The 121,896-nt window shown below is 42.9% G+C and overlaps 5 protein-coding genes across 7 annotated transcripts in view; 1 reads left to right on the top strand and 4 right to left on the bottom strand.

Moving 5' to 3' along the window:
* The first annotated feature begins 1,807 nt into the window (after positions 1–1,807).
* Positions 1,808–39,128, top strand: pde8b (phosphodiesterase 8B). 2 transcript variants are annotated; one of them, XM_079364785.1, is made up of 22 exons: positions 1,808–2,943; positions 13,322–13,378; positions 19,363–19,553; positions 20,451–20,510; positions 20,715–20,772; positions 21,092–21,180; positions 21,287–21,365; positions 22,222–22,362; positions 22,460–22,548; positions 22,637–22,691; positions 27,873–27,924; positions 28,150–28,227; positions 28,993–29,069; positions 29,635–29,799; positions 30,441–30,486; positions 31,778–31,907; positions 32,012–32,210; positions 32,296–32,513; positions 32,595–32,733; positions 33,164–33,331; positions 33,461–33,590; positions 34,855–39,128. In XM_079364785.1, the coding sequence occupies exons 1-22, from the start codon at positions 2,662–2,664 to the stop codon at positions 34,962–34,964; spliced, it is 2,613 nt and encodes an 870-aa protein (XP_079220911.1). In that variant the 5' UTR covers positions 1,808–2,661; the 3' UTR covers positions 34,965–39,128. The 2 variants fall into 2 exon arrangements, with proteins under 2 accessions (XP_079220911.1, XP_079220912.1); XM_079364786.1 differs by lacking the exon at positions 1,808–2,943 and adding an exon at positions 12,912–13,236.
* Positions 39,129–40,027: 899 nt separating this feature from the next.
* On the bottom strand, positions 40,028–47,094 carry wdr41 (WD repeat domain 41). The gene is made up of 13 exons (XM_079363818.1): positions 46,698–47,094; positions 45,019–45,134; positions 44,183–44,231; positions 43,955–44,083; positions 43,801–43,863; positions 43,067–43,178; positions 42,910–42,972; positions 42,519–42,623; positions 42,108–42,295; positions 41,916–42,037; positions 41,185–41,270; positions 40,440–40,573; positions 40,028–40,358 (listed from the first exon to the last, which is right to left on the bottom strand). The coding sequence occupies exons 1-13, from the start codon at positions 46,743–46,745 to the stop codon at positions 40,218–40,220; spliced, it is 1,356 nt and encodes a 451-aa protein (XP_079219944.1). The 5' UTR covers positions 46,746–47,094; the 3' UTR covers positions 40,028–40,217.
* A 6,400-nt stretch (positions 47,095–53,494) lies between these two features.
* Positions 53,495–59,359, bottom strand: otpa (orthopedia homeobox a). Of its 2 annotated transcripts, none has more exons than XM_079363820.1 (3): positions 58,330–59,359; positions 57,381–57,817; positions 53,495–54,813 (listed from the first exon to the last, which is right to left on the bottom strand). In XM_079363820.1, exons 1-3 carry the CDS (start codon positions 58,364–58,366, stop codon positions 54,304–54,306), a joined length of 984 nt encoding a protein of 327 aa, XP_079219946.1. In that variant the 5' UTR covers positions 58,367–59,359; the 3' UTR covers positions 53,495–54,303. The 2 variants fall into 2 exon arrangements, with proteins under 2 accessions (XP_079219946.1, XP_079219945.1); XM_079363819.1 differs by having other exon boundaries at positions 58,291–59,358.
* A 4,999-nt stretch (positions 59,360–64,358) lies between these two features.
* On the bottom strand, positions 64,359–73,994 carry tbca (tubulin cofactor a). The gene is made up of 4 exons (XM_079365086.1): positions 73,873–73,994; positions 69,482–69,587; positions 66,671–66,757; positions 64,359–64,739 (listed from the first exon to the last, which is right to left on the bottom strand). Exons 1-4 carry the CDS (start codon positions 73,923–73,925, stop codon positions 64,659–64,661), a joined length of 327 nt encoding a protein of 108 aa, XP_079221212.1. The 5' UTR covers positions 73,926–73,994; the 3' UTR covers positions 64,359–64,658.
* Positions 73,995–108,643: 34,649 nt separating this feature from the next.
* ap3b1a (adaptor related protein complex 3 subunit beta 1a) overlaps positions 108,644–121,896 on the bottom strand; it is a 39,502-nt gene continuing 26,249 nt past the window's right edge. Inside the window, exons 21-25 of the mRNA XM_079363769.1 lie at positions 119,905–120,133; positions 117,439–117,523; positions 116,817–116,914; positions 115,292–115,430; positions 108,644–109,717 (exon numbers count right to left, since the gene is read on the bottom strand). Coding sequence (XP_079219895.1) covers positions 109,564–109,717; positions 115,292–115,430; positions 116,817–116,914; positions 117,439–117,523; positions 119,905–120,133 — 705 coding nt within the window. The 3' untranslated portion in view covers positions 108,644–109,563. The remainder of the gene's footprint in view (positions 109,718–115,291; positions 115,431–116,816; positions 116,915–117,438; positions 117,524–119,904; positions 120,134–121,896) is intronic.

The raw sequence follows: 121,896 nt of genomic DNA, 5'->3' as shown, positions 1-121,896 counted from the left end.
ATTTAACAAATAAAATAAAGATTTCAAAGAACATTCCCTATTAGAGTGTGAAACAAGTTTACTGTGTGCATGTTCAAATGTCAGGCTTCATTACAAAGACAGAACCCCATGAGCAACAACTTTAGATTATTTTTATTTGTTTAATTATTTAACTGGTGCCATTGAGATTAACAAACCTTTTGTATTATTCAAGGGAGAAGTGACCGAGACAGTCAGCAGCCAAATGAAACCACAAAGTTACACACAGAGACAAAATACAATTTACCACTTTGAAAACAATGAGTCAAACATTGGAGTCAGTAATCTAAAATCATACATGTCCTATAGAATCTGCTCAGTTTAGGGACACCTTGAGTTTTAAGTAATTCTGCCACAGATTGCAGGCTGACGGTGCAGAATACCCAAAAACTAAATTATTACAGAAGCACTTTTTACCTCTTATGTTTCTTTGTAGCAAATGATTTACTTATTTGCAGATCCACATAAAAACATTAGAGTTCATTCAGAGTCTGTATGAACCAGTGGTGCCTTAAGAAGTCAGTTTGCTCTGACTTTACCCCAGATGTTTTTTAAGTGGCCGATACAGCAGAGGATAAACATCCTCTATTAAAAAAAACCCAGTGATGATAATTCTTGCATTTTTAGTGAGTAGTAATAACCAATAGGGACAGAGTAGGGGGGTCATTCCTTCACCAACTTAAAAAAAAGGCGGGGGGCGGGTGGTTGGTATTTTGTTTAAAGACCAGAAAGTGAAGCGGATCCACTCCAGCTACCAGACAGATTTCCAAACCTTGTCTGCAATGGGACGTAAAACACAGACCCCCCAAGTTCTCAACCCAAGTCCAGACAGACTGACTTCCCTTTATTACAAACAACCAATGAAAAGCATTTACTCCAACTCGTAAAAAATGACATTATTTGAGTGCAGCACTGAATAATTCATGATGTCTGTATTTTTTTATTTCCAAATCAATTTCTGTTTGTTTAAGTGATTTTCCACTTTCTCTGTCTCCGGTTCCTGCTTCTCAGCTGGGAGAACCGTGAGCTGCTTTTGGTCATATGATAGGAAGCTGAATATCTTTAGGGCCTGATCATTGTTCAGAGAAAACAAGCAGTTCAAAGATGTAAACTTGAAGGTTTTGTAGAGGGCAGCAGTGCTTACACCTCCTGCAAAGAAAACCAATCTTCAGGGATTCTTTGTGAGATGAATTTAGAACATTTTATGTTACAATTATCTCCACTCGTGCATTTTATTAAGCCTGCAAATGATCTACCAATAAAAAGTTGCAGAGGCTTGTTAAAGTTGTCATCAGTTCAGTTCAGTTCAGAACTTATTGTCCCTGAAAGGAAATTTGATTTTACTTTTACTGCAGTGGAGACAAAAACACAAACAAGATAAACAGGCTGATGTAATACATTACTGTTCGTTAAAAGTTTCACTGGAATGGTATACATGAATAAAAGTGCCATAGTTCTGCTTGAACGTGCAGTCAGTAATTAAAGAAGAGCATTAAGGAACATATGAAGGTTTGAATCTGCTGCTCTTGGCCCTGTGCAGCTCGTACCTCGGACCAGACACATCCGAGAGAAGAGGGTCAGAGCTCGACTAAATCCACTTTCCTTTCCTCACAATTTCTCTGTTCCAGATATCTGACAAGGAAAGGAGTGCCAATGACTTTATTAGCTGTATTGACGATACTGGAAAAATGATTATTGTTTTGCTCTAAAGGTCACCATACCATGAGCTCAAACAAAAGGTTCAGATGGACTCAATAGAAGATCAGTATGAAACACATCATTCTGAAGCAGAAAGTCCAGTCTCTGCCGGCCCTATTTGCAGATTGTGTTTTATAATCCATAAAAAAAATCAAATAAAACCACCAACAAATTCACACACAGACTGATTAAAGTGAAACATGCACATCTTTCTGAAGAAATCTTGAGAAAACATGATCTGCGTAGGGATGAGACTTATTTATAGCTTCAAGTGTTTTTTCATCAAACCTCCATTACTTTGAAATCATTACTCTACAAAGTGATGCTTCAGATGACCCCTGGAGTTACTGGGGAAAAAAAGGTCTCTGGGGGAATCTGAGGGTCATGATGGAGAGATGGAAGTGATATAATGTTTGAGAGACAGAGAGGGGAGGGGGGGGATACACACACAGAGAGAGAGAGAGACAGAGAGAGAGAGAGAGAGAGAGAGAGGAAGAGAGAGGGGGATGGACCGGTGCCGATGATCTGCAAGCAGAGAGTGGAGAAACAGGGGAGATTTCATAAATCCAGATACTCTCCAGGGGCCTTAAATGCAGCACAGCCTATAGGACTGAGGATGAGAGGAAAGAGGTGATGAAGAGCTGCCAGGTGGTTTAGTCCATTTATTCATTTGATTCATTCGTCTGGCGGGTGGTACAGGCCATCAGGAAGGATTAGATTATATCCTGGAACACCTTTTGTCCTCGATATGATCTGGAAATGTAAGATTCGGATCTGTGGAGGACGCATGAATTAAATAATCAAAGCAAAGCGCTCAAACGGAGGTGTGTGTGTGTGGAGGAGAGAGAGAGAGCAGCCGATGCCCGGAGAAAACATCCGCCTGTGTGGACGGCAAGAAGCTGGTACCCCGACGCGTTTCCTATCCGGGATCTGACTCCCGGGGTGATGGGCTGCGCTCCCAGCATCCACGTCTCTCAAAGCGGGGTGATCTACTGCCGAGACTCGGACGAATCCAACTCCCCGCATCAGACAACCACCATCTCTCAGGGCACCGCGGCCACGCTACACGGGCTCTTCATCAAGAGCGATGCGGCCGAGACCATCCCCTCCGTCATCACCTACCAGGGCAAGCACGCGCGCAACAACTCGCACCGGGATCGGAAGGAGAACAGCGGGGGGCACGTCCGCATCGAGGCCGAGACGCAGACCAGCAACGCTAGCGTTAAGGTACAGAGAACAACACGGAGGAGAGACAGAGAGGAAGAGGACAGGCGGTGTGAAAGTGCATGCACAGACACACACACACAAACAGAGCGCGAGGGAAACAGACACGTGCACGGGTGTGTTTTGTCTGTCAGTCTACTTAAGGAGGCCGGAGCCTTGTTTTGTGATAGCTGACGACTGCATCGATCAGCCTCCTCGATCCAAACATAATTAATTTCCAACATACATAGAAAAAAGTGTTGAACATCTGCAGCTTCTGGTTTTTTTTTGTAAAGTCTCTGTTTCGACTGTTAGTTAGACAACAGGGGGGCACATTTAGGACAAAACTATGGGCCATTTGGCATAATGTCCCCAATTCTTAATTTTTGGAGCAGTGTAATTGCTGACAATGCGTTTCTTTAGTTGCAAGTCATATCTGATACCTGCACTGTTACTGTGCTGCACCCATACTTCCCAACATGATGTGACAGATGTGCCAACAGAATAGTGAGCTCGTTTATGCATCTGTGCATCTGCCTTTGTTGGCTGTAAATCCAATAGATACATGACAAGGTGTTCCTCTCAGTTTTATATCTCAAGGATATACATTTTTAATGAAGCCCCTAAATGTAAGGATTTAAAATACATCAGCATCAAGCCGATATGATATTAGAATTGTTAATATAAAGTCGTGATCAGTTGTTTACAGTTTTATATATTAAGTACATTTGAAAATTATAAACACTTAAATTGGTACCAGTTCTTGTTACGCTCTATTTCGTGGTGTGTACATCATAGAAAACATCCGGGTTAAAAATGGAGCCAGAAAGAAACTGCAGTTCTTTGAGTGTCCACTTGAGGCTGGTGGCGAAAGCCAAGGAATCCCGGTTGTTATGTCACATTACGTTACTTTACGTTACTTTACGTTACTTTACGTTACAAGGGTCTTGAACTGTTTGTATTAAGTTGTGTTACAGTTTATGTAACATTATGATACATTTTGCTTGTTACACACTTCATGTAAAACATCTTTGATGTTTCCAAATCTTCCCTTGGATGTCGTATTTTACATATTGAGCTGTTTATTCCATCTAAATAAATAAAAAAATATGTTACGTTTCTTTACATTACCTTACGTTATGTTATGTCACATAACGTTTTGTTATGTTACGTAATGTTTTGACGATTTTGGTAAACCTTACATTTCGTTAGCTTGCGGCACCTTTTGTTACGTTACTTTTCTGAACGCTACGTTATGTTTTGCTAGGTTCCTTTTTTTGTGAACGTTATGTTTTGTCACCTCACATTAGGTTTTGTGACGATAAAGCTCCACTCAGTTATACTAAGGGTTCATGATTGGTGAGGTTCGGTCTTGCTCACTTCATATTTAATCTCTCGTCTCTTGAATGAAAGCCCTGTGTTTACACATCATCACATCAACATGGAAGTTGCTCTTAACTTCATAAACCAGATTAATCAGTTAAAGGGGAAAATACCAGAACAGAGAACAGCACAGACTGTCTATGTGATTTTTCTTATGGAGTATTTGTGAAAGCTGCGTGAAGACCAAGTTGTGCAGTTGTGTACATGTGTTGTCATGTGGGAGCATGTGAACAGCTACTTCTTCATATTTATGATCGAACCCCAGAGGATAGAGCTGTGTTTTGTTGAGAAGTCGCATAGCAGATGATCCGATCATCAGACCCTCACAGCAGATTAACCCTTTTCAGGCCCCGATGAGATGTGGAGTGGATTTCCAAACTAAAATACACACACACTGTGTGTTTATAATCTTTGTATTTGAACAGCGGGGCTTTGTTGCACTATAGTTTTTAGACCTTTGCTTTAAAAAACTGTCTTTATTTGTTGGGATGTCGTGTTTGTGGTAAACTTCTGGCCTGCGTTCTAAGCTTTTATTGAGGCTCTGCCGCTCCCATGCTCTCTTCTTCTCACATTTCACTCATTTCTGGCGAACATGGCCCCTCCTCTGGCTCTAATTTAGATGAAGATAGTCTCGGAGAAATGATTAGATTGGATGAAAGTCTTACAGTAAGCTTCTCATTAGCAGCATGAAGCATTAATGATATTTAAGTCTTGACGTTTAATACCTTTTAAAGATTTGTGTCATTAGTTTAGAGTGCCACAGATTGTGTGTGTGTGTGTGTGTGTGTGTGTGTGTGTGTGTGTGTGCGCACATTTATATCCACAAGTCATTTGTTTACCCCTCTGGTCATTACCATCAGGAGTGTGAACAGTGGCATGTGAAGGAGCTGACGTTGGTCGTCTGTACAGAGATTTCTGCAGGGCGTCTTCACACAGACACTCTTTATAAGTATCTCCAGAGACGATGACTCAGCACTTTCTTGACCACTTTTACATTGAACACAAGTCCAGTGAATGTGAACAGTACAGGGTGTGTGTGTTGTGAAAACAAAACGAACACTTTACCAAAGTAATCCTAGTGAACAAAGTTCTTCTAACGTGAACGCGGCTGTGCAGAGAGCGTCTGCACGTGCTCCTTTAACAGCAGACTGACGAAATGTGACGGCCACCTGTTGGAGCAGAAGACACTGTGAGACACAGATAGGGTCTAAAAGGAGAATAATCTCAGATCTAAACCAACCTCCGGGTGCAAGAATTGTTTTACTGTTTTATTTGTGACCGGCCGAGGGGCTGCTAGCTGTAGACTAGCTCTGAGCTAACTCTGCTGCAATACATCAAATGGCAGCATTTATGTTAGTGTTGAACATGGTCCCTTTATAAATAAAATTTAAAGTCAATCAAATAAATCCAGTAAACTACAAAAACTGCAGATCTTCTCGTGTCCACTCCTGGTTGGTTGCTAAAGTTTTGTTAATTCATGAAAACTGTAGTTACTATACAGCTGTTTTGATTACATCCAGCGTCAGGCGAACATCTGAACATCTGTCTGAAAACGTGATCGCCGAATAACATCAAATTGAATTCATTTAACAAACTCATGAGGAGAAAATGTTGATTCTGACACGAATAAGTTTTTGAAATGAAATCTCACTCCAGCCTTCTTATTCGAACATATTTCACAAAGCTGTCGCTTGTTATTGTGTTTAGCTCCCGCCTTTTTAAATTTGACCCTGTTTTTAATTTAAATGTCCTCAAACAGCAACAATGAAACGAAAATTACTGCAATTTTAACCTTTCAGAGAAAAAGCAACCTATCGAAGTAAATCCATGAAAATGCGTGATCATTGATTGGTTTAGATTGCCTCTTAGCGTCTGACAATAGAAAGGATAAAGTGAGATGCTTCTGTGAGCGCAGAAACAATCACAGAATTTCCGTCTTTGCAGCCACCAAACTCCATCGACAAAAACTGTCATTCAAACCTGCAAAACACTTTCTTTTCCAAACACATTGGATTCTACATGCAGGTGGAGGCCAGCATGACAAAATGTCTTACAGGTAGAATGACTCTTTCCATCAGTGGAGTCTGGTGGAGTTCAATTCAAGAGATGATTCTGGTTAGACCCCCAAAATATGCACGCAAAAAGAAGAGCCCAGCTTTCACATTTTTGTCCCACTTACATGCAATGAATCCTGGGTAAATTAGTTCTTTCTGCAAACGAGAAGTTTTTTCTTGCCACTGTAACTTTTGCTCAATTGTTGCTGAAGTGCTGCTCTCATAACTGATTGATTGATTGATTGGTTTCGATCAGTTTCGATGTGGATGAATCTGTCTTGAATTGTGTTTTGGTTTTCTGTCTTCATCATTCCTGTTCATGTTCATCCAAATATTCAAGCATCCCTCTCTTCACAAGTTAGCTGTTTTTATTGTGTTTGTGTCTTTAACAGTCTTAAAGGTAAAAAGGAAGGAAGTAAACAAGCTAATTGGCTCTCATGGGACAGTATTGAGGTTTGTTTGGTCTATTATATATATAGTTTCCTGACAGTCCTAATGACAGTTTGATGCACATCTTGCAGCAGGCGCTCATGAATATCAGACAGATTGTGCTGCTTTTTCCTGTTTGTTGAGAGAAGAGGAAGGTGATACAAACAACCACACAGCAGTTTTATGAACAGCATTATTGGATTCATCAGGCCGGTTGTGAGAGGCAAAAAATGTCATCCAGACACTCAAGTGGAAAATAGTTTAAAAGTTGGAGCGAGACGTCTGTTTACTTGCAGAGAAGTTCCTGTAGGTGTGTGTTTACATGAAAGTTACCTCAATGGAGCATAGTCTGAATTTTTTAGTGCGCACACTCATGTTTCCACGCTTTTTTGTGGTATGAAATGTGTTACGTAAGAGCGAGTATTGTCAGGGACGGCTGCACTTCAGTGGTTGAGGATCAGTCAATCCTGCAAGTCTGACTAAAAATAAAAGCATGTTATTGTAAACAGGAATTTGATCCAATCATATTGCAGATCTGTACATTCATATTTTCATGTATATGTGCCTGTAAATTGTAGGATTATTGTGTGTGTGTGTGTGTGTGTGTGTGTGTGTATATATATATATATATAATTCTGTATGTCCCCTCACCCTGTAGGGTTTTGTTGAACAGAATTTGTAAGCTAAGCTAACTGAGGTTTGTTGTTGGTTAACTCAAAGGAGCTCCACCTGGCTAAGGTGTCTCCCTTTGTCTCCATCTGTGGCTGGTTTTGAAACAATCTACTTCATACAACATTATTAACAGGATAGCATTTTTATTTTATTTTTTTAACCAGGAAGAGATTAAAAATATCCTTTTTACAAGTGTCCTGGACAAAACAAGCAGCAACACAAGTAACAGAGTTTCAGACAGACAACGAGCAGCCAAACACAGAAATACATCACAAGTAAATGCTTGGGCAATTGAAAGACTTACTGTGTACTGCATGCTACGTTTAACAGCAGCATGACTTCCAGCCAGTCGGGGTTATTTTGCAGTACACCAGGCCGTGCTAAGCTGCTGTCTGGTCTTCGGATGGGGAAATAAACCACAGCACTGTGTGGCATCCGCTCACTGTGAAAATAGCTGACGAGTGATTCACTTTAATTTTCACGATTTTGAGAGTAGTGTCTTCGCATGGTTTGGTCTAATTGTGGTTATTTCCTGTTACAATGGCTGTTGCAGCTCGTCATTTGGATCACTGACCCTGCAGCTTTGCATTGTGGGAAACATGACGTGAGGGACACTGCTCTGATGCGGACTGTAGATTTTTCCAGAGTCTGACATCCTGTGCGCTATTCTGGATGCTGCATTTTAGGCCAAATCAGTACATGCTAAGACTAGCGCTATCTGCAGTTTAAAAAGCAGCCTTCATCTGCTCTGTGAAACTCACGTCAGTATTACTGATAAAAATGTAAAGACTGAAACGTTTGCTGCACTAGCACCAACATTTTGACCACTTAAGTGCTGATTAAAGAGATTATTGTTGCATTATCTCAGAGCCTTTGGATGTTCAAATCATTTTTAGCTTGCTAACATTTGCAAACTATATTGGAGATATTTGTCAATGAACTAAGTTGTTTCACAGAGTTGAAACTTCTGACAAAACTAAATAAAAAGTGAAGAGATAATCAAATATTATTCAGTCTGTGTTGATGAATAAGCAGGCTAAAAGTTTATAATGTTTCCAGCCGTGATTAAAATCAGAAACATTTTAAAAAGAGGATTTTATCCCCCTGATTTCGCTGCACACTATCAGCCTGTACAAGCTAACAGTGTTAGCTAACATTTGCTGTTCCTGGTGGCATGAGCATCAAATTTGAAGGTTGCTGTTAAGCAGCTGCTCACATGAGAGTTAACCTGACCTCATCCTGTGGAGAGAAGTGTGAGGGGTGAGTGTGCAGACTCGGTTGTGTGCGAGGACGGGACTCACATGAAGCTCCAAGGACTGCTGTCAAAAAACGATGAGTAATATGAGACGATGAAAGCTGGGTTTTTATCTGAGAATGTGTGAAATATATCAAAACACTTTGTAGCGTGGATTGGAACGAGATAAAGCATGACCTCAGACGAAGGATCAGAAGAGTTTTGAAGGCCACACTGATTATGGCACGCTGTGTTTAAAATGATCTCAAAGACAAGCTGTAATAGCTGGAGCCTTGAAAAGCTGAAAGCTCAGCCTTCTGCCTTTCACCCTGCGCTGTGCAGCTCCAGTCTGACCATGTGAAATCCACGTTTACATCGTTACCCCCAACATGAAATACCCAAAAATATCACAGCTGGAGTACAATATAACAAATAATTGGGATATGAAGAATCATTTTAAGACGTATTTCCAGCCAAGAATCAGCACATCTCAACTGTGCCCAAAAAGACGTTTTAAAAAAAAAAAATGTGTGCATGCGTTTTGTTTTCATTCAATTAAGCTGCTTTCACATTTTTACTCTTGAACATTTCTCAAGAATGTCAGGAGGACGGCCTCTGAAATCCTCCAGATCTGGCTGTTCACACATGCACCTCACAGCAGGAGGTGTTACAGCTGTTGGACGAAGCAACGATCTGCTACACCGCACTAAAATGAGAATATTTTCCTTTCGTCAAAGTCATCTTTATTGTCAATTTTTCAACACGTTCTGGAGATACAGACAGAAAAAAAAAAAAAAGTTTCTCTCTGAGCCACGGTGTAAACTAACAGTGAAAAGATTTTAAATATATTTACACAAATATAAAGGATAAAAATAAAAGTACAGATTTACAAAATCTTCAAAATACTGTGCAAAGATGTGCATTTAAAAAAACAACAGCCGCAACAACAAATGTATTAAGCGTGAGCACATAAATATAAGGCACCAACTTAGCGAATGAAATGTTCAATATTTGTTTTTTTGTATTTACGTCAACGTTACGTGTTGTAAATCAGAATGACGTAGAGATGAACGTTGTAATGCAACGATTGAATCATTGTTGCCGGCATACTCTTTAAGGTCAGAGGGAACAAATCCCTACGCCGCTCTCTCGAGGTCAATCCTCCTCATTGTATCCTGCTGCCTTCTTGAGTGAGCTCACTTTAACGTAACGGAGAAACTCGGGATAAAGTGTGAGTCAGAGTTGTCGGTTGTTTTCGTTCAAAAGTAAAAAAAGAAAAAGAAAAAAAAAGAAGGCTTTTGTTCAATTTTGTAAAATGTTCACAATCGGATTAAACACAGTTTGATTATTATTTAGTGACCAATGTAACGCTTCAGATATAACATCACAATAAGCAAAATGAGCTTTTTTTATGCACTGGCTGACTGACTTCTACCGCTGAGCTCAAAAAGCTGATGTCATTTCTCCAGTCGAAATGTGAAACTAGAATCAGATCAGGTCTCGATGAGAAACCTGTCGACTTTCAACGATTCCGAACGCTGGCTTAAACGGCTCTTTCTGTTCTCTGGCGATAACGTAAACAAAGTCGTCAGTCGAACATCGTCGTAAACACCTTCGAAAAAATGAAACGTTCTGTCACGCCGAAGACTAAACCGCTCTTTTTAATGTGCAAGCACACGTCAGTGCTGGCCTGCAGAATGAAAGCTTTGTTTAATCTGTATCATAACAGCGTGTGTGCTGTATATACACATGTGATGACATGATGTACCTGCACTGGGCCCAAAGCAGCGTGGAGAGGTTTATGTATTCAGAGCCGACCTTCCAAAGACGTTCACAGAAACAAAAGAGCTGAAAGGACTCAGGAAGCTTGATGAAGTTTAGACTTGGTTGAAGATGTAAGAAAAGGAGGATTTCCACATGTGGGTGAGAGGAGGGGGGAGACACAAAGACCCTGCCTGTGGTTAAACAGACAAGACGGACAGTGACTAGAAGGTAAATATCATTTTGGGATATTTGGCGTCCTTACAAACCGCAGTCCTGTTAAATCTGTCCGTTATCTATCCTACCTTTTCTGTTCAGGGTCACGTGGAGCCGGAGCCGATCCCAGCAGAGCCACACTCACATTCACACCTACCTTTCATTCATCATGCCTACTAATATTATTTATTTTATTGTTTTTTTTCGTCCTTTATTTAATAAATGTAAACTTGCTCATTGCTGGGTTTTTTTTTTTTTTAAATACTTTTTTTTGCTATTGATGCTTCCTGTTTTTTTTGGAGCTGCGGCAACAACCAAATTTCCACCATTGGGGGATCAATAAAGTTGATCTTTATCGATGAACCTAACGAGCATGTTAAGCATCAATAGTTCAGTTAAATATACATCGTGAGTGACATAAATATTTAAAAAAAGATCATAGAAACTACCAGATCTGACTATTATTTATATTCTCTAAACTTCTCTCGTAGCTCATCGCTCCAGAGCGTCGCTCGAACGGAACAGGATGAAGTGTATCCTGAATCTTCCTTAATGTTTCCCCTCCTTCCTGTATTTCCGTGAGGATTTAGTCACCGCGTTGGAGTAAAGATGTTGTCCTGTGACAGCTTCATCAAACACACGCTCCATCATCTTCTCCGTCTCACTTTCTGAACTCGCTTGTTCTCGGCAGTAGATCCCATCGCCTTCACTTCCTGTTCTGTTTCACGTCTGGATGACTCGTCTGAATTATGAGGCTACAGTCACGGAAAAAATAAGTGTTTTCCGTCCAGTTATTGTTTAACTTAACTCAACTTTATTTATACAGCACCTTTCAAACGCACAAGCACGCAGCTCAGAGTGCCTCACTAAGGAACATAAGAACAACACCAGAAAGATATTAAAGCAGTGAAATAAATAAATACGTCAAATATAAGAAATGATTTTTTTTAGAACAGTAAAAAGTTGTGAAAGACAACATAAAAACGTTGTTCAAGGCCGCAGTACAAGTCGAGGGGATTTCTTTAGAGTTTCCTGTCGTCTCAAATCTTCATGGAGACAATTACAATACAACACTTTGTTTTCCCCCAGGAGGACACGTGTGCACGCGTGAAGAAAACACAGGTAGAAACACATAACACTAAGCGTGACCTCTTCCAGCTCAGGCTCCTCTATCACCTGACTCCATGGTGGAAAATAATTAGACGAGACCAGCAGGTGAATCTGTGTGTGTCGGGACGGGACGACTCGGAGCACCATGGTTCTGTTTGTGCAGAGCTGATTTTTATTTTTATTTTTTTCAAGTTAATTTGGGGTTTTTCATTATTTAGAGAACGGACAGTGGATAGAGGAGAGCTGGTACTCAGCGTGGTGAACTCGAGAGGATTTGTGTTTGTTCTAATGGACCTGTACTCTCCTGTACATTGTGCAACTGGCAGTAAAATCTGTTCTGATCCGAACTCAGGCGGTCAGAAGTTAGCAACGTGCAATAAACACGTTCTACCATTTAAAACTTTTTAATGTGCTGGAGAAATGATTCAAAGCTTTTTAAAAAACCTGAAGTCAGTCTTCATGAATTAGTTTCTTTCTAGCTTCATCCCACCGTGACTTTTTTCTAAAACTGATAACAGACTACGACTGTTTTCTGCTTTAACTTGTAAGTCTGACTAATGCTGCACTTTAAAAAAAAAAATGTTTTCCCAAATTGAGCCGATTTCTTCCAGTGTGGCGTTTTTGAGTTGTGAGCATGCGGGTTGAAGTGTGTCCACCTTCCAGCCCGATAATCACTGACAAATAAGTCGGCTGTGAGTCTGAGTCAGCGTCTCCTGTCCACCTCAGCGCTTTAGTCACACGGCTGTTTCTGTGCGGCCCCTCGAAGTCCAGCAGAATTAAGACAAATCCCAGACAGCCGTCTCTTCTCATCCTTCCTCTCTGTTGTTGTGGATACCACTCCTCTGTCGGTGATGAGTGTGTGTTTGTGAACATTGAAAACCACACGTTCTTATAAATCTTCCAATTAGAAAAAGAAATGAGTCATGTGACTCGTAACACCGTGTGGTTAATTCCCAAACATGACACGTATGCTGCGTAGCTGATTCATTGTGTGGTGTAAGCATGTGTGTGCATGCATCTGCTGGAAGGATGCACATGTAGCTGAGTTGCTTATTCACACTGGAGTGACGCAGGGGGGGGGGGGGGGGGGTATAAGCCTGCACACACACACATGCACACACACATGCACACACACACACACATATATATATATATATAGAGCTCAGGTCGGGATGCTCCTGCAGGAGGATTACGAGAGTAAACCTGCGCCTGCCTGCTAATACCTGCTCAGCATGTTTGCAGTGGACGGCTCCACTCGCTCCTGCTGTAAATAGACGAGTCGTCAGCGTGGAGAGAAACAATGCGATTGTTGTTTAAGGAGGCTGTCTCTGTTTTGACTCCAAACTTTTCAGAGTCAGTTCTTGTTCCAGTGCGGCACCTGTTCGTGAATTAGAGAGACATATTGTGAATGTAAATGAGCAACATGCCAGTATGCTTCTGGACATCAACGGTAAAATGGTGAGACGCGTTTCACGCTTGTTCATGTTCGATGTTTGTTTGTTTTTCATGTGTTGGTGACTTGTAGCCTCGTGTGTCTTTGCAGGTTTCCTCGACAGAAGAATGTGTTGGACCAATGAGGCTGACTCAGGAGCCCATTCAGGTAAGGACAGGGGTGACTGTGTGAAATCTTTTATCCTGCGTCTGCACTGTTAAACTCTGTTTCTTCTCATACAATCACTCGGATTGTCTCTGGTTATGCTCAGTTTTAACCTGTATTTGTTTGAGTGTTGGTTTATACTACAATTATTTTCATTATGAGATTAGTCTGCAGATAATTAGTGTTGTAAATAAATTAATAATTGAATTTATTCGATGTAAAAAATAAAAAGAAAAGGCCCATTTTCAACTTTGCAAAGTCTTTGAGGCTTTTAAGGCTGAAAGTAAACATCCAGACAATAGAGATGTTTCGGGGATATATAAATGAAAGAAAAGCAGATACTAATATTAACAAATATTTGACTTTTTTTATTATTATTTTTATTATTGGCTCAAAAACTGACTGACTTTTACTGTCCCTCTTATTGTTTGACCAATTGTTCTGGCTCGATTATTTGTATGTTTCAGTCAGGGGTGTTTGAGGGTTGTCTGTGTCCCGGTTATTCAATGCATTCTTTAAAGGTTCATTTTGGGGCCTTTTATGCCTTAATTCAGTGTTTTCGTATTTAACATCAGTCTTGTTCTCAAGACCACTTTTTGAAGGTCTCGGAATCGAAAGCGTTTCTACTCGGCCCCGTCTCGGACTCAGACTGGCCGGACTCTGGATTTTAAATCAAGTCAAGGAAGGCTATTTTTCAAAGTCATTGATGTGATTTAAATGAACACAGCCCTCTTTCTAAAAGAACAAATAACAACAATAAATGTCTGCAACCTTCCCGGTGTTACGCTTTGAATGAGCGACACGCCTTGGGCTTGGTCTTGTCTCGATGTCGATCCCTAAATGTCTCGGTCTCGTAGCATTCTGGATTCAGGTACGTCTCAGTTATTGTCATCTGGACTACAACACCACTTGAATCTAGGGAAAGGACTGTGCAAACAGTCAGATATGAGGAGAGAGAGAGAGAGAGAGAGTTGGGAGTGACATCCGGGAAAGGAGCCTAATGTCGGATTCAAACCTGGGAGGACCATCCTCTGGACACTAACCACTAGGCTTCTGGCGCCCTGTTGTTCAACTCAAAACAAGTCACTGTCTTTGAGAGCTATTTATATTTTGGCCGATATGTATTTTTAATCATCTGTTTTTGCTATATTTGGGTCATGTTGTATTCGTCTGCAAATATAATCTCGACTGGAAACACACAAGATGACAACAAGCTCTGTGCACTACTTTCCATGTTACTCTTCACATGATGAAATCATCCTTTTAAGAAGAGCTCTCGGAGCTGCTTTTGTGTCGTTTAGAGAAAAGAGCAGATTTGAATTCTCCTCTACTCGGAGCCAAAAAAACAACCATGAATCATCCTGAAAGCGTTACGACCCTCCATGACCTACTTCCTGATCCGAGCACACTTTACATCATCCTCCGTGGCTTTGGGAGAAAATTAAATTCATGTGAAGTGTTTTCCTCCGACACTTTTGTTGTGTCTCTGACGAGTTCAGAGCTGCTGGAGTCTGGTCATGCTGGTCAGGAGCTTGTAAATAATATTGGAGGATGAGGTGGAGTTGAGTCAGGGATTGAGTGTGCTCATCCTCTGGTGAGGAGATTAGGACATGTGCGCCTCAGATTTATCCTTATGTAACAAAGAAACAGAGATAACCTGGAGGTTATCAGCCGGTTACAAACAAGTGGTCCACACACTTCAGACCTTTTTACAAATAACTGATCAAAGCACTAGCTAGCTAAAGTGGTTTTAGCTGTATTTTAACAGTGCTGCTTCGACTTATATCCAAGCGTTTCTTAGTTTCTGCTCAGTGACGTTAGAGGCCTGGCATGCTACTTATGTTCAAGTTACAGTTGCCTTATTCAGCATGCCAAATAACATCACTCCAGGAATCTGAGGCAGCATGCAGGCAGGTGGAGAGAGCACATTTTTGATTAAAGAGCTTTCTAAGAGCTTGTCTCATGCCTAATAAAACCCGTGCAGAGAACGGCCCAGAAAAGCTGCAGCTCTCCGCTGGATCCGATGCCAAACCCACCTCTCTCCTGTTTCACGACTTTTTTTTTTTTTTTTTTGTCTGGAGCTGGACGACGAAAAAGAGGGAGATAAAATGCTCTGCAGGAAGAAAAAAAAAAGTTATGAGTTCTCCTTGACTTTTACTGTTACTGCCTCTGAGTCCTGCAGAGTTTGAAGCTCTGCAGAAAGTGTACCTCCGCGCTCATTAATGAAGCACATCATTCACTCATTACAGGGATAATCAGGTTACAAGGTGAAGCAGCACACATGCTTTTTCTTAAAATAGTTCTCCTATGTGTAATAATCTGTCATACGTGCTTAAAAGTGGGAGTACTCACACCATTTTTTTGCACTTTGCATGCAATCTGCAGAGTCTAATAGATGCACAGAAACATCTTATTAACCAAAAGTCATGAGCAGAAGAACTGGTTGTTTTTCTGCACATAGAATGCAATGCATTCCTTTGCAAGTCAAATGCAAGTTGTTTTTTTTTATCACGGTCAGTGAAACAGAAATTAACAACAAAAGAAACTTTTTAAACAATTTTAATTTTGTAATTATTTTAAAAACATTTGAAACATGTGTTAATGCACGTTAAAGAGTTTTCACTGACTGATGCATCTGATCAAATATTGGTTGGTGAAAATGTCCCAAGACTCACCTGTGCTGGTTGGTTCAATACAGGAAAACACAAAACAAACATGTCCTCATTCTGTACAAACATTTATTCAATCAGTCACTCTTTACTTGTGTAGCGCCAGTTCATAAAAAAAATGTATTACAAGACGGGAAGTTCTAGAAAGACTCACTTTGATGTTTTTAAATTCAGACAATAATGTTAGTAGATGTAGGAGAAGCAGGAACACCAGAGCTTAAAGCTGCCCCCCCCCGTCACTCTGTCTGTTTGGGAACCTCCCGGCATCTGATGGCATCTGTCCGACTCCTGACTGTGCAAACACGGCAGATTAACCTCTGAACTCCTGAAATGTGAGCCAGTCTGCAGGCAGCAGTCACAGATAAGTCACTTACACAGAGCAGTGCTTCCAGACTCACGATCCAAGAATATACTTTCATACCAATATATCTGTATATCACGAAGATATTGATACCTGTGTAGATGCAACGAGAACTAAAGTAGCAGTCCTTTGGGCACCTCGTACTCGGTTTATTCTTGTTTTTAATGCCTCAATTGCACAAATATGTTGTCTAGGTTTTGGATCTCTCTGTCGTTAAAAATATCGATGAAGATCTCAAGTTTTCTTCTTCCAGTTTCGGCACTTTTTGTTGCTGTCAATCGTTCAATAAACAGACGTTGTATTGTTTCACGTGGTATTAAAAAGGGTTGAACCAAAGGGTTGAAAGTTCCACTGTGCAGAGATTTCATATTTTGTGTTTTTTAAGTTGTATTTTTGGAGCTTCTTGTTCCTTCCTTTCAGAGAGAGGACAGTGGATAGAGTCAGAAACAGGAGAGAGAGAGAGAGAGAGAGAGAGTGGGGAATGTCATGTGGGAAAGGAGCCACAGGTCGGATTAGAATCGAGGCCGCTTGCTCTCGAGGACTTAAGCCTCCGTACATGAGGAGAGCCTTCCTGACCTCTGGGCCGTCTGTGCCCCATATTTAATGGGTTCTAAAGAGCAACAGCGCCGCCTTACACGCTCGTCCTCGGCGACATGTTTAGGGCGGCAGGTAAGAGATGTGTGCGGTGGGCAGCGTCGTCATCTGGGTGCTGTGTGTGTGGAATTTCACATGTTGGCACCGTGGTTACACAAAGCTGCACTGGATCAAAGAGTGTGGACCTTTCACAGACACCCACCAATACTCCGTCACTTTCTGTTCCCACCTGGTCTTTTCCACTCTACATTTTCCTTATTTTTTTTTTCTCCTTGACATTTTCTCTCGCTCGTCCTCCACTCTGCGAAGCTGGTCGAGAGCGCTGTGAGGAGTCAGCGGAAACGTGAAAGCCGCTCTTTTGTTCAACAAATACCTACACAATCACAAACACTTGGAAAAAGAAGCCCTTCGACATGAATCTGTGTGACGATCACAACAGATTCCTGGTTCGACGAACAGTTATGGGAAGTGTGTTTTAACTTTTAAACTGTAGTTTGCTCCGTGTCTCATCTGTTAACATAGAGGAGGCGGGGCTTCTGAACCATTCTGCAACAAGTCAGCAGGGGGAGCTTTAAATATGTTGGCTTCACTCCCAGATGGCTGTTTCTCCGTCACCCTAATATACAATCTACAGCCCTCACAGTCATTCCCCCCCCCCCCCCATCACTTCTCTATCCTTTGTTGCCTTTGCTCGGAGTCAGGAGGTGAAGCTGCTGCAAGCAGAGCTGAGTGTTGTTACTTCTGGCTGCTCTTTTGTGTGCATCATGAGGGTGTGCATGAAACGCTCCTCTGCTTCATGTGTATCTTTTACAGCGCTGTGCCGTACCAAAGGTTAGTGGTGTGTTCAGGGTCAGCACACAGTGTGGGATTAAAAACACGAGTCTGCTGGTGAGAATCAGCTTTTATCGGTGATTAGGAAGTCTTATACAAGTATGCAAAAAGCCAAACCTACGCAGGAGCGCTGCATAGGTTTGGAGACCCTCCGACACATGAGCACACTTTGAATTACAGACAGATCATAGTGGTCAAATCCCCTGAGCTGTTTCTGTCATGGCACCGTGGGAGGTAATCCACAGAGGAACTACTGAAAGAAAGGAGAAGGGCAAATCCTCCCTGAAGGGTTTGGTGTCTTTTTCTTTATTTAGAAAACTTAAAATGAATCTTGAAAAGTTCCTTTGCCAAACTTATATAAGAGAAGAAACTGAATAAAAGCTGTGTTGTGCAGAACATATCCAACCTTGTTTGTGTTATACCAGTCATTTCACTAAAAAAGGGAACAGTGGGAGTGTTTATCCATTTTCAACAACATTATTCTGATTTCTCTGAAAGTATCATTAATGACAGTTTTAGTTACACCCTTTAAAATGGAGTCAGGGATTTTGGGTTGTAGGGGTCATGATGTCTTCATGCGCTCAGTCTTCTGATGTGCTCTTTGTTTGTGGTTATTTTTTTTTATCTTGTTTGATCTTTTCCTCTTGTGTTTCTTCTGGACATTTTGTGCTTTGGTGTTTTTTTTTATAGGAAGGATGAACTTTTTAACTGGAACCCTGCAAGTGTGATTATGCAGCGACAGAGGAGACAGACGGTTTGGAGTGAAAGAAATACTTATTGAATCAAAATCCCGAACAATTTAAATTCTTTACGAAAATACGACGATAATAGAGACGCTACAGGCTTCGAGACAAAGCAAATAACTAGCACTTATACTTCTGTGTTGTTTTCTGTAACGTATGTTTTTGAGTGCTTTCAGTTTGGTATCAAATGTTCAAATGCACATTTGAACATTTTTGTGCAGCTGGTAAGCTTGTTATGAGCTTATTTATTAACCACACGCACAACTTAAAGACAGTTACAGAATAAAACTAACCTGCAAAAACCCAAAATGATTGACATTCAGGGAAGTTACAAATTCAGACACGATGCATGTTTATAAAACTGAACTTTTCCTGACTCTGAGGGGTTGTTAGGCAGGTTGTGTTTGTTACAGTAGCTATACAGCAAAGAAAAGTGCAGATTTCTCTCCCTTCATTTAGTTGAACTAAAACCTTAAAGGCAGGGTAGGTCATTTTACAATTTTTAAAATTCTGTAAAAATATTTTGTCTCCCGCGTGATCAAAAAAATCCAACCTCAAAGTGAAGATGGTTATTAAATACGGCACTTCACTTGCTCTATTGTTATTTAGGAACAGTAATAACATGGTGAACGACTCAAATAGTCTACAGCTCAGGTTTGTTCCTCTCAGTTCCACCAGGCTTGATCCTGTCTGAGTATAAACTGTCGCTGCACAAACGCTGTTATTCCATCGTTACCGGCGTTTAGCAGCTCTGCCTCACACGCTCCTTGTTCCCTCTCGTCTCTTCAGGTCCTGCTGGTTTTCGCCAAAGAGGACAGTCAGAGCGACGCCTTCTGGTGGGCCTGCGACCGCGCTGGATTCAGGTGCAACATCGCACGGACGCCCGAGTCTGCTGTTGAGTGTTTCCTGGACAAACACCACGAGATTATTGTCATCGATGGACGCCACCCGCGCTACATTGAGCCTGAAGCTGTGTGCAGGTGAGCCTGGCCTGTGTGTCAGCCAGCTAGCTACAGCTGGCAGCCAGCTAGTTAGCTTAGCATCAAGACCACTGTTTCACTCTGCAGGAAGCATTTTGAATAAGTAATCAACTGTACACATAAATAAAGTACATGTAAATGTCTCTCTGAGTCCTGAGAGGACAATAAGTGAGAAGCTGGAGTCCCACTGGCTGTGTTGTTGTAAGAGCTGTGTTTACATGGACAGGACGGACGGCTCCTCTCCTGGCGTGTAAAATCTGTTTTAGTAAAAAAAAAAAAAAACAAAGAAGACCAATATACTCACTCATTATTTGGAAGCATTTTTAGATTGCTGTCTGGTTTAATCTATGCGCAATGTGAAGCTACGAGCTAACTAAAGAGCGCTAACATTAGCCTGCTAGCATACAGCAATTCAGGCCACAGGCGATTTCGGCTCCAGCAAAGGACAATTTTGTGGGACGCTTGTGCTTGACCCCGCGGTGCAAACACGAGGGGAGGGGGGTCGAGGTGTTTGTGCTGGAGCAGAGCTGAGGCGTCATCATGGCGGAGCTGCAACCAAACAGCAGCGTGTTTCCATGTCTTCTTTTAAAGTGTAGTTTGGGGACGCTGTGGAGTACAGGTTGGCGCCCTCTGGTGTTCAGTGGAAGAACCATTGAAATCTCCAAACTGATTTTTTAAGACTATAACCTCCATCAGTTTTTTTGTTTTCTTACATAATGAAGAAGAGGATGAAACATAGAGGCATTTAAGACAAATTGTCCCCTTTGTGTGGCTTTGTGGCTGATGATGTGTTTGGGGTTCTCTGTGCACCTGAGTCCAAAACACTTCTCATGAGGTCAAAGTGTGAATGAAATGAACTCCTGCTGACTTTTTTAACCCACATATTTTTATTTCCAGGTTGATCAGAGACACAAAGCCCTCTGAAAACACAGTTATTCTCGCCATCGTGCCACAAAAGTAAGTTTGATTTGTCTTCTTTTTTTGTTTTCCTTTGTTTTTATGTGATAATGCCTGAAAGTCCTCAGAACTAAACTTCAAATCTAATGTCGAATATGTCAGGTCACAGTGTGGATTATTACAAGGATGTTTCCTTTAAAAGAAAAAGAAGAAAAAAAACACTGGGTTTGCAGATTGTGACGATTCTTTTCTCTTATCTTGAAGAGCGGCAGACCAGGACGAGCCGTCTGTTCTTCCTCTCCTCTGTGCTGGATTCAGCAGGGTATGTCCAACCTGTGACTGTGTTTCAAACAGAGAGAACGTGTCATCATTGTCTCAGAAAGAGGCTTTTAACGAGGCCTCCCAGTGACTTCAGAAGCTAAAATAGCAGCACGTTAACTCTCCTGAAAGAGGCTCCGATCATCAGCGGTGTTGGGTGGTGTGAAAATGACGTAGGAGTTTACAGGACAAGAGGCTGCTGAGTACATTCTGACTCATTTCTCTCTCTCTCTCTCTCTCTCTCTCTCTCTCTCTCTCTCTCTCTCTCTCTCTCTCTCTCTCTCTCTCTCTCTCTCTCTCACTTGACTTCGTTCGGCCTGCAGAGGTTTGTGGAGAACAGCAGTGTGTCGGCCTGCTACAACGAGCTCATTCAGATTGAACGTGGAGAGGTGCGCTGTCAGTTCAAACTCAGGTAAAGTTAAAGATAACCACGTCCAAACACACACACACACACACACACACACACTACATACAGTGAGAAGAAAGTGCTGGACTGAGGTTAATTAATCCGTCTGCAGGGCCTGTAATTCTGTGTTCACCGCTCTGGAGAACTGTCAAGAGGCCGTGGAGATTACCAGCGAGGATCACATAATACAGGTAGAGATAACACACACACACACACAAACAGACGTGCCCGTCTGTGGCACCCCTAAAGATGTAACTCTGAAGTCCAAGTGAAAAATTCAGCTGCTTGTGTTCACACATTCAGCTCCTCCTGGAAATGCCTGGAGTTTTTCCGGAGTTTTCTGTATGTGTGAAAGTCCTTCATGGGATTCACACTTTGATGTTTACAGCATGTCCAAGATGAAGCAACAGAGTGCAACGATGCTGCTTTGAATTACTTGTAAATAGGGCTGGGCGAGACATATCGAGTTTTTTAAGATATATCAATATATATATATATATAAAAAAAAGAAAAGATAATAAAAATGTAGGGTTAGACAATATCCTTAATATCAATATATTTTATGTTGCTCTGAAATAACGCTCCACTTGTCTTCTGTTGAGCTGCCAGTGCAGCTGTTTCTCATCTCTCTCTCTCTCTCTCTCTCTCTCTCTCTCTCTCTCTCTCTCTCTCTCTCTCCCTCCCTGTCTCTCTCTCTCTCTCTCTCTCTCTCTCTCTCTCTCATGAAATTTCACAGTTTATTTTTCATGTCTGTACATGTTGAACTCTTGCAACTGACTGTTATTATAAAATATATTGATATATATATATATATCGAGTATCACCATTCAGCGAATAAAGGAGTTTTGGTCCATTTCCCCCAAGCCCTGCTCTTAGAAACAACAAAGAAACATGTCAAACATTATAACACCACATGTGTGGGGTCACAGATACACTGTGCTGATCTGACCTTTTATTCAGCATTACAAAGAGTCCTCATGGAAAACGTCTCATTGCTAGATTTTAACTCGAGTCTCTTCCTGTTGTTGTTTTTTTTTTTTTTCTCAGTATGTAAATCCAGCGTTTGAGCGTATGATGGGCTACCACAAGGGGGAGCTGATGGGGAAGGAGCTGACTGAACTCCCCAAGAGCGACAAGAACAGAGCCGACCTGCTGGACACCATCAACACCTGCATCAACAAAGGAAAGGTGAGAAGTGTCGACCTTCATGTTGTCATCTGTGACGCCAGAGAGGCTACTGCGTCATGTCCTGATGCTTTTGTACTTGTTTTGTTTTTCTGTGGAGGAATGGCAGGGTATTTACTTTGCGAGGAAGAAGACAGGCGACAGCATCCAGCAACATGTGAAGATAACGCCCGTCATCGGCCAAGGAGGGTAAGACGGTTTAAATCGACCGAAGCTGTCAGTGTCGTTACCAGGAAGCTGAAAATCAGCTGACACACTCTTGTCTCTGTTCTTACAGGAAGATTCGACATTTTGTAGCCATCAAGAGACCTCATATAGACAACAACAATCAGGTGAGTCGACTGATTAACTAACATGTGACACGAGTCCTATCAGTCTGTTTTGTGTTTTTTTTTTTTTTTTACACAAAACTGCGCTAACTAAACTCAGCGTAACATCGGTGTCCCAGTCTGTGAATTCAGGAAGCACAACACAGTGGGAGCTCCACATACACACACAGTCAGACACACACACGCAGCGCTGTGCTCTTCCAGTTTCCAGGGGAGATCACTTCCTCGCCCCTGTTACGCTACGCTGACGTAGTTGACGTCTTGCAAGATGTTACAAAACAGCCTTTCCCCTCCAGAGTGGCAATAAGACACTCAGTGTAGGCTTCTACTAATGAAGCCTGACGACGCTCGCCACGTCAAAGAAATCCACACGACCACTCTGTCCGAAGTTGAACTGTTGACATGGACGAGTGAAAAGCAGCGACAAAGAGGAACCAAAGTTACCCAGAGAGCAAGAAAAGTAAAGAAACAACAGCTGTGTGGCTCGGCTCTCCGGGTGTGTGAATGCAGCCCTGTTCACCCACAGGACTGTAACTTAAAGCTTTCATCTCTCATGCTCCAACTGTTGAAGCTGATGGAGATGTTTCTGCTTTGTTGTCAAAATTAAAACAAATGTAATCCTCGTGGGTCCGATCAAGCCCGCTGGAAAAACACCACGGAGCCTTCGAAGATCCCAAACTCTGCTGGGAGACATTTTTATATCAAGACTGAGTTCACAACACAACACAACACATCACAACACATCACATCACAACACATCACATCACAACACAACACAACACAACACAACACAACACAACACATCACATCACATCACATCACAACACATCACAACACAACACAACACAACACAACACATCACAACACATCACATCACAACACATCACATCACAACACAACACAACACAACACATCACAACACAACACAACACATCACAACACATCACATCACAACACATCACATCACAACACATCACATCACAACACAACACAACACAACACAACACAACACAACACAACACATCACATCACATCACATCACAACACATCACAACACAACACAACACAACACAACACATCACAACACATCACAACACATCACATCACAACACATCACAACACAACACAACACAACACAACACAACACATCACAACACAACACAACACATCACAACACAACACATCACATCACAACACAACACAACACAACACAACACAACACAACACAACACATCACATCACATCACATCACAACACAACACAACACAACACATCACATCACAACACAACACAACACAACACAACACAACACAACACAACACAACACATCACATCACATCACAACACAACACATCACAACACATCACATCACAACACATCACAACACAACACAACACATCACAACACATCACAACACAACACAACACAACACAACACATCACATCACATCACAACACAACACAACACATCACATCACAACACAACACATCACAACACATCACATCACAACACAACACAACACAACACAACACATCACAACACATCACATCACAACACAACACATCACAACACATCACATCACAACACAACACATCACAACACAACACAACACAACACAACACATCACAACACAACACATCACAACACAACACAACACATCACATCACAACACATCACAACACAACACAACACATCACAACACAACACATCACAACACATCACAACACAACACAACACAACACAACACATCACAACACATCACATCACATCACAACACAACACAACACAACACATCACATCACAACACAACACAACACATCACATCACATCACATCACAACACAACACATCACAACACAACACAACACAACACAACACAACACATCACAACACAACACATCACAACACAACACAACACATCACAACACATCACAACACAACACATCACAACACATCACAACACAACACAACACAACACATCACATCACATCACAACACATCACATCACAACACAACACAACACATCACAACACAACACAACACATCACAACACATCACAACACATCACAACACAACACATCACAACACATCACAACACAACACAACACATCACAACACATCACATCACAACACATCACAACACAACACAACACAACACATCACATCACAACACATCACAACACATCACAACACATCACAACACATCACAACACAACACATCACAACACAACACATCACAACACAACACAACACATCACATCACAACACATCACAACACATCACATCACAACACAACACAACACAACACATCACAACACAACACATCACATCACAACACAACACAACACAACACATCACAACACAACACATCACAACACATCACAACACAACACAACACATCACATCACAACACATCACATCACAACACAACACATCACATCACAACACAACACATCACAACACATCACAACACAACACAACACATCACATCACAACACATCACAACACAACACAACACAACACATCACATCACAACACAACACAACACAACACAACACATCACAACACAACACAACACAACACAACACATCACATCACAACACATCACAACACATCACATCACAACACAACACATCACAACACAACACATCACAACACATCACAACACAACACATCACAACACAACACAACACATCACAACACAACACAACACAACACAACACAACACAACACATCACAACACAACACATCACAACACATCACAACACAACACATCACAACACAACACAACACATCACAACACATCACAACACAACACAACACAACACAACACATCACATCACATCACAACACAACACATCACAACACATCACAACACAACACAACACAACACATCACATCACAACACAACACAACACAACACATCACAACACAACACAACACATCACAACACAACACAACACATCACAACACATCACAACACAACACAACACATCACATCACAACACAACACATCACAACACAACACATCACAACACAACACAACACAACACAACACAACACATCACAACACAACACAACACAACACAACACATCACAACACAACACAACACAACACAACACATCACATCTGCTCAGTATTGAGTATAAAGTTAATTCTCTGTGTAATCAAACGAACACGTCGTCTTATTAAACTGCATTATGTTCTTATCATCTTCCACATGGAGGCTGAAGTGTCAGATTGAAGCCGGCGTCCCACTTTGCAGATTTCCAGCTTTGCGTGCACGCTGCGCTCTGCCGCAGGTGTGTGTCGCTGCTCTCAGCTGAGTTCTAGGCCAATAACGTCATACTATGCTAAGCTACGGCTAAACCCCCAGGATCCCCCGCTAAGGCCTCGCGAGGGCTAACAGCCAGGTGCCAGATCTATTTATACTCCCAACAAAGCTGCACCGCGAGCAGCTTTAGCTCGCCGCTCACTTTCATGTTGTGTGCACAGGGTGAGTCAGCCGCTGGCGTCTGCCTGCCAAAGCCTCATTCCTGCTCGTTTGGAGCGGGAATCCTTCGACATGGAAGAGTCTGATCCCATTCCCGAAAGTCAGCCCCCACGACCTGAAGTGATGTGCAGTGTCAAACGAAAACACACTTATCAAAGTCTTCTTTTTTTTTTATTTTTTTTTTTCTCAAGCAGTTTTACCACACAAAACAGACAAAGCAGTGCAGGTGACCCCAGACCTCACAGGGCTTCACAGATCTGACATCGTGTCGAACATTTTCCCCTCGGAGCACTTTGAAACACTCGGACGTTTGGCTGTAGCGCAGACTTTTCATCACATTGTGTTTTTTTTATTTTTTATTTTTTTGCAATGCAGCTGTTGTCTAAGCAGGATTAGCTTCAATGGAGTCTCGAGCTTTTAATCAAGTGAATGCCAAAGATAGTTTTAAAGATGTTTGTTTGAGTTTGCAGCCCCACAAGCAGCCAGTTCAATCAGTCGCCCCGTATTTGTCTACATGAGTGTTTATGCTGTCTTAGTCCTGTTTACTGAGAAGGGGACGCGCTGCAGACACCACTTACACATGAGAAAGATGAAATGGCCTCGACTCCCTCTCTCCACATAAATAATTGGATTTGCTGATTTTAGTAACATAAGAAATCCTCATTATAACGTTTTGTTTTGATGAGCAGTCGTTGTTGCGTAATTGTGCACGCTGCGCCGTCAGCAGCATGTGAAGGCGCAGTGAGTCACCGGGTGCAGAAAATCTTCTGTAACTGGATTAGAGGCTCCTCATATCTAGCATAACCTCTGCGTGGCTAACAGGATGTACAGGACATTTGTCACCTGCATGAAACATCGTCTAATAAACACAGCAGTCTGTGAGGTTCACAGTCAGAGAAACAAAAGAAGCATTTCACGGAATATAAAACCTTTTTTTTGTTCTGTTCTAATGAATCGTTGGCTTTCTGTCTTTGATTTGACCGAAACATCAACGACACCGAGCCTCGGGATACTTGAGGATGTGGAAACTGCGTTGAACAATTCAACACAATACAGTTGACAAACCAGTGCTGATAACCACATGCATCATGTTGGACTTTTTTTGTATATTTTCATATTTCAAGGTTTCTTCTTGATCCAGCCATCTTTTTTTTTTTGCAGTGTTGGTGCACACAGTATGACCCAGGTTTTTTTAATAAGAAAGTCTCTCTTGATAAACTCTTATGATGCAAATTTACATTTTTCTAGAATAAAAATGTATTTCTGCTTTTAAAGTAGTGATGTAGTGAAGACCACACTAACAAAAGTATTTAGGGATCAGGGTGAGACCCTGACAGACCATAAATACCCCTGAAAACATTCCTCTCGTGTGCATTGGGGCGTGTCACTCACTTCGACCGTAATACCGGGAAGGCTGCGTTCATAACCCGGGCGAAAAAAATTATGAATAAATTGAAGTTCTTTGTTCTTTTAGAAAGCTGCGTTTTCCTTCTAACACAGTAACGACAAACAGCATTTTCTTTTTTTTTCTTTTTTTTTAATCAAATCTTGAGTCCGGCCGGTCCGTGACAAAAAAAAAAAAGGGGCCTCAAATCCGATTTCCAGTTCTGCAACACTTGTGTGAAGGGAATCACGAAGAAGGTTTCCCGATCACTGACTCGTGTTTTTTTGTTTTGTTTTTTGTCTGTCAGCTTCACAAGTACAACAAGGAGGAGAGATGCAGCGGGGAGCATTCACAGTCAGGTAACGACACACTCTACTTTAACGCTGCACGAGTCTCCCAGTAAAAAATAAATAAATAAAATAAACTGTTTGTATTTTTGATGAAATGTACTCTTCAGAATAAATGGATTCTTGGCTCAGCAGCCTGAAGTTCATAAAGATAGATAAGAGCACAAATAGTGAAATATAACTTCCTTATATCTGCATGAACGTGTCATTCATCTGTCTGTCTGTTTCCCTCCACAGAGTGCCATTCTCAACGCCACCGCGACAGGAGGAAAGACTCGATGGAGTCCCGATCGCTCAGCTCCCGCGGCAGTGACGGTGAGACCATTCAGTGTTTTTTTAGTCTTTCCTGTCAGCCGCTGTTTGGACGAACGGCGAGCTGCAGAGTCTGCGTGGAGATAAGCGGCAGAGTCCGAGAGACGGCAGCCATAAGATAACTGCAGCGAGAATAGAGTCAAAGGAACAGACGAAGAATAAAGAGCGCCTGAGTCAGGCTGTTTGATAGTCGGCACTTGAACTAAAGAGATCCTGAAGAGAGACGGCGTGGGCTGATGACATCACACACCGCCCTCTTCAACTCAACAGCTGCTGCTATTTCCAGGAATCAGCCGAGTGCTTCTTCAATCAAACCAATTTGCTCTCGTCTCCTCTCGTCTTTTATTTTCTCCTTCATTCACATTTTCTTGACATTTAAATGTCTTGAATTCTTCTTTTTAAATGTCTTTTCTTCAGTTCACCTGAGTCTCGTTTGGTGATGTCATCTACATCCCTCCTTCTCAGTGTTTGTGGAAAATAGACATAGACAGAGGTAGACTATGAGCAGGTCTAAATCAGTGTTTCTCAACAGTAGGGTCGTGAGGGTGTGTATAGGGAGAAAAAAAAAGGTGTCAAGAAGTTGATGAAGTGCTTTTTAAACTTCTTCTGTAGATTTTGTACCGTCTGATTTCAAAACTGCATAAATGTTCAAAAGATAAATCTAACTGGTTAAAAAATATCCCAAAGTTGAGTCTTTGTTTTGCATGAAGGAGTCGAGGTTGGGTCCAGATCACTGAAGTTCTTTTTATTTTTTTATTTTTTTTGCAGCTTCAAGTTTACAGAACCGAAGATATTCCTCTGTGGCCAGGATTCACTCCATGACCATCGAAGCTCCCATCACCAAGGTACCAAGCTGCCTGCTTGACTCACAAGTATTAAGCTGCTCAGGTGACCCTGAACAAGAGAAGTACGGTGGTCAAAAAGGGACAAAAAGTTCTTTTTGATAATTCATTAGTTGATGATTAGTTTGCGTTCAGTCAGTGTTTCTTGTTGATTTGACTTGATATAAATATCTGTCGACATTTTGTGAACAGAGCATGTTTCCTTAACGTCTGATCAGAGAGGAAGCTCACTTTGTGATTTAATACACACGAGTACACGTTCAGATGTTTGAGAACACAACATTGAAATAAAAGCTGTTCAGATATCTTTGAACTCTCCGTGACCCCGTTATCACGATGTAAAGGTGCCGTAAGCGAAATGAAACTCGGGCAGAGTGGAGGCCACATCAGATCCTTCCTCTCCTGCAGGTCCTGTGACGCTCCGAGCTCCTTTCCCCCTCCAGAAGAGTTTCCTGATGAACCTCTCCTTCATCCCACATGCACAGTGAAAGGAGCGCTCTGTTACCGCGTGGCGTGCGGACGGCTTGTAATGAAGGCTCTGTTGACTTTTCTGCCTCCTCTTCCTCAGGTGATAAACATCATCAACGCGGCGCAGGAGAGCAGCCCGGTGACGGTGGCCGAGGCTCTGGATCGCGTGCTGGAGATCCTGAGAACCACCGAGCTCTACTCCCCCCAGCTGGCCTCCAAAGAAGACGACCCCCACACCAACGACCTGGTCGGGGGGCTCATGAACGTAAGCAGCAGAACCATAAAATTCATCTCCATTGATTCATTGGTTCATTCTCGTTTGATCACATCATCGCTGGCCTCCAAAATCAAATCGGATCTTTTGGAAATGCCAGCAGAGTGTTTGATTATTTACTTCTTAAGATTCCTGAAAGAACACCCACAGTGAGGTGAGTCACTGCACGCAAATGTCTCTGCGGGTTCAAACAGCCTGCAATGAGCTTCATGTGATATGATGAATAACATGTTGTTTTATTAATAATGTCAAATAGTCACTTTTTACTGCGTGCAGAAGACCGATGCATCCATATACTTCATTCACTCTCCTTTTTTACATTCTGGTTGTTTTCAAGGTCTCGTCTTATTTTGGATCTCTCGAGCTGCTAAAGCGCAAAACAAACACAGAAACAGACTTATTCCTCTTTAGTGGAGGGAAAAATGTCAAAGTCAATTCTTCAGTTAAAACAAGAAAACCAAGAAGTGGAGATCTTTAAAAAAAAACGTCCAAAAAAGTCGTCTCTCTATCACTGGAGACTTTTATTCTGGAGGGAACACGATAAAAACGTCGAGATCTGGAGAACCCAATTTGTAAAAATGATATTTATTCGATGACAGTTATTCAAAAAAATGTCTGTTTTCTCTCTGCAGGATGGGCTGAGGAGACTCTCTGGGAATGAATACGTCTTCTGCAAAAGTAAGCTTCAGAGAAATAATGCACAATGTGTTGACGTTAAATCTGGAGGAGGATATTTTATCTGTAAAATCAGAGTAGATTCAAACTAATGCAACGCCAAGATGTCTATCATTCAGTTGGTGGCGTGCTGATAGCCTAGCAGGTACAGTGAGTAGCGTTCCTGAACACAAGGCAGCGAAAGCGACCGAGACGAGAAATCACTCTCTGGGGTTTGTGTTCGGAGAGTCTCACTTTTTAAAGTCAAACGTCATTTCCTGTTTAAAGATTTAAAGTCTTTATTGTCGTCGTGCAAAAACAGAAAAGTGTCTCCCTGAGCTGCGTGGTGTCAACAACAACAACAACACTGTACGCAGTGTTTTTAGGGTTAATAAGACCAGGACAAAACTTGAATAAAAACCAGGAAATGGATGTAAACTAACCAGCACATAATGTTTAACATCTCGTGTAAAAACAGTGTTTGTAATATGCTGAATGTGTGTTGATGCCTGGGCGGGATCAGACATCTGTTTCTGCTCAGAGAATAAGTGAAGCGTGCTTCTATGGCGAAGCGTGATCACAGCAGGTCAGGAGAAAAACCTCGTTCATCCAGATGTTAGCAGCAGTTTGGGAAAAAAACCCACCAAACTCACAGGAAAGTCCAGCTCAGCCTGACTTTGAATACTGAACAAAATACAGCAGAAAAACAAAGTCTGTGAAGAAGTGATGCGTCTGCACACGTGTGGACGAGAGGTGATCGGAGCGGGACGGGAGAAACGCAGCCTTCCTCATCACACGTATTATGAAACACGAGTCTGTATCCCATGAATATATAAATGTTAATGTGGTTACTGAAGATATCACAATGTTCCAGTGAGCCTTCTCGGCTGTTAACGCCGTGTTATGTCATCTCCATTACAATGATTAAAGGCACAAGGACACTTCACCGAGAGAGAGGATCTGAAGGGGAGAGTCTCTTTTCGGCCAACTCGTCTTCTTGTTCATCAACTTGAAACGTTGTGTTTCACTTAGCGTTGCCCCGACGCCGCCAGCCGCCGCTGCTGTCAGATGGTTTTTAAATAATCTGCTCGAACAGCGTCATGTGATCACCGTCTCAAAGGAACTGATTTATAAAGAGAGGAGGCGAGCGAGGCGGGTGCAGGCGTTTATTGTTTCAATCCGCCACAGAGCTCCCTCTCTGTTTGCCCCTTTTATGGTCAAATCACCTCAGACTGTGTGTGTGTGTGTGTGTGTGTGTGTGTGTGTGTGTGTGTGTGTGTGTGTGTCTGTGTGTGTGTGTGTGTGTGTTTACTAGATATGAGCCAGAGCCAGCTGGCGATCCCCGTCACTCTGAATGACGTCCCTCAATCCATCGCCGAGATGCTGAACGACGAGGAGTGCTGGGAGTTCAACATCCTGGAGCTGGAGGCGGCGACGCACAAGAGGTCAAATCAGCGCCGGTGCACGAGAGAAAAATGAAGTGGCGTTAAAACACGCCGCTGTCCGTTCATCTTCTGTTTTTTTTTTTTTTTTCTGTCGTCCTCTGCAGACCGCTGACGTACCTCGGGCTGAAGATCTTCACCAGTTTCGGCGTGTGCGACTTCCTGAACTGCTCGGAGGCCACGCTGCGCTCGTGGCTGCAGCTCATGGAGAGCAGCTACCACTCCTCCAACTCCTACCACAACTCCACGCACGCCGCGGACGTGCTGCACGCCACCGCCTACTTCCTGCGCAAGGAGCGGGTCAAGGTCGGTGGGATGACGCGGCATGAGATTTAAATACCTCAAGGAGTTCTGTGTGATCACGGCTCCTTTGCTCTGTTGTTTCCTTCAGGGCAGTCTGGACCAGCTGGACGAGGTGGCCGCTCTCATAGCCGCCACGGTGCACGACGTGGACCACCCGGGCCGGACCAACTCCTTCCTGTGTAACGCCAGCAGCGAACTGGCAATCCTGTACAACGACACGGCTGTGCTGGAGAGCCACCACGCCGCCCTCGCCTTCCAGCTCACCGTCCGAGACAGCAAGAGCAACATCTTCAAGAACACAGACCGGTCAGTCGGACGCAGCATCTGGACTCTGTTAGCACGAGTCGGCATTTAGACACGTCACCTGATCCTTTGTTCTCCTGACAGGAACCAGTTCAGGACACTTCGACAGGCCATCATCGACATGGTTCTGGCCACGGAGATGACCCGACACTTTGAACACGTCAGCAAGTTCGCCAACAGCATCAACAAGCCGATGGCCGCCATCGAAGAGACCAGCACCAGTGTGAGTGTGAGAATCGAAGTTGGCCTCAACCTGGGGGAAAAAAAGAAGAACTACACTACCCATAATCCTAGAGTGTCACAGTGAAATCTCTGGATCGGTGGAGCAGGCTGTAACCATGGCAACGTTTACCGTCCCTGGTTGTAGATGAGATAAGATAATCCTTTATTCATCTCGCAGCGGAGAAATGTACAGAGTTACAGCAGCAGAGCAGGAGAGCAGAAGAAAATCACACAGTGCAAAAAATAAATAAATAAATAAAAATATAAGTGTAGAAAGAAAATGTGCATCAAAAAATTATCAAAGAGCTAGTAAATATATGCATCAAAAAAACAAACAGTAGTAAATGGATGGTTAGTCAGTGTCTATTCAAACACATGAACACATACATGTACCCATACACATACATGTGTTTTTCCTTTCTCTCCTCCAGAGCATCAACAGCGACTGTGAGAGTCAGGCCAACATCCGGAACTCTCCGGAGAACCGCCTGCTCATCAAGAGGATGCTGATCAAGTGTGCAGACGTGGCCAACCCCTGCAGGCCGCTCGAGCTGTGCATCGAGTGGGCCGGACGGATCTCTGAGGAGTACTTCGCCCAGGTGAGGGGGGGAGACAGGAGACCACAGCTCGGCGTGAATAAAGGACGCAGGCTTTCTTTGACTTTTTCTATTCCAAGCTGCAGTTTTGATGTAAAGACTTATTTTCATCTTGATGTGTTTGGCGTGCAGACGGACGAGGAGAAGAGACAGGGGCTGCCCGTGGTGATGCCCGTGTTCGACAGAAACACCTGCAGCGTCCCCAAATCTCAGATCTCCTTTATCGACTACTTCATCACTGACATGTTTGATGCCTGGGATGGTGAGAACTTTGTACTCTTTGTCTTCTTCACACCTACCTGTGCGTGTGTGTGTGTGTGTGTGTGTGTGTGTTGTGTCTCGTCATTTTCGTTTCAATTCCAAGTAGAAGAGGCGTGTTCCAAGAATAAAGCTCGGAGCATGTAAACAGTTTGTGTTAGGAAGAGGTTGTGGGGTCACTTGACGAGCGTACATGTTTACTCCTAAACAACTTAAACGCTTACAGTAATTGGCTTTGTGGAGCTCTGTGACCTCTCGTCCTGCAGAGTGTTTGGCGTCTGCTCTCAGGCTTCGATCAGGACTCCAATGTTAGAGATTCAGATCATCATTCCTGCGCTCCATCACCGCTGTCTTTTTGTAGGCAGATTTCAGGGAGTATTAAGAAGGGATTTGATTTGCAGTGCTTCTAGTTCCCCCCCCCCCCCCCCCCCCCCCACCTCCCACTGAATTTCCCTTTTAGTTTAAGGCTCCCCAAGAGGGGGGAACTTGTTTACCGTCAACACAGCTCTGATGTCACGGAAAGATTTCAAATGTCAGTGGGACAAAGAGAGAGAGTGCAAGGGGGCGTCTGGGGAGGAAAAGTTTGGAAAAAAAAAAAAAAGAGGAGGGGACGCTGGAGGTTCACGATCGCTTGAGAGGAGACGAGGACACGCAAACGTTCAAACACACACGTCGCCTCTCTGAGTGGAAGTGGGTCACTGTCAGAACCATCGTGAGGTCGATGCTAGTCCAGAGATCCACAGGTCAGGAACACACACTGTGCATGTGTGTGTGTGTGTGTGTGTGTGTCCAACATTACATTGTGTACATAACATTAGATACTGTACATGAAGCGCACACACACATCCTCCCGTCTTAAAGTTCATGTTGAGTCATAACAGGAAGCGCCTGAGTGGAGCTGCGGGTCGTCTGGATCTGCATCTGTTCACGTTTATTCCTGGAAAAAAAAAAAAAAAAAAGGATTTCTAGCAAATACGGAGAAGAGCATTTTTTTTGTTGTCATGTCTGAAGGTAATCGTGCAGGTGGCAAAGAAAAACGTGCAGCAACTTCCAAAACGAATGCAAAGTCGATTAAAACGCAAAGTAGAAACAAAAACGACTTAAAGAACGAACGTGCTGCAAAAAAAAGCTAAAATATCATGAACAGCAAACAAGCTGAAAATGCATCAAAGTCTGTGTTCACTTCTCAGCACTCATCTCACACGACCACGACTGTTAAACATTACGACCATTCACAGTGAAATACCCGTCTCGTTTTTATTTCTCAGCCTTCGCCACCCTGCCTGGTCTCATGGAGCACCTGTCGGAGAACTACAAATACTGGAAGGGCTTGGACGAGATGAAGTGTAAGAGTCTGCGTCCTCCGCCGCCTTCTTGACCTTTGTCCCCGTCCTCACATCCGTCTCGCTCTGAGCGGGGGAGAGACAGTGAAGCGCCCCCCCCCCCGAAGGAACGGCGAGCCTCGGTGGCTGAGCTCCGTGACCTCCCAGGTAACCCGTTGGACATTTTCACTGCCAGACGCTGGTTGATCAGGGACGCAGAGAGAAGACATCGCTGACCGACCAGCCACGAGACGCAGTCTGCGTCTCACATCACAGCCTCTTTTCTCGCGTGGCTTCTCAGAGAACAGACTCCGCCCACTCTCTGTTTGTCCACTTGACGGCCCTGATAAGTATTTCTGAAAGCACTTCTTCTGTGTGAACTCGAGAGTCGACTGACAATCTGTAACATACAGTGTAACACGACAGAAACCTGCACTTTAACCTCCCTCTTTCTTTCTTTCTCTTTAAACCTGCTTTTTTCTTTTTTTTTTCTACATCTGCCCGTTGCTGTAAAACAAACTGAGTTAATGACAGAAAAAAAACAGCACTAAGATGGATTATTTTACTCCATTAAGGACCAAGAGTCACGCGTCTGTCGGCCTCGTAAAGAAAGAAATCAAAGGAGAGATTTAAGAAGAGAGATCCAGAGTAGACCCAGCGTCCAATCAGAAGGGGAGGACCAGCCAGTGTGACAAGCTCGCTACTTTTTTTTTTTTTTTAAGCGAGACTTGACATGGCAGGAGGGGTTGTTTTTAGTTTTTGAATCCTCTCACCCACACGTCTTTTTTTTAGAAGTCGTGGCAGGTTCGTGAAGCGACCTGAGAAGAAATGAAGGAACTCAAACTGTATCAGAGCTGCAGGATTCAGGTCTTTTTCATCCTGGTACTGATTGAATACATGTTGGGGTCTACTTTAACAACAGGCACTAAAGTTACTGAGCTGCTCCAGTAAACAGCTAGCTGCAGTATGATCCCTCAGAGACAGACGTTTTGTGTTAAAGAGTGCGATCACAACCCGAAGACATCGTTGACACTAATGAGGTTTTCTGTTGCATCAGACGGGAGGTGTTGCTGAACTTCAGCCTCGAACTGTTTGGGTGTTCGTTTGTATCCAAAACAACACGAGTGAAACTCCTGTATTCTGGGAGCTATGATGACGTCTCTCTGTCGATGGCGTCTGGCGCCTTTGATCAGAGCAATGTTACCACGTTTTTTTCTGGTTTCAAACAAGCTGCAACGTCAGCCGGTCAAACATGTAGCCAATACAGGAGTGCAACGCAAGTGCAGTTCATCGAGTGTCCACAGGGGGGCAGGTTGTAAAAGAGCATGTTAAATCACCAGTTTTTTACATGAGAGATAAACGTGTTTACAGCCTGGTTCAAAATGCAGAACTTTCCTTAAAGGAATCCTACAGAGAGCTAATGTTGTCTTCAGTCGAGCTCTGAGGAGTGAATTGAATCGAGTTTGGATGTGTGTTCTTGCTGATGCAACAAATCCAACATCCGACGCATGTCATTGTTTTGGATATTTAATCAGTTTATTTTCTCTATTCGAGTAGGAACAGAACAAAATGCCATTAATTAAACACAAATTAAACCGGCTGCACGCTGAAAACTTCTCTCACACACGTCATGCTCTGCACCCCCTACACTCATGAATACAGGCACCATGTGTAACCAACCCAGTACAACACATAAAACACATCTGCTCTGATAGTATAGAGGAGGAGAGCTTTGTATAATTAGACAAAAAAAAAAGGGGTTTCAGTTATGGAGATATTTATTCATTATCACCCGAATGAGACCACGTCTGAGTTTGATCTCACTCTTTAACAAAACTGTCTTCATGTGTCCGGATCTCTTCTATGATGTGGTCAGATAATTAGAGTTCAAATCTGATCTTATGAGTGGTTGAACTTTGGTCCGACGTGTTTGCCCTGATGATTATTTTCTTTTCCTTACACCTCAGATATTCAATATGGCGCCCAGGTTTGAATAAATACACACAGCTTTGTGACACTAACTGTAGGAAGTTTCACCCAAATATGAAGAAGTCATGGTGAGAGCGAGCGTCTGAACAAGCTTTCTATGAAACTACACTGACTGTTGAAGGATGCGTTTATCTGTAGGAACGCTGCAAAACTGTCGTCTAAGTAGCCGTGTCTGAAGTCACGACAGGAAGTGTGAATGAGCTCCAGAACCAAGTCACGATCCAGCTGATGCAAAGTCACCTCCGGCTTTAAACATGTTTGTTTGTTTGTTACACTTTACATTCAGAAGATCTCCAACCCTGCAGCTGAGCGAAGCCGGTTGTTTAAAATGATTTGTGTTTGGAGGAACGGACAAGAGAAGCCCCCTTCAGATGAGGAGATTTATTTGATGTGTCTGCCCTCTGGTGGTGACAAGGAGGTGCTGCAGGAGAGGAGACACTCGCATCCATCGTCTGTGCAATAAATCTGCAACAATCTCTCAAACAAATCTCATTTTGAAACCAATTCAGCAGCTTCTGTCTGCTTTCGTCACTCCTCGTTAATCAACTTTTGGTTTTCTGAGTCTTAACAGAAGAAACACTGTTCTTATAAATCTACCAGAACAAAAAGGTTTTTAAACAACGACTGTGAGCTCGATGAGAGCAGCATCCTGTTGTTGGTTTTTCATTGAACATTTTTAATTACAAAGTGAAGTCGAGCTTCATTTCTAGATCTACATCAACAACCTGAGATCCCATTATATCCTATTCACAGCTCCATTATCAAGACTCTCTTCTAAACTATGCTTGTGAATGAAGAGGGAGGACGTGTGCGTGTGCGTGTGCGTGTGCGTGTGCGTGTGTGTGTGTGTGTGTGTGTGTGTGTGTGTGTGTGTGTGTGTTGATTCAGAAAACACAAATCCCTATATCAACCAAAGGCACAGGTGCCTTAGTCTTCGGTCATTTTTACCCTGATCAACGAGTTTGTTTTCCCCGGCTCTCCTCTAAAAGCCATACATGTTTGACGTGTGTGTGTGTGTTCACGTATGATCCGTGGCTGTTCAGTCAGTGACTACGGAAGCCCTTAGTGGACATGACTCCATAGATTTAGTTTTTCTCCTTCATGCTGGGACGAAAGAGGTGATCTGTGTTTGTTGACGTGGAGAAAGAGCCGATCACTGTTGGTCTTGAGGCCTTCAAAAAGTGGTCTTGAGAGCGAAACTGCTTTTGAGTACAACGACACAAACAGGAAGTGCAAAAAAAAACAAAAAAAAAAAAACAACATGTCCCGTGCATGATGGGAGAAGCAGCCCTGACGCTGAGGGAACAGAGAGGCCTGACCTCGTGGACTCGTGTCCTCTTAGGGCTTCTGGAAACGTCGACCTCTTTACTCTGTTCTGAAAAACGTTGAGATATCCGGAGCTCTCCGATGGGAACTCATTTGTTGTTCTTGCTGTAAAGAGATAGAGCTGGTCACCTCCATGTTCACTGGTTGTTGTTTTTTTACAATGAAACATTCGTTTATTAATGACAAAGATCCTAATCGACGCCTTAACTTGTCACGTCGTAGTGTTCATGTCTGCTATTGTTGCAATACACTGTAAGCTATCTGCTGTTCTTGTACAGACTCACGTTATTATTATTATTTTTTATTTTATTTTTTTGCTTTTTACAAACGTTACTTGTTTCTTGTGTTGGCTGTTTTACGTCGCAGAGGTGATTTTCCTAAAATGTAATATTTTGATTTTTGTCTCCACCTCTTGAATGTTTCCTGTGATCATGAGAAGATATTTTTGCTAGATTTCTATCCACAGAGATGATCGAAGTATTTGAGACTAACGTATATGAAACCATGCCTTCCGAGTGAGCAGCACTGACCCGCCATGAGACGAGACATCAGGAAGTCGCTTCACTCGCTTCGAGTCCGCCGAGACAGAAAGCGGAACATAAGACTGCGTATGTGTGTCTCTCTGTGACGCTGACGGCCGTGACTGCAGACGACGTGCCAATCATTTATAAACGGGACAATAATTAGAAAGTGAGAAATGATCTTATTTTTGAGAAAAGAACAAAATCCTGCCGATTTGAAGAGCTCAAACTGTTCTGACAGATTTCTCTGGAGCTTCTAAATGTTGCTTTGTATGTTTCGTTTTTCTCTCCAGACTCTGTTTTGTTTCATGTTTCTGTCAAACACAAATGTATCGTGAGAGAAAATTAAAGCATTCTTATACGAAACAGTGTTATTACATTAAAGGCACAGTTTGTTTATTCCACCACCAGGGGGCTCTCAATCAACACAAAAAGACGTCAATGCTGCCGGGGAATCAATAACACGATTAATTGAACATTTGACCTCGATTTCAACGACTTATTTAGTTTTCGGTTTTTTTTGCCCTCATAGTTCACTGACTTGCTCAAACTGTAAATATGTTCAATTATTAAAGATGTTTTCTAATAACGAATATCTGATTATATTTTTTGTGGATAGTTTATGAATATTTCAGACTCGCATCAAAGCGTTGCTTGAAATGAAAACGACACATTCAAGTTTTTAAAAAAGAAATTAGTTTCTCTGAAACAGGAGAAAATAAATAAGCAGTTTTCCCGCAGTGTTGACGTTTGACTTCTTTTTGTCCAGCGTCGTCTTATCAAAAGACTAAATCTGTCCAAACGAAGGACTTTGCTTCCATGTCGCAGATTGAATCCCTTAATACCTTAATAAAAGCTATAAGTTAGCGTTTTAAGAAGCCTGTGACTGGAATCTAATTTCCTTCTTTCCCAGTATTTGTGCTAAGCTAAGCTAAGCTAACTAGCACATTCAGCAGACAGATAGCAGACAGTGGTGTCATTCTCCTCTCGTCAAGAAAGTGAGTGAGCATTTTACCCAAAACCTCTAACCACTCAGAGCTCAGCAACAGGAAGAGCTTGGAGAAGAGTCTGACTTTATAAAAAGCACATCTGCAGAACGAAGCAGCGGCTTATAGGACACCTGCGGGTCGAGGATAACGACAGGCTGTTCTGAAAAACACCCAAATCTCCCAGCAGAGAGCTGTGAAACAGGCCGATCGAGGCCTTCAGAGAACGAGGCGTCATCGAAGGGAAAACATTCGGCACAAGATGTCTGAATGTGGAAATAAAAAACAGCACACGTGTTTCTGAGACGAGGTATTTACTGAGTTAGCGCGTGTTTTCAGTCATAAGGCAAAACGAGATCACGTATTATCACGGCGTGCAGACGACGATCACTACAGTCAATTCCAATCATGTTTCAACAACATCAACACACAACTTCACGTCTCTCCTTGTTCTTAAGGCCGACATTCACAGATTAGGTATGTGGCGTCAGAGTCCTCCGTTCTCCTCCAGTTTTTGAAAAAGTGCCAGGCTGCGCAGCTGGGACTGCCTCTTCCCGTTCTTCCACAGAATCAGCAGGTGGTCCGCCGAACACGTGACCAGTCCGTTCTCCTTGAAGTTCACAAACATCTGACCCCAACAAAAAAAAAACAACAGATCATTTAAAGCTCCGTACTGCGATATCTGCGATGTTTGTTTCTCAGATCTCACCTGCACTGCGCCTGAGTGTCCGATCAGATCCCCCGTCAGCTCCAGAGTCCGGACGTGAGGGACGTCTGAGGGTTTCTTTGAAGAAGGACCGCTCTGTTTGTTCGATCGGCCGAAACTCCACATCCCAAAGAAACCTGCACAGGAAGAATGAAGAGGACAAGAATACAGTACAAACTGCACATGCAGACAAACCACCTTCTGTATCCAGCTGATGTTTGGTTTTTAATCTTAAACCCTTTACCAGACTCCAGGACATTTTTAAAATCCCCACAGACTAAATACAACCGGACCTTCAAAGAAACATGAGAGCACGGACACAGCCTCGACCTCTGACCTCTTCACCACCTCTCTGAGTGCTGCTGGTAGCCTGCACTCTCCTTTGATTTACACTATACAGCATCTGCCCTGTATAACTGCACCTCGACACACCTGCACATAAAGACAGCTGTGACCACGTGAGATCAATCCACAGGAGGATGTGAGAGGACGGCCTCCTGTTTGACAGACTTGATGAAACGGGGGGGGGGGGGGGCCTGTACCTTCAGTGTGTGAATGTGTCGTCGTGATCTGTGGTGTCAAAAGCACTTTAAGTAGTCAGAAGACTAGAACGAGCTCAAGTCCATTTAGCATCTTAGTTCTAGTGTGTGTGTGTGTGTGTGTGTGTGTGTGTGTGTGTGTGTGTGTGTGTGTGTGTGTGTGTGTGTGTGTGTGTGTGTGTGTGTGTGTGTGTGTGTGTGTGTCTCACCTGGGGAGGTGGGTTCTGCAGGTAAAGGCAGGTCTTGGATCTCCCACATCCTCACACTGCCGTCTTCAGAGCACGACATGAGCTCGCTGAAACAGACACACACAGAGGTGTAATGAGTCGATCAGAAGCTGCGACAAAGAAAATCATCTTTAAAAATAATCACTTGTTTTGAGGGGGGGACGGGGGGGGGACACGCTGACACAGTGAGAGGACACTTTATCCTTCATCTTAGGAAACGTGTTAAAACTCTTTTTTTAACTACGGGAACGTTGATGAAAAAAACTAAATTAAACACGTTTTTTTTTTTTATGTTAACAAAGAAACAAGGCTTAAAATTAAAACTACAAATCTGAAGTTAGATTTTAACCCAAAGTTGCAGCAAGCTAAAAAATCTAATCAAATCGACACGATACACGGGTGTATCACTCAGGTGAATTGACTTATTTATGTTTCCATTTGAGCCATTATAAACCCAGCAGAAGCGTTAATATGAGACGAACAAGCTGCTTTCATCAAATCATTTTGTCTTAAAGCAAAGAAGGAGAGCAGGTGCGCCCCCGTGTGGAGAACAAGTGCAGTGCATGTTTCTAACAGTGGATCCCAGTCTTGGAGTTTTTCTAAATCCTTTTGGTTCTTTTTTCAAACATGTCTCTGATCTGAATCCTCCTGCCTTCATCAGTCTTTACAGCAGAGGTCAGAAACACAAACACCTGGAGATATAATATATTTACCTGTCAGACAACAGCATGGTGTGTAAAACATTCGAGTCATGTGCGACCTTCCTGTAGGCCACCACTGTCTTTGTCAGAACGCTGTACACGTACAGGCCGCTGCCCACCGCCGCCAGGATGAGCTGCAAAACAGCCAAACGTCAACGTGTCCTTCTGCAACTTCACAACAAACTACCATCAGGTGTGCCTCACCTGCCCGTTGGTGGTCAGGTGCTGAATGGACATCTCGCTGGGTTTAGGAGCGGCTAAGCGTATTTCAGTCTGAGGGGACGGAGTCTGTGACTCCTCCCACAGGATGTGCTCGTAGGCCAGGATGTTCCAGTCCACCGCGTCCCATAAGATCAGCTCGCCCGCATGAGAGCCGCTGGCAAAGAGGCCGTCTGAGGACATGGGGAAAAAAAGAAGACTTTATAATAACTTCAAATTAGCTATCGTCACCGACAACTTAGCGGCTTTTCTTCCTTCCACTCGTCACGTTAGTGTCTCACAAACTGCATGTCAACAACACATCTTGAACTCGGCTCCGTAATGAATTCGTGGACACTGACTTTATCTCGTGAAGGGAAAGCAGACTTTGTTGATTTTTTTTTTGAACAGACTGACCGTTGATGTTGATCAGAGCTCGGATCTGGTCCTGGTGGTCGGACAGGCAGCGGGTCTCAGACATGGACAGAGAGGAGTCAGCGCAGACCGTCAGCCTGTAGATCACTGAAAACCAAATAATGACAAATAAAGGTCAGTCTTATTCTTCTGTAAACATGCACGACAATAATACAACAGTCTCACTGTTTAGACTGTTCAGACAGCATCCATCCTCCTTTTTAAACCTTACGAGTGGACCTTGTTTTCCCCATCTTTTTTTTATTTTTTTTTAAGAACACTTTAATGGCCTCCATAAAGATTTATCTGGGGCCTTTTTGTTGTTATTTAGAAAGGATAGGAGACAGAGAAGGACATCAGGGAGAGAGAGAGGGACCATGCTGGGCCATCTTACCGATCTGTTTATCCATAGCAGCCGCGATGAAGTTCTTGGGCAGCTCGATCAAAGCGGTCACTCCTGCAGGATGTGAGCGAACACACGGAGGGTCAGAGGTGACAGGCGGCGGAGCATGGACACACCGCAGGCTGCTATCATTATTCTTTGTCCTCACCCGTGTCGCTGTGGTTCTGTCTCTGACACTGCAGCTGGAAGTCTTTGTCCCACACGCACAGCTCGCCTCCGCCAGAGACCCACACACACAGCCGCTCCAGCACCAGCAGACACTGAGGGAGACGCACACGTCCATGAAACACACGATCGGATCAGAAATATCAGCCAAAGAAAGAAATCCAATCCGCCTGTAGATGTGATTAACCTTAATGTGATCTTTTTATCTTAAATCAGAACAATCTTTAGTGACAAACATGTTCGTCATCACTTCAGAACTCAAGCCGTCGCCGACGTGTTTGAACCTTTTTTTGGGGCCGCACTTGGATCAGACGGCTGGAGAGAGAGAGAGAGAGAGAGAGAGAGAGAGAGAGAGAGAGAGAGAGAGAGAGAGAGAGAGAGAGAGAGAGAGAGAGAGAGAGAGGCGGCGATGACACGTAGCAAAAGGGTTGACGTCGGATTTGAACCCACGGTGGCTGCGATGAGGACTGAGGAATAACCGCCAGTCTGATGTTTGGAACAACCCAGTATCGGGCCCCTGAGGACTGTTATCTTTGTTGTCATGGTAACGGGAAACCGAGGGAATTGTATCCATGTAAAATTTAATGACAAGCTTGTTAATACCTGGGTTTAGGATTGTTTTTTTTGATGGGTTTACAGATTTACATTTGTGTTCAGTGAGCTTACATGAACTTTCGATTCACCAAATGTACATTTGAAAACAGCTGCATGCTTCACCTTCACAGAGGACTGCAGATCTGAGATGGTCTGAACCCGGTTCCCTGTATCAGGATCCCACAGCTGACGAACGAGGTTAAGAAAACCTGCCGACCACAACGATGACGTGACAGAAACGGGGTTTTGGTGCGTTTCTGTTTTGACACAAGGATACGCTGAGACTCTTGTCTGAGGAGGCTGTGATGAGCGAGGTGTGCGGCAGCGCTCCATTATTACAGGTGAAGGTGGTCATGGCTGTGATTTGCTGGGAATGGCCTCTCAGCTCCAGCAGCCGCTCTCCGGTCTAACAGCCGGCAGGAGAGAAAAAACAAAGAACGCAATCAGCGCTGCGGCGATGTGTGCAATTACACGAGGCGGTGAATTAACCGAACTCAAGTATTACCTCGACATTCCACACCAGGACAAGGCCGTCGTCCCCCGCCGAGGCACATCTGGAGAAAGAACAAAAAAAAAAACAGATATGAGCTGTTTCTCCATCTCAGCGAGTTTACCCAGTTAATCTCCATCTGTGCGAGAAATAACTTCCCGTAGCTCCATCTCAGAAAGCTTCAAAGAAAAAAAAAAAAAACATCTGTTCTGCTGGTTTTACACCTTCACTTGCCCTTTGACTCCCGGCCATCCACACTACCTGCTCTCAAAATCAACAGACAGGATGAGCGGATGAAAAAAAGAGAGATAAAATGAGAAGAGAGGAACTGTCGGGGACACTTTTTTTTCGGACTTGATAAGCAATCTGGAGAGAATTTTCTGGCCTTTGCCCCCGACTGTGGACCTGTGTGCGGAGAGGACGAGACCCAGAGGAGGGGGTTATTACAGGAGGAGACCAGGCGTGAACAAACCCCCACCTCCTCACACACACACACACACACACACACACACACATAGTTCTGTTATAAATCCCAATCTGGCCACTTATGCAGACCCACTGTAGCATGCCGGTGTGTAGCATGCTTCCACAACAGAGAGCAGGTGCAAAAAGCTTTGTGTGTGTGTGTGTGTGTGTGTGTGTGTGTGTGTGTGTGGACAGCATCAAGGCTTGGACTCTACTGTACTGTGCACACACAATCACACAGTGGTGATGATTGGGCTCTTGTCATGCTCTGTAAGTTTGCTGTAGGTGAGGATCTCCTGTCAATCACAGAGGGGATAGAGGCCAGCCAAGGGTAGAGAGGAGGGGGGGGGGGGGGGGGGGGGGGGGGGGGGTCGTGGTCTGCTTACCTGAAGTCATCAATCTGCACCAGAAATCGAACAATGTCAAAATGTCCTTTCAGCACCTGCAGCTCAGTGAAGCAGTTTTTGGGCTGTTCCTCTCCGATGCACAACACGGGGCTTTTCTGCAGACACGAGACGAGGAAGACGAGTGAGACGAACAGAAGAAGGAGACAGTGGGGACTCGAGTGTTTAGCTAGTTCCATTTTCTACTACTCTACACCTCTGTTGTACATCAGAGGGAATAATGTCCTTTTAAACTGCAGGCACACATCAAACTCCACTGAGGAAATGTCTCGTATTTTAAAGAACACAAACTCCCTCACAGTTTCACAAACACGTTGACATTGTTTTGGTGCTGAAACGTCGGAGACACGTTTGTCTGTAAGTCCACAGAAAAGATGCAGGAATTCAAAGACTTTCCCACGTTGTTGATTTCAGACACTAAACCATTAATCAGCAGCTGTGGATCCATAATGAACACATTGTTATTCCAGCTCGAGCGAGCTTACTAAACAACACGGTGTTCAAGATTAGAGCCTCGAACTCTATTTGTCTTCTCTCTGTTCCTCTCTTTTCAATGTCTTCAGTTTCAACAACGAGACCTTTCCTGAAACTTCACAGGACATTTTGATTTTTAAAGCCGGACTGAGTGAAGACTGTGTGTTTGTAAAAGCTCACAGCACAAACCCGTCCAGGCGTTTGTAGAAAACGAGGGTGTAAAAGTGTTTTCTAACATGAAGACTGAGCTTACAAACAGATTGTAGACATTCACAGTTTAATTAATCAGGTAAACCACAGTGACATCTTACTTTGGGAAAATAATTATCTACAATTCTACATTTTATTGAGCCCACGCTTTTATCCAAAGTGACTTAGTCAGAGAGTCGAGAGAAGAGGAAACAACGTCAGGAAGTGTCGGGCAGGTTACAACTTTACTCATCACTCTTCGGGCACTTTAAGAAGCTTTTTCTTTTTCTTTAACCTGTTTTATTTATTTTTTTAATCACCAGGGAGTCCTGCTGAGTTTAAAACATGTCTTTTACATCAGGGACCTGGCCAATGTAAGCAGACAAACGCAACACAAACACAATATGATCAAAAATAATAATAATAATTATAACACGTAAGAGCAAAAACACACCACCCAAAAAACACTGACATACCGAGTGTCGGTGGTAATAAATGAATAATAATAAAATGATCAGTCCAATGAAGGGAAAAAGGTTTTAAAAACACACATTAATATTTATAACACAAAGATCAGAGGGACATTCAGGACTCTGACAGTGGACTGACTTCTAATGAGGTTATTTCAGGTCATGTTTCACCTGTTTGTCTGAATGTCAAAGAAAATAAAAACATCTCTGATTGATGGTCATAACAGCTAGTACTGCATTAATGATCTATTTATAGGCTAATGGTGTGCACCTTCTACCTCTTTCTCTGCTCTATATTGATCATCATATAGTTTTAAAAAAAAGGTATAAATATACAGTATTAATATCTGCACACAAGTGTTAGCAGCTTCTGGAGGTTTAAGGAGTGTGCACAGTATCAGCCTGAGTAATATTACCATTAATGACATGTAGACACGTTATGTAAATACAGAGTTAAAGACAGGTTAGTGAACACTTGTGCACACTGTGAAAATATAAAATATAAATATAAATAAGATGAAGTCTTACCTCCACTGAACCCTGAGCCTCGCGACCACCAAGAATCCACCGAAACATGACTCAGCAAAATACTTAGAAATATAAGAGTGAAGCCAGTTTACATATAGTCATAAACACAGCTTAGCATACGTGAGCAGACATGTTATAACAATTTCACACCACAGACAACAGGAACTGTTCCGCTTTATTACCGCATCTATCGGCTTTTTATAAAGACTGTTTCGCGTTTTTCTTTTCTGCCGTGAACACTCTAAACGAGCCTGTGTCTAATAATGTTTCGCACGGAATGAACAGTTTTGTTAGCTCGCTTCATTTTCTAAATAAAAAAGGTTCATTTCGCATTTCCAGTCAGGAGGATCACAACAAATCATTCATGTGACTCAAAACTACGGAAGCCTCGCTTGGACATGATTCATTCAGACCGACACGCGTGGGGACGTGAGTACAAACGACTGTAGGACACCAACAATTTGTATTATTGCCTCAGTTTTTAGGAAACTCGACGTCTTTAATTGTGTTATTTTACCCTGAAGTCATTTTGACTTGGAAACCCTCATCAGACGTGTTTTTAAAATATTTTAAAAATAACCTTTATTGATAAGAGTAAACGCGAACAAAACATTCTGCTGTATGTGCTGCACCCACCCGGGACACTCACACAACACATTAAAAGTCAATACTTTTTTTTTTTTTTTTTTTTACCATGGGTCAATTAAAGCCATATTTTATTCTTGGTTTGAGGGGGAGATTTTAAAATCAGCCATAGCACTGTGTGTAGCTGGTGTTTAGATGCTGTCATACTCCTTATCACAGCTAGATGGCAGTGTGTAACAATCCCATGAGAACAGAGGAAAGTTCAAAACTTCATTAGTCTGGAGATGTCAAGTAGATTCACAAATATCTCCTCCTTGTTTATATAACTAGGAGTGCAGTTCTTGAAAGATGAATTGTCATCCTTGTGTATTTTTATAAAATGAACTGAACTACATGTTCTTATTTGCCCTTACAGTATGTCCTTTTTTGACTTCTGCATTTATATTTTGCTTCCTTATCATCCTCCTGTTTTCTTTTTCTTCTCTTCTCAGTGTGTCCCTTGTTAACACACAGATACACACATACCAGACACACACACACAGTCACACAGTCACACATCACCCTAGCTGTGTCTACTGCTGCTCCTCCGATTGAGACGACACGCAGTGTAGGGCCTGTGACCTTCATGGTGGCTCAGATCTGCGGCTGGCACTGATTTCTGATTTAGTGTCGATCCGCCGCGCTTGTCAGGGGCTGCGAGGTGCTTTCCATGCGGTAATAGAAAAGCTCAAGGGCAGCTGAAGAGAAAGAGGAGGGTGAGGGAGAGGGATTGGTTGAGGTGCGGTGAATGGGTTTTAGATTTGGGGATGGGTGATACTCTGTTTGTTTAACTATGTGTCAGACAGCTGAATGAATGGGTCAGATACGTACACGGAGGAGAAGTGTTATCAAACAGTAGGCTGTATAAATATTCAAAAGATGTAAAGGCATGTGATGTGAGAGCAAACACTGCCAGTGAAGCTGTGTGTTTCAGGTTCTTGTGTGTAAACAAAAATGAAATGTGGACCTCATTTCTTTAGACATAAATAAAAAGATACTGAAAGTAACAATGATTCATCCTCTGGATACAATAAGTCTTTGTACAGATTTCATAACCTGTTGTCAGATGTATTTGTTGAAGTATTCTGGGGTCGTGAGTTTAGTACAGAACTTGCGCCACATGTGCAGAGGCTCCAGGATTCGAGTCCCACCCTCACTTTATCGTATGTCTTCACCCTCACTATCTCTGCCCAATGTGTCACTGTCACTTTGTCACTTTTATTCATTATCAATTAAAACAGAACATGTATAATCATATCTTTGAAAATATATAATTAAATGCAAACCATAGTCTTAGATGAATCAAACTACATACCTGTCAGCAATCCGCTAAAAAACAAAACAGTTTAGCTTCAAAGTGCCTCTTCATGAAAGTCTGAGAATAAGAAAGTTCCTCAGTTTTTTCCTTTCGAAGCCGTTTGTTGAACTACAAAGCACCTGTCCCAAATGTATGTCAACTTAAACATTCAGATATTTCATGTGATAAATGAACTTCATGGCCCGCTCGCCTCGCTATATGAAAAGTCAGGATAAAACTAAATATACAAGGGTGAGAATCACCAGTAGTCTTACATTTCATCTTCTGGAAAATATGTGTTTATTCAAATGTCATAATAATCCAGCTATGAGTGTTTTATGGGGTAGTGCCATGATATAGCATTGGGGGAAAGATGACATATTAATACTTAATTAGGCTTCGATAGTCCTGAAAAATCAGGTGGAAAGCCGGATTTTTCAAAACCTATAATCATGTAAAGATACGGGTTGTATTTTAGAGATTCTCATGTAGCGTGTTTCTGACTGCGGCAGCCTCAGTCTGGTGGAGACGAGGTGTCAGATTTGACCAATGGCAGAAATCAGCTGAGAGGGGAAGTCATGATGTGATGGCCACCATAAACACTCCTCCCATAAACACCAGAGTCAGAGCACAGGAACAACTTCTCCTGCTCCTCCTTCCTCCTCCATGGAGCCCGAGCTCGTCCCCGCTATCTCCTCCCTGTAAGGAAAACAAATGGTTATGATGATGGAAAAGGAATTAAGGCGTAATTTAACAATAGAAGCAACAACAGTTTTCAATAACAGGCTCCCTTTCCTCGCTGCACACAGGCGTCTTGTAGGAAAGAGAGTCTCATTCTTGACCAACACACCTGGCTGTCCCTCTTCATCAGGCTTTCACTGTGTCCTGCTTTACCTACTGTGGCCTGTGCTTCAACACAAAACCTCCAATCAATGATACTCAGGATTTATCTACGATTTCTGTTTCTTTGCCGTCCAGTAAAATCTAAAAGTTGTATTTTTATAGTCTGGGGTGGAAAAAAATATGAGCTTTGTGAGTATCATCAGGATTTAAAAAAATGTCTGTGTGAATAATCCTTTTTAGTATTATTTCTGTAACTGGCCCTTTAATCCTCGTCTGTGATGAACCCACTATAAGAACTTATTAAAACAAAAGGCGTGAGGAGTTGATTAAAATCTAGATAAATATAGTAATCCAAATAAGATCATGGTTTAAAGCTGACCAAGGAGGACGGCTGAGTGTATTCAAGCTTGTCACTTTGATTTGTCACATGAGTCTGACTGTAATTGGTGTGTTTCAGTCATCACGGGTTAATTATCAGCCCTGACCTATTACACACACACACACACACACACACACACACACACACACACACACACACACACACACACACTTAAACACACAGTCCAAACGTGGAGGAGAGGACTACTTTTGTACAAATATAAGAACTTAGAAGACGAACAGCTCAGTAATGTAAACCTGCCGTTTCTATTTGACTCCATATCCTCGTCCTCTCTCTCTCTCTGTCTCTCTCTCTCTCACACACACACACACACACACATCATAAGTGTCTGTCTCCCTCCCTCCCTCATTTGGTGACCCACTAATGTTCTGTTCATTTTCTCTTATGAATAGATAATGGGCAAAAATCAAATCTCTTCATTTGCATGTAATACAATTAAGACCTTTTCAAACAATGACAAATGGAGGGAGCAGCGAGGTGTCAATCAGCGATCAGTCGGCGAGAGAGCAGAGACGGCACGGGCCAACCGACTCGTTTGAACCAAAATTAATAAATCCTTCAAATAGGATTTTCTCACCAACATCTGGCATAACAATCTCCAAGATACTCCGAGATTCTGCCTGTCAAAGAAAATTAAACTCCTCATGAATTTAGATTCATAACTCCAATGTTAACCCAGCAGGCCTATAGGCTACCTCTTATCAAAACAAATGACTTGATTCTTTTTGTATCGATAATAACATGATAATAATTATAATGTCAAAGATCAACTTTTTTTTTTTTTTTTCTAAAAGACAAATGGTTGATACAAACGTTTGCAAAACATCTAGCTGAGGTTCTGGGAATGTCCATGATTTCTGACACAATGATGTTTGTGTCAGAACGCTTTGGTGCTAAGCTAATGTTAGCACTGACTAAAAACGTTTAGCTCCAGCTTAAAGTCTATGTCAAAATAACACTCACATGCTCAAATGTGTGCTGTACTGAGCACTTTTCTATCTATGTCTCTTTACTCTCATTTTTTAGACTCCTTTGTGCTAAGCTACGCTAACTGTGTTTGGCTTTAGCTTCATAATTAGCCACCACAAATGACAGCGGTTAAGCTAAACAACTGTTAATCTTTTCATTCAACTTTCCTTTGGTAGCCAGGAAGTGTAATTACCAAAGTGTTTAAAAATGGTGACCTTCTTAATATTTATACATATGAATAATGAATAATACACAATAAGCTACATATCAGTACATATTTGTACAAAAAATATAGCGGTATTGTTCTTTATTCCAATAAACTTTTAGTTAACACAAATATAAATATACACAACTCTGTAAAGACATACGTATGTACACCTTTACAAGCACACACATCAACACATCTTGTTCTTGCACACACACACACACACACACACACAAACAAACACACACACACACACAGAGGAAAATTAATGAGCTCTCATTCATAATCCAGGAGAGAGAGAGCCATATTCACCCTTGGATGGTTTATTGACCGATTTCATTTATTTGTGTGGAATAAATAGGAGGTAAACATTGGCTCGCTCTCACATTTTCCACGACACACTCGCTGCACAGCATTCTGGGAGAAATGATCCCACCAGCAGCAGGGTCACTGATTGGCTACCTCGTCAGTGTGTGACAAATTACCCAATGAGAAATAGGTTACCCGTTTCCACAAACTAATTAACCTGGGTGATAGTGAAACAAATTATTACATTTATGTAATATTATTTCACATGTGTTGCTTGACTACAAAAATCTTTATCCTGGTGCTTCACTGCCTCCGGACCGCTTCTTCTGTTTTGATATAAAACACACACACAGGCATCAGGGAAGACCTTTCCATTCTGTGTACATGCAGACGAGATCCTTCATACTTTAACCCCATGAAGTCATTTAAATGTAAATACTTGATGCTCATTTTGCTAATTACTTAACATATAGAAGCAGTCGCAAAAGAAACCAGAGAGACAATATTGTTTCTATGCAGATGACTTGCGGCTGGACCTTTCCCGCATGTAATTCCCTCATTTCTGCCTCTATCTACTGTCCTGTCTCTCCAATAAAGGCCCCAACGATGCTCCGGAATAAACCTTAGTCTCTCTTTGTCCAAGTCCAACACACTCAGCAGATGTGTGTTCAGCATGAGTCTGGTTCTGCTCCATGTTTCTAACTGTTAAATCAAAGTGTGTTCATGCTGTAACTGTACTAAATGTTGCTCATGGTGAAGCATCTGTCATCCTTATATCATCATATAGTGTTTGATTAACTTCAACCGTTATAATTATTATCATTTCATTATCATTACTTCACTGTTTCGCCCATATATAGAAATAGATTTCACCCCTCTTCTTCCTCACTATACGTGATGTGTGTATAACGACTTCCTTTTTTATGGTAAATTTACCACAAACGTTGTGTACAGTAAACACACAGAATTTAAATGAACTATTTCCCTGCTGTCGGTGTCACAAAAAGGCCTGCAGAGTATGTTTTTAGTTGATTATGTGTTATGAATAATATCCATATATGTTTCCTTTCTATGATGCTTCATATTTTTGAAGTTTGTGTTCATTAAGTTGTGTTCTTCTTCCAGCCAAAGCTTCGTAGATTAAAGAATAACACTTGCAGCCCTGGAGATATTTATCAGTTTCATCCTCTCTGAGATTGAATTTGACAGCTCTAATCTTGCCTAAATTATTTTGGGATTGAAGCGTTTTGGTTTGTTGGCCTGCATATATTCACATTTAGACTCTCCGGCTTTCAGATTTTTACATTTAAAGATGACGGAGTTTTTTTATTTTTTTTTAACATATGTATGGAAATGTATGATTCCATTGAAACATGCAGCTACTTTCACAGAGGATCTTGTGTTTTGAGCACAGTAGAACCGGACGCAGTGATGAACATGGAAAAATGCCTTGGTGAAAAAATCCTGCATTATTGTTACGTGCGCTCAAAAGTGAATGTGCATCAAACATGAAGATAATATTCACTTTTATTCCTGCCTCTTTTTAACCCACTTCATGACTTGCTCATGTAGTCTCTCTTTAAAATGTAAATCTGCTCGGTTTGCAGCTGAGTAAAATTCTCACTTTGCCTTGAAGAAAGGAGGTGAACAGACGTGTTAAGAAGGATACAAACATGAACGTAAGTTAGAATAACTCCAATTGTCCCCATTTGTTTGCATTCCTGACCAACGCCTTACAGTGGGAGGTTTGTTTACTTCTTTTTGTGCTCTACTGGGACTGGTTGCTTTAAAGCAAACGTTTCTTTTCATGACTTCATGCATGAGTTCACTCATCTGAAGAGGTCACCACATGATGTCATACATAGATTCACTTTAAGATGGACAGCATTGAGGAGTGCAGACAGGAGCTGGATTCAATGACATTATATTTTCTGTGCTGCATTGATCCTCTGTCCCATCTTCAAAGTTTTGAAGGAAATCTTGTGCTCATCGAACATCGAAGAAACCAATGTGTGATGTGAATTGTCCCACGGCTGAAAGCAGAAGGTTTTCTGCACACATGACAGTTTGACTTTAGTCGATGAAAAAGCTTTGAGCGGCCGCCCTCGAGTCCTTGAACTGCTGGAATAAAGGAGGTTTGATTCATGATGTGACGTAATTGAAAATGATTTTTATTTGATCATTTACATTGAATCGATATTATAAACATGTCCATGAAACAAAATGGTTCAAACATTTAAAAAGTCAGATTTGATCATAAGCACAGACAGAAATCTTGAAAACGTAGTTTTTTTTTCTCACAAACTGACCAAAAATGGGAACAAGAGTGTTTCCTCTACACAAAACATCCTATAGAACAGATTATAGTTAAGTCAGTTTCCAGGTCTTAATTTAAAGTATTTCTCTCGTTTTTTTTCATCTAAACTTGTCTTGGATAGCACATGCAGTCACGTCCTCTTCTTCGTTGTCCTCATTCTTTCAATCCTCTTCTGAATCTTTAATGTTTGTTTACACCTCCAGATGTTTCTGCATGTCCACTGTGTTTCCATTTGACCCCTTCCCAGTGAAAAAGGGGAGATCTGTACCCATGGTTTTTTTTTCTTTATTTCCACTGAATTTGTCCTCAAAAAAAAAAAAAAAAGTCAGTCACCAAGCAAAGGTCACTGAAGCCCGGCCACGTTCAGGGCTGCATGTGCCAAAAGAATAAATACAAAACGAACCAATAATTTAATTAAATAGACAAATAAATAGTTGTCATATGCTACATGCGAAACAATAAATAAGAGCTTAAACGGAACCAGTCCTTTGCTTAATGGAGCTTTAGTTGTCCCTCTGGTTTGGGATTTAGAAGAGGAAAAAAACGCCAGGTGTGAGTTGAACAAGAATCCTGGTTGTTTCTCCCGCTGCACCGTGTTTGGATCAGATGATGAACAGAAACTAAACGCAGATGATTTCTTCACTAAGTGAAGCTCATGGACACTGTGTGCTCCAGCGCTTTGCGGCGCAGCGACGCGATGCTTGTCCCTCTCCAGACATCACTGTCCGGGGAGCTACACAGCTGAGGCGAGCCGGTCACGTTGTTGGGGCCGGACAGAGACGCGGGGACCATCCCGGGGAACGTGGGCTGGTAGAGGTGAGACTGCAGCCCGGAGCCGTTGGACATGTTGGATAGACCCATGGAGTTCTGCGGTGGTCCTGCGCCGAGGCTGCACTGAGACAGAGACTGCGCCATGGCCTGCTGGCGACCCAGAGACGGCGGAAGCTGCAGCTGGGACATCCCCGCCGTCGCCCAGCGGGTGTCGTTGGCGTGGAAGGAGCAGAGGCTGTCGTTCATGGCCGCTGCTGCCGCCGCGGCGGAGGGGAACTGTGGCAGGCCGTGGTGCGACGGCAGGAGGGACCCCGGAGCCCGGAACACGTTTGTGGTCTTCTTGCGCTTCTTCCATTTGGCGCGTCGGTTCTGAAACCAGACCTGCAGACAGAGAGTGAGAAGGAGGCTGTTAATGCTCTGACAGGCCGTGTTATCAGAGTTTAAAAAAGGTTCTGACATCAGTCTGTGATCAAGACAGCTCCAGAAAAACCGTGATCTGTTTTAAAATGACATCATCAGCTCCAAACAATTTATTTGTTCAGATTTTTGTTATAAGGTCCTTATCCAAGAAAAAGGTATATTAACAACAAATAAAAGAATCTTGCTTAATTTAAGTGAAATCTAATACTTATAAAGTTTCTTATTTCAAATGATGGAAATAAAAAGGTGAGTGGCAAAAAAGCATAAAGATGAGCTTTTTCGTGTAAAATTTCCCGCAATTCATTTTCACAATTCAATAAAAAAAAAAACCCAATAATTAACATTCTCTCAATCTTTATATTGAACACTTAAACAGCCCAGAAGTTTCAAAATATGTTGAAACCACGAGGTTAACGAAACTGGTGTTTATTTTTTTAAAATTCAAATACAAGAACATTTTGAGGAAAAAAAACATTTCAGAAGAAATTTACAAGGAAATGGTGCCTCAGCAAATCAGTTGTTTGTTTAAAAATGTATATGGAGATTTTGTGTGTAATTTTCACGGTTTTTACATACAGGTTTCTTTAAGAAATTATCTGCAGTTTCATCAAATAAAGCCTATAATTAACGAACCTTTTTAACCAAAATGTTGTTTTTTTTTTATTATTATTCCTCCATTTCGAGGCTCCTCGTTTAAGCGCGCGCTGGGAAAATAAAGATCCCGTTCCTGCTGTGACAAACAGATTGTTAACCGGAAGTCCTTGAGCTCTGTGTAGGTGTGTTTGGCGCGTGCCTCTATGATTAATGTGCAGATTTGCTTGAGAAAGTGGCGCGCGGTAATAAGAACGGGACAATCTCACTCTCTTTCCTCGCCCCCCTCCGCGTATCCAGCCGTGAAATCCGGCCTGAAATGCATTACACTTCACAGGAAAGAAAATGCAATTTCTCATTCCGCTTAAAAAAAAGAAAAAGAAAAAGACAGAGTGCACCCTCAGCAGCGCGTGCGGCATTAAGACGTGCAAAGAGCTGACAGGCGCGTGGCTATAAGCTCACCCTGGACCTGTTCTTCTTATTTCAGCTCTATAATAACAGCAGATCAGCGTCATTTCACTAATTCTTATTTTATGGAAATATAGACAGAATGGATCACAGTAATAATAATAGTATTAATGATTATAAGGGTTATATTTCAGTGCACATTGCTGTAGTTAATAAGGCGGTGGGTCATATTTCCTCATGTGGATGATGTGTTATATTTGTGCAGAGTGGAGGTCAGTGAGGACAGCGTTATTACTGAGAGGAATAAGCACAGAACACAGTCAACATATCACAGGGAAGCCAGGGTTGTTAAATGAGTTCAGTCAGTTCAATCAGAGGCGATTTAAATGAGGTAATAAAGCTGCGATCATCATTTGGATCCCTTTAGAGTCATTAAAAAGACAAGATGAGTACCGGGTCTGATGCAGCCACAGATTAGAGTCTCCAAGAATGTAACACGAAAGCAGCGAGACTTTAAGTCGATATCAAAAATACCAAATATTCTAATATATTTTTGCAAGTTTTCAGTCCAAGTATCTCACCTAACGTGTCACGTGCTCATCTCGAGCTATAATAATATCTCCTGTTTTGTTGAAGGCGTTTGTAATGCACACTGTAGCCTACTGATGAAGCATGTTAGATAGACATCGGCTAGCTTTAAAGCCAGACACCATAAATAATATTAATAATAATAATAATAAAACTTTTCAACTATCTTTAGTTTGTTTTTATGGAATTTTTTTTAACGAAAATGTGACCGTATATAAAATGTGGGATAATTGTTTCATTATATTTTAAAATGTTCTGAAAATAAATGAAGACTGTAAAAAAAAAACGTTTATGGCCGTAGATTTGTGCATCACTTTGAATAAATTAAATGAATCTAAGATCACGAGAAAATGTCCTTCCTCTGTTGCATGGAGCTCAAACAACGTCTCTAATTTTAGAACTTTCACGCAGACGGATAAAATCAAATCTTTAATTCTACATCCATGAAAAAAATATTAATTTTGTTGCCTCAATTGTGCTGACTGAAATCAGGATGCATTACACAAGTGAAAGTAATCAGTAAAAATGCACAGCTGTAGTTTATTTGATCTGTCCTGGTGACCCTTTCTCTCACTTGGTCAGCTTTTTAATTCAGCATTTTACTAAATTCTGTGCTTGTGCGTAAAAGTTGCAGGTCCAATAATATCAACAGTAGTGTCAATAATTCAGTCAATGGGAATAACATCCCTGTTTATAAACTGGATTGAATATCAGTGTGTGTTATTTTTATTTTCTGTATCACTGATTGTCAGCTCCTTATTTTATTTTATATGTTTGGTTTTTTCTGTCCTCAGTTGATTGTTCTGATTTATGTTGGTGCAGCTTTTTGTTTGTAACGTTTGAGATGACAGCACGTAAGTCTTTGTGTTTCCTCTGTGCACGTGAACCGTCTCGCGCTCTGTTTCATCCCCCCTCCATGTTGCTCTGCTTCAGTCTCCTACCTGCACTCTGGACTCCGTCAGGCCGATCCTCAGCGCCAGCTCCTCGCGCATGAAGATGTCCGGGTAGTGCGTTTTGGCGAAGCTCCTCTCCAGCTCGTTGAGCTGTGCAGGCGTGAAGCGGGTCCGATGCCGTTTCTGTTTCTGGCTCTGGCTCTGGCTCTGGCTCTGCTGCCCTCCGGACTGGTTCTGGTTGTTATTGTTGTTATTCTGCTGCTGCTTTTCCTGCTCTTTGCTATTCACCTGCACCGAGTTGGACCCCCCTCCTCCTCCTACGCCGCTGCTGATATCATCACCGGGGAGCATGGTGGTTCCTTCTACGCCGTCCGGACCAGGGCCGAGCTCCCCGGAGTGTCCGCCCGGGTCAGGTCCTCCTCCGCCCAGTCTGCACTTTAAAGCCTCCCTGTGGCCCAGGAGCTCCGCCGCGGCATCCTTCATCCCTGCACACACACAACAAGCACAGCTGGTGAGAAGAAAACAGTGAACATTTTCTCTGCAGGAGGAACAAAAAGGACATGTTAGACTTTAAAAACTTTACACATGCAACATTAACAGGCAAGCATTGTGAATTATAAATTTCTGAAACATGATTTTTTTTTTCTGCAGGAGAAAAGCTTGGCATGCATTAAAAACACAAATGCTGAATTAAAAAAATCCTGCAGCTCTTTCAAAGAGAGACACAATCACAGCATGCACAGCCCAATCTGCTCCTTAAATACTCTTAATTCAATTCGATCCAACGATATCTTAGAAAATGGTTAAATCAAATTACGTGTTAATATAATAATAATAATAATTACTTTTCCAATGAATTAAGCGAGTTTAGCTCACTTCAGTCACATTAAGATCATCTAAGAAGCAAATTGACAATTTTCACAGCTTGATTTAAGATTAAAAGTCGCCTCCAGCTTACAGTAGAGTTGAAGACCGGAGTTTGGTGATGATAACTCACCGAGGCGAGCATCCAGGAGGTCGGCATGAGAAAGCATTGCGCACCGCTCCAGGGCGAAATGCTATTCCCACAAAAAATAAAAAATCTCTATGACTTTAACCTATTTAAGAAATATATATGGCCTAAATGAAAGCAAATTCGGTTTGTGGTTAAAAGGGAGGTTCGTTGCATTATAATGTAGTTTAGAGAAATGGGGAGGCGCTTAACAACGGAATGAACCCATGAGCTTCTCCAAACGAGGACCAATCAGAGCTGAAGCCTGAGGTATGTCAGCTTTAGAGCCCCCTGCGCCCCCTCCTCCACCCTCCTCCATCCTCTCACATCCACAAGTTCATTCCTCCTCATTTCTGTAATTGGCTTTGATTTCTCCTCCAAATTACACCCAATAAAATAACCTGATTTAATATCTGTGTGAAAGCTTCGACCCGTTCAAGAAGTGTTGGATCACCGCGATATTTGTTTAATTGCGCGTGCTGTTTTTCAACAGGAAGAGACGGAAAAACATGGCTGCATTACCCCAAAACACACAATAAACTCTGTGTAATCATAATGCAAAACTGCATTTACTTTAAGTGCATTTTTATCTCCATTATGACCTCTTTAATACCTCCTGGAGACCAAGTGAACCTCCTCTAATATCCCTGATTTCCCTCTCAGCCCAACAACAAACTTTATATAATTCTAACCAGACTCATTTTCAAGGCCATTAGGCTTTTATGTAATTAGTGCCAAATCCATACACGCCTTTATTGCAAATATCAGAGTAAGATCAGTATGAATTAGTGCTAATTTACTAGTGTTTAGGCCCGACTGTCAGGAAGGGAGGGACTTGTTTTAAATGATGTGTGAGCAAATTAATTCGGCGGAAAGTGGAGGGAGTTTAACACGAGCTCGCCTTTGATAAAGGGGGACACAGTGAGTGCACGTGAATAACCTGACACCTGGAAACACAAAAGCATGTTTGGATTATTAAGAAGGCTTTTTTTTTTTTTTTTTTTTTTTTTACAGACAAACTGTCCAAATTAAGCCTTTTTTTTTTTTTTTTTGCTAAATGAGAAAAACATATATAAAACTAAAGTAACTAAAATGCTCTTTATTTAAATGAAAATAGATTACCTAATTTTAATACACACACCAGTCTGAGAAAGATGTAAGGACAAAAAATAAATGTGACATGCTTTATAGACAGCTGACGGGACGTTTTTGAGGGAGCAGCTTTTATTTATTCTGTGCGTAAAAAAGTGGTACAAAGGAGGCGTCCGAGCGTGAACCCTGGGCTCGTTTCGGTTCTTTTCTTTATCCGTTCAAGCTTCTGTTGCTTCTGCCCATCTTTTATTTGTCTGCAATCTGGTGGCTCGAGCGACCGATCGACACAGACCGGCAGGGATGGAAAGATGGAGCAGAGTAGCGCGCGCGGAGAAGATCTAGGTTTGCGTTTTTCTTCCGGGGAGGAGAAGAAGATGATGCGCACTTGGAGATATTTTTTATGTCAGTTTTTTTCCCACGGGTTGGTAATTTCATAGAGGATGGACTTGTTTGAATTTGAAGTTATTTAAAAATGGAGCTAAGTGCTTTAAATGTATTCTAAAATGTTGCCATGTTGATGTTTTTTTATTCAGAATTGCAAAGACATTATTGTATTCGTCCTAATTATTCTGTAAGAATGTAATGTCTCCTTCTCGCACCGTCGTCTGTTTTACAGCTCCTCTCCTCTCCGCGCGCCGAAAGCCACTAAGCATCATTTAAAATCATCACATCGCAGGATGATGGATCGTGCGCTTCATTTTACGACTTTTCAATAGCTCAGTGCTTTTATAGCTGAACAAACACACAGTGAATGACTCCTCTGGTGGCAGCAGGTCATATTTTAACCTAAACAACGAGAGAGAGGGGGTGAGGCGGCGTCAGGACGAGGAGGAGATATTTACCATTGAAGGGTCAGAAAAACGCACTTTTTTTAAACGTTTTTGTTAAATATTAACAAGCAAAGTGCTCTTTATTATATTTTAATGGTGCATTTGAGTGTTTTTTCCCCTTCAAATGAATACATTTGTGAACATTTACAGACTGTGTGACAAGTTATTAATCTGATTGTGCACGCTTTCAATACTTTATTTGGACAATTTACACACTGATGTCATTTAATGCATTCAAAACTTAAAGCATGTTGTGCATGCTAACTTCAGTCTTTTTTTAAATAAATTAATCTGCTGTTTGATAAACCTCTCCCTGGAAAATGTGTTTCCTTATGCAATCTGTTTGAGCTAATTAAAGCGTAATATTGCGTGTGTGCGTGTGTGTGTGTGTGTGTGTGTGTGTGTGCGTGTGTGTGTGTGCGTGTGTGTGTTGCTGACTTCATAAGGCTGTAATTAGGCCAAGGATCATAGTTAAAGATACACCTCTTCCTGACAGACTCACACGAACACAAACACGCGCCAATCACTCTCCTTCACAAGAAAAATTATATTTAAAAAAAAATCCTCCTCTGCAGGTTAATGTGGCGCATCTGGGTGGAAAGTCGACATTTTCACGCACCGTGGAGATGAGGAGTGACTAAAAATAAAGTAGGGTAAAAACACAAACGTGACATTAATAATGTTGTAGATTATTGCTGTGGAGGTAGAAATGTGCTGCTCACATTTGGGCTTGAACAAGTGACCCCCTTTTCTTACAGTACAAAACTCTCCACCCAGCAGGGGATATTTTCCCCCTCCATCCTCTCTCTGCAGTCTGTATTCACTCAATTAGAGATTTCTGAGGAGAAAAAAACAATCGATCTTCCATCTGCACGAGCTCCAGTTTAACAAATGAGATTCTTGTTTCATGCAGCTGATTTGGTGACAGTCTGCGGGGGATTGTGGAGGAATAGGCTAGGTTACTGTTTGGAGAGGCAGGGGAGGAGGAGGAGGAGGAGGAGGAGGAGGAGGGAGGCTGATGCTGCAAACATGGAGCCATCTTCTCTGCAGCGTCAAGCGGAAAAAGTTTGACACGTTTTGACAAAGTTCAGCGACAGAAAAGTCCAAGAAATTAGGCGTTGGAGGAAGCGGAAAACGCACCACTTCTGCGCAAGAGAATGGAGGCGGCAACGCACCGCATACGCGTCAACAGAAGGACTCGTTCACTTGATATCTCCGCAGATAGACCTTACCCTAAAAGCAGTAAAAACATATTCTTTAAACCTAAAGATGGTGAACTCTCAAGTATCTATTGAAAGTGGTTAAATAGGCTACTTAAATAAAAATAAGAATAACTCCTGTAACATTCATACAATAGCACCTGCTCACGCTTTAGCTTCAGGTGATACAGACATTTCCTACAGGTCAACCCCTCGTGAACACAAATTGGTTTCTCTTAGTTTTATATTAAAACAAATCAGTAATGTGACTTGTAAGTGTGGTTATTACACATGACGTTTTAGCCTATTAATAATGCTAACAGACCTACTTCGTGTATATCTTGCTTGACAGTGTTTTATCAGGCTATAGGCCTTTTTGTCTCTGTTCTATTAGCAGCAGTTATAAACCTTTATTAGTAAGCCTATACAATCTCGTATTTATGTTATTTCTCAGCCAAATCTGTGGTAAAGTATTGAATTGAATTGTATTGAGTTGCAAATACAGGGTGAGAGGTGCAATGCAAAGACAATGTTCACTCTGAATTTAAATAGCAGCTACACCTTCACGTTAAATTATACAAAAATACCATTTTAAAGTTGTTTATTGAACTATAATTAGGCTAAGATATTCCAAGCAGAACAACCTATAGCAAGGTTTTAGTGGCATGTCTGTCTGATTTAAATAGGTGTAAGGTTATATAAAGGTCAATTCATTCATTTCGTGTTAATCTAAGCAGACCTGGAGTCAGTTTTTACTGATAATTCATAGCAAGTATAAATCAGATGATGAGATTAGAGCCAAAAAGGTTAAATAAGTATAGACTTTATAGACTCAGAATAACTAACAAAGCAGCATCAGTAAATAATGTCCAAATGAAGTCAAAGTGGAATCAATAGAGCCTTAATTAAAATGGAAATTTGACGTTCCTGCACTTAGATCTTCTAATTCATACTTCTGTGCCACTAAAGTTTAGATTTACTCTAGCAGACATTTTTGCTTTCAGATTTTGCAATCACATCTAATAAAGACTAACGGTAAGTTTTAAATATAACAAATTTTGAATATTTCAATAGGGGTTAGCTGTCCTCCATATAATCTATTTATGTGTATTTGAATCTTAATTAAAAAGCCACACATGTAATGCACAGATTCCTTTATTTTACTGAATTTAAAAAAAAGGCTCACTGAGCCGCCAAATGATGGCTTTTGCTTTTTAACTTCAAGTCAATTTGGCCTATAATAGGTTGCTTTATTTGACTTCTAAATGCATATTTAGTCGAACTGTTTAACGTTATTTTACATTTACTTTAACCTAAACGTTAATAGACTAATGTGAACGCCTCGTGGGCATCAAGCCCGCGCATGCTCAGATCAGTCCTCCGTCTCTCCGTGGGTCTCTCGGTCACATAAACCCAGATGTAAGCGCCCCTCCGCCGCATCTCATGCCTCAATTAGCGCCGCTGCCCTCTGCACGGACTCGATTAGGCCGTGATTTATCCCAAAGACATATAATTATAGCTCCAAATAAAATAATCAGCATTGAAGAGCGATTTCCTTAACGAGATGGAGCGGGGTGGAAGCCACGGAGTAGCAGCGCCTCATTAGGGCCCTAATGAGACTTTGGGGTGATCCCGATAATTATCGAAATGTGTAAAATAAGGATCAAGTCAAATGTAACCTTAATTTGTCTGCCAATTGAGTTCATTTATTAGTGTGGGACTATTTAGGAAGGACTCCGTCAGCTTTTAACACCAGGTGTGTATATTTGAGACTGTTTGGATGCAGCATCTGGACCGCAGACAGACCCTGATCCTGCTTTATGTTTCAGAACCAGAATCAACATCTGTCACAAGCTGCCCCACGTGCTCCTGTCTTTAGTGTAAGTTTGAGGACACAATTTAGCAGGCTGACTGTTTTTGTAACACCAGCAGTTGATAATATAAGAGGAGCCTTTATGCTAATGGCTGCTGGGGGGGAAAAAAATCACAATGTTAATTCATAGATGGGAGAAATTATGATGAATTATGATGTAATAATTTAAATAATCAAAGACTGCTCGAGTCTCCTATTGTTTAGACCTTTTACTTGCTGCTAAAATAATCTGTTTTATTTGGAAGAGCAGCTCTAAGATAAATTTAAATCTTGAGAAAAGTGAGGGAGATAACTTACTGAAAACATCAATAAAGTAAATAAAAGTTATGGAGGCATGTCCACTTAGAGATTGTGTAGTAGTAGAGATGTGTAGAGATTCACAGATCGACTGCTGTTAAGTTGTGATCCGATTCACAACTGATAGCTTTTTTTATCCCTAATTAAAAGTGTTGTTGGTATGTGTACGGCTACAAGACGCTGGACATTCACACACATTGATTTTCTTTTTGACACATTGTGAACTTTTGTTGGCGTCGCACGCAAACAGGATGCAGCGAAGAACCGAAGAGTAAGAATTAAAAAAAAACTTCTGAACACACGGAGAAGGAGCTGTTCAATCTTGTCTGACGGTCGTCATGGAGACGATCTGTGGAGACTTCTTACAGTTCAGTCCGGGCGTCTTTAAAGCGAGACGTTTAAAAGAGTCCGGTGATCTGCGGCGTCAGTCTGATAACACGATAAGTTAGGTCAATACGACGATCACATCGGCTCCATCTCTCGTAAGTATATTTACTTTATATGAGAATCTATTTTAAATAACGAAGTTGAACTGTTGAGAATAAAGATGTAATGTCAAAGAATGTGCAGACATCCTGGTACTGATCCAGGAGTGGAGAGTGTAACGTAGAAGAAACTCGTCATCTTCTCCTCTTTCCTACTTCCAAAGCCCTCGAGCACAAACAGAAAGAATCACAATTCTGACCCAATCAGAAGTGGACTGAAGAACAATGTTACTGAGTGGAGAAAAGACAGGAGACAGAATGTGAGCACGTGCGTGTTTAATCATTTCTGTGAAGACAGAAGAGTTAGTAAGAGCGGTCAAACCTGAACACAAAACTGAACAAAGCCTGATGTCCTCACGTGTTCTTTCGAGAGTTTACACACAGCGGTGGATCGCTCGGATGCGTCGACATGTTGACAGTAAACAGTAGAAATAATCACATTAAGAAAAAGAGATTCAGGTTAGCTGCACGGCTGCAGACGAGGCCCCGGCCAAAAGGAATGGAGGTTGTTTTTTAAAGCGAGTGAAATCTCACAGTGAGGACAGAAAGAGAGCAGGAATCATCCTTCAAGCTTCACTGAGTCCAATATGTTTCTGGCCTCTTTGAACTCCTCTGCTTCGCACAAATCCTCTTCTGTTTCCTGAAAACACACAAACACACAGAACGTTGCCTTTTAGGACCATTTTAGAAAAATGTTGCCTTCTCCTCCACACAGAGGGAATAACAGCCAGGTACAAGCGTTTAAAACAAACCTGAAAGTCGAGGTCATACTTTAGCCTAACTTCTTTTTTTAATGTGGATACCAACATCTGAAATGCTTCTGTCTCATATACACAGCCGAGCGCCAGTGAGGAGGTGAGTCCGTGCACCGATCCATCCAAGTCCCAAATAAAGTCAAACAGAGTCCTTGCACCAAAAAACATGTCTTCATCCGTGTCCCTAACGAGGATGTTAGGACGAGCGTACACACGGCTGTATCATCGCTGCTACAGTAAAAAGTAACCGACATTCTGTCGAGGGGGGAGATTATGGATATGGTAAAATCTCACAATCCTGACACAATCTGTGATGCAACTATTCAAATATTTTCGTCACAATGGCAGACACAAGTGAACGTAACTGTGAGTGATGTCGCATTAACGTCATGGACTATTTCAGAGCACACAGCTGGTCCAAGGGGGGCTGCTAGCTGAGCTGCCGCTAACGGAAGCTAGCTAGCTAGCTAGCTAACTGTCGTTCATTGTTCAGGAAGTTTTTGATGACAGCAGAAACATATGCAGAGTCTCTGTTTCCATTACTACACGTTCATTGCTGTAAGTGTTCGAGATTATGTCACCTTAATGAGACGGCAGCAGAACTTGAGAACGTCAGTTTTCGTTGTGAATTTGAGCACACCTGATCTCCACCTCTCGCTCGTGGCAGCTCTGATTAAAACGACTGAAGAGCTGCATTCTTCTTATGAACTGCTTTTCTGTCTCGATAATAAAGGTTAAATAAAAAATAATGGAGATTGTATCATTTAAAAAAAAAGATAAAATGTTTTTCAGGTCATCCGTCCTTCCGTCAGTGTCTTGGTACCAGGATCTAAATTTAGCAGCTGGAAGTTTGAAGGCGGGACAACGTGACTGTTTGGTGACAGCGCTGCTAATGAACTGTGATGAGCGTGTGGATGTGTGTTTAAAAAAAAAAAAAAAAGGAAGAAAGTGTGATCGGGGCTGAGTGATGGGGAAAGGGACACGTCGCTAATTCCAGGTCAGCTCTCGTGTGAGCGGCTCGGCGCAGCAGCTGCCTGACTGTTGCTCCGCATTAATCGAGACGACCCTGAGACATGCATGCTTATGTTTGCTTCGCACCGTATCAACATCAGTCCTGAAACTATTAGCACCGCATTGCTAATTGATGTAGCATGAGTGAGCCTCGAGTATATTCACAAACAGACGCACATCACCGAGAGCGTTGATTTGACTTTGCTCCGGAGTGAACACCGACGCATCACAGCCCACTTTATTGTTGTCAGGAATCACTCAGCTTCACGCAGGAATACATCTCACTTCTTCCCGTTCACTCGTTCAGGATGTCACAGCGTTTGTCTCTGCTGTCTTTAAACTGGTCAGGTGTCGAGCGATGCTGCACCTCCCGAGCCCTAAAAACGACCTCAGATCAAGTCAAGGCCGCCCGTCTCAGGAAAGATTTCTGGGGAGGTTAGAAAATCTTAATTCTAAGCGACAATGACCACATTTTATTTTACACCTAAATACTCGGCATTACCTCTGAAAGCAACAAAAACATTCATTTCATCTCGTGTTGCTTCAGTAAAATGTGCGTAAGCGAGTCCTTATGTTAGCCAGGAGGCTAGCGCTAACACTACTGATGCACACCTGTTTAAATCCTATCCTAGGAGGGGCCACTCAGGGGCCCAGTCTTGTCTGATTCTTCTTACTCACACACATGAAACCAGGATGAAAAACGAGCCAAAATGAACATTGTGAAGATTGAACATCAAAGGCCATAAATAAGTGACAGTAATAGAAACAGAGTAACAAAACAAACAGTGACTGAGGTGGAACTTACTAATAACTGGGTCAGATCTGCGTGAGCCACGGCCAGGCGGCGGTGGCAGTCCGGGATCATCATTCTGGACTCCTGCAAGACCTCCAACTGAAAGCACACAGAGGCCAGATCAGTCAGACCACATGCCCTCAGTGAAGTGCATGTTCTCACTGATCATCACACAAATCAACAAGCTTATGGATTCTCCGAGTGAATAGAATCGCTACGTTCTGAGCCGTCTCGAACCTGCAACAAAAGAGAGCAACACACACACACACACACATACACACACGTAACAAGAATGAATGTGAAAAAGGTCCAAAGAAGCAAATTCATGGTCTGTGTTTGTCTGCAGCTGTGTTCCCGACAGAGCTGCGCAGGGTGTCCCACATACACCGTTAACATCTCCCAACAAGCCTGCACTATGAAAAATGTTATTGAGTTATCGATCGGGCGGGGAGCTGGGCAGCAGGGGAGCGCCTCGATCTGACTGCACACCTGGATAAATGAAGAAACCCTGAGTCGAGGGCGCCGTGATCAGGCGTAAAGAGGTTTTACTACGCCTCGAGTGAAACTGTGTTGCAGCCCGGAGGAACTCGCGCAGCCACAGCTAATGTGGAATTCCCCCAGCTGGCACCCTAAAGAGCAGAGAGGAGCTGGCTAACGCTGTCAGACACACTCGCTCATGACAGATGCTTCCTCACCCGGCCCTCTGTCGGGCTGGAAAAGTCAAAACATGGATGCACTTACACGGCTGTGCACACTAACAGGCACTCAGATGAACTCATAACAGCGGCGGGCTGGCAGAATAGCTGACACGCCGCAGACGACTGGTCCAGTTTGTTGCCATCCAGATGTGACGAGGTGAGGCAGAGGAGCGCTGAAAGGGAGAAAAGTCACGGTGCCCTCTCGGCGCGGTGGAATGATCCCATCAGCGCGGGATAAAGACGACACTTACAGCGTATTGATTCCATTAAAATGAAACCCTCTAATCCATCCTGCCTCAGACCTCTCATCTCCAACCATAATCCATCTGGCCTCCCAATCTCCCCGTTTAACTCCAAGCCAAGCCGGCGGCTCAGCCCGAGCCACCGCGCTATGAATGAACAAACAAAACACACACTGAATCTCAACAGGCAGCAGTAAACAGAGTCCGAGGCGGAGCGCGCTCTGCACTCTCTCTCTCTCTAACTTCATCATGGACGCATGTTAACTAAGAGCCGGGACGACTGCATCAGGATTTGATTTGCTCATCAACAACGCAAAGAAGAGGGGATTCAATGTCGTCCTCCACAACGTCGCACAAACAGATTTTTTATTGGTTGATATTTTAAGATGCATTTTGGGGCTTTTGATGCTTTTTAATTGGATCGATGGGAGAAGGAACAGAGTCAGGCCGCACGACCCGCCGTCACATGGCGTCAGGACCAACCGTGCCGGAGCACGATCACTTCTTGGACATAACGTCGTGATACAACACAAGCTTCACGCCATTTTAAAGTATGCTCAGTTTACAAACAGGCGGTTTATTTGAAATCACTTTCATCAGCTACAGCCGTAAATTAATTACAAAACTTAAAAGAGACACACGATCGGGGTCGCCGGTGGCGCAGCGGCAGTGCGCGCGACCCCACTTATCGAGGCTCAGTCCTCGCGCGCGGGCGGCCTGGGTTCGCGTCCGGCCTGTGGCCCATTTCCCGCATGTCTCTCCCCACTCTCTCTCCCCCTTTCCGATTCTATCCACTGTCCTCCCTCTATCAATAAAGGCAAAAAGGCCGAAAACAAAACTTTAAAAAAAAAAAAAAAAAGAGACACACGATCGAGTCTGCATTCGCACATCGGAGAACCTGACAGCTACTTTTTGACTTCATTTGAGTCATAACACTGGATTTCTTCATAATGAAGGCGGTCAGCGTTGTGTATCCGCGTGCTCATGCATGAAGTGGAGCGGTTACACTGGCCAAAGGAACGGGACCGGAGGGTTGATGCGTGCTTCTGCGTGGTACGGAAATCAGGGAGAGGGAGAGAAAGAGAGAGAGTGACGTGCAGGAGAGGAGCCACAAGTTTGATAAAAATGTTTTTTTAAAAAAACCCTGGGCCGCCGGCTTTTAAGTATGACAACCTGTGAACACGGGGCGTACGAAACCAAGCGTCAACGCAGAAGTGCGACATCCTGCAGGTCATCGAGTGTCCACTAGAGGCCGGATCCAAGATCGGTTTAGTCACGAGGCTTAAAACCCGCCTCAGCTCTCAGCCTGTCGTTAGCTTGAAAGTTACGCTGAGTCAGCATTTCCAGCACGACTGCTGCTGCTGCTGCCGATGAGCCTCCAGCGCCCCCTGCAGGAACAGACGGCTGCATCCATTAATGTTTATATTTCTATGCTTGACATTTCAAACTGATGGAAAAACATGTCACCAGAGTTTAAAAAGGACAGTGCATCCAATGGTTGAAGACATTCACACTGAGTATATAAATGATGGAGGGCCAGCAGGCTCAGTGACAGATAATGGAAAGTAGGTTAGGGACACTAAATCAGCAGCATGTGTCAGTAATTATCAAACTCCTCTAAAGTAACATGATATAATTACATCTGCATCAGGCAGATTACAAAATCACTAATGATTCTCCTCTCTAAACCTAATTCTTCATTATCACTGTGGACCGACCTCATTACATGAACGAGGGGCGGCTCAAATCAGCCAGATAGAACTCACTTCCCGACGACGAGATCGACGGGGAAACGGTCTGTGATGAATTCTCAGTTCGACGACGTTCAAGTGAAGACGGGTGATTGTTGCACAGACTGGAAAAAAAAAACAGGAGTGCCATACCTGTTTCTTAATGGCATAATCCTCTCCATCCTGCGCCTTCATACGCTCCACCTTCTCCTCCTGCTGCTTCGCCTCTTTCTGGTACGAAATCTCCTCTTTGGCGAGCCTGTGGAAGAGAACGAGAGGGGAGAGACTTTTCATTATGGGAGCTGTTCCATCAAACGGGAACACATAAACGCACAGCCGCCCGCACAGGTAGGGGAAGAAGAGGCGTGAAAAGGCAGGCTGTGATGGTCACCTCTTACAGACGAGGCCATCCATCCTCATTCTCTCCGACGCTCCCTCTGACTGAGGCGGACACTCTCAGATCATCTCCCGCAGGATGCTAAGATACACACACCTCAATAACAAGCAGCCAACGCATCATTCCTCCTCACAGAGGACTGCCATCCGAGAGACCCGCTTCACACGGTGTGTTCAGATCTAAAGCTGCTGAGGACAGGAAGTACTTCACTTAACATAATAAAACAAACCTCCCTCAACATCCCAGGAGCGCCGTGTTGTACTTAAAACAAGGCTATATTAAGACCGTTTTGGACGCCCCCTGGGTTTGCCAGATATGAGAGCAGTTATCAGGTCAACAGGTGTTGCAGACCCATGCAGAGCTGGCTAAACACTGAAGCTACAGTGTCCACCACATGCTGACCTGTTCTAGAGAGGAGGGGGCGGGGCCAGACAGCTCTCTGTGATGTTTTGATTGGTCACGTTATGACAAATGTTCACATCTCTCTGATGTTCTGTTCATCGTTTGAGGAAAGGAAACAGAAGAACTTGGACTCGAAACGTTTTCAAGGTGAGACCCTGAGGACAGTCGGTGTCATTTCATACGAAAATAAATCAACCCGTATTTTTTTAACGTTTCCACTAAGACATCTTAACCGTTCTCTGAGCTGCTCATTTACATAATACTTGAAGACACTTCTTGTATCTCAACTTCCTGTTTTCAGTTCACATGCAGCATGCACAAACAACAACAAACTCTTGTAAACTGCATCATGCAGTTCAGCTCACACCACATCACAACGTCTGTAAGACTCCTTTAACCATCCTCACACACACACACATACACACACACACACACACACACACTTCTTAGAGATTAATTGATCATCAATTTAGTCCCTAATTCGGACCAAGTCAGCTGGTAAATGGGCCTCTTTTCCTTGATTGTTAGTGAAAATGGGCCTGAGTGCATTGATACATTTTGATTATTTATCAATTACGGGGCAAATGGAACTAAATCTATTAAACAGACTCTGACCCTGATTGGCATAATGGAGTTTGAAAATATCACTATTGATAATGATTCCTGGTTAATAGGCTTTTTCCGGCTGTGCTCAGGCTTGTCAGAATGACAACACAAATTTAATTTTTCATAAAATCAGCTGTGTGTGTGTGTTTGTGTGTGTGAGTGGGCGCGCGTGTGTGTGTGTGTGTGTGAGTGGGCGATCCTTCATTAATCAGCCACATTACCGAAGACCCTTCCCTTCATGTTGCTCGGCTCCTTCCCTTCACCGGAGGAAGCCAACAGCACTCTGTCATATTTTCCATCAATTACGCCTCATTCTGATCCGCCTCCATCAAGAAGCTTTTTAAACAGGCAGCATATGCACTCTCAGGCTTGATGCAGAGTGAGTGATGTCACCTGTTTGGAGCCGGAGAAGGCGGGAAAGAGAGGAGGGAAAGATGGAGGAACGAGGGCGGGAGTCATTTGAATAAAACTGAAGGACAGTCTAATAACAAAATGTCCATTCCTCCTCCTTCCACTCCTGATGTTAATTTCTTATTTCTCCCAGACTTGGAGCGCCGTGTGAATGAGGGGTGGGGTCGTGGCTGGTTTTAAATAGACCTGCCACCTCAGGCTTAATGGAAAAGGCAGCTCCCTGGAAAATAGAAAAAAAAAAAAAAAAAAAAAAGGGAATTAGAGCCAGTCGACACACACATTCGGCCGCGGCCTCCACTAGCACTGTATTTTTGAGCCGCGTCGGAGTCTGTGCCGGGAGCGGAATGACAAAGGCAAATTACTGTTGTCATTTTATTAAGGGTATCCGCCTCGCTAGGGCAAGAAAGGCACTGACTGGAATGTGCAGAAAGCACTGGAAATAAGCCCGGCTAAAAGAGCAGGCAGGTTTCCTCTAAACTCCAACATCGAGCGAGCGAGGGAGGGAGGGAGGGAGGACGACTAGAGGAGGAGACCGAACAAAAAGGACATTAGGTTAGGAAAGGACAAAAAGCATCAATCTCTACGATGAAAATAAACCCGCTTGATTAAGTTGGTACATTAGCCTGGAGGACAGTAAACTGACCTTAAATATCCTAAATATCAGCATTATAATATTTTTACAACACTCCCCTCTCGCCTGTATCTCTGTACAGAGCATCAGCTCACTTATGGATCACACACACTATCGTACCACTACGTAACATCATTTTCCTCTGGAGATCCAGCCTTCGTCATTTCCACCTCATAGAGTCTGTTTGTAATCTGACCCTCATCAAAACACAAATCGATAGCACATTACGGCGTCTCCACCGACAGCTGGGAATTAGAGGGTCGAGCTGACGGACGAGAGCCTGTACTGTTCACAGCCCGTTATCCCGCCTCACCTCGTGATCAATCTGATCATTGGACAAATTCAGGCACGGACACAAAACTCCATTTATAGGTCGGTTTAAACCGGGTGATGAGCCCGACGCGTTCTTCATTTTAAATGTCTGGATAAAGATGTACAACACACACACACACACACACACACACACACACACACACACACACACACACACACACACACACACACACACACACACACACACACACACACACACACACACACACACACACACACACACACACACACACACAAATTGAATTCTGCTCTTAATCCTTTATGATGTCAGATTTGACCATAATGTCAAAGACAAACACTCGAACAGCAAATCCAGAGGAACAAACATCCACAGGGAGAAAATCAAGCAACTATTAACGAGGCTGAAAAGAGGAAAAAACATTTGGAGCGTCTTCAGCCTCTGGAGTCGTTTACAATAAAACATCTGGCTGCCGTGGTCAAAGAATCCCAATAAGAAATAAACAGCCATGGCTTCAGTTTATTTTCCGCTGAAGTTGAAATAGATTAGAATGAATTGAAGGATAACTCATGTGTGTTAAATTCCTTCACAGAGGCGTTTCTGAAGTTCTCGCCAGTCAAAAGCCCTGAAACCTGGTGCATGCTTCTCGCGGTGGGCGCGGATGGGTTTCATGGAGCAGACTACAACAACAGCGCAGGGCAGGACGACTGCAGAGGTCCATGATGAGCACCGAGCAATCCGACCGTAAACAGCACCAAACAACTCAACGTACGCAGGGACTGTACGACCGACCGCCTGGCTGTAGTCCTTTAACATCACCTATTACAGAAATATTTAATAACTCAACATTTAATTCAATATTCAATATTTAATAACACAACAACCTCCCTCAACACGGCTCAGGTGTACCGAGACCACCAGGATGAAGTATCCCAACAGGTTTTTAATAGAGCATATAAAATATGCAGGTAGAACAAACTTATGAAAGGTGTCATTTTTCCATTTGACAATTCATCAGTGAATTATGGTGGTCAGACTCGAACAAAATCGTCAACATCAACCTGAACGCATGAGGTCGTCTTAAACCACCAGGATGAGGAAGACTTCGGCTAAATGACCAAAAGCCTGACAGGAAGTGTGCTAAACACCCTAGGTCTTATTTCCTGTGTGCAGAACAGAGACTATGGTTTTTATTTAGTAATATTTGATTATGTGAAATGGATTTAATGAAGGCATGTGGATCCACAGGAACATTATATCGATGTATTTAAACAGACCTGTCTAACAAATGAGTCACAACCATGAAATAAACTGTCTTTGCATGACGAGGTGATTTTTTTTTTTTCATCATGACTGTGCAATAATTCCGTTCATCTCCAGCATCACTTTACACTGAATGGGAAATTTTATTTTTCTGTAGAAAGAGGAAATAAAAGGCTTACTAAAGGTTTGTACAATATTAGCTCAGAGGAAAAAGCCTTCAAGATGTCTCTGTTTGTGTTCATGTTATGTTGGCTCACTACACATAAACACGACGCAGCATCCAGCTAACATAAGCAGAATGACTTTACAGTAATTTAATGTTTTTTTTTTAATCCTGAAGTGTCAAATCAGAGCTGCATCTGATAACAGAACAAAAGGAAACTGCATTTATCCACAGGTCATCCCAAAAAACACCGGCGTTAAGTCATAAAACCTGAAGCTGTCGAGCTAGCCGGTTAGGGTGGCTAGGCTAGTTAGCCAGTTAGCTTCACGTGTCACAAACAAACTCTTCCACGCGAGGAGGAGAAAAAAAGCCACGTTACCTCTTTACGATGCCGGTCTTGATCTTTATTTGTCGTATTCTTGGATCTGCCATGGCTGTGGAGTGTGGATATTGCTGTTTGAGTCGGTGGTAGCTGATGCTAACTGAGAGTGTGGTGGATGTCGCAAGTGAAGGAAGGGATGACGAGCTGCTCGCGGAAAAATCGATCCATCGGAGCAGTCGATTGTCGAGTGAGTGGAGCAGTCGGTCTTTTATTGTTCTGATTATTTTTGCAGTTTGCTATTTGCTTTGCTGTTGTTTATGTTCTTCTATGTTTAGTTTGCTTTGTTCTTGTTTTTGCCTTTTCTGTTTGTGAAATCATTTCATGAACTTGTGTTTTTAAAGTTGTTTATTAATTTAATGATTTCAGTGATTCTAAAATTTGTATTTTTTTGTTTTTTTATCTTTCCTCTTTTCATGAAGCTTTTTGATGAATGAGAATCTTGAAACTCGACCATTTACCACTATAGTATACATTAACATATTTATTGTTCTGCTCATAATCTTAAATTCTTGTAATGAAATGCAGAACCAATATACCAAAATAAAAGACCTCACTGTTTGAGTTGTTTTGTGTACATCTTGTTCTTATAAACTGTAGAATAAAGACATATTTTCTGTTCACTGTGTTATACTTTTGCATTACTCTGCCTTGGCTCTTCATATTGAAAGTATTAAACCCTGAATATATATGACACTCTGTGTAAGTGTTTTATAAAGCTCAGAATAAGCCCATTTTCTATATTTACACAGTCTATCACTTAAGATAAACAATTGACATGGCTCATAAAGCTGTGTTACCAAGACAGCACACTCTATATCATTTGAATCTTTGTGCATCTGATATTGATTTATGTGAACTATGAAAAATAATCCATTTCATACTATTCTTCAAGGCAGCTTCTTTAAAAAAAATACACATTTCATAACAATCCAATCTTCAGTCAATACCATTAAAAGTCTTTGCTTTTCTGCTGCATGTCAAAGCAACATGTTGTAACACCTTCATTGTTCTTCTCCATATGACTAATTATACAGCGTATGTTAACAGTTTAAAAGTCTTCATTGCTCATCACAGCTAATAAGAAAACCAACATGTGAGGAGGAGCTGAGCTGTCGTCACATGGAGGAAGGAGGAAAGGACACAGCTTCAACTTGATGATGAAGGGAGAACATTTACACTCGAGCCTGTGCAAAGAAACCCAGCGAGAACAAACAAAAAAAATCTAATTCACACCTATAAATCTGTGCAAACTTTTCATGTTTTTGTGTCAAATTAAACAGATCTTGTGACTGTTGGACTGGAGAACATGTCCAGGTTGCTGAATGCTGCTAAATAAATATATGCAAATAAATAATAAACAGATGAACAAATCACTCACATGAATCTAAAAATAGCCTTTACAGTATAGTCATCAGGTTCACAGTTGTGATGCTGCTTCTTGTAACACCTCTCTGTTCACTTTATTTGTCTTATGGCACATTTTTTAGATATGAAGTCAATTAAAATCCAACACTTAATAATTAATTAGTCAGTCTCAGCAAATATCTGATTTTTACACACAGACCATGATGATCTTGTATTAGACTATATTGTTACAAACCCAGAACCCACAAAGTTCAGGAAACCTCCAGTGCCAAAGAGTAAAAATTGTGATTTCTGTGTCCCAGCATGGACAGAAAAATAGAATGATTGAAAACAGCATAACATTTTTTTGGCATATAAAACAACACATCACCAAAAAAACATAAAAACAAACAGTTATATGGAAGTTGAGAAGGGAATATTCAAATATGGCGGAATAAATTGAACACTAAAAAATGTCATCATGACTTTTTTTTTTTTGCTGCGACAATAAAATTGTTTTCTGCCCAAACACTGCACCTCATCTCTTCAATGATTTGTCAGTAAGAGGTTCCAAGGACATATTTACACAAACGTGCAGGAGGTTTCCCATCTAATCCAAAATAATGATGATAAATTCAAATTAATTGATATCAAACCAGGACTAAATGGGTTAACATAAGAGGGTGGTTCAATCACTCAGCAGCCGGAACGATCTAATGATGTTAGATGTGAGATTTTTCATGCATTAATGCGTGGCATTATTTCTAAATATCACTCCAACGTAAAAATACATGAGTTTATCTGTGTATTTTTCCTCTCCTGCAGTATAGCCATGAATAAAATATGGCGCAGGTTCATGCGCGTGCGTGCACTGTGAGCGTTTCTGCAGGCCCTGCATGCAACAGCAGAGAAATCCTTTAACGTTTAAATCTCGTGTGATTGCATCTGAGAGGAGGGAAAACCCCGGGCTCGTTCCCCTGCAGCTTCATGGCCGTTGATTATTGGTATTTTCCGAGTTTTCCAAACTAATAAGTGGCACTATCAAGCATTTGGAAGCGCCGGGAGACTACAGACGGGCTGCTGCACTTAATTGATATTGAGCGAGGCGCTGGTAGGCGCGGACGGGGCCGCTGCTGGGTAATTTGCAGTTTAATCAGCGTTTGTAATGAGAGCCGCTGATTAGCGCGGGGTGGAAATAAAAGAGAGTTACAAGGAACGTCTGTCAGAGTCCGGTGATAATTCACGACTAATTGTAATGATTAGAGCAAACTGGATGACTTTGGAGTTTTTAATGCGCTGCCTCGCTCTTGTGTGTGTGCAATTGTAGTCTTTATATGTGCATGTGTGTGTTTAAAAGCTATTTATGTTCCTAGAAAATTATATAAATTCAGTTTGGCAGTTTTCTTTATCAGAAAAGCGTAAAGCGTCAACGTAGGAGCGTGTGCGCGTTGAAGTGTGTGCATAAAAAGCGTGCGCGCGTGCATGTCAGTGTGAGAACAAGGCTGGATCACAGAGATTTGATTATGAAACAAAACAGCTAATTTATAGCATGGGGAAGGGAGGAGGTGAGAAGAGACAGGAGGAGGGGAGGAGAGAGGGAGGGAGGAAATCGTTGATGGACTCTGCAGCAGTGAGGCCGAGATGTATTCCTCGAGACGTGGCGCGCGGCCACTGCTGGAATAGCAAATGAGAAATTAGTGAGAAATGTGTGTATGAACGCCGTCGGTCAATTAGCGAGAGGCGAGAAGGGGGCGGAGGAGGGAAAGGGGGGGTGGGTGGGTGGGGGGAATCAGCTGGTACTCTCAAAGTGCAGATAGTGTCTGGAGAGCGCGTGCACACTCAGCCTTCTGTCCTCCTCTCTCTCAGAGGCTTACAATTACAATAAAGTATTGCAATAACATCTCTGACTGTAATGACGACGTCATAGAAGTGTTTTATTATTTGCTGTTTTTTCTGACCGAATTTCCTGAACTCTAATTCATCTATTTTGAAAAGCTTACTTCCCCCCAAATAAACACAAAAACTGATCTTGAGTACTTCACAAATTTAAATTCTCTCTTTAAATTTTTTTTTAAGAATAGCGTTACACAAAATGTGGAACAATCATATTTAGTGGTAATTTTTAAGGACATTGATTTTTGGTAAATGATTTCTGATAATTGTTTATGTTATGGTTTGCTTTATTGGAAGGAGAGTATTGAAAAGTAAAGTCAGTATCTATTAGAGGTGGGAAAAATTGATACATTGTAGTATTGCGATATTATAAGTGGCGATATTTTTAATTTGTTAATTTTTAATTACTAAAGGGGTTCATGTGTGTTAAAAATCATGTTCAAGTTCGATAAGACTGAAAAACAACAGATCAGATTGTAAAGAGCATGCAGCCATTTACATGGTGACATGAACAGACTGACAACATTTAACTTGACAAAAGATTTTCTTGATTAAGCTTAATATGGAAAACACAATATGCAGTTAAAAAAATTGAAATCGCAATAAATGTTATTGCAATACACATACACATATTGAAATAAAATGTTTAAAATTCCAACAATATCGTATCGTGACTCGAGTATTGTGAGAATATCGTATCGTGGCGCCTCTGTTGATTCCCACCCCTAGTATCTATAAACATTATTTACATCAAGAGAAGCCAAACAGACTAATGTTGACTTTTGAAAGATTGAATGGACCTTATTAAACATAAAAAAAAGTTGTAAACAGATCAGACTTTATCCCGAAACAATCCCATACTTTTTTGATTATTTCTCACAGTGATTTACTGAGGTTGTGCATATTTATACCCGTGGTTCAGGGTAGTGCTGCAACTATAGAGCATATATTTATGTTCAGTTTTAAAGTACATTAACTCTTATTCTTCTTTTATTCTCAGACGATGAAATGTCAGTTATCTGTAAAAGAAAAGGTCTTGAACTGTTTGTAAAACTCCAAGACAGCAGAAAATATTCAAATCAAAGAGGCTGAAATCTATAAATGTTGATGTGTTTGAATTTAAAAAGCACTATTTTTTAATTACATTTATTATCAAAAGGGTTAAGGTTTAATTCAATTAATTAAGAATGATAGTGAGAACAAATTAAAAAAAGTGCGAAACATAATATCGTGTTGAACTTGGACTCTATTTATATTGTAAAGCTTTGCTTCTTCACTGTGAGCACAATGATTTCTGTCATTGAGAAAATCTTTCTGTATTTTTAGAAACATTTATAATTTCCTCATTTTGCTTCCTCGATGCACTTCTCAGTGCAGAGACCCCGTCGTCTCCTGAACCTCCTTTACTTAAATGCATTTTCCTCAGTGGGCGCCACAGCAGCAGCACGCCTGACCTGTTTGGTCTCAGGTGTGATGTTGCCACTAAAGTGACCTTCTCCATCTGATGCTCTGCTCGGGCGACACACAGTGAGAGAGCCGGACGGGCCTGCAGGAGCCCACGCGATCGATTGTGCAGCGAGAGGTTATCTATACGAGGTATTTTAATGTCACGGAGTCAGGCCAAATTGATGGTGATAAATATTTGCCGGAAGATTAGGTGAGGGGAGTGTGTCGAGGGCGCTCCATCTCAGACCTGTAACCCCGGCAGAGCTGTTCCTCTCTGTGCCGGATTAGCCCCATCCATCCAGTGTCAATGGCTGTCTTGTTGAGAAAATCAGTGAGTAAACACGGCTGACAGAGAGAGTGTGTGTGCGTGTGTGTGTGTGTGTGTGTGTGTGTGTGTGTGTGTGTGTGTAAGCTGGTAAAAAGGAGGCTGATTACTCATACAAATAGACTCCAAACTCTGCCTGCTCCCTCCCAAACGTGTTTTCCCTCTCTTCACCTCCTCTCCTCTTTCTCTCTTCTCCTCTCCAATATTTACTCCCCCCTGCTGTCTCCCAGGACCCCCCCCCCCCACCCCCTCCCTCTCCTCCCTGTCCTGCTGTTCCCACTTTGTCCCCCATCAATCACTGCAGCATTGTGTCCTGGATGTTATATAGAGTGACTTAATATCCCCTCCTTCATCTCTGTTCACTCCCAAAACTGTTCTCCACGAGAGGCCGACTCTGCAGCCGCGCCAGGAATACAAGAAACAGAATCTGTTTTTACTGCAACACAGAAAACAAACAGACGTAGAGTTTCATAATTTGATGTTTACCATGTAGATGCATGTCATAAATGATACTCATGCTTGTATAAGCTATCTGGCCTTCATACAGAGGGTAAGTCTACGTTTGTATCAAAGCCCTGTGAAGCATGAAAGCTAATCAAATTAGCCTTGAAACAATAACAAGGCTAACATTATTTTCAAGATAACAACTCTCTTGATACTTTAAATAATATTCAGTGCCAAAAAAGAAGAAGTTTGGTGCCCTCTCAGGTTTATGTGTTCAATATGAAGCTACAGCAAAGAAGAAGTTAGCTCAACTTAGCTTAGCACCAAGGCTCGAAATGGTGAAAGCAGCTTGTCAGGTTCTGTCACAAAAACTGAAAACAACATGTTTCTGATTAAGCTGTAGGCATGCTAGTAGTTTCTCCTGCTTCCAATCTTTATGCTACGCTAATCTCCATTTGGTTGTGGCTTTAAATTTCCCCTCGTTCTCTTTTCTGAAATAAAAATCCAAATTGGTTTTACAGTATATGAGATGTTATTCATGGATCCAGGGGGAGGTATATGTTTAAGGATGGACATGATGACTTGAAGGGAGAAAATAAGTAAAGTTTCCTTTACGAGAGCCCTGTCAAATGTGCAAAAGCTATTCACTGGAGTCAGGAGACAAAAAGGCTATAAGACTGACGTCATTATGAAAAAATGACTCACTATTTAGAAATCACAAATAAAAACATCTAATTATTCCAGTAATTGTTTGCTACTTAATTTAATGCAGATATATTCAAACCTGGCAATTAACTTTAAAATCCTTCCACCTACTGATGGAGTGCAGCTTCATTTCTCTGCAGCAGCTCTTATAATGATGACAAAAAATAAAAGAAAAAAAAGATAATCCCTCTGGTGGTTGAATTCTCTGGAATAGTCTTTTAGCCTTTTTGCCCTCTGTGTGAAATGAAGACATCACTTCTGCAGCGCAGCGTCCCCGTGTTTTATGAAGGCTCCCTGACAAATAGGGCCTCACCGCCACGCTCGGGTGGCCACCTTCATTCCGCACTTGGCTTGTTTACATAGCACCAGGACCATTTCCACGGATTAAACAAATCACTGCCCGAGGGGGACATCCATAATCCGCTAACGGGTCACCAGCAAGACAGTTATAAATGCCTGTGTCTGGTATTAAGGGGGGGAGAATAGATGCCCGTGTCCAAAGATGACCTTCCCCTGAATGCAGCACCAGCCGCTCCCTGCGCCTTATTATAGAAGTAGTAGAAGAAAGAAAGGCTTTGTCGGAAAGATGTGTTATTATATTGTTATTAAAGGGCCGAATTTAACAGGAAAAAAAAGGTTATATTCTAGAAATCAGCTTCTCTGAAAAGGAAGATTGAGGCCCAACGATGAGAGCCCATCACCTTTTATCAGCTTCTCTCACTGTGTGAACGACTTTATGACACCTGCAGTAATAGTTTGAGACATTCTCCCCACAAAAAGAAAAAAAAAAAGGCCAGTGGAAGGAGATCTGTGAAATATTGCGCTGCTCTCGGACCAATTTGCTTCATCATTCCACATTACGGCTTTATGAATTGTTCAAATTTGATAACAAGCGCTCAATTCGCTTTGTTATGTAAGTTAATTTGCAAAAGAAAAAAAAGAAGAGTAGCAGTGGATTTCGGTCGATCCTTGAATAAAATGTAATTTGAGTGAGAATTTGTTGTATCTGTCACAAATATTCACAATTAGTGGCGGTAATTATTTGATAGTTTCTGCAATTACTGCTTAAACGGTTAAATTTGGAACTGTATGGAGCCCTAATTGGCCTAAATGCGATATTTTGCATATTTGCATAATGAGGAAATTGGTAGAAAATTGTGTTCATTCATTTGTGAAAAATCCTATGAATTTTATGAATTTGAAAGGTCTGTTCCTGCAGTCTGTGACTTTGCTGGTGGCTCCCTGGAGGAGCCCCGCTGGAGAGTGGAGCTCGGGCGGAGGGCCAGATGGAGAAGACGTGGAAGGAAAGAGAGGGGAGAAGTGCAGAGATTTTGTTTTAGAACTTTATGCAAGGAGTCTTGCACGAGGGAGGATTTTAGTTTTGTACAGCGACAAAAAAAAAAGTGCAATATGTGAGTGAAATGTGGTGCAACACTGACTATAATGCTCAGTAACAAAGATAACTTCTCATATTTATTCATCATGTGGTACCTTAATACATGCAAGTCTTTATAGGTTTAAACAAGCGTAAGCTTCACATTTAGAGCCCAGCAGGGGCGGATCTAGACTTTCTTTTTACCAGGGGGGGGACTCAACCCGGGCATGGACTTGTACAGGGAAGTTTGTGTTCTCAGACTCGCACGAATGAAAAGCATTTTGTATCAAATCTGCTTCAGCTGCTAACATGACAGTTTCTCAAATATGTCATATTTCTGTTTATCTTTATTAGGACACACATCAGGGTGGTGATTTCAGAGCTTGAGTCTTTACATCTGGCCGACACGAACAGAGTTTTTCTTAACACATTTTGAATATGTGAGAGACCCCGCACATGGTGACAAAAAATAAAACTGTTTACTGTTTTGTTCTTTTAGGATCTGGAGAGCAACAACATGACCAAAACAACACACTCACAGATTTTATTCATCAACATCCTGACTCTAAAAATCACTAAATCTCTTTACGTCAAACGTGACTGGTGATCATAGGGTTCAAATTCATGCAAAAAAAGGACAAAAAACTAAGAATGAAGTTGTGGAGTTGGCATGAAAATGTGCTGTACATGTTTGAGCTCAAGCTGGAGGAGAGTCAAATCGATTTGCAGCAGATTTGTAACGAACACTGCAGTTTTTTAAAAATATGTATGTATGTATCATAAATACGAAACTTGTTTAAAATGCACAATTTAAAATAGTTTAGTCCCTAAATTCCACAACCAGCAAGCAGATTAGCTCCCTCTCTACACACCTCAAAGAAAAGGAAAAATCTGGAAGGACAACTTTAGAACCAAACGTTATTAGAAGGGAGAAATACAATATCTTGTAGCGTGTACTCTACTTGAAGGTCTAAAAAGAAGAGGTCAAAGGTCACAATATGAAAATCTAACATTGTGGTTTCATTGTAAAACAAAGAAAGCTATATAGTAGCCTGTTGCCACAGCCCAAAGAGCACAAGTCTCACCTCTGAAAAGGCAGACATCCAATCCCAGGTTAGGATTTTTGTATTTTTTTTCACCAACTGCGGTGGCCAATCAGAGTTCAGGAGGTCAGGGCCACCCCACTGGATCCGCCCCTGTTAAGGTCCACAGCTGGAGATCCAGTCAGTCCTTATATCTCCTTAAAACCATTTAATAGCACAAATATTCAAACTCCTCTTATTATGATTAATCCAGAAAGTTAAAGTATTAAAACGAATGATTCAGAAATTAATATTCAGATGCAATTTTCTCTCCGTCGATATGAAACACAAAACAAGTCCCACAGAACTCAGATTGCATTATTTTCATCTTAATGAGAATCTGCTTTGTTTATGTTTTGTGTTTTGAGGATCATCCACATTAATTACAATTTGACAGATCCAATTAAAACTGTAGACCCATAATGATGTGACGGGGGGCCGCCACCGGGGGAGCCGCTTCAAAACAAACAGCACCACTTTAACGTAAAGGTGGAGGGGCCGGATCAGAGAGCGATGAAGAGGCAGAGCGGTTCTCTTCTCTGCCATTCCCCAGAACCTCATAAAGCTCATAGACAATAATGATCCTGCCATAGACTGTAATGATCCCACCATTTCATGGGGTATTACACTATAATGATGATAGCCCTCCACATTTGCATCCCATCCCGGCTTCAGCTGAACCTCCATCTTATACCTGGCACGGGTTATTTATGGAGCACAGGCGTGGAGAAGCGGCGCTGGAATAATACAAGCTGCACTTAGAGTCAACGCTGAGATTTATTACAGGAGTAAAGGCAAATAAAAACATGGCGTGTGTGTGTGTGTGTGTTTGTGGTCGGTGTTCAAGAATGAAGACATCCACGACATGCTGGAGATGACAGCACATAAAGGATGATGGGGGAGGCGGGGGGTGAGACCTGGGAGGGGAGGTGGGTGTGGTTGAATCGTAAAAATATTAGAGAGGGGAAAACTCGACTATAAATATGTTCTCTGCCCGAGGAATCTTTCTTTACAAACAGAGAGACACAAACACACAAGCACTAAAGGTGGAAAAGAGGAGGATGAAGAAGAGGAGGAGGAGGAGGGGGGTAAAAAACAACAACCCTGTGCGTATTTTACTCGCAGAGTTAATGGGAATAAAATACCTCGGTGGATGAGTGCAGATGTGTTTGATACAAATAGTCATTTTCCTATTTGCTGCCTCATTGAGCATGATGAATGATGGGAGTCAGGGAGGCGGCGTGATGAATGGCAGCACCTTGGCTCCATTGCATGCCCTATTGATTCTCCTTCTTTATTACTCCTACAACCCAGCTGGCTGCTCCTGCCCTCCCTACACTCGCTCCTCTCCACTGAGGAGGACAAGAGGAAGAGGAGGGAGAGAGAGGAGGGAGTCTTCCTCCTACTGTACGGCCACACCTTTAACAGGAAGTGTGTGTGTGTGTGTGTGTGTGTGTGTGTGTAAATATGCAAATAAAGAGTCAGTCTGTGAGCTCATGGGGGGGGGGGGGGAATGAGTTCCCTGATTAGAAGATTAGAGGCCACCAGTCACTAACAGGATGAGTTCGAGAAAGTGCAGAGATGAGATGAGGAGGAAGTAGCAGAGAAGAAAAAAACCATTGAAGGGTAACGACTTCCCACCAGTGAAAACAATTAAACCTTGCTGAATAACTCCAGAAAGAAACGAACATTAAACTATTTTTTGCATCGTCGAGTTTTGCTCTGCTCTTTAGCATAGAAGCTTTGAGTCTGGGAGATACTATTATGTAGTTGTTACATGGCGACAGGTTTAAAAAAAAAAAAAAAAAAAAAGTGTGAAACCTAACCCAACAGAAAATGTCACATTGACCACATTTCAGAGGGTAAGTCAACAGACGCTCCAAATACACGACCATTTAGCGCTAATCTCCACGGCTGATTCCATGGTGGTTTATTAACTCGATCTCACCGTGTCCCTTTTCCTCCTTTGTTTTGGTCTTGTCTGTACTCCCCAGGAATAGCTGTTTTGTTTTTGTGGCCTTGCTACAATAAAAATACAAGTGCATGACTAAGTTCTGCTGGTGAGTTTTATGGGCGTTTAGTGCTAGCATGGTGCGGTTAGCTATTTGGGACGCCATAGCCATGGGCCAAACTCGACAAAGCTCATATATGAAAGGAGTTTTATTCAGTTTGATGCGTTTAGCTGCGCGTCCAGCTTAACAGTTGAGTTGTGTTGGCTGTGCACGAGGCCGTGTGGTAGGAGACTGGGTCTGATGAAGTTAGCATAACTCTGGTGCGCTGCCTGTGTAGCCAGCGGCCCCACTCTGACATCTCTTCATTAATGCTACGACCGTGAAAGTGACGAATACACAACTTGTGTGTCCGTTTGTAGTCAGAACTCCTCTTGAAAAAACCCCCCAAAAAAACAATTTTAACTTTTAAAGCAACAAACTCCAACCTGTTTAAAACGACTTCTTAGATCCAGCTCTTCTGTTCATTTTAGGTTGCAGAAGGCTTAAAGGTGTTCCAGGCACAAATATACACGTGTTAGAAACAAAGCCATGCCGCTGACAGATCTGTGTTTGAGCCTACAGAAGATCTGAAAACATCTTGGCAGAGACTTTCACCTCCGTCCCTGCTGCTGTGTCAAACAAAGGCCTGTTCATCCATCCGTCCTCTCATCTCGGTCCACATCTGAGACGCCTCGGCCTGGTGGACTCCCAGCGTGTTGTCACTGCTCTGTCTGTATGACGGGGACTCTGTCTCCAGCTGAGCGTGACATCATCGGGCCAACAGGACAACGCAGAGAGGGATTACATAAAGGTCAGGACAGGGGGAGACGTTGGAGTTCCAGCTCCATTTTCAGACGCTTCACTGTACCTCTGAAACCAGGCGTGAAGGTGGGAGATCTCTCCGGTGGATCAGCTGTCTCGAACGTGGCAGCGAAAAGGGATTTTCAGCGACGAAAAAGTATGACAACATTTTATATGATGACCTTTTGATGACAGAACTGAAACTAAAAAAGAAGTGACCTCGGATAATGCGAACTGAATAAAACATGTTGCATCAATAAAGAGTTTTTCACTTCTTTTCCTGCTAGAAACAGATGACTAACTACATGTTACTGACGTACAAACAGAAGCACAGCAGCTCAAACAACCACCATGACAACTTATCCTTCTTCCACTGATCCCACGTTAGGCAGGGTGCCTTTATTATTACCCCTCCTCCATTTAATTCTTCTTTGATTTTTGTATTTCCTGTCATATTTGTTGCTCTTTTTGTGTAACTCTCTGTCATGTTGAAGGCATCAGAATTTCCTTGGAGATGAACACAAGCGAAGAAAAGCGTTTTTTTAAATTTTTTTAATAGGCCCACGATGAATGAGAATAACACCTGTAACCATGGTAACGCAACCCAACACATAACAAAGCTGGGGACAGCTGAAGTCTGGACAACGTCCGACTTAAAACTTCCAAAAAAACGATAAAAAGGCTAAAATGTCGCCATTTGAAGCTCTTCTTGAAATTTTGCAGGCAAATCAGAACGATTCTAAAATAGCACTTTTGTCGTGCAGAATATGTACTGTAATCTAATATCACTGCAGCTCATGTTCGCTGCATTCAACTAGTTCCACCGAATCTAAGCCCTAATTTAAAAAACAATACCAGAGAAAATAATGGACAATCTCTGCAACTGATGAATTAAATTTCGATTCATTTCCTAAACGGGCGAGCTAGAGATAGAAATGATCCCGACCAATAATATGCATACACACACACACACGTACCATCTCCCTCTCAGCTCGGCCTGCGTGAAGCTTCCCAGACTAAATTACAAATGTTTCAGCGGATTGGAGTTGCAGGACATAATGAAGCAGTGCAGCACGCTGAGAGGTAATTACCCAGCAGCACTCCTGCCGCTCCGCAGCCCTGCGAGGTGAGCAAGAAGATGAATAGCCAAAGTACAAAAGCACTGACCCCTCAAAAGTTTCATTTACCGTCCCTCCCCACCCCTCTTCTATCTGCCTCCCCCCTGCTTTTTGGGAAGCCTGGAAGAGGTAATCATCGGGGGACAGTTTTGGTAGCTTGATGAATGGTGTGTGTGGATTTGGTGCCTGTACACACACGTATCTATCGGGACTAAAAAGCGAGCCGAGCAGGGCTGGAGATGTGGAGCATGCTGAGTCTTATTGAGTCACCAGGGCTGACTGGAGGAGGAGGAGGAGGAGGAGGAGGAGGAAGGGGGAGGAGGAAGGACAGACCGATGCAAGGAGGACAGAGCGCCTGGCTGGGAGACGTGGAGCCGATCAATTTTCCCCTCCAGCCTATCAGTCATGTCCTCTCACTCTGTCCGTTTCTGCTGATGACACACTTTCTCTGCCCATCGGCCCATTTCCAGGGCGAGAAGAGAGAAGGTGTGTGTGTGTGTGTGTGTTTGTCTTGTGTGTTTGTGTGTGTCAGTCAGAGAGAGAGAGAGAGAGAGAGAGAGAGAGAGAGAGAGAGAGAGAGTGCACACCTGGGGGTTGTCCGACGGGAGAAGATGGCTGGCTTCTGTCAGAGTTTCCTCTCCCAAGAGCTGAGCAAAGAGGAGGACTGAGGCCTTAAATACATGATACCATATACTGTAGTATATCTACATACATATATCTACATAGTGATGCAGGAACTATCAGATCACATGTTTAAAAGAAGAATATTGCAATAAACAAGAAGCTGATTCTAAAAAAAAACAACAGGTGCAATCTATGAGCTAAATTCTGTTTTAGTTACTCGTATTGCAGAAAACAACATTTTATTTCCTGCTGCGTCTGTGTGTGTGTGTGTGTGTGTGTGTGTGTGTGTGTCGTATTTAACCTCTGCAGTTGTCTCTTAAGAAAGTCCACATCAGTAGTTCTAGATACACACGTTCACACATGCATCCTCTCTGGGTAACGTCTGGACATTTTCATGAGTTTTGTGTCTGCAGACCTCGGGGTTGTGTGAGGCATAACTGGCTTCTGTCAAAGTTTCCTCTCCCCAGAGTGTGAGGAGGAGGAGGAGGAGGAGGAGGACGAAGGCCCCTCAGGTGAGCCCAGCTCTGCCTCCTCTCCCCGGCGTGCCAGCGAAGGTGGCAGCATCCAAAGCCTGTCGATGCATAATGCATTAGAGGCCTCCTTCCACTGACAGCCCCCTCTGCCGCCTTCCACTCCGGCAGCCCGCCCGCTAATCAGAAACGACACATCCCAATGTCCAGACGCACACACACGCACGCCCCAAACACACACACACACACAAATGTACTAATCAAAAAGTGTATTTCCTAGAGGCCGACTCCCAAGAGAAATCCAGCTGGAAGAAATTGGAATAATTTATTAGCTTACAAGTTTTCGTTGACAGTTAGCCCGAGGCTATTTATCTCAGTAATAGAGAACGTCTCCAATGTGGCAAAATTGACCAAATCAAACAGCTTTGATCAGAAAATGAATCTGGCAAGGCTGTCTGTCTGCGGGCGTCCCACGAGGCGAGCTGCGAAACAAACAAACCTGAGAGACGGAGAGGAAGAGTGAGGAGAGAGAGAGATTATTTAACAAGTGACCACGAGCGGGGAGTGAAGGATTGGCTCACACTGCGAGTGAAATCTCCGGCTGTAAATTATTATTAATTCGACAAAAAAAAGCGGGTTTAAAACGGAGGATAAATAATGTGACAACGGCAGAACATCAGAGCAATTTGTAGAGTTTACGGTCTCTCTTCATCGAGTTTGAGACGGCAGGAAAAGAAAAAAAAAGAGAAAAAAAAATTGTCCTGCTTTTTCATATTACAGCAACGAGACGGCTAATTCACTTTGTCAGCTACAAAAACAGAGAAATGAAAAAGACAAAGACGGCAGAAAGAAGTCCCATCAACACCAGAAATATACATCATACTCCAGGATCATTGTTCCTGATGCTCTGTGTGAGTGTGGAGAGAGTTTACTGATTATTCATTCACTGGGAAGACCAATCAATTTCTAAAAATGTCAAATCTTTATTTCAAATTATTCTAAAAAAAAAAAAAAGAAAAGAAAAAAAGTAATAAAAAAGTCTCTCAGATTGACATTAAACTCTTTTTTTTAAAATTCACATTTTTATGCCTCAGTCTCAACTTTTCCTCAGAGCAGATGAAACCTCACGACCCCCCCTGAAATCTTCGGGGGCCCCGGGCCCCAGGTTAGGACCCGCTGATGAAACTCTTTCATTTCGATTATGTGTTCTCCATTTTGCTTTTCACCAATTTTTCTGACCATTTAGGTTTAAAACTTTCAAATAATAATAATAACTTTAAAAACACAAGTTGGCTTTGACGACAATAAAACAAATATAAATATAAATAAACACCACAATGAAAAACAAGCCAACAGATCAAGAGACCATATGAGAAAATACCAACCCAACACATTTAACCCAAACATCACATGACTCATCTCAATGACCATCATGTGACTCCTCATCAACACACACACACACACACACACACACACACACACACACACACGGCAGTGTGAGCTGCTGCCAGCTTTCTGAGTCAGAGAAGATTTACAAGCAGACAGAAGTGAATCTGAAGATTAGAATAAGTGACTGATTCTGCGAGTCTTCTCCGGGTGCTCATTCCAAAGTCGCGCGGCCTTTCACCTTTCCAACAACTTTATAAATTCACTTTTTTAGTTACACGTGACCACGAGGTCCCCGAACGCCTCTAAAGCTGCAGGCCGGACGCTGGCGTAGCCTGGAGCCAAACCTGCTTTATAAGTGAGTCAGCGAAGGCTAAAAGTAAGAGGAAGCCTGGTGATGGGAGGTTTAAACTGGGGTGACGAAAACCAGTAAGAAGCCGAGCTGCTGCATGTCGGAGCAGCTGATTCTGGAAAAGACGGAGATGAAGGTTTGGATGGTCTGTTTGATTATATATGTAAAACAGTTACACATTTATACATGTTGGAGACTTGTGAAATGTTTTTGCACGTCCTCCAAATCCCAGAATAATTATTTGACAAATCCACGTCTCCCATCCAGGAGGAAGACGAATCCATGGTTATCAACAGTTTTCCTCCTCGTGCAGTTTTTTCACTGAGACGACTGATATCTGGAGAATAGATGAGATTAGACGGCACAGAGCCCAGTGTGAAATTCAAATGGAGAAGCTTTATGGAGAAGAAAAAGGCGGCTGATGGAAGCTTCAGTGAAAGTAAAAAAACAAAGAGGACACAGTTGATCTATTCGGACGTATTTCAATCGGGTTAGCGTGCAACAATGTGTGCGCTCTCCCTTCGTCCCCCGTGCAATCTGTGAACTCCTGCAGGGCTTTTTGCAGACACTCCATATCTCTGCACGTCACTCTGTCTCCGTCTCAGTGACAAAGACACTGAGGCGAGCTGTAAAACATGCTTCTGACATGATCCCCCGGCATGCCTCTCACTGTGAGGGACACATTCATTTGTCGGGCGGACTGACAGAACAGTTCAAAGGGTCGTCAGGCTGACACCGAGAGGGGGACAGTAAACACGCCACAACCGTCTCAATTAGCAGCCGGGTATCAGGGGGGGGGCTTTGATGCACAGCCGTCACACCGAGATCCAGCAGATAGGTCTCATTATGTTAAATGCACATCAGTCACACGAGAAGAAGAAGAAGAGGAGGAGGAGGAGGAAGAGGAGTTCATATAAGTTTGAGTCAAGTGGAAAAAGAAACCGAAGGAGGAGAAGTTTGCAGAACAACAAAGTCTCTGCAGAAGTGAAACAATGATTGGATCACGGTGGGAAATTTCTCCAAAGACTGGCATTAGCATTGACCCCCTCCCCCTCCTCCTCCTCCTCCCACCCTTTCCACCTGTTCTCCCCCCCCCCCCCCCCCCCTCCTCGTCCTCTCCAATCTATCCGCCTAATGAATTTTTACCTGGCACAGACTGTTTTAAACTCCATTTGGAGCCGTGCCTACAATTAGCTCCTCAGAGTCTCCAAAGTAAGCGCGCTCAGCCTAATTAGTATGCATTATCAATTAACAAACTTAATAGCTGGCAGATTGATTGGATCCTCTGTAGAAGGGGGGGGGGGGGCAGAGCTGGAGCGAAACACAGAATGAAAAATCATCTCCAGGCGCACTTCTCATTTCTCTCGCACACAGATTTATGTGAGCATGTGAGCGCACTCGAGATGCTACACACCATGTTGGATCTTTGAACGCTGACACGCCGGTTTCTGGCGTTTGCATCAAAATCATCAACGCTAAGACAAAACATGAGAAATTAAACTGGATTATGAGAATAAAATAATGTTGAATAAAACACTGTTGTCTCTAGTGAGATGTACCAGAGATCAGAGTGCTGGGAGACCAAGACCAAGATCAAGACCAAGACCATGGGGAGACCGAGATCCTCGTAACACGTAACACCGGCGGAAAGGTTGCAGCTGTAACCGCGGGAACTACAAATAAATTAAACACACTCGTTCTTCTAGAGAGGGGACGTAAAAACAGCCCGTCAGTGGCGGTCTTGATTTAAACCCCCCCCCCGCCCGGTCTGTGAGTGGGAACCGGATCCCTGTTGTGGTTGTCATGAGTTTCAGTTCAAGTTACGTATTTTAATTTGCTGATCTGATATTTGCTTCCTGTTTTATTGTGACTGGCCTTCAGTGTTTCCTGTTTTATTTTTGCAGTCTTGCTTTTCTGTCTAAAAAAGCAGGAAGTATATGCTTTTATTTTGTAAAACTAAATATTTCATCATGAGAAAACAGCTGTCACCAATATCCAACTGAATGCACTTAAGTCCCTCTCATGCAAAAGAAGCTAACGTGCAGTGTGTCACGGTGAAGCTAATTTAAAGACTGAATGAGCAACGTGAGGAAGTTTAGAGGTTTGGATCTTAATCTCTAAATGTATAAAAGTCATGAAGAATAAAGTCGAGCGAATGAAGAGATGTGCACGAGAATAAGACTCGACGATGTTCTGTACTTGGTTACACTCCTCGGTTTCGTCCTCTCGCTGCACAAACACGAGATGAGACGTTAACAACACCTCCACTTATTCAGAATTAGGAGCTTCATGAGGAAGGGAGAAAGAAAAAAAAAGGCGCTGATCGAAGGCAAAAACAGAGCGCCTGCTTTTCCCCGGGAGGCGTTAGGCGGCGGCGGCCATGAGAGGCATGCGGGGCCCAAGAAACCAATCTATCAGGGAGATGTGAAATGATGGTTAAAGCGGGCGTTCTGACGCTCGCCATTAAAATGTGCTGTGTGACATAAAAGTCGCTGAATGGAGAGGAGCGCGTGCATTCGTCTCTCCACTGAAGCCACCGGCGTTAAACCTCTCAGCGTCGCAGAGAGGAAGAAGAGCGGCTCGCCTGCAGGGTTTGAATCAGACGCTTCAGGCGCCATGTGGCGGGGCGATCCCGTTTACCCGCGTTAACGTCCGCAGCACGTGTTTAGCAACCCTCTGACTCTTTACCTGCACCGTGTTATGAGAGGGGAGAAGAGAAAAAAAAATCCACTTTGATACGGCTCTTTATTCACAGCACTCATCCACAAACAACACTCATAAGCACATGGGCAGAACATGTCTGACAGACGCGTCTCAGATGCAAATTGGCCGATACGTCCTCGGATTGAAGCGGGCTGATTCTCTGTGTGTAACGAAGCCAAACAAAATCACCTGATTCAAACGCTCTGATTAAAGGAACCGGCTTATTTACATAAATATCAATAAGAAGACATTATGACGATTACTCGCCCTGCTGGCCACAAACTTTATAAGCTTGAAAATATACTTTATTTTCATTAGGAGCCATGAAATGCAGTCATTAGCGCATTCATTAGGACCACTCTAAACAATTATGTGGGTTAGTTTTCCTGTTATCCAGTAACGGGTCATTGTTGTGAGAGAATCAAACTTGAACACAGTGAAAACTCGGGGCGGCAGACGGAGCGTGAATTTCCAAGCAGGGAAAAACGGACAAATGGAATAATGTTTGGTGCTTTTCGACGATGGCTTTGCGGTCGGTGGAAACAGAATCCGAGCACATCAGCAGAAGAAGAAGTGGCGAGGAGAGAACAAAAAAACAATCCATTACCTGCTGCGAGCGCCGCTTGTCCACACAGTTCATAGTGCGGGGATACAGCGGCAGAAATGTGCTGTAAATGCAGGGAAGCAGCGAGATTGAGGAGTCACATACAATGAGCGTCACCTCACGAGGGGGCCGGGGGGGCGGACAGTGGCCTCAGGGTGAGGGGGGGCGGGGGGGCAGATACAGCAGCACTTCCTGTTACAATGCAGCAACTTCAGAGGAAGAAACTTGTTCTTTACTTTCTCTGAAAAACAGCAAAAACTAAATAATAATCTTTGTTTATTTATCGTTTTTTATTTGTTTCTGCTTTTATTTTATTGACACCTTGTTGTTTTTATTCTCCTGGTTTTTTTGGGGGGGATTTTAATGTTAAGTATTTTTTTAAACTCTTTGTAGCCTTTGTTTAGATGACGTGAACATCCATCCATAATCTGAGGGCCACGTCGAGGGTTTAACACCCCTGTTTTAGAATAATAGTAGATAATAAAACAATAGAAATAAAATATTTTTATTTTTTTAAGGAAAGAAATGCATCCATACATAACAATTAAACATTTAAGCCTTTAAATCAAAATGTCTTGAAGATAATAAGAGTAAACTACGTTCATCTAACAGGACCAAGATGAATCTCATTTGCAGTGATCTCACATGTAAATGATGTATAAAGATCGTTCGTTGCATGAGCAGCTATTCCTGTCTGACTTTAAGCAGTCCAGGCTTCATGTTTCAGCTCGTACTGTCTTAACATAAGAAGTCTGTCCCGTGAGTGTCGCTCATATTAAGTGCAAAAAGATATTTTTCACTCGAAATGAGAAAAAACAGTTTGTGCATTGCTGGGTTTTGTAGTTTTTACACTCTAAAAAAAGAAACAGACATTTTTTCAGTAAAACCAGCGAAAATGAAACTCACGTAGGGAAGCAAAAAGTTATTTATAATCAATAAATGATCGTTCATGATGTACACAGTCATATTTTTTTAAGTTAAGGTTTAACAAAGCAATCCATTTATCCAGAATCTGAGGATGTTCATGTGACCAATCAGAGCACAGACACCTCTGGTCCAGGTGTGGCTCACCTCCTCAGGTCACGTCTGATCTGTGACAACATGAGGAATGTGAGTTTAAAAAAACAACCAGACAAATCATCTGCAGACGGCGTGTTAGAGTGTGAAACATACAGACAGGAGTCAGGAGCCAGAAAGAGAGATGGAGAACACACACACACACACACACACACACACACAGGGCAGCATGTGTGAGCATGTGGCTCCTTCATCGTCTGTTTTTTTTTTTTTTTTTTTTTTTTGCACTGATGTATATTTCGTTGTCCGCCGGCTTAATTTTGATTTATAGTCCGTCCATAAATTAGAAAAATATGTTTTAGAATTCCATCCCGGGGAGAAGGCGGCCCGTGATGTCAGGGGATTGGGTGATATTTAAGATGTCAGAAATACATATTGGATTAGTGCGCTTTGTTCCCCGGCAACAGCAGGTGTTTAATCATGGCTGATGGCTGCAGCGAAATGCGTTAGGACAGGCCGGGCACCAAAAAACTGGAGCTGCGTTCCCTTTGCGATAAATCATACGGCCCAGTGTTGTTACATTCACCCTCCCTCCTCCTCCTCCTCCTCTTTGCCTCCTCTACCAGAGAAACTCACAGGTATGGTTTGTTTTTTAAAGTCACGTGATATTCTTTTTGCACCTGCAGCTTAAAGCAGCTGATCGAAGTGTACATGAAGCATGAGTCCGTTATCGGAGTCTGATGCAGCTCGCAGATTCACTCAGAATATTCTGCTGACTTTTTTTGGCCACACGTCAGAGAAGCATCATCAGCGTCGCACTTCGCAACGACATTTAACAAACGTTACAGTGGCAAGAAAAAAAAACATGTAACTGTCTCAAAGAATGATTTTATATCCTCGAGTAACATCTGAAAGTAGTAGATTTAAGATCGCTCGAGTACGACAAACTTGATGTTTTAAAGAAAGTCACGATACAAAAGTCTTTGTTTTCAGACTTTTTATAACATAATTCATGTTTGATGTTGAAAAATAAAAAAGAACGTCAAACTTCCACTAAATAAATAATGACGTCCAGGACTTGATGAGTAATCCATTAAATAATGAAGAAATCACGTCAAAGTGAGGACCCAGGACCATGAATGAAATAATCCTCACGTTCATGTTGAGCTTTCTCATCTTGGCGACGAGCTTTCTGAGACGAGGAGAATTTTTTTTTTTACAGAAATAATGCTTTTTTATTTCTCGAGTCTTTACGACTTTATTTATTTATTAATTATTTTAGAAATCTTTAAGAATTAAAAAATGAAGTCACAAATCCGTCAAACTTAAAATGACTGTAAATTGAAATCAGTTATTTATATCCTAAAATAAAAGTAAAGTTTCTGAAAAGAAGGATTTACGTACAAACATTAAAACAAGGGCTGAATTTTGGGGAAAAACGTTTTTAAAAGTTTCTTTTATTTGGACTTTTATTCCTTTGTCAAAGAGACGGGAAAGAGCCAGGAGCCAATGTTCAAATTCGAACTCTGGGACGCCGGCATGGAGGACCGTACATGGAGCCCGCACACGAACCACTAGGCCACCATCGCCCCAAACATTTTATTGAAGATTCTTGTGAAACTTCACAAAGAAAAAAAAATACGAATTTTCTTGTATTCATGACGCACTATCTCAAAACATAAACAACTTTTTCTCATCTTTGTTGCTATATTTACTAAATCCTCATTTCTGTAAACACATGCTGACGTTAAAATATCAACTTGAAATGTTAAAATAACTTAATAATAAAAACTTTAACATAAATATCTTCATATGAACACTTAGAATTTAAAAACTACATCTTTTTAATAATAAGTCAAACTTCTCCATCTTCTTATTTTAATGCTAAACAGAATGTGTTTTTTTTGGCACATTGATGTGAATGTGCGTCTGTAGTTGAGGACAAACCCGACATCAGTCCTGTAATATAGTCCATATTAATCCAAATGTCACTAATTGATGCAATCCATCATCCTTAACATAGAAGAAAAACAGCACTCGTCGCCCTTTCAGCCGAGTGTTGTTGATGATGTTGGCTGTGTTTTCTTTGATGACCGTTATAAAGGAGTGTTTTTAAAGAGCGCACCTTCACAGTGTCACTATTATGACCATCTGTCGGCCTCGGGACCGGCCCCTCTTCGGCCTGACGGATTGTTTTCCATGAGGATCAGCTGAAATGGATGAGAGGTGGGAGCTCAGGGGTGTGTTGTGGGGGGGGGGGGGACGTTTAGGAGAGCAAACATTTTCAAGGTCACCCGGTGAACTGGAACCAGCGAAGGGGGGAGATGCATGGAGAAAATAGTGCGTTTTGACACCAGCGCGGCGTTTGATTAAAAGGCAAAGTAATGGGTTTAAACACACGCAGCAAGAATGCCGCCAGACTCTGTTGGCTTTTTCCCCCCCGCAAATTACTTAACGGTGCAGTGATGGAAATAAGGTTGTAATGTTTGGTAATGGAAAAGAAAGCCTATATATTCTTTTTTTCTGGTCTTCTTGTTTTCTGACACACACAAAATAAATTGGTCGGGCTAATAACCACGGAGCGGGAGATTTCTTTTTTTTATCTGTTAGCGAGGTGGGAATTGGAGCGCGCTCCTTTCTTTTCCCGCTGTTTTTTTTTTTTTTCTTACTATGAACAATAATGGTGGAAATGATGAGACATCAATCTCATCATCAAGTAATGTGACATTAACAGTTGTGACTAGTGAGCCGAACAGCAAGAAGAATTAGAGAAGTGTAAAGGAGAAGAAAAGGAAAAACAACAAAGTTGGAGGCAGATGTTGTGGGGGTTACGGGGGGGGCCTTAAACGCCTCACAGGGGGACGGGGCCGGGGAGGGGGGCTCCGGCAGAATGAAGGAACCTGCAGAGCAGAACAAAGAAGTATTGCAAAACACACTGGAAGATGATTTAATGCTGGCTGCGTGGGGAAAACAAGCTCAAGCATATTAGCTGCCAGAGAAAAGTGCTAATCATGCATGCTCACCGGCTGCAAATCAAACCTGTACGGCTGGCTAAATATAGGCTTTATTGAACATGGAAATCCAATAATCGGAGTAGCAGGGATACTCAGAGGGCCTCGGAGTTCGCTGGATTTCTTTCTGTCTGTTTATCCTGGAAACACCTCCTCAATGAGTCTCTTAATTCCTCTCTAATTCTACGTGTCAGGGCCGCGTGTCCCCGCTGTCCCGCCCAGTGGCCCTTTGTCGCCCCGTTCTAACTCGCCCCAGCATTACTCAGCTCAATGACACACGGCAAATTGCATTTAATAAATTAGCTTAATGGATTCGACGATCGGTTAGCGGGCTCAGTGTTTCCTCTGGTTAGGCAAAACATTTATATCCCACAATCCCTCTCTCCGACTCGCTCTCTCTCTCTCTGTTACATCACAAACGTCTCTTCAGGAATAAGAATGTGCGAGTAAAAAAAAAAGGGACTGCTCGAAGTAAATCATCTGGAAATCACCCGAACTGATTGACAGCTTCACATCAAAACACTCAACCTCAATTATGGCGAGCTCATTTCCAGCAGTGCAGCCAGAAACCAATGTGTGAAATATCAGTATTAATCCAAAAGTGGAAATGTTTTTGATGACATTTCTGTCAAATTTCCAAATGTTGGGATTGAAGTGAGCAATTTTAGGCTCTTTTTTTAAAAAACATTTTTTAATTTTTTTTAACACGGAAGCACGACAAGCTGCGCTTCAGAGGCAGGAAGTGACGTCATGAGCTGGAAATGCAAACGAAAGAACAGCGTCAGACTCGGAGCTGTAACAAACTTACCATCACAGCGGTCGCTCACGAGTCACCTGAAAACGTTAAACGTCATCAGACCTGCCTTCTGGCTTGCAGAGAATTTTTCTCAATTTTCCCAGCTTCACGTACATGATGACCCACTCATACAGCAGACAGTAAATACGCACATCCTCCATTGGTTTCTGAAGGGCTGTTTAAGAAGCTTATATTCCTGATGATTGTCTCACTGGAAATGAAGCTTTCGGTCAAACTAACACAAAGAAGAGGAGCTGAGGAGGGCCTTAATGGCAGGGTAGGTTATTTCCTCTCGATAGACTTTTTAGGTCCTGACAGAAATGAATAACTCAGGTTCTCTGAAAAAACTGTAACAGTTGTAAAAACTTCGACCAATGTCGGCACTCGGCACACGTTTTATAAACGTATAAAAGTTTTTCTACTTCTACTTCCATGAGCTGAAATCCGTTTCTGGATCGATGGTGCTCGTGCACGTAAGTGAGGGGCGGGACTTTAGAGGGAGCACAAGCCTCCCATTTACAGTCGGATCCGTCACTCTCATAAATATTCAAAACAGGTATCGATCATAAAATCCAAACAGGGGAGTTATGATCTGCTAATGGACTGCAAATAGCTCGAAGCTAACTCTGGTACAACACATCGAATGTTTGATATTGTACATGATCCCTTTACAAAAAAATCAACGCAACAATAAAAAAAAAACGTTTTGGCCACGCCCACAACAGTCGTGAGAAAGTATGAAACAAAATAAGCGGTTGTGTTTGTTCAGAGTCTGAACTTTGATTTGTTGTTGTCAGAGCTTTAACCTCCACGTGACGTAAACCTGCGACTAAAGGTGATTCAAAAAAAAGAGCTGCTCATAAATCACCATCATCATCAGCTGAACCATCCTCATCCTCATCCTCATCCTTGTGCAGCCACACCGACTAAATGTCACGACACCCCCCCCTCCCCCTCCTCCTCCTCCACAACAACAACAACAATAATCCTTTATGGCCTCTGCATGTTTGGTTGCGCAAAACAATCTCATCGGACATTATTGATGTTACAGATGTTATAGTAATCAAATTATCGGCGTGTGAAGGGCCCCGCTGTCACCGCGCCGCGTGATGAATTATAGGAAAGGTCACAGCCTGCCGCCGCTTTATGGAGGGTTTGTACTGTAACGCTCAGGTGGGCGCCTCCAGGGCCGACCACACGCTGCCTCAAACACACACACACACACACACACGCGCGCATCGGTTCAGGTTAAAGGGTTCCTGCAGCTCTTGGGAGGAAGGTGGAGGAGGGCAGTCACCTGTTCTCATAAGACAACTTTACCTTTTCATTTACAGGTAATGAAAGTTTAACTTCCCAGGAGAGAAAGGTAAAGAGGCACTTTAGCAGCAGCTAACGCCACAATGAAAACGAACAAACCAACAATGCATGCAAACCACAGTGTGTGTGTGTGTGTGTGTGTGTGTGTTTTTATCACCATAAATAAACACCGACGAACAAAACGCAGTCCTGCGGCCCTAAATACTCACGACAGTGACCACATGACGACTCATCCGCCATGTAAAATAGTCCCTAATAATGGCCCACAAGCAGCTGGAATCACAGGCTAAAAACAAGGATGAGGAGCGCCCGAGCATTTGGAGGTTCAGTGCTCAAGGGTACATCGGCAGTACTCAGAAAGTGACCTTGCATCAGATCAATTTCCACTTTGCAACCAGGACTTGAACCAGCAACCCTCTGAGTTACTGCCACGGCTCCAGAGGAGGAACACAGATGAGTTTTTAATCGAGCTTAAAACACAACATTTTCACGTTTCTGCTTCACCGTGTTTTCTGCCTTCGTAAACGTCTTCGACACCCTTCTTCTTCTTGTTGTTATCTGTTGTTTCAGAAAGAGGCGTTTTCCTTTTCATTACAGGGATGATGTGAAACCCGGCGATCAGCGCTGGTCTTGACCAATCCGCCCGTCTGAGACGAGACATCAAAAAGTGGAAAAGATCGATTCCGAGCACCACAACACGAACTCTCAGGTCTTTTTGAAATGTGACTAATGATGATGATTGACCGTCTTTTTGTTTCTTTATATTATGAGCACGCATTTCTAAACTGCTTCTAGTGAAACACCTACATGCTGCTCCTTTTGAGGAAACACACACATAAGATGTCTGACTTACTTCACAAGGCAAACCAGCTTCTGTAATAGAAGAAATCAATCATTATTAAAAGTGTTTTTAATCTACAAACGTCTCTTAAATATGTTAAAGAGGAACACAAACACTGACATGATCTTTTATTCTGACACTCTTTGTGTTCCTCTACTTTAAAGGTGGATCTGGATCTTCTGTTTGTTTTGAATCCAGACTCAATTATGTGTCAGCGCCGCTGTTCTTACTTTGATGATCGCCTCGGGCCGAGCACGGCGGAGAGAGTCCTAATCAGGAGAGTAAACTCCGCTATATTTCAATTTGGGAGGGCGCTCTTCCGCTCCGGGGGGCTGTGGCACCGGTGATAAATAAAACGCCCATTTACTCCCCCCCCCCCACCCGCAGACATCCACACTGCACTCACCACCAGGCCCGTAATCATGGACGCATTTAGACGGAGAACATAAATCACACAATTGGAAACGCCATGATTAGGGATGCCAAACTCAAACAAATGCAGCGTGTAACCTTGTCAGCCTGCGAGCTGATCTGAAATCATCCTCAATGAGAAATGAAACTAAATGGAACCATCGACACACATCCAAATATTCACAAGCAGGAGCTCAAACATCCCGTCCACGTCACTCAGCTGGAGATGAAACACTGTGATTTTATTTTTTGTTTTTTTTAAAGGTCTCATCACAGGTCAAGCGTTTTTTTTTTTTTTTTTAAACCTTTGAGTTGTTATCCAGCAGGTCACTCTTTAGTCCACAATGTTGATATTTAAGATAAAGAAATAAATAGTACTTTTCTCTGAGATATCCTGGTTAAAATCATAAATTTACGAGAAGAAATAAAGTTGCAGATTTACAAGATTAAATTTGTACTTTTACAAGAAAATAGCCGCATCGAGGGTTTTCAAATAAAAATTCAATGTTTACTAAAATCTTTGTCTCCGTATCAGACAGAGACTTTAAAAATGAAACATTTGAAAGCTGAAACTCATGTTCATCGCCTCATATGACGTAGACGTCTCATCGGGGCTAAGTGGGTTAAACCTCCACGTCTTGTAAACCTGTCCGGTGAGATGATAAAAAAAAAAAAAAGGCTGCAAATAAATCACCATCATCATCATCAGCTGAAGCCTCGTCATCACAAACTAAACGTACAATCATCACAACGGGACAATCTCCCGATCGCAATCATCCTCATCGAGAAGGTGAAAGTAAATGGAACCATTGACATCCATCCAAATATCCTCAGAGCAGGAACTCCAACATCCCGCCCACATCTCACAGCGCTAATCTTAACCTAACAAGATTAGCGCCTCCTCTGGTGTAATCCCTCAGTATTATGACACGTCTGTTAATAACAAAGGTGACAAAGGTCTCGGCACAAGTGGGCCCGGCTTTAAACTCTTTTCAAATGTTAACCAGCATGTTCCTGAAGCCGCTTAGACTGTTAATTGGCTGATTGAGTCCATTTATCTAATCCCCGAGTTTCAGCGCTGCCCTCAAACCCTCCAAACCGCCGGTGGATTTTGGTGAAGTGCTGCAACACGATCTCTATTCAAATATTTCCATATGACAACTGCTCGCAGAGCACTCCAATTAAAGGCCGGTCACTTTCTATTTAAGTCGCCTCAAAAGATTCTCCGCCGTGTGCGTGGAGCAAACAAAAGGATCCTTCCAAAGCATTTAACTCCCCGAAAGTGACTCAGGGGGGCTGACCCGCGAGCCGCCCCCCCCTCAGAGGCCATCTGAGGGGATTAGGGGCTGGATTTGGGAGGAGAATCGGGGTTTGCAACACTCCTCTAAAGAGGGGGCTGCGCGTGCATGTTCAGCACCGTGGAAATGAGATGCGCATTTAAAAATCTGAGAGCAGGATCTGCCGCTTGTGGCCAAGCGCTGCCAGGGAAGGTCCACGCCCGCCCGCCTCGCACGCCCCCCCCCCCCCCCCCGCCCCCCCCCCGCCTGCCGGCCGGACCGGGGGTTAATTAAGCAGCCTTCAGAGAAGAGGAGGCCAGGTTTGATGCTCTCTACATCTGTGATTTCTAGCAAATTCATCCAGTCCCCCCTGAGCAGCGAGGGAGGATTTTTAAACAGCATATTAGCATTCAGATGAGAGAGCAGAGCGATGTGGAGCTGCCCTGCAGAGCGGGACGGAGCTCAGCATCGCCCTGTTGGTACATTGTTAGATCTATGGAAGGAGCCCGATGACTGACACTCACTGTAGTATTCAGTGTGACAAAATAAAGCTCAGGAGTGACGCTGCTTCACAAGAGTCTTCATCAATATTAACGATAAAACTTCCTGTTGCTCAGCTGACGGATTCAAAGAGGTTTCGTTTGACATCATGCTAAAGAAAGAAGCTAACATGAAGAAGCAGCTGATTCCTTTGTTCAGTTTTTTAACCTTCTGCTCAATATGGACATCTTTTATTTAAAGAAAGGAAATAAATGCTCTTAAGTGATCATTATATATATCTATATATGATACCAACTCAGCCTCAGTGAACTTCCACACATTGAACACCTCAGTCCTCTCGTTGAGGAACCTGATAAGCAATCGGACAAAGACGAGCAGCTTGACTTTTGGTGACGACATCACGTCCCTCAACATGACTCCGTCTGAAAGACTGCAGGACAGACTGCAGGACAGGGTGCAGGACAGACTGCAGGACAGGGTGCAGGACAGGGTGCAGGACAGACTGCAGGACAGACTGCAGGACAGGGTTCCTAGAAGCACGGAAGCTGAAATGACTAATATTGATTTAGTTTAAAACAAGTGTTGTATCATTTATAATCTGAAAAATACTGCGTCTTTTTTGATTTCATCCCAACCACCGGAGACCAAAATGAGAATATTATATTCGGAAGTCGGGGGGGGGGGGAAATGTTGTACATAATCCAACCAAACTCAAACACAAACTTATAAAAAGAAAAGCAGAGAAAGACTTGTTCGTCACGTGATGTCGATGTTTTTCTCGGCAGGTTCAACATCTGTTGGAGATTTGTAAAAGGCTGACTTTGGTATCATTTACGTTTTTTTTATAGAGGGTTTATTTTCAGACTCTCAAGAGACAGGACAGTGGAGAGGGGGAGAGAGGGGAAGGACATGAAGGAGAGACGCCACAGGTCGGACCAGGACCCGACCAGGACCCGACCAGGACCCGGGCCGCCTGCCTGACGGACACAGAGCCCAGTTCGCTTTAATTTAAAACAAAAAAAAAAAAAAAAAAAAAGTTCACATTCAAGAAGCTAAAACCACCAAATGTTGTGCTCGAACCCGGACTGAAATAAAGTCACCTCACTAACTAATCGACTTGTTGCCCTTCTACTTCCTGTCCAGTCACTCCTGGAACATGAGGAGTGACGTCTTCAAACACAACGCTGCTTTTTTTTTATTTTTATACGAAGGCAAATGAGCAGATATGAGCGCAGCGAGCGTGCAGATTAAACGTGCTAAATGTGAGTCAATTCCTTGAATGGAGAAAAACGCAGAGTGAAAGCAGAGACGCACAAACTCAGAAGCACTTCTGTGATCTGGAACTTCTCCGCTCCGGCTTTTATGATCTGTGCCGAGGACGGAGGCTTTATTGTTTGCTCTCCGTCACATACAGGTCTTCATTAGCAGCGTCTACAGACTCTCCCAGGGAGCTTTTGTGTGTGAATCACGGTGCTTTATGTGCGCTCTCGCACCGCTAACACGCCACTATGTCAGATGGAGGCTGTTTTTTTATGGGGGGCAAATTGGTGGCGAATGGGCGAGCGGAGCACTTAAACAGCACTCACCTCCCTCTCACCCCTTTTAACTTATTAACTTAGATTAACTCATTGTTACCTGTCAACAGCTCTGCATGAGCAACACAAATAAATCACAGGAGGAGTGTGTCGCTGCGTGCAAAATGTGTTTACCTCTGTGGGCTTTTACCTCGCCGTCAATATTCATGAAGCCTGACCGTGTGATTTTTTTTTTTTTAATGCACTTAAGTGTTTTTTTAAAGTGCAATCAAACGCTAATTAAAGGCTGCTGGGTCGAGCATCAACGCTCTTTTCTCTCTGTTTGTCTTTATGTTTGGCTTTTTTTTACTACAAGAGCATGAACCAATTGTTAAAAGCACCTGCAAGACGCCGCTCAGGGCAAAAGCGCCTCGCGCCATAAAAGGCCTCAATGATGGAGAGGACGACAATGTCATGAAAGGCTTTCAAAGAATTTGTAATGATGAGTTTCTCCTCGCTCTTTGAGTGACGGCGCAGCGTAAATCAGAGCTGCAGCTACTGGAAATATTATTCTTGTTCATATTCAATAATATCATGTCATGTACAAACTTTCATCAAGCTTGTTTTTATGCACATTTTAACAAATATGGCTACATGTGGAGAAAAAAAGGAAGTTCCTAACATCTGTGTGCAGGTGTGTGTTGACTTTTGCTCACTTTTATTTTTTTATTTTTGTGCTTTTTATGCCTCGATTTTAGAGCGAGGACAGTGACAGACATTTAGGGGAGAGAGAGAGAGAGAGAGAGAGAGAGAGAGAGAGACAGAGAGAGTGAGAGACAGAGAGAGAGAGAGAGAGAGTGAGAGACAGAGAGAGAGAGAGTGAGAGACAGAGACAGAGCCTCAGATCGGATCTGAACCCGGGCTGCCTGCTTGGAGGTGTACATCCTCTGCACACCATTGACAGCACTCAGGACGCCCCCACGTTCAGTCAGTGTACATCAATAGAAAATGTAAAGATCGGGTTCGTAAAATGACTTTAGACCTCCATAAAAACAAAAAGAATAGTAGAGTTAGTTTAAAGAAAAACAATGTATAAATCGTATAAGTCGTGTCGGGATGAAACTGGGTAAACAATTTTCATAAAAGAGGCGGCTGCTTCTCCTCTCACATTGTCTTCTTAACATTTGGAGAGTGAGCTTGTCGGTGCAGAGAGCTGAAGCTTTACTCTGGTTTCATATGAACTTCAAACTGAATGTTTTTGCAGATTAAAACATTAAAATCTAACGTCTAAGCTGAATAAAAAAAAAAAATCTATATAAAAAGTGTAACTAAAAATCGAATAAAGCGGTTTTCTTCATGACTTTATTTATCGGTGGCTGGTCAGATGTCGAGGGATCACGAGGCTTCCAGCACCCTGAACGTCTCAGTCTGAACTCAAACTTTGAATTCAGGAGTTGGATATAGTTTTCACTCTCTTCTGTCCAATCATCATCGATCAGGACAAACGTCTATTCTTATCCTGAGAGTGGTAATCTTCATCTCCCGCTGAGGAAACATGTTCCACCGTGCACGCCGTCTCCTCAACCTTTTTCCTCATTTCCTCACCACTGCAGATTGAGAAATGTGGGACACCAAGAAGTAAAGAGAAAATATCAAATCATCAGAGCTGAATGTGTCTGTCCTCGTAATGAGGCGCTGATTGAACATTTCAGAGGGGAAACATGTAGTCATTAGTCTCCATGCTCCAAAGAAGCATTTAAAAGAAACTTCAGTCGAGGAGAAAAAAAAAAAAGCTCTAATTACAACACTGGAGATTCAGGAATAGCTGTGAAGCATCAATTTAAGCATAATCACCACAATTACTGCTCCCCCGGGTCTGCTGATGCTACGCCATGATTGTTTTGGGACACAGATTGTGTTTGTGTTGATATGACGCCTTTTCCCTCAGATGTCACACGTCCTCCCATCATCGTGAAGTCGTGGATGTGTAGGTAAAGTCTTTAGCTCGTCAGAACTTTAATCTGTTCTTTTTTTAAAAAAAAAAGAGGCTTTACTTTGTCAGCAGCAGCTGCTGAAATGATCACTTAAAGAATCTGTCATCGATTGGTTTAGTCTTAATAAGTCAAAGACAGACGTTAAAAGCACGAGGGTCCGTCTCCACCGACGTTGACCTCAGACTCAGAGCGCTGCTGAACGTTAGTACGCTATGGAAGGTGAGCTTGTGGCTCTCTGGCTGTGTGTGTGTTGGGTCTGTTTTAAATCACAATCTATGTAATAATTTGCACCAAAGACTCTGATCGTTTAAAATGCTGATCTGTACGGGTTGGTCTAGAAAACGGGAGCTGACACAGACAGTAAACATGTGGAGTAAAGATTTTATTTTCTGAAGTTCAACCTGATTTGTTACTATTAAACAATCCTGGAGACTTGATTTTCCTTCTCTACTCGTACGAACACGGTACCTGAAGCAGGAGCCAAGCTTCCTCTAAACGGGGTTTGAGGAACTAAAGTAGTTCATAGTTCCTGCAGTGTGAAGAGAGTGAAGATGTTTATTCACCTTTTGATCAATTCAGAGTTTGAGGCTGATATAGTTCAACGTGATCATTATGAAAACTAAGTGTGATATTTTTGTCAGAAAATTAAACTCACTAATAAAGGAGGAGACTCATAAAGCCACTAAAGGGATTTCCTGTTTTCTCTCTGCTGCTGTCAGAGGAGCGAGTGGCTGATCACAGACACGCCGGCTAATGAGAAGTTGCTCTCAGCTGTAAGGTCAGACAGGCGTTTCCTCAGCTTGGATCTTCTTCTTTACCCCCCCCCCCCCCTCCATCTCCTCTCCACTCTCCTCAAACACAGAGCGTGATAAGACCATCTGAGCAGGCCCATCATGTCGCTGTGCTGCAGCCCAGAGAGGACAGAAATCAAGCTGTCACCGCAGAGCAGCGCTGAGCCCCCTGTTCTCCTCTCACAATCTCCAGAGTCCATTACAGCAGGTGCCAACACGGGGAGATGGATCTCACACACACACACACACACACACACACACACACACACACACACACACACACACACACACACACACACAGAGTCACTAAGTATAACAGACATCTATTCCTTTAAAACACCTGACCCAAAAATGTGATTTGAAGTCTGACGCTTAGGTTTGCAGGTGTGATGTGATCATGATTAAAAATGTCTTTTAGATTGTGCGATAATGAAAATATTGAAAGAGAATCAAATACCGACGCATCATAATATTTGATTAACTCAAAGGTGAACTGCAGGTATCATTGTAGTTATTCTCTGCTCTTTGGTGTCAGTTTTCACCTTCTATCTCTTCTTTTCGTCGTTGTTATCCTCGTTTTTTATACCGTGTCAAAATCAAATTAAAGCAGAACAAAAACGGTTTTCACAAGCAAAATAATATAATTTCAAACGTGATATAAAATGTGATTAAAAATGCGATATGAATAAATAAATATTGAAATTCAGGCATTAAAAAAATCATTGTACAGCTCTTCTATCAAATGTAAAAGATTGTGAACAGCCATGCTAGCAGCACCGCTAACTTCAGAATGCTAACATGCTCACAATGACCCACAAACACAAGCGACCAACCAGCACACAGGACGCAGCTTCCATGAGAACAAACGCTCCGTGAACGATGGAGCCGCGTGTTCGTTGTGTGTCAGAAAGGAAGGGCGCAGACGTCGACTTTTCTTTTGCAGTTTTTCGTTGGTTTTTTTTGGTCCATGATCAGGACCGAACAGATTCACCGATCAAAGGTCTTTTCTTTCTTCTCAGCAGCGTGTTCGGATTCAATGTAAATTCTAAAGTTGATTGAGGGATTTTTAAAGCAGTTTGCCTGATTTCATAGTTTGTAAAAAGTCAACCTGCCAAAACCAGACGGTACAATGAGCTGCAGGGAAACTGAAACTTTCTTTTTGACATGTGACACCATGTTTCCAAGTAAAAGTTGTATATGTGTTAATATACACATTTTCATGTGAGTCAGGTAAATGTTTGAAAATCTTCCATGTGGCAGTAAATCTGTATGATGTGTATGTGTGTATCTGGCAGGCCTGACACAGTGTGTGTGTGTGTGTGTGTGTAATGGGAACAGCTGGCTGAGGGAATGAGTACAGAGGGAGAGGTGATGGATGCGAGTGGAGCTCCTGTGACAGATGAGCTAACAGGTGTTCACCGCAGCCCTCAGAGAGACGCTATTTATGAGCCGGAAAAGACAGCCAGATGCAAAGCTCAGCACGCCACCGGCCCGCTGCACGCTAAAACACATCACGTCCATCTGAACTATTTCACTCTACACAGCACTAACGCATATATGTGCCTGCTTTTTACTTCCTTAACCAGCAGCAGACCTGAGCCTCTCTCTCTCTCTCTCTTCACTCAACTTCTGAAATCTGAAATTCAAATCAAATATTGATCTAACAATCTTTGTCCATCTAAAGCATCTCCCTAATAAACAAATCTACAGTCATTCAAGTCCCGGTTATGTTCTTCAAATGCTTCAGATTCATGCTGCTGGTTTTTGGTTTACTGGTATACTGGGAAAAATCATCCCAGTCAGCATCACTGTGTTTATTAAAACAGATCCACAGCGGCTGACTTTGAAAAGTATAATACGTTGTTCTTACTTGAGCTCAAATATTTCCAACAGTTATATATTCATTTTAAAACTGTAACGATGTGTCCACCATGACCTCACCCACCTTGTTTATTGTCGCCGTGGAAACACCAGATGTTACGTCAAAGACCGCTGCATAAGGAAGCGTGAGCTGCTGGTAAACGATGCCGTGATGAAAAACGTCGAATACATCGTCAGTAAACATTCGGGGTGTCCCGACCCGATATTGATATCGGTCCGATCCCCTCAGTTGTTCCCACCGTATACCGACAGTAAAAAAAGACCAGAGAGATTCACTCCCATGATTCCCCGCTGAGCCTCGACGTCTTGTTTAGAGCCCCCTGGTGGAGGAACACAGACACTGTGCCTTTAAAAGTAGAGTGGTTCTGCTTGTTCTAGCTTATAAGGTTGCTATGGAAACACCCAGAAAATAATCCAGTCAAAGTTTCACACTAATAAACGTGTGTGAGCTCATTTCCAGCTGTTGGGGTTTTGTTGATTTCAGTATCCACTCGACAGTTTCCTGCAGGATTCTTGTATTTATTGTTTCTGAAGCATATTAGTGAGGAATGATGGCAACCAAAGATTACTGGGATTGGCTTGTTTGATCAGTTTGATGGAAACATTGTGGAAGAGGAGGAACACGAGTACACAGTGCTAAACCTCATCATGACTGCGTTTCAGTTTGAGCCACGTGCGGCCGAATCTCCTGAAATCACAGCAACGAGAAATAAAACAGACAAAGTGTCATCGCTGCGAAGGTAAAAAGAGAAAACCATATCTGTTATAATAAATTCACTTTTTATTGTTCAGCATAAAGCGATACAGCTAAAAAGACCTTGTTGATTTGAATCTAACGTATACGTTTGGTTTTCTACACAACATTATTTTCTCTTGTAGAAGGCACTTAACGAGACGGGACAGGACGGGACGGGACGGGGGGGGGGGGGGGGGGGGGGGGTGAAGGCTGGAATGTAAAACTACAGCAGGAAGAGAGACGAGAAGAAATGGGGAGGAGCGATGATCTTTATGTTCGGGAGCTCTCGTAGGTCGGGGCAAAGATTCAGATGAAATGATGATGTGTATCTCTGATACACAACTGCTGTAGGTGTATTCAGTTTATTATTTGTTTTCATTTAGTTTATATTTATAAGATAAAACGAGCGTTTCACTGACCTGTTGTTATTCTGGACGAGGAAGCATTCAGTCCCAAAATCTCCTCTTAATTAGAAATATTTTCCTCAAGTGTTTGATTGACGGCTGATATTATAATAATTTTTTCTCTGCATAATATCTTGAAATCAAACAGAGGTCTGTCCCTGGTTTCCTGTGTTCGGGGGGGACAGACTGAGGTGAATTTATGATTCGTTGGTGTCATGTTGAATGTGACTGAGGGAAGTTTTTGGCACATCATTTTAAACGTTCTTGTCACGTCTATCATCCTTTCTGTGTTTTAAATTGGGGGAGAAACATTTGGTAAAAGTCCACAGAGTGATTTTCTCTCGCTCAGGACAATCAATGTGAAAAATCAGTGATTGGAAAAAGAAGAAACGCTACATGAGTGTTTTCAGTGACGTGTTTTTGTCCTCGACGACAGAAATAAAGTCTGTGACACCTTTAAGTAAATGCTGCTCCCCTTTACCTTTACGAGTGGAGGAAGGGAGGAGGAGGAGGAGGTGTGGGGGGGGGGGGGGTCTATGCCTGGGCGAGAGCTTGTTTGAGGTCTCGGAGCAACATGGACGCCATGACGCTTTTGTCTGTGTTGATGGTGAGGAGGGCGCTGGACGACTCCTTCAGCTCAAGCGTCACCAGGACCAGAGCGCTGCTGCTGACCGTCCGCCCGGCGAACCTGCGAGGAAGAGAAGAAGAGAAAACGTGAGACATCTCCCAGGCGCCCGCGTCTCATGCAGCGAGTCTTCGAGTGAGAGTCTGTGTAAGGACATGACCTCATGTAATCCACCATGTTTAGTTTCACTTTTAACCTTGAATTGAAAAAAAGGGTGAAAAAGAACAGAAAATCTAAGTACGACCCCTCAGCCCACACCTCAGACTTATCGTAAAACTTTCTCACATGTCCTCCTCATAACATAAATCCTCCTGTTGGAAAAGCCCTCGCACCTTGTAATTACTCTTAATGAGAGAGTGAGACAAAGAAGGAAGGCGATGTGACAGGAAACAAGCCGAGCAGAGGAACAGACAGTCTATTATCCCGCTGACTAAAGAGCCATTAGTGCTGGGACACGCCCCCCATGCCAGTCAAACAGAGATCAGCCCGTTTTGATGGACTCTGGGTGTCTATGAGGGTGTGGGAGCCTCTGGATGCCCCCGTCCCACCCCGCTCCCTCAGGACCATCCGGAGAATTCACAGTCCACCGTCTCCTTGGAAACCGTCCCTGCAGACTTGGGGGCCAAATCTGGGCACACATGGTCCCCATTGAGAGTGCTAACAAGAGGCAGACAGGGGCTGTGACCCAGCGTGACCCTCTTTGAGGGGCGACGGAGCCAAACCGAGCCCCTTCTGCATCTCTCAGCCTCACGTGGTTAACTCCCCGCCATCTGCCTCCATTTAGCACGACATCGCCGCGACAAAGACCCCCCGTGGCAGCCCGCTTAGGCCTGACAAACAGCCCACAAAGAGCCCCACTTAGGCCTGACTAAAGCCAGTGAAGAGCCCCCGCAGGACGGCCTCTGGACTGGAGATGTCACAGAGCCGCGGCGACGGCGTGCAGGAGCGACCGACACGTCCAGCAATTAGCACGCACACGTTAAAGACGGGGCGCTGGTGTGTCTGGGTGCGTCTCAGGGGAGCTGCTAAATTACCATCAACAGAGGAGAGGGAGTTTATCAGCGAGCTCTCAGGGAGGAGAGAGAGAGAGAGAGAGAGAGTCCTCCTCACTGTTAATTAAAATATTAGCCACTTCAGCAGGAAACGCAGGACATTCAAGAAAACACCAACCTCCCCGCACGCCTCTCACTTCTGGAATTATTCAGGGTGCGTTCATCGTCATTACCAACGTAGGAATCCAGGACGCTCCCTCCGTCATTATCCATTACAGATATTATCATCGACTTTCAAATGGACAACAAACAACAACAAGACCTGAAACATGTTCGGATCAATACAAAAAAACTGAGATTAAATAAACTGCTGCTTGATTTAAGGATATGTGGAATAGATCAGCTTGCTTTGTGTAGATTTCTCTGATTTAAAGAGAGAGATATTCTTATTAGTTTGTAGAAGAGCTGCTGCAGAAGATCTTCGAGGCTATGCAACGAAAGAGAATTAATAAAATAATCTTTTATCTACAGGTAAAATAATCCTCAGGTAGGTTAGAACAAACTCATTCACACCTACTGTACAGCCGCCTGAAAAAACACGGAAGTAACCTTTAAAACCAACCTGCCAAAAACAGAGGATTTCAATGTTTGATCAAAGCAGAACCAGAATCTGAACCAGGTATGTTTAACACGCTAATCGTCTGTCCACTCCCCCCCCACAGCAGCCCGAGGTGTCTCTGTGCTCCCTGTGGCTTTGCTAATGGATTTAGGATATAAATCTATCATTTACTCAGCCAGTTAACACCACCCTGAGGCTGCTTTCATCCCGTCTCAGGAGACGCTGCTGCTGCTGCAGGCTTTTGTTCAAACACAGAAAACAGGAGCATGTTTTGAATATTGTGGCCTCCGTCGGCCTCACGCCCAGACCTGACTCAACACCAGTTCATTTTTTAAAGGGTCGTAGGAGAAGAAGATTAAAGGACAAGCAGGTCCTTAAACGGGTCATTGGTATTCTCCTGTGCTCTTCGCATACCGGGCTAAACACTGGATTAATTGCAGCGTATGGAATGAAAAGCAAAGCATAACCCCTGGACTTAGAGCGGGAGGATTGGCATCGATCGGCGTGGCTGCGGCTATGCATCGCTCTCCAATTATCTGTGATTCTCCTCAGTGTGGAGAGCCTGTGTGTGCCATCTGCCTCCCCCCTCCACCCTGCCACTGTGAACACAAAGCGGGCTTCACCTTTACATTCAAGCTCACGCAGAGGAGAGGAGGATGCTCCTGTGAACCTGCAGCCAAGTACATGAAGCGTCTGAAACCTAAAGCCTTTAAAGGCTGCAGGCATCATGCATTAATGGATCAACGTTAGGAGTCTCTCTAAGCATGCTGGGAAATCTGTAAGAACTGTAAGAACTCCTGCAGTAGACTTAGGATTTTAGGATTTTGCTTGTGAGTGTGGAGGTGCTGCCGATCACGTTTTACAGCAGCCCGACTTACAGAAATGACTAATGCTAACTAGCGTTAGCTGAGATTCTAATAATAAAAATGGATGACCAACGGCCCGAAACAAACTGACGCAGCAGATCATAAACGACCACAGTGGACAATTAGCTGACGATGAAGGTCGAGGAAGATGCTAACACAGGGTGCAAACAGGTTTCCCCTCCTGTTACGTAATAACTGAAGCCCATTTACAGCAGCTCATATGTCAGAGATGGATAAGCTAATGTCTGATACTTTATACAAATACAAAGCTCCTGTGAGAAACTTTAAGTTTGTGTTGACTTTGGCGCCCCCCTCTGGACAAAGCACTAAATCTTTCCTTTAAGCAGACAGTCGTGAATAGTGAATAATGAAAAACCTCATCCTGCTGTTTCTTTTTTCAACAGTTTAAATTATCTCTCCTGCTGCTGAAAATGTAAAAGAGGTTCATCACTTTACAATATTACATTCAGTCTGTTTTATAACGAGCTGAAAACTCCTTAGAGGAGCTTCCAAATCACATTTCAGGAAGTTGGGAACCCTGTCTGCTGTTCTCATGTCTTATAGTTAATGTGCAATGTGTGTAATAAACATGTATGATTGTCTTTGTTGTTATCTCAGTAAAGCTGAGGCCAAAGCGTGGTGGCTGCTGCTCCACATTATTACTCCATCTTTTGGGGCAGGTGGACAAGTGGACGAGTGTCCTTCAGCGGAGTGGTCAGTGAGGCCAGACGAGACCCTGCGAGCGGGCTCAGACCAGGCAGATGGCCACAGCTATTAGCCCCAATTAGAACCAGGAACCTTCCTTGCATCTCTAAAGCTGGAGCATACGGAGGAACCGCAGCGCCGCACTCCTCGTGAGGTTTAAAGGGGAAACATGTGAAGAGGAAGAATAAAGTGAGAACTGAGCTAAACATGCAAACATTACAGCAGGTAGAGCCATCTGCACGCTTAAGCAATCAATAACACCGAGACCAGACGTTTAATTAGTCAGCTTATAAATGATAGGCAATTACGTTTTAAAGAGGAACAAGGATTCAACTTCACAGGGGAAAAAAAAGCTAAATTCAGAGAAATGTCATTAAATCAAAGAGTGAGTGTAAAGAGAAAGAATAGCTTATAAATCAACCACTTCAGTTTTTCCTCTGTTGTTGTTGAAAATTAGTCTCTAAGCAGACAGATTGGCAATGCATGCAAAATTTGATCAAATTTGCTTTCAAACGGACTGAAAAATAGAGCACATTTATTCTATTCCGCCTGTTTAGACATAAACAAGAACAGCGTTTTCTACATTTGCTTTCCTGCTTGATTTATTGCCATCCTCCTTTCCAGCAATCAATTTATTGTGTTTCAGTGGCGTCTCCTCCTCCCCCCCTCCCCGCCCCCTCCCTTCCTCTGCTCGAGCTCCACGCCTGTTTGAGAAAAGCAGTGCTGCACCCTGCTGGTAAACGCAGGCAGTGCAGGGATGCAGCTGGAAGAAGGCAGGCTGTTGCTTTTTGTGTCGACAGACTCGAGATGAATCCAGTCTGAAGCACAGGGAGAGACTTCTGTGAGCTGGATCATTGGCAGCTTTGAGTACCAGCTTTTATTTCTACACTCAACTTTAACTGTCACTCCTCCTGGGGGAGATCGGGGGGGGGGGGGGCCTTAAACAATCGAGAGCTGCAACAACCTGTGTCTTCTCCTCTTCCAGCAGTAAATTAATCTGAACAGTCATTTTTATCTCTAAAGACTTCTTGACATTTCCCACTTAGACTCCCTGAAGTTTGAATGTTAAAAAAAATCAGCCAATGAAATAATAGCGAGCTGCAGCTCTTAGTAATGTTACTGGTGCAGCAGGTTCAGGTTAAAGGTGACGAACATCGAGTCAGTCTCAGAGAACAGGAAGTGAAGTCTGGACATGAGGAGATTCCTTCATTAGTCGACAGATGTCGTAAACAAATGAAAAAACAAAAAGAGAATAAAATCCTAACTGGAGCTGCAATGACTTATGAGCTCTTGATCTTGTTTGGCCAATTAGCAACAGCAACGGCCTGCTGTCCCCTCGATACATTAATATTTGTAAAAAAAATCATGCTCATCACAGACAGTGATCAAACTCCCGACCATCCAGGTGAGGGATGACCAACTCCACCACTGAGCCACTGACCGACGGTCCAAAAAGTACAGTCATAAAATATACAACCATTTTTTTCTTTATTTGCCTTCATTAAAAATGACTGAAATGATTCATGTTGTAGTTATATTTTCACATATTTACTCTATCAACTCATGATGCACCTCTAACTGTGACAAAAGCTTCGGACATGAGTAGCTGTGCAGTCACAGAGCTGAGAGGACAGATCCGAGACCAAGCTGGACATCATGAGGACACCAACAGACAACATTAAAAATGGGGAGGGTCATCACAGATATAAGGGGGGGGGGTCTTCCTCCGCAGCCGTCGCAGCAGCAGAGACAGATTGATGGCGTGGAATCGGTTATTCTGAATGAAGTGAAGGCTTATTGGATGCAGGCCTCTCTCACTGGCTCACATTGATTTCCACTCACTCTCTCCGCTCTCGGTGCCCTTGTGCTGCTCCGACTGTCCCTCACTGATCCGCCGTCTCCTCCATTTTCCCTCTGCCGCGTCATAAACCCCAACGCAGCGCAGACCGCCGGGAGGAACCTCCCCGCAGAGACGCGGAGCCAGAAACACGGGGCGACGCCACGAAAGACGCACGAGACAGAGGCCACGAGGAGGAGGAGGACGACGGTGTGTGTGTGTGTGTGTGTGTGTGTGTGTGTGTGTGTGGGTTGCAGGGATAAAGGGAAAGAGGGACAGAGCAGGAAACAGAGGGAGAGAGGGAGGTGTAATTATCTATCAGGTGTTCGGGTGTGCGTGACAGAGGAGGAAGCTCATTAGCACACTCTGTGTACACCAATTACACAGGCAGGCTTCTCAGGGCATTCCCCTGTGTGTGTGTGTGTGTGTGTGTGTGTGTGTGTGTGTGTGTGTGTGTGTGTGTGTGTGTGTGTGGACTCCATGACACCTGAAATACTATCTATAAATACAGTAATAGTCTCACTCTTGACTCTCCGTACTCTAAAGAAACAGGAGGAAAATATAAATCTTGGTGTTCGGAGTCATTGAGAAGAAAAGCTGAGCTGTGGACGTTTTCACCTGTGGAAGTTGTTCTGACTGGATGAAACCACCCCGACGTTGGCTGCAGACAGGACGTGCTTGTTGATGGCCTGACTGGAGGAGTTTGCTGTTGCCATGGTGATGGTTGCAGAGGTCTCGTTCATGCCCAGGAGCTTACCTGAGAGAAGAACATGCACATGTTTTTTTTTTTTTTTTTTTTAGGGCATCACGTCAGGACCGACACAAACAGAAGCTTCATCGGTTCAAACATTTGAATTCATATTAAACATAATCACAGACATCTGATGTCTCTACTGATCCTGCTGTACACGGAGTCACCGCCAACACTGACTGAATAAGAGGACTGAATGGATTCAACAACAACAATCAAAGCTGAACAATAAAAAGGATTCTTCTTTCTGATTCTTAAATAAAGGAAATCGATTTTAAATGGTCAGTTTATGTGCTCTCAGTAATGAGCAGGACACCGACAGAAAGGAAGGAGGTAAATATGCAAACGTGAGGCAGGAATAAAAAGAGGTCTTAAAGGCAAATATAATGAAAACCTGTGAACTGGAAGAATGAAATCACTCCACTCCATCTGTTGAAAAAAGAGCCAATTTGCAACGGGAGGAAAACAAGTTCAATCCTTTGTGTCTGATTCAGAGGAGCTCCAGAACACGGAGCATGAAGAGGAGCTCAAGCAGCATTAAGGACACTTCAGAGCACGCTAATCTCCCGTCAGTGTAAAGCCTCCACAGGTGTGTGTGTTTGTGCAGGAGGCATTTACATGACAAGGGGAAGGAGATGTTTAAACATGCCGAGTCTCTCTGTCACCTTTATCCAATCCACGTTGATAAAATGTGTTTCAGAAGGTTGGAACTCGAACTGCTTTTATTCATTTAATCTCCTTTAAAAAAAAAAAAAACAGTGTGGTGATATTTTTCGGTTTTATTTTGGTCGTCAATAAATCCCAGAAAAGATCAGAAACAAGGGCGCCTGTGGCCCTGTGGTTAGTGCGTACGGACCTGGTCTGAATCTGACCAGTGGTTTCTTTCCTCACAGCGTTCCTCTCTCTCTCTCTCTCCGTCTGAATAAACGGCAAAAAATGAACCTCAAGACTTGGAAAATTAACAATAAAGACGGAACTATTTTCTCATGTTTTCTGGTTTCTTCAGGCCGGGCTAAAAATGAATCTGCCAGCGGCCTCACTGCCTCCAAACAAAGTCCTGACTGAGCATGTGGTGTTTATACACACGCACAAAACTCCGGCTGAGCGACACGTGTGAAAGCAAACGGAGGAACTCTTCATCTTTACTCCGAGTACAGCTTCTGTAAAGACTCACCCCGAGCGAGCCGCCGGGAGTGAGGACGAGCTTTCTATGACGCAGCCGGCGTGATGTTCTCTGCATGTCGTTTGGTTAAACACCTGTCATGACTGTGTTATATACATCTCAGTGTGGGATCTCTGCAGTGACCTTTTGTTGTAATGGTGCATATTCCTACACACAAGTCAAAGACACTTTTCTTGAGTTTTTCTGTTCCGAGCGTGCGCGTCTCTCACCCTGCTCTTTGCAGAAGTCTGGTTCGCTCAGGCTGCTCGGCATCAACAGCTCTCCCACAGCCGGCTGGATGGACACACTGAACTGGTTCTCCTTCGTGCTGAGGGATAAAGACACAACAAGGAAACATGAAGAAGTCATCAGGACTCTACAGCTGTGATCAGGAACACCTTCAGTCCCAGACTCCGGGCCCATGTTTGTGTTTGTGCACTTCGTGTACGAAACGTTCCTCTTCTGATCGCCTTGGAAACTGCGCTCAGTGAATGGCATTTTAGGCCCCCATTGATTCCCCCATCCTGAACAGATTTTCTGATCAGGGTATTGAACCAATGGCGTTGAAGCGGGCTGATTTGGGCCGGGGGCTGATTACTGGAGGAATAATTGTTATCTGAGGGAAGCAGGGATCAATCCTGGCTGATGTCTCACCTGGGAGCGCCGCTACAGAGAGCCGGGCAGGAAAAAGGAGGATTAACAAAGAGCAAATGAGAAGAAGGGGAAAAAAAGAGGAAGAAAATAAGGGAAGAGGAAGAAGCAGGTGTGAGGATGCACGTGGAGAAAAAGATGTCCCAGCAAAGAAATAAAAAGACGGCTGACTCGATGTGAGTGCGTGTCAGCTTCTCTTACCACAACTGGAAGTTGGCTGCTTGCGTGGAGTCGTTGAAGTCAATACCCATGGAAACCGTCACCGAGGCCTCTTGCTCCAGCCGCTCTGTGAGAGAGAGGGGGGGGGGGGGGGGAGAGGAAAAGTGAGTGACAAGGGCACAGTGAGCAGCGTGAGGAAGGATGGAGCAAAGGGAGAAGAGAGGAGGGGAGGGGGGCAGCAGAGTGGAACAGACAGGCATCCACACCACTTGTGTTTTCTACTTGGCAAAGCAAGGCCACCGTGTGTGAGAAATCTATCCTTCAATCTCATCCCTCCACACACACACACACACACACACACACACACACACACACACACACACACACACACACACACACACACACACACACACACACACACACACACACACACACACACACACACACACACACACACACACACACACACACACACACACACACACACACACACACACACACACACACACACACACACACACACACACACCTCTAGCCTCGGGGAAAGAGAAAAAAAAACAGATGAAGGACTAGCATACTTCCAAAACAAAAGGCTTGTCAAAGAGGACATCAGCATCTCGAGAGAGACGGGGTGAGGGAGCAACAAGAGCAAGACAGGGAGGGAAGTCAAGTCAGAAAATGCTGAAGTGGAAGAGAAGGGGGGCGTGGGGGGGAGGGGGGGGTTGTTTAAGGATGAGAGGAGCACAGACAGACGTCCTCCTGTGCGTCTCTCTCCATGGAGCCGTGAGCAGGTTTTACAGTATAACTCTTTTCACAGACAGGAGAAGAGACTCCAGAGGAAAACCTCCAAAAACAGAGCCATCATCTCCAGCCGATCCGAGCTGTGTGTGTGTGTGTGTGTGTGTGTGTGTGTGTGTGTGTGTGTGTGTGTGTGTGTGTGTGTGTGTGTGTGTGTGTGTGTGCGAGACTGGGACAACAGTCGCAGAGTCAATATCAATGTACAAAGACGTGATGACGGCTGAGCTTAGTTACATGGCGTCATCATCAAATCTAAACACAGACACCAGAAAGGCCCCGTGTGCACAAAGCGTTTTTGTTTGTTTGTTTTTTTAAATTTATTCTCAGCAAGAAAAAAAATAAAGGAAATCTCAAATGTTGAAACTTTTCTCTGGGGAATAACTTAAACCCCCTTAAACATCTTGAGTGGTTCTTCATTACAAACTTTTCTCACGTTGATGAGCGCTAACATTAACTGAGTGGTTTGGTAACACACTCCTGTTTTGTGTTATCTCTTAAAAAGCACAAATAAAAAAACAAATAAACAAAAACAGAAGTCCAGAAAGCTTTGTCTGTTTTCATCCTCTGCAGCTTCTCCAAACCGGCTCACCGTGGCCGGGCTCCATCGATCCATATTACCCACTGTTTGGCTGCTTCAGTTCCTTCAATGCCCGATCAATCCCCTGCAATTGACAGCTTCAACATGCTCGGACGCACACGCCGCCTCTGTGAATGTATGCGAGTGTGTGCGCCGCGTGCACGACCAAGAAAATCTTGGGAAGGCGGCGCTCTCCGCCTCGTGCTAAAGCGACCACAGGAGAAGGAATATGGAGATGGTCTGATGGATACTAATGAACGGGGATTAGCTGGACTCATATGGGCTGTTTTCATGTCGGGGGAGAAGGAGACGGGGCGATCGACTGGACTGATGGCGAGCAGGCTTAAAGGTTTCAGACATAATGATCATCTGATATCTGTGGGAGAAAACAAAACTATTAAAGGGAGAGCTGCAGAGGCAGCACAAAGCCGCCGCACAGATTGGAAGAAATGTGTTCGACGTCGCAGAGGTCGACGCGCTGAACATTTTCTGTGACTGCTTTCTAAATCTGCAAGATGTAATATCAGCAGGGTGACATTACACTAGTAATTAAACTATCATTAAACCACATGTTCTCTTCAGGTGTCAATAGAGGTTTGACATTGAAAGAGTAAAGGTGATGTGATTCTCCAGACCATGTATAGAAATATCCAAAGTGGGAAGGAATTTATGGCACCTGTTGAACTGTATATAATGGCTCCACACTGATCATTAAATGGTCTATCTTTCAGCCTGCACAGAGTCTCAGTGTTGTCTGTTAGATCAGAACCACGGCTGTGATATGATGCGTTAATATTATCCAGTCTGTTGATAGATTCAGCTTTAGGGACATTTATATTATTCAACCCATCATTGGGATAGTTATTTATATTTCACATTAAATGTTCCAGGAACAGCCGAGGAAGGGTTTTCCCTGTTGGTCGTATTTTTGTCAAAAATGGACGGGACATTTTGGATATACTCGGTGAATTTATCCATGGAGAAGTTTAGGCCTCCAGATATCTCCTGAAAAACTCCTGATATTTGCACCCACACACTCTGACTGCTTTGAGGAGCACATGTGCTCTGGACAACATGTGGAGCAGAGTGTAATGTAAATGTGAGAACGGCTTCAGTGGGAGGATTTGACTCACCGATGGTGTTGAAGCAGTGGATACTGAGGCTGCCCGGACTTCGCTCTCCTATGTGAATCTCCTCCAGGCAGTGGTCCGAGCCGTTGGTCAGTATGACCTGCACAGACACCATGCTGGGCTCGTACAAACAGGGCTGTCTGGGGAAATGGTACTTGGCTGACAGGCCTTTTCCCGTCATGTGATGAAGCAGCTCGTAGGTCTTCACGGGGCAGAAAGACGGAGTGGTGAGCTGGAAGGACAAAGAAGGACAAGAGGAGAAATAAACCTGATTTTTAATGCTTGTTTTGTACATATAATTTTATTTTTTTGGGGATTATCAGAGAAATAAACTGCAGCGTGGACTTGATTGAGCTAGAAAAACACAAAGCAGTGCCGGGAACAAAAGCCTGAGAGCAGAGGCGGAGAAGACAGATGAGAGGAACAGTCCATGCGAGCATAAAGCTTTGTGCGACAACACGACATCCAGGGACGCCTCGTACATTACCGCTCAAACGCGTCCACGCGGGACCACAGATTAATACAAGAATCTCCATAAACCTATATAAATCCAATTCAGCGGGACCAATCAGCAGGAAGGAACGCAGCACTTGTGAGTGGAGTGGGACCAAAGGGTTGGCTGATAACTCCCCACCAACCCTCCTTTCATTAACTCTGTAGGGTAAAGAGGAGCCCATTTAAGAAATGTCCTCAATCAGCCCAGTTAGAGGGAAATGGGCTGGATGCTCCGCTGAACCAGGCTGAATAAAAACAACCTCTAATGAATGGAAAACACAAGTGCCTGCATGGGCCAAAACCTGCCGCTCGCAGGCCTCATAAAAGAAGCTTTTACCTTTTCACAGGCAGGAAATTGTATTAGCTTTAAGAGATATGGAAAAGAAATGGGAGGGGGAGGAGGTTCCTCCTACGAATGATCATGTCCTGACTTGGTTGAATGTCATTCACACTCGATGACTTCCTGTCTCTCACGTCAGGTGGAAAATAAAAGGGGGGAAGCTGAATGTAAAATTAGCTGCAACCTCGTTCAGGAAGATAAAAACTAATCAGTCAGTGTTCGTCAAAGTGTTTGAGACTTTTGGACGCCTCGTTTTCTGTCATTGTTTATAGTACCTCAAACAACTACAGCTTTTTTATAGCTAACGCTAGCGATATATTTTTAACCCAGAGCTTCTACGAGGGATCAACAGAGAGCCGGCTGACCAAACGTCAGGGTTCAAAACGAGTACGGGGGGGGAAGAAAGGCCGACACACACTCTGACTCCAGCTGCAGGTTTTAAAACATTACAGAGCTGGTTCACAGTGGACTTGGAGCGGTGTTTAGTGATGCTGCTGGAGGCTTAGACTTGATACACCGGTCCGTCTCTCTATCTGTCTGTCTGTATCAGTCATGTCAGCAAATCATTGACTAATACAGTGAGTATGTCTTCAATAAAAACATTTTCTCTGACATGAAAAAGTCGAATACAATTAAAAGTTAGCAACATCATAAAGGAGACAACTGCACATATTTATTTTCCTGCCTTTTTTCTCCACCACTTTATTTTTCCCATTTCCTCTTTAAACCTCTGTTAGTGTTCAGGCATCTTTTCACTTCAATGACAAATAGATTTATTCAAATACTTTTACAGATACAACATATAAGAAAGGCCAATAATGTTGTCTCACATTGTCATCTTAACGGAGTTGTTCTTTTTGTTGTTATTCAGCGATATTTAAACTGAAATGGATTTGTTTCCAAAAAAAAAACATTTAGCCATGAGGTGTTATAAATAAGACCATTAACATAAAGACTGTAAAATAATAATAATACTTCAGGAACATCTCTGCAGCAGATATCAACACAGCTTTAAAAAAAAAAAAAAAAAAAAAAAGAGTTCTTAGAGAAGTGTTTTTCTTTAGACTTTGTAAAAGTCAAATGTCGTCTGTCAGTCATATTGACAACACTAATGACCCATGAGGATAAATGCAGCCTCTTCACTCCCTCTGAATCACTTA

Source organism: Symphodus melops, assembly GCF_947650265.1.
Source record: "Symphodus melops genome assembly, chromosome: 16".
Taxonomy (NCBI): Eukaryota; Metazoa; Chordata; class Actinopteri; order Labriformes; family Labridae; genus Symphodus; species Symphodus melops.
The sequence above is the reverse complement of the archived record's forward strand: the minus strand, read 5'-3'. Positions and strand labels throughout refer to the sequence as shown.

Bases quoted from the DNA above. Each gene is read 5' to 3' on its own strand.
- pde8b (XM_079364785.1), top strand. From the start codon at position 2,662: ATGGGCTGCGCTCCCAGCATCCACGTCTCTCAAAGCGGGGTGATCTAC. The intron at 27,925-28,149 runs GTAACGACACAC...TTCCCTCCACAG, and splicing joins CGGGGAGCATTCACAGTCAG to AGTGCCATTCTCAACGCCAC. The intron at 32,514-32,594 runs GTCAGTCGGACG...TTCTCCTGACAG, and splicing joins ATCTTCAAGAACACAGACCG to GAACCAGTTCAGGACACTTC.
- wdr41 (XM_079363818.1), bottom strand. From the start codon at position 46,745: ATGTTTCGGTGGATTCTTGGTGGTCGCGAGGCTCAGGGTTCAGTGGAG. The intron at 44,232-45,018 runs GTAAGCAGACCA...TTCTTTCTCCAG, and splicing joins GTGCAGATTGATGACTTCAG to ATGTGCCTCGGCGGGGGACG. The intron at 42,973-43,066 runs GTGAGGACAAAG...CACATCCTGCAG, and splicing joins ACAGAACCACAGCGACACGG to GAGTGACCGCTTTGATCGAG.
- otpa (XM_079363819.1), bottom strand. From the start codon at position 58,366: ATGCTTTCTCATGCCGACCTCCTGGATGCTCGCCTCGGTGAGTTATCA. The intron at 57,818-58,290 runs GTAAGCTGGAGG...GTGTGTGTGCAG, and splicing joins CTCCGGTCTTCAACTCTACT to GGATGAAGGATGCCGCGGCG. The intron at 54,814-57,380 runs GTAGGAGACTGA...CTCTGTCTGCAG, and splicing joins TGACGGAGTCCAGAGTGCAG to GTCTGGTTTCAGAACCGACG.
- tbca (XM_079365086.1), bottom strand. From the start codon at position 73,925: ATGGCAGATCCAAGAATACGACAAATAAAGATCAAGACCGGCATCGTA. The intron at 69,588-73,872 runs GTAACGTGGCTT...TCTCTTCCACAG, and splicing joins AAGACCGGCATCGTAAAGAG to GCTCGCCAAAGAGGAGATTT. The intron at 64,740-66,670 runs GTAAGTTCCACC...GTGTGTTTTCAG, and splicing joins CAGATCTGACCCAGTTATTA to GAAACAGAAGAGGATTTGTG.